General features: G+C 58.5%; 2 protein-coding genes and 1 non-coding gene across 5 annotated transcripts; 1 reads left to right on the top strand and 2 right to left on the bottom strand.

Annotated features, from left to right (window-relative positions):
• Positions 1-9,860: 9,860 nt before the first annotated feature.
• On the bottom strand, positions 9,861-80,345 carry SYNE3 (spectrin repeat containing nuclear envelope family member 3). 3 transcript variants are annotated; one of them, XM_036013725.1, is made up of 18 exons: positions 80,250-80,345; positions 50,402-50,559; positions 45,603-45,775; positions 43,962-44,271; positions 38,684-38,845; positions 36,852-37,199; positions 34,448-34,584; positions 33,187-33,361; positions 30,207-30,389; positions 29,146-29,289; positions 28,224-28,358; positions 25,103-25,264; positions 24,776-24,948; positions 24,240-24,375; positions 22,629-22,811; positions 20,888-21,037; positions 19,868-19,906; positions 9,861-10,277 (listed from the first exon to the last, which is right to left on the bottom strand). In XM_036013725.1, exons 2-18 carry the CDS (start codon positions 50,543-50,545, stop codon positions 10,077-10,079), a joined length of 2,955 nt encoding a protein of 984 aa, XP_035869618.1. In that variant the 5' UTR covers positions 50,546-50,559; positions 80,250-80,345; the 3' UTR covers positions 9,861-10,076. The 3 variants fall into 3 exon arrangements, with proteins under 3 accessions (XP_035869618.1, XP_035869613.1, XP_035869627.1); XM_036013720.1 differs by lacking the exon at positions 80,250-80,345 and adding an exon at positions 51,310-51,434; XM_036013734.1 differs by lacking the exon at positions 80,250-80,345 and adding an exon at positions 51,310-51,433 and having other exon boundaries at positions 22,629-22,796.
• Positions 80,346-95,297: 14,952 nt separating this feature from the next.
• On the bottom strand, positions 95,298-95,569 carry LOC114493657. The gene has a single exon (XR_003684270.1).
• A 1,227-nt stretch (positions 95,570-96,796) lies between these two features.
• GLRX5 (glutaredoxin 5) lies at positions 96,797-104,491 on the top strand. The gene is made up of 2 exons (XM_028507119.2): positions 96,797-97,132; positions 103,870-104,491. Exons 1-2 carry the CDS (start codon positions 96,841-96,843, stop codon positions 104,046-104,048), a joined length of 471 nt encoding a protein of 156 aa, XP_028362920.1. The 5' UTR covers positions 96,797-96,840; the 3' UTR covers positions 104,049-104,491.
• The last annotated feature ends 34,921 nt before the right edge of the window (positions 104,492-139,412 follow it).

The raw sequence follows: 139,412 nt of genomic DNA on the forward strand, positions 1-139,412 counted from the left end.
AAGACGGCGGACCCGTGACAAGGCAGTCTGAGGAAGAGCGTGGCGGCCAGCTGTGGGCACGGTGGCAGGGGTGGGCGGGGTTAGCCTTACGATTTAATAATGTGCAGGCTTCAGGACAGCAGGAAGAAAATCGACCGGGCGGAGACACAGGCACACCGACCAGAGTGACAGGTGGCCGAGCGGGCGCAGTGTGTGCGGGAGTTCCCTGTCTCTGCCGCCGTTTTCACCGGGAAGCTCAGACACAGAGTCAGGAACGGGCGTGGACATTAAGTGCCCAGACACGTGGCCCGTGGAGGGCCCTGTGGGTTCGCTCACTGGTCACCCATTGAACTCCGTGCAAGACGCCTCACGGCCCTGCAGAAAGGGGTGTGTTACAGCGGTGCCTCTGCTCACCCTCGCTGCCGAGTGCTGGCCAAGGGCTCGGCTGTGCCCCCTCAGGCTCTCCTGCGCGATCCCCGGTGCGGAAGGGAGGCGGCCCGACGTGGCACCTGTCCAGCTGCCGTGGGGGGATGGCAGTGGTTTCCTGGTTCGGCAGCTCCTTATTGGGGTGACCACCTCTTTCTCCCCCGTGGGAAAGGCGGCGTGTCCTGGGGCCTGGAGTTTTTCCTGGATACTCACACTGGAACCTACTCCTTCGGCCCTTCCAGCAATTTCACGAGCCACCTCCTAAGAAATCCTGTGCTCCTTAAACTAGGGGTAGAGTGGATTCTGTTGTCTGCAACTGAACCCTGACTGATTCTAGAATTTTCCCTCCACATGTACCCCCAGGGCACTTGTAAACCCGTAGGGGACACCCCCCCCCACCTGGACCTCTCGCCGCAGTTGCGGGCGGAACTGCAGGGTCAGGCCGAGTGTCCTGGGCACTCCGAGCTCAGAGGGCTAGAATAACACGTTGCTTCTGAATCCGTCTGACGGAGCAGGGGGCCGGGGTGGGGGGTGAGTGACTGGCTCCTGATTACTGAGTGTCTCCTGTGTGCCCAGCGCCATGTGAACCCTGTACACGTGCTGTCCCCCCCACCCCCCAAAGCCCTCCGAGGAAGGTGTCATCCAGGAGCATCAGGGACTCCTCCCAAGGTCAGAAACCTGGGGCATGCCGGGCTGCTGGGAGCCCAGCCCAGAGGAGGCTGACACCAAGCCTGTTCCTAGAAAAGCTTCATCCCCACCTTTAAGGAAGCAGCTTAAGGGCAAAAGAGAATCCTTACAGTTTCTCCAAAGGCACAAAGCAAAAACCTTACTTAAAATTTTTTTTTTAAACTTTTGGAGCATGTTCAAACATTGCAGAACTAGCACCGAGTTTGCCCATGACCTTGCCCCAGCCTCCTCTAATGCTAACGTCTGCACGACCACGGGACCCTGGTCCAAACCAACAAGCGAACACGGGGCAACGTCAGGAACGAAACGACAGGCATTGTCTGTGCTTCCTCGGGTTTGTCGCTCGTGTGCTTTCACCCCTCCAGGCTGTGAGCCGGGCCGCCACATTGGGTTCAGCTTTTCTTGTTCAATCTCACTTCTCTTTTTGTCATTCCTTCACCTCCTTCCGAGGCAAAAGGGGCCTCGATCGTTTGCACATGACCCAGGACGGGAAACGCACACTTGCCGCATGCGAGAGGACAATTGGGAGCAATTTCCCTCGGTGTCCGTCGGCAGAGGAGCCTCCTGTTGGGAACTAACAGGAGGAGGGGGAGGGGGAGAGGGAGCTGGGAGCAGTGGTGGCCAGGGTGCATGCACACGGCATGCGATGCAAGGCAAGACCTTAGCAAAGGAAGCCTGAGAAAGTCTCGCCCCCCCCCCCCAACCCCGGGAGCGTAATCGAGGGAGGCAGGGGGAGGAAGGTCACCGTGGGGGCGGGGGGAGCCGGGAATGGACAGCCGGTGACAGGAGGGGCCGACAAGGCCAAGTAGCCAAAGAAGGCTCGCACCGAGGGGTGTCCACCAGAAATGATGAATCTCTCCAATTAAGCACGTCACGGCCGGGCTTGGAAGCCACAGATGAAAACAGAGGTAAGATAATTACTTCCATAACACGCCTGGCTGTGAAAAAAAGACCCCATCCGCATAAACATGGGTTAATCCCCCAGCCAGGAGCGGGCGGGAGGGCTCTGGGAAGGTCTTGACGCTGCGTGTGTGTGTGTGTGTGTGTGTGTGTGAGTGAGTTCAAGGTCCCTTTCACGATGGGCTGGGTTCCCCAAAAGGTGTGAGTCACAGCAAGGGAGGCTGAGTCTAGCTTTCCCGCTGAAACCCCGTTTTCACGCTGAAGTTCCCGACCCGAGGTGTGACGTGGTGCTTCTGTCGTGGGAACAGCAGCACGCACACCGTGTTCGGTTACCGTGGGGGATGCACAGCGTGTTTGCACGCCGTGCGGAGTCGGGCTTTTAAAATTGGCTATGGGGCACGGCCGTGACCAATTCCATGCACACCTACAGGGCACGGAGTCCCAGAGGGCAAAGGTCTGTCTTCCATCACCAGGGACGCTTTATTCTTCGGACAGCCCATCAAAGGCGAGGGGCCCCTGTGTCCCAGGTGGCGAGAGTCGCCGCGGGTATTTGGGGCGCTCGGTGCCACTGGGAGGCTTCCGACCTCTTGGCCCCAGATGCCTGGTGGACACGCTCCTTCCAGTTGCCAATTCCGTGGAGTGAAGTAAGGGTTCTTCTCGCTGCCCTTCTGTCCTCCCATGGGAGCTGGCGTGCTGACGACGCCATCATCTCACTTGCCGTGAAACGAGGCCCCCGGGAAAACCAAGCCCCCCACCCGACAGCTCAGACATGCCACCCTTCACTCTTTGTCCACAGAGCTGCTCCTCTAAGTCGAAAATGCAGGGCGATTTGAAGGGTGTTGACCTCCAGGGCCCTTGCCACGGAGTTGGATCCCGGGAGGAAAAGGTTCAGTCTTCCTCACTTAGACGGAGGCAACGTCTATGGCCCGGGATGGCCGCGAAGGCAGCCCCACACCAAATCATAAATTTACTTAAAACATTATGAGATTTTTTTGTTTTTGTTAGTGTTTGTGTATTTAATGCGTGGCCCAAGACAACTCTTCTTCTTCCAGCCGTGGCCCAGAGACGCCAGAAGGTGGGACCCCCCCCTGGCACCTGGTCTCTGCCTCTTCCCTGCTACTTAAGGATGGAGAATGATGGGTGCATGGCTCCACACCAGAGGGGTCCTTCTCCCCCCTCCCGAAAGGTGAGAAGGGTTTCTTAAGGTGACACGTTAGGAAACAGATTACTACGTGCATTATTATAATGAAACAATGGCAGGCCTTTTCCATTTGTGGGGAAAGCTCATTACCCAAGATGCAGAGCCTTCCGGCCGGCATCCTGCTCACAGCGAGGGCTCCGAACGGAAGCAGTGTGCACTTCGCGCCATGGCAGCAGACTCTCTGGTCACGACCGTCCTTTGCTTGGCCGCCCAGGGCCACCGTCAGGAGCCTGCTTTCACGAGCGGCGGGTCCTGGTTCACTTGCGCGTTTCTCAGACCTCCCCTTGCACAGGGGACAGTGTCCCCCGTGACCCCTGGATGCAAGCGCGTCAGCGCGCTGTGGGCTGGCAAACCTGATCGCCAGCCTCAGCTAAGGACTGCTGCTAAAGGAACCGTCCTGGGGGGGCTGTGATCCGGAGGGCAGGGGCACAGGGCCGGAAGGGCCCCCTGGCATCTGCCTGGTGCCGGGATCTGCTCGGGGCGTGTGTGTAACGTTCAAACCGCAGGGCCTGCCCCTCACCCCCGAGTCTGTGACCCCGGACATCCGGGAGCTGCTGGCAGAGTCGCTGAAGATACTTCCCGGGTGACGCCGACGTTTACGCCGGGTTGAGGGGAGCTGTCACCTCGAGCCCCACCCTGGTGCCCACCGGGCCCTCTTCTTGCCGGGGGGACAGAGAATCCAATTCGGGCGGCCTCTGTCACTGGGCATCTCCCCCCTCATAACCTCTTCAGGCAGACCCCTTCCTTTGCTTCTTCAGAAAAAAAGAATTTCCAGACCACACAGTCTTTCATAGACCAAAATAGAGACTTTTATTTCCAAATGTAAAGCAGATCTGTTTTTTAAAAAAACACACACAGCAACAACAAAAACATCGAGCCGTGTCTGAAAACACGGCTACTTCCAACCGGAACCACGGAGAGGGGACAAAAGCTTCGGTATGACCTTGAACTGCAGCCCCGAGCAGGAGCTGGGAGGGTCCCCACGCCCTTCCAGAGCGGGGAAGGCAGAGGAGGCTCTGGAGGGCCTCGGACGTGGCGGGAACCAAGATAACACGCGTGTTCCGGGACAGTCACTTGGCTCTGATACCGCCTGCCTTCCCAGAAAGCTTGGTTTACTGCAAATGCTTGTTTTACAATCACAAACACGAGGGCGGGAGTGGATATGGTCCCTGGGTGGACTGTTTACATAACAGAACACGATAAACAATGAAGTCAATTTGCTCTTGGCGCCAAAACCCACTTACCCAGCGTCTACACACACGCACACTCACACGCACACGCTCACGCTTTGCCACACCACTGCCGGCTTGTTACCCAGCCCAGCCCAGCCCAGCCCAGCCCCGGGAACAGCTGGTCATAGCACTTGGAAAAGAGGGGGGAGCACCCGTTCCTCCAGAGCTGGGGACTGGAAACTTGCTATTTCTCCTGCTTCTGGCACCGCAGGTGCTCGCCCAGTTCGATGACCGTCACCGGCCTCTACAACACAAAGATGCATAGACGGGCCCAGAGCGAGAGAGACACGGGCCCGTTCGGGACCCTCTGAGCTGAGTCCCCGCTCACAGGCAGGTCGTGGACACACAAAACGAGAAAAGAGATGCCGCTGTCTCCAGACCAGCCCAAGGGCATATCCAGAAGGCAGAGCCCGCAGGGGTCCGTGGACCTCCCCCGTGTGTGGACAATGGTGGGGTGGGGGGCACCAGCAGAGCATCGGAATCAGGGGACACCGGGTCCAGTGTGGTCGCCCCAACATTCCCAGAGACTACCGGGCTGGTGGTGCCTGGACGCCCAGGGCTGGACACAAGGGCTGCCAGCCTGAGCGTTAGGTGGGGATGTGTGTGTAGTACACATGTATAGTACACACACACAGCGCATCCACACACAATGCGTTCGCACACACATACCACATTCACACACATGCATGCACACACCTTCCTCTGTCCACTTCTTCCTTAACAATGAAGCTTCTAGAACATGCTCAGCCACCACCTCTGCAGAGAACACACCTCCTTCTTTCCTCCACGGCAAGGAATCCGAACTGCTCCACGGGCAGCGGTGTGGCAAAGCCAACTGCCCTCCACCTGCGCTGCAAGGAGTGGCCGTCTCTGTCTCTCTAAGCACCGGCCTCCATCCCCCGGCCCTGCACCCGGGTGTCGCCAGCCCCCGATGCCCGTGGGAGTGGGCACTCGGCAAATGCCCCACAGGCCCTGCTCTGGACTGACACCCTCACCCAGCTCAGCAGTCGGCAAAGCAGCGGCTGCCCGTGGCCTGCCCACAAAGGAAAGAAAGGCAGCGGAGGCGGAAGTTCTGCGGAGAGGCCAGGAGCCCATCATTCCTGGGTGCACGTCCCAAACTGACCTCTCACCCACCAGCTGGTCGCTTTTAGGCAAGCTGCAACCCTCTCCGTGCTCTGGTTGCAGCATCTAAAAACAAGAGTGTGATTCCCTAGCACGGGCATTCGGAAGGAGCCAGGGCCATCTTGCAGGCCCTCAGTTTACGTCCCTTCTGTCCCTGTGTCGTCGGAACAGGAACAGGGCTGCGGGCCTGTGTCCAGGCTGCTGAGCTCAGAAAGGAAGTCTAGGACACTTTGGGGACACTGAGGTCCTGTTGTGTGATTACTGTCTCCAGTCTGGACAAGGTCGTTGGGTACCGTCCTGTGAGCGGCTGTGATGTTACCATGGCAACCAAAAGGCAGGCGCTGAGGATGCTGTTCCTGCCTCTGGGTGCTCTGCTGTCAGATTTGTTTTTAGACCATGAGCTTTTGTTTTCTTAAAGATCCTTTTAAAAACGAATTCCCCTTCTTCTTACTTCGACAGACAGAAGGCACTTCTCTTGTCACTGGGACTGAGGGAGAAGTGATGGCCTGTTTCGGTCCTTGGAATCTGGGCCTCTGCTGGGGCCCCAGCGGGCCCTGCCAACCAGGCGGCAGGACCAGTTAGCGCTGTCGGCTAGGGATGCCGTCAAGGAGGCAGGTGCCCGTGTATCTAGTGCTGGGCCAGGGCTCTCGGCCTCACCACCCCTCCTCTGTTGCTGACTCAGACTGGGGACAATCAGGTTGGGGTGAGGGGAGCCCCACTGGATTAGCTGAGTCCCCATAAGGGGGAATTCGGGCAGGACGGCTACTGGACCGGGGACCCAAGAAGCCAGCTCGAGGTCACTGTGCGGCCACCAGTGAGATGCCCAACTTCAGAGGAAGCCCCTGGTGTCTCAGGGTTCACAGGGCAGGCAGGGACCTCAGGCGCGGACACCTCAGGCGCAGGCTCCCTGGGTGGAGGTGGGGAGCGGGGAGTCGGGGAGAGGTCCTCCTACCTCCCGTGCTCTGGGGAGTGAGTACCGTAGGCGGGAATGGGGAAGGGCAAGAGCCGATGCTAACACACGGCCAAGTCCATTGCTGGAATGTCCACTACCGACCTGGAAACTCTTCGGTGGGGAAAAGCAGGTTTTCAGTTCGGTATTTCCAGCCACAAGTTTTGAGCATGAACTGTGACTGTCGATGACTAACTGTGCCAGTAACAGAAATGACCATGAACTTGCAGTGTTTCGGGGCTTGCTCCCAGGGTGTGGGCAGCAATACACCAAGGGCCCTTGGGTGGTGCCTGCTGCCCAGGGACAAGCACCCCCGTCCTCTGCTCTCAGCTGGGAGCTCCCGCCAGCTGCCCGAGACAGATGGGTGTGAGGGACGGAAGTGGTCCCCTCGCTCAGGACCCATCTTCTCTGCACCCACGAGGGAGTTGAGTGCTGTCAAACATGCTTGCTCACTGCAGGGGGGTTCCCACACAGTTCCACAGACTGCAGCTGAAGTCCCTGCGCCCTGCCCTGGGACCTCACGGGAGGACTGGGGCTCAGCTCCCAGCCCGGTGTGGGAAGGGGCTGGTGTGACTGTGCTCCTGGTGGCCACGCTTCCCTGGGCCCAGGGCCAGCCGCAAAGGGAAGCCTCACGCCCCATCCCGACGGAGCAGAAGGGCAGAGAAGCCTGCTCTGCTCGCTCTCTGGTGAAGCCCGCCCCCAGGGCGTGCAGAGGCTGTATTGGGGAGACCCTGGCAGTGCCTGGGGGAACCCTCCTCCCAGCATGGGCCTTGGGGGCAGACAAACCTGGGTCCCACTTCTGCAGGGACAAGCGTCTTTCTAGCTTTAATCCTCAGCTTTGTCATCTCAAAAATGCAGTGAAGTAACAACAGGCCCTGAGCGTTGTTGTGGGAATTCAACTGGAAGGCACCTTTGTTCTGTGTCATCGTCATCGCTCCCTCTGCGCTCTGCATCCTGTCCGGACCCCTCAGGGCTCTCCTGGCCTGTCTGCCGCCCACACCCCCCATCAGGGGAGCTGAGAAAAGCCCCCCGCCAAGCCAAGCAGGGCAACCAGCAGCTTCAGCTTCCACCAGGCTCACCAGTGTCCCCTCCACCCGCTGTCTCCCCTCCTCCTGCCTCTTCCCTTCCTCCTCTTTCTCCTCTTCCTTCTTTCCTCTCTCTCTCCTTCTCCTTCTTTTTCTCCCTCTTCTTCTCTCTCTCCCTCCCTCTCTCTCTCCCTCCCTCTCTCTCTCCCTCCCTCTCTCTCTCTCTCTCTCTCACTCTCTCTCTCACACACACACACACACACACACAGCTGGGCTGGGCAGTGCCATTCCCCTTTCCTGCCTCCCCTCGCGCTCTGGGGACAGAGAGAAACCAAACACACACGGTCCCACCAGCACGTCTCTCGCTGGGACCCTTAAAGCTCTTCTCGGCCCTTGGTTAGGAAGCTAGAAAGTCATAAAACTCCTCACGGCCTGCAAGCACTTTAAGCAAAGAGATTACACTGGAAACGTGCTGGTAAATGGGCTGTTAGGTCATATTACAACTGCATGTGTACAAAGTAAGGAAAATATCAGTTCTCTCTTTTTAAAAAAAAACAACTCTGGAAACAAGTAGACTCTATGGCATCGTTATCAAAGTTTAAAAACACACACGCCCACCGCCGGCCCGCGTACCGCAGCCCGGCCCTCCCTGCAGGAGGCCGACCAGACCAGCCGCGGCCACATTCCTGTGAGAGAGCTGTGGGGCGTGGGGGCGAGCGGTGAGCAGGGCCGCCCACCGCCGCCACCTTGCTGTGTGCCCGTGGGCAAGTGCCCTCCCCCCTCTGCTCCTCTTGGCTCCTGGCCTGTGCAGTCGGGGAGCAGAGACCTCTGAACGCCTGCCCCAGCGCCAGCCCTCCAGGGCGGAGCCCACACAAGCCAGAGAGCCTGGGCTCGCTGCCCGGACCCGGGTCTCGGGTCACGCGGCCCGGACACTCCAGCGAAGAGTCACCCGTGGGCACGGCCTTGTGGCTCGGTGTCCAAATGTCTGGGGGAAGGAGTGCTTCCCTCGGCAACCCCGCTGCCCTGCCCGGTGCTGTGCACACCCAGCCCCGTTCGGTTCTGGGGAGGCCCGGCGGGGCTTGTGCTAGAGAGGGAGGGGCGGTGTGTGTGAGGGCGGGAATGGGCGCTGGGGGCAGGGCGCCCTTGGGCCCTCAGTTTCCCCTCTGCTTGCAGGGCCTTCCTGGGTCTGTGAGACATTATGGTGCCAAAGGCCTGAGGAGCCCCCCTGGGTGTATTTGCAGCTGGACAGACAAATGGGTTTGTAAGGAGGGGGCCCTAGGCACTGTTTATAACGGAAAACTTAGTGTTGATGTAGGGAAAACGCGATCCCGTTATAAAGCACTTAGGGCCCACTCCAGAATTCCCGGGGCGGGGGGACATGTCTCCGGCCTTGGGGCCCAGCACAGAGTCATCCCGGCTCCTGCCCAGATGGCGCACGCAGCCTTCCTGGCCAGCCCTGGCCGGAGAGGGCCTGGGTGGGGGCGCCGGGAGCCGGGCTCCCCCGTGGGGGCGTGGATGGGACGTTCTTGGTCCAGGGTACGTGCCTCTGTCCAAAGGCCCTGCTGGGAGGGGGAGGGACAGTCCTTCAGACGGGCTGCGCCCCAAGGCTGGGTCTCATCTCCGGCCCAGACCCTCCGTCCCTGGTCTCTGGTGCACAGCGGGCTCCACTTCTGTCCCTTCAGCTCGGGCTGGAGACGATGACAGACCCAGACCAAGAGCGACTGAGGGAACACATCTCCCCTGTCACTGTCGGGGTGCTTGGGGCACACAGAGCTTGCCCACCACTCTCGGGGAGGTCTCAACAGGGGCGTCTTTCTCCGAGATTTCCTCTCTGAACAGAACTTGCGGGCGCTAGCCACGGCAAGTGCATGCATGCATGACCACGGGCCCTCGTCCCTGGTCCATGGGCTCGGGGGCTCCCCATCCTGCGCTGCCTCTACCTCTCCCCAGCCTCCTCTCTGTTGTGCTCCCCCTCCCTCCAACTCCCCCTCCCCCCCAACACATTCGCTCACATGTCACTTTCCATGGCCATCCCCGGGCCTGCCTTTGAGCATCGCCATCCCTGCTCTACTCTGCTGTCACTTTAGAAACTAGACAAGCATGTCTGTCCTCACTGTGCCTGAGACACGGGGTGCTGATCTGCGGTGACGGCTCCGAGGCCCTTCCCCTAACACCTGGACTGGGGCTGGGCTTCTGGGTAAGAGGCTGCTGACCTCGAGATGTGTCACGGTTCCCGGGGCAGCCACGCCCCACCTTTCTCCCCACCACGCGGGGATGCCGCCTTTCAAACGACCCATCCCGAGCATTTACATAAGAGCGTATAAAAAGTCTGTACATGATTCCTGGTTGCACATAGTAGGCGTTTAGTATAAATAGACGAAGACGACACTGTATAAAAGGTAGTTTTGTGCCGGGAGCGTGGCTGCAGTATTTACACGGGGCCGCTCAGCCGCCTGGCCTGCCCTGCCCCTGTTCCCAGAGTCCCCGGCGTCCTCGGGAGGAGCCCAGGGCTGACGGAAGGCGGGAGGAGAGAGTCACCTGCGGGCCCCCGCGGGCTAGGTGGGGGGCGGGCCGTGGTAGCGGAGCATGAGCATGAAGGAGCGGGCGAAGTTGTTGGACAGCGCGCAGCTGCGGTTGTCTTCGCCCACCGGGAGCAGGAGCAGCAGCAGCAGGAGCAGGAGCAGCAGCAGCTGCAGGGGCAGCGCCACGCAGCACACCTTCCGGAACAGGGCGCAGGGTCCGCGCCGCCGCTGGGCCTGCAGAACCAGAGCAGCAGGGGTTAGAGGGCTGGGGGCTCTGCGCAGGCGCAGGCGGTGTGGGGCGGGGCCAGGAGAACTCCAGGGCGGGGTGGGGCGGGGCCAGGAGAACTCAAGGGCGGGGTGGGCGGAGCCAGGAGGACACCCAAGGCAGCTGCGGCTCTGGGTCCCCTATCTGACCTCACGGGTCTCCGTCTTCCCAGCTGGGAAGTGGGCCCGATGAGAGTTTGGCCCAAAAGCAAAGATCTCTCCAGTTTTCTCAAACCAGTCAAGGCACGAAAGGAAGAACAAATATATCAAGTTACAGACTCTGCCAGTTATTACAAAATCTCTGCCTGGTTGTGAGTGGGAACCTTGAGTGGGTCACTCAACTTCTCTGAACTTCAAACTTCTCATCTGTAAAAAGGTGTAATAATGATACCTACCCAGAAGAGCTGTGAGGAATAAATGAGACAGGGTGGGGTGCAAAGCCACGTGGGCACCCTGTGCCGGGGAGGAGGCCTCCCCACGGCCGTGTGAGGCTGGGGCAGACCTGGCTGGCACCTAAGCTTTTGCCCACCAGCTCGGCTCAGGTAGGGCCTTGTAGGGCCGGCCACTGCAAGGAGTCAAACTCGACTCCACCTTTCGGGTTGTCTTTGCCTCATTCCAAACGTCCAGCCCGTCTGGGGTCTGGGAGCAGGAAGGAGGGGGAGACAGCATGCCGAGGCCCTCCTTAGCCTGGGTGTACCCCACAGCTACAGACCTGTGACGGATGGTCTCCCGACACAGCACCTGTTTACAGGGGCCCCGCTTCTGTCTGCTCCCCCACTCTCCGAGCTAACTAACACTCAGCTTCCTGAAGCGAGGAGCTGGGCCTTGGCCGTGACCCTCGGGGGACACCGTGTTGGAAGGTCTAGAGTGTGTTTGCATTGAGAAGTGCCGGGGCGGGGCGTCTCCTCCCCAGGACTCCTGCCGCCTGCCCGGCGGCTGTTTACTTAAGAGTTCACATCCTCACTTGGAGGGACCCGGAGTCTAAAGCGTTCTTTAAAATAAAAGACACACTTTAATGTGACTCTCGGATGCTCAGAAGGCACACACGCAGTCACACAGCGGGCATGAGCTACGTTCTCGGCAGCCAACAAAGAAATGGACGATCTCGGCCCCTCCCAGGCCTGGGAGCTCCTCTGTGCCTCAGTTTCCCCCCGAAAGTGCTGCCTCTTCTCTGCCTCCGCCCAGTTGGACCGACCCAAAGACAGAAGGGGCCTCCCCCAGGATGTGAGAAGCCCCCCCGCACAGGAGGACGCGGGCACGGAGGGTTTACAGCACCTGGTGGTGGAGACGGCAGACGTTGTGTGATTACCATCACTTGTGAGAGCTCTGAGGGGTTCAGGAGTCTGGGACCTAATCATCTGCCATTAATGAAAGGGTGAAGGGGGTGTGGCGGGAGGGGGGAAGAAATGGTCTGGGCTCTAAGCCTGGCTCTGTGTGACCTAGGACAGGCCAGTTAACCTCCCTGAGCCGCAGTCCCTTCATCTATGGGGAAATGGGGGTCGACACCTTCCTACCAAGGTTGGTCGGGTACAGGAGGCAGCGCATGCTATGCGTAACGTGTGTACATAGTCGGTGTTCGATAAATGCTCATTCCCTTCCTCCTCTGCCTGGTGGGCAGGTGGGCAGGCTGGCAGGTCCTGGGGGTCCCGCAAGTTTCCCCTCCACCAGATGCCAGGATCAGACGCCCCCAACCTCCCTGTCCCATCAGAGAGAAGAGCACCCCCCTCTCCTTAAATGCCCTTTCTGGGCCCCTAAAGGCCCTCGCCACTCCTGCCACAGGGCTTTTGCACAGGCCGCCCCTCCTGTCTGGAGCGCTCACTTCCCTCCTTCCGCCAGTGGACCTGGTTAGCACCTGCTGGTCCCTCCAATGTCAGCGGTGAGTGGCTTCCCCGGGCCCCTCGACCAGCACGAGCCCCAGTCGCACCTTCTCGTGGTGCCCGGACCTTTCCTCTGGAGCCTGGTTCAGGTCTGCGTGCCCGGGCGCCCCGGAGGCAGCGTGCACGTTAGTTGCGTCCACCGCCGTGTCCCCAGCAGTGCTCGACAAGCATTTGCTGAGTGACTGAAACGGTGGCCAGAAGGCTCCTTCCCTTCCTGTGCGTCTGGCTGTTGGCTCGTCCCCCCACCCTGTGCCTGTGGTGTGACCACGCAGACGGCCCACCGGCCGTGAGCTGTTCCCACAGCTGCTCCCCCGTTAATGAGTGTGCCAAACACCCCCCCCCGGGCCTTGCCGCAGTGCTGCCCCACACTCACAGCTCCCTGAGGCCCCAGCGCCCCTTGGGGATGTGGGCCTCCCCGGGCCCATTTCACGGAAGAAGACACCAAGCCTGTGGGAACGGCACCAGGTCAAGGTCAACAGATAAGCTCAAATGGCCAGCATCGCTCCACAGCCCAGGCTCTGTCCAGCACCTGCCATGGCGTCTCTCCTAAGAAACAACTAAACCACCACCATGAAGGTCACCCGCGGCCTCTGTTGTCAGCCAGCCCGGAGCTGCCATCCCGCCCTGACCTGGGGTCCGAGAGTGGGACTTTCAGGGGCTTTCCACCACGGAGCAGGTCTCACTCTCCACCACAGAGGCGCTTCCAGCACCAAGAGCTAAGGTGGCAGCCAGGGGCCAGCTCTCCGCCGGCAGCCCAGGGTGGGCCAGCCCCCGTGCCCCCACCGGACTCTCAGTCAGCAGTGAGCTCGGCCCGGAAGGCTGCTCTGACGGGCCACCATGCCACGTGCCTTCCTCTCCGAGGTCTCCCCCGACACTCTCCGGAATGTCTGGGGCCCGCCTCGTTCCCCGGCTGCTCCAGGGGGTCTCCGGGCGCCCACAGTTCCCCGGCCAGGCCCTGCCCGCTGTGCCCTGGACGCCTTCTCCCTCAGTTCTCGGGCCGAAGCTCCGCGTCACAGCCCAGGACACACTCCCCGTGGGAGCACAGAGGCTCCGGGCAGCTCCCACCAGGGCTGGTGGCAGTGGCTGGGCGGGGTGGGGCCATTCCCTATCCTCCTGGGGGGTGGCTCTGCGTAGGATGGTCAGGCCGTGGAACTGTCTTATTCCAGAGGCCCAGGGCGGGCGGTTTGGAGGGGGTCAGGGGATGAGCCGGCCTGAGCCGGCCTGAGTCAGCCTTTGGGGGGGATGGGGTTTGGTTGACTGGTGGGCAGTGTCTCTGGGTGGTATGATTGGAGTGGGGGGTGATTTTGTCCGGGGGTGTCCGACGTTTTGGCGTCTCTGGGCCACACTGGAAGACGAGTTGTCTTGGGCCACACGTGAATTACACCAACACTAATGAAAACTCATGAGCAAATAAATGGTTTTAAGTAAACTTACAGTTCTGTGCTGGGCCACATTCATAGCCATCCTGGGCCACGTGCAGCCCGGGTTGGGCACCCCTGATTCCGGCATTATTTGAGCAAGGAGGGAGCCTCATTCAGGAGCGGATGCATGGGCTTTAGGTGGTCTTCCTTCCCCGCCCCTCCGCCCCCTTCTCTCCTTCCTTCTTCCTGCCTCCTCTGAGACCCGCCCCGGCCCCGGCTCTGACCCTGGGACTGGAACGAAGGTCGGTGCGGGTCTGGGACAAGCTGGAGGCATCCAGCTGGGGAAAGCAGGTGATCACAGCGCTCCCACTGATACAGGGATTGGGGCTCGGGTGGGTGTTGGGGATCCAGTGAGGCCACCTTGAGACCCGTGGAGTCTGAGGTGGTCCCAGGGACCCCGGGCAGACGTCAAGCAGGAAGCTGGCCCTTGGGGACTGAAGTTAGGGTAGACCCAGACCGGAGAGGGGCCAGAGAGAGCGAGAGACTTAGAGCCAGAGAGCAGGGCTGTGGCGGTGGCAGGACGCGTCAGCGACAGAGTGACCTGTGAGAGGGAAAGGGGCCCTAGGGACCCCCGGGAAACAGCCATGGAAGGAAGAGGCACTGTGTCTACGGTGTGTCTGAGCGGTGCCCCACAGAGCACTGACTAGTTACAGAGGAATGACAGCAGTGCCACAGGGGAGGACTCCAGCAGGCACCGCCTTCATCGCATGGCCAGAGGCAGCAGCACCCACATTGGGGGGGGGGGGGCGTTCGCACCGGGGTCTCCCAGGGGACGCTTGAGGGAGAACTTGGCCTCACCTCCGGGACATTCCTGCCGGAAATGCACGGCCCGCTCTCATCGCGAGGCAACGCCAAGGAAACCCAACCTGAGGGACAGTCTGCAGAGTGTCTGGCCTGTACTCAGGAAGGTCAAGGGCAAGTGCAACTGAGGAGTAAAAAGCCTCAGCGCAGAGGAAACTAAAGAGAAGCGAGGAGCAAATACAGTGTGAGAATGCGTTCCTAACCGAGGGGCACGACCTATACAAAGGACAGTGAATGGTTCCTCCATCCCACAGCATATTATTCGGTGGTGACAAGCAATGGGAGAGCAAGCCACGAGGAGACGTGGGGGGGATTTAAATGCCTGTTGCTGAGAGAAACAGGTAACGGGACAGCGGTTGCCAGGGGCTCTGGAGGAGGGAAAAGGGGTAATAAAAGGGCACAGGGGGGAGGGGGGTTAGTGCCATACTCGGTACGATACTGTCGGGGCAGGTACATGTCATCACACATTTGCCCAAACCCACAGCATGTGCCCCACCAGGAGTGAGCTCTAAACCAGGGCCCCGAGCTAGGACTGACGCAGCCGGATGGGTCCACCAGTGGTCAGCAGTGCACCCCGCCAGCGCAAGGCGGCAGTGCAGGGGAGACGCGGTGGGGAGGCGAGGGGCGTACGGGGGCTCTCCGCGGGAGCTGCGCATTCTTTTACAGAGCTGTGACCACTCAAAAAACACAGAGTATTCATTTTTTCAAAGGCTACTAAGGCAGCTTAAACATCCTGTGTATGGACGGAGGATTAAGTAATGGGATTTCTTGAACACTGCATCTTATCAACGCTGATTCTGAAAACTGGAAAAGTAAGAGACAAAACAACAAAACAGAACAGAATGAGAGGCACCCACGGTTGGTCATGGCTAAGAACTGGAGGACATGGCCAGGCATGTCCAACCCACGTCCTGCAGCCTGCATGCGGCCCAGGGTGGCCGGGACGGCCGCCCAGCACAAAATCATCTATTTACTTAAAACGCTATGAGATTTTTTTTTGACTACATGTCATACTGTATTTAAAGTGTGGCCTAAGACAACTCTTTTTCCAGTGTGGCCCAGAGACGCCAAAAGGTTGGACACCCGTGCTAGAGGAATGCGGTCCACGCGGCCCCAGGCTGTCTGGGGGCCAAGCAGGTGGGGACAGAGATACGGGTCCTGTGCTTGGTAAGAGGGGGCTGCCGGTTACCTTTCTGGGGCGAATTTCAGAGGCGTTCAAGGGTGGAAGGCGGGTGGGCTGAGCGACGGAAGGAGAAGGGAATAGAAAGAGCAAATGCCATTAATTCCGGGTTCCAGTGGTCAAAGACAAGTTTCAAAAACTTCGTGTCCAGAGGGTCAGCATGGACTCCATCAATCAGCGAGGGCCAGTTCCCCTGGGCTCAACAGGTGGGCGGACAGGGCCCCGGGGAGGACGCAGCACGAGGTTTGAGGTCCGTCCCTGGCTCTCTCCTTTGGAAGGTCAGACGGCAGGGCCCTAGCACAGCCCAGGCCTTTGATCGAAGAAAAACCAAATCTGACCAGTCCCCAAGATAGGACAGTGAACCTCAGGGGGGTCAAGTCAAATGTCGTCCCCTTGGCCTCTAGCCCGACCTGGCTGTCGCCCCCATGGAGAGGGGGCCAAGAGGCCACGCTCCTCCCACTGCAAAGTCAAGGTGGCTGGGAGCATCAGGGGCCTGACATGTGGTCTAGCACACAGTAGGGACTATTGAAATTAAAAAATCACAGTTAGTGGAAGAAAAAGTCATTATCTAACATGGAAAACTCACCGATGCCTTGAGACTTGGTATTCCGGTATTACACCTGCTTTAAGATGCTGGTTGTATGCGCGCCATTATGGTCCACCCCACTAATTAAGAAAAAACTAACAACTAAGGCGGAGCGTTGACTGGAGACCCCACACCAAGCTAGGGCACCACAGAGCCGTGCCTTCAGTACTGGGGGCGACAAGGACTGGCCCCGCCTCACAGGAAAGGGCAGCGAGGAAATTGGAGGCGACCGTGGCAGTGGGTGAGGGGCAGGAGACAGAACTCCCCCTGAGAACGGGAACCACAGGCCGGGGCTCCTAGAGGTGGGCCGTCTGAGTGGACCTGGCCAGTGTGGTCCAGAGGAGAACAAAACAGCACAACCCACACGGGGAGATGTTGATGTAAGGAAATCTCAGGTGGATGGAGTCCTGGGGCGGGGGGCGGGGGGAGAAGCCGGTCCACATCTTCACTGGAAGAACCCTACTGAACTAAGACACCCCAATTCGAGAGATGTGGAAATGCAAAAACTCAGGAGCCTTACAACCTGTTGGACAAACTAGGGTCAAGTAAGTAAAATGCCACCTTCGGGACACCCAGCACCCAAACCTGCACCCAGAGGCCACAGCACCCAACGCTCTCCACGCCTGCGGTCTGGCACACAGGCCTCGCGCCAGCTCGCCCGGGCCGGCGGAGACGCAGGCCCACCTGTCCCCAGCTAACGGTCTGTCTCAGGCAGGCTGGCCCGCTCCCCGGGCCCGGGCAGGAGTCCAGTCGACTCAGGGCCCAATTGTGACGTGCAAAGCAATTTCACTTCGCGCGTCTGAGTGCTGCAGGCAAACAGCTCGTGGCACCGAGCCGGCAATGTGTAGGCAGCTGCAAATTTAATAAATCTCAATTATTGTGTTTATACCAACAAGCGGGCTGGAGCCCTTGACAAGGCTGGAGCCTTCAGTGACTCGGTGCACGGAGAGAGAAGAAAAGCGTGCAAAGCCGACGGCTCATAAATAATCAGCTTTGGGGCAGGTTTCCCCCTTCCCTTTCGAATAAAAATAATATATGAAATGTTTTTAAGTTGGCAAGATGACAACCTCTGAAGACGGTGCCTGTTTTCTACCTGTCGGACCTGCGTGTGCACGTGCATATGTGCATATACGTGCACGCATGCACACGGGTGCCCACCCCGACACACGCATGCACGTACCCCGGCCAGGAAAATGAACACCAGAACCAGGCCAAGGGGAGGCTCCCCCCGCAGGGTGTCACCGATCCCTTTGTCCTCAGACACAGGAGCAGGGGCGGCGTCTGCAGGAGTCTCCAGGGTCCGTATTTCTGTGGCAATGAAGGGCCTACTATGTGCCGGCTGTTACAAGAAATCTGCCCACCACGAGCTCAGCGGACCCTCCTTCTATTCATCAGGAAGCTGGGACTTGCCCACAATCGTATGCGCTACGGGTGGGTCCCGGATTCCAACACAGAACACAGCGCCGCGGTTCCCAAAGGCCCGCTGCCTGAGCCCCACCTGGGAACGCACTAGACAGGCAGGTTCTTGGGCCACCCCAGACCTGCTGAATGCAAAACCCTGGGGGAAGGGTGCAAAATCTGTGCCGAGACCAGCTGTCCTGTACATGAGCCCAAGACGGCTTCTCTAGAGTGGCTTTCAGGTGCTTACTTCTTCATAGTGGGCTGAACCCTGTTAGCTCCAGACCCAGCCAGCACCGGACGCAAACATTCACACATCTGAGTGTTTGAAACCCAGCCCAGATAAGCAGATGTTTGGGCCATTTAGAGCCTGCCTGCTTCGCGTACCCCGTGAAGTGGTGCCCAACGCCTGTCGGCCACGAGGAAGAGAAGGCCCCCACGCCGTGGCTGCCGCCCTTGGGAGCTTCCCGACCCGGAGCCTCGGCCTGTGCTCTGCAAGAGCAGCTGGAGGTGGGAGTCCTCTCTCCACCCGCTGCCCCACCTGGCCAGCACGCACAGGCTGCCGGGGCAGGGCTTGGCTTTTGTGTCCACTGAGGGATCGGTCTCGGGGCCTAACACAGCGCTTGGGACAAGGTCAGCACGCGGCAAACATTTGTGGAATGAATGAATGAATGAACGAACAAATGAATGAGGAGACAGCAGATAAACACGGGGCTGCGAACACCCCACACTAACCTGACTGCAGACTGCTGGGAGCGTGAGCTTGCGCTGGAGGGCGGTGGTGAGCCAGACGAGGGTCCCCCACTCAGAAATACTGAGTGAGCACCTACTATGTGCTAAGTACCAGGGGACCCGGACGTGGGTCCCCATGGACTGCAGCCTGGGAGCTGCATGGGTAAGGGCTCCCAGCCAGGGAGGGGCTTCAAGGGTGAGAGCTAGAGGCAGCCCCAGGTCCCCCGTGTCCCACCAGGCTGGAAGGTGTGGGCCAACCCAATCCTTCCCGGTGCTGCTCCCTGTTTCACGAGGAGTCTCTTCGTTATTCTAAATTGGGGAGTGGTGGGGGGTGCCAGGGTCTTGGGATCTCTAAAGAACTTCCACAGGCGGCAGTTCGCGTGATCTTTAAAACTAGATAATGAACCAAATAGGGTCCACATTAATAGTCCCATTTCACAGATGGGAAAAGTGAGCCCCAAGAGGCAAAGCTCCTTGTTCCAGACCACAAAGCTGATTGGCACGGGGCTCAGAGCACAGCCTTGGTCTCGTGACCACCTCGCCTTGTCCAGGGAACACCCTCTCTCCTTATCATTCGAGGCTCGACCACCAGCTGGGGACCGAGAAGAACCCGGTGTGCAAAGCATCTGGAAACAGACTCCGGGGTGAGAGAGACCTCGAGGAACGCAGCCGCTTGGGAGCAGAGCAGGCTGCAGGCGTGTGTCTCACGGGCAGTGCTTGGCAGGAAAACACGTGTGTTCCCTTGGAAAAGGGGGCCCCGGGGACATGAATCCACACTGGGCTTTTCCAGAAGCGGGGACACCCGCCAGGCCTCAGGGGTGCTTTCTCCAAGGCGTGCGTGAGAGGCTTTGGGGCCAGAGGCCCCAGACCACGCCGGAGCCTTTGCTGAGCAAGTCTTTCCAACTTGTCTCTTCCTGGCTTCCTCACGCTCACGACGGAGGTGATGATGCCTGTGCGTGCCGCCGGGACAGGTAGATGCCACGCCCTGGCCGCGGCCGGCACAGTGCGTGGCCCGCAGCGGATGGTCGGCGTGCAGCACCCAGAGCAACAGCGCTCATCACTCATCAGTGATGCCACTTCCCACGGGAGTGGCTCGGAGTCTGTCTCGGGGGCCTAAGCGGTGACGCCTGGCGGAACAGGAAAGGCACCCTGCCCCTTCCTCACCCGTCCCCCACTGAGCCCTGACACTTGTCTACCACTCAGGGGGCCGCACTGTCCAGTTTGCAAAGGTGCAGGTTTCCTGGGACAGCCTGGCTCACACCTTTCGTCACAGCATGGCCGTTACGAGCGCCCCTGTTCACGCCTCGCCCGGTGCTGGTTTCGGATGAAAATGTCTAGGGTCCCCCTCTACCGTGTGTCTGTCACAGCTCGGGACACTCTGCCCTCCCCTGGGCCATCCTGGGGCCCAGCATGCAGTGCAGCCCAGGGCTGATCCTGCGTAAATATTCCTCAGACTTCACGGAACCTTCCAGAAAGCCCAGGAGTCCCGCCCCCGCGTCGCAGGCCCACCGGCCCTCTAGACGCCCTGCCTTGCAGCCGTGTGCAGCAGATGGCAGACCCCGTACCTTCTGGAATCCCGTCGGCGGCCCCGGAGAACTCTGTGTCTGTTATTTTAGGGAAGGAGAGGAAAAGGGGAAAAAAACAGTTAAGTGAGTGCAACTTAAATCCCAGCAGAGCCTGTAATGGAATATTCATTTTGTCAGGGGAGCGTTTCTTTAAAAACTTCTGGTCATCTGGACAGGCTGAACCAGCAGGTGATTCGGTTTAATGAGCTTTTTAACGCACTTCAGGCCCAGGTGGGGCTCTGTCTGGGAAAGCCTGGGCCTGAGGGCACGGCCGCCAGCCTGGGGCTGGGCTGACACCTAGTGGCCGGCTTGGACATTGCAGGGCCAGCCCGCGGAGCTGCGGAGCCCGGGGTGCCCCCTGCTCAGGCTCATCCCCTGGCCTCAGTTTCCTCATCTCTGCTCAGAGAGTAAGAACAGCACCTCCTTTATAGGCTTCTACGAGGACACAGCACATAACAAAGGCTCTTATTAGCTATTACCGTTTGGTGTGAGGGGACACCGGGGCCCAAAGGGAGAAAGTGCTCGCTCCAAGTCCCAGTGGGTAGAGGAGGAGGGGACAGGACCCCAGGCTCCATCTGCCCGTCTCCAGCGGTGGGGTGCACGTGAGTGCCAGCCCGGCCACCGCCCAGTTCTGGGGCCTCGGGCGGGTTTCCCTTCTCAGAGCCCCTGCGCCCCTCCGGGGACCGGAGGCACAACTGCTCAGGCAGAGGGCTGCCGTGAGGACGAGGATGGGCCGGGGTGGCACCCACAGAGGTTGCGGCTTAGAGGCAGCAAAGTGCTCCTCGGGCGTTAACTGTGACAGTCGCTGCTGCTGTCACCGGAGCCCCGGCCTCGCAGGGTGGCAGACGGGGGAGGGACATCTCGCCGGCCGGCACCTAGGCCGGCATCTCTCCTCTCTCTGAGCGGCCCCCTCCGTCCGGCCTGTGCAGGCACAGGGCAGACTGGATGCGGGTGGGCTGGGGCTCAGCTGCAGTCCCCCCACCCCCCCCCGGCCCGGGGCCCGAGAGTCCTTAGTCCTACCAGCAGCTGGCTGCTGTCCTTGAGCTTGGACTTGTACAGCATCCACCGGTAGCGCAGATCCTCCAGCTCCTCCGAGGTCCCTCTCGCCGGTCCAAGGCGAAGCAGGTTCTCGAAGAGGTGCTGACCTTCCGGTACCCGAGCCTCCAGCTCCTGTGGGGCAAAGGCAGTGTCCTGTGCACCTTCCAGAGGCCCTGGCAGCCCCACGTGGCAGCGGGGAGGAGCCAAGCGAGTTTCCCTGTAGGGGAGCTGAAGGCCGCTGTTAAGTAAGAATCCCGTCCGTGCAAACTCAAGCCCAGGCCAGGCCCTGGCTCTCTGCAGTGTGACAGAGGGGACCCCGCAGGACAGGGCCGGCTGCCCCGCTGACCTCCAAGGCCACGTCCAGCTCTGGCGATCTAGAACCGGGTCCCCAGAGGGCTGGACCTAAGAGGAGCCATTACGACGGCTACCCCTGTTGAACATCTTCCTGCTGGCATGGCTAAGCCTGGCAGAGTGATGCCGGGGCTGTGACTTTTCCACGGAAACACAGCTCTGTGTCCCCCTGTGGGGGGGGGGGGGCTTTTATCTTCAGGGTCCCTGAGACGTGGTGTGACCTAGGGCTTGGAGCGGCCCTCTCTGTCCAGGGGCCGGGGCTCGCATTCTGGCTGGGTCCTGCTCTGCCCCGTCCGACTGGCTATGTGACGAGGGTGTGCTGCCTAGCTTCCCACAGCCCCCCAGAACGTGAGCTCTCCAAGGGCGAGAGGGTTCACCCGGGGGACCGTAAGCCATCCTGAGAGGGCTGGCATTGGTGGGCGGCGGCGGGAGGAGTGGCTGAGTGGGAGGGAGGAGGGACATCCTGGTCATGGTCGACCAGGAGACTGGGCCACGCCTCTCCCTGAGGATCAAATATTAAAGACGATAAAAGGCACTACAGATGCAGAACTATGTAGTAAGAAAAAAGAAAATAAAGAAAAAGAAACCTGAGGTTTGACTACAAGAAACATAAAATAGCAGGTAGTACAGAGGTCACAGGAGAGTGAGGCCCATCGGGCGAAAAGCAGGGCGAGGGTGAGGGTGAAGCCCAGAGGGGCAGCCCAGGGTGCGGCCCGCTGTGCCGACACGACACTGGCTGGTCTGGAAGAGATTGTGGGGGGGCAGAGCTGCTTTGGCAGCCCCTCGGGGCCCTGGACTCAAAGGTCAAAGTCTGGGCTCTGCGGAGGCCGAGACCGAAAGCCCCTCCCTCCTGGGCTGAGACTCCCCGGTCTCAACAGTTAAGGTCAAAAGTGGCGAGCAACAGTGAGAAGGGGCAGGGGCCAGCCCTGTTGGGGGGGGGGGGTGGAACCAAGGAGGGCTTGGTGACCACCTCCAGCTGGGAGTGGGAGAGGGAGACTGGGGGCGGTGGACAGGCTGGCCCGCTGAGCCCGCCCCCATGGTCGGCCGGGCCTCGGACCATGAGTGAGATGCAGAGCTGCTGCCTGAGGCCACGGACCACCGGGACGGCCTGCCCCATGGCCCCGCGGCTGAGGGACGTGACAGGTAAGGAGCAGCGGCGCTGTGCCCCAGCCGGCCAGGGAGTGCGGAACCACGCTGAGTACACGGACACGCGGGGCACAGCTCCTCCGAACACCCGCACCAGCCCGGTTTTAGAGTCATCATTCGCACACAGGCCAGGGCTGAGCCCCTGAGTGTGGTTTGTGCTCCTTTTCCTGGGAGGATGCTCTGGGGACAAGCGCACAGGGCGGGGGAGGGAGGGGGTGTCACAGACCTGCAGCCTCGTCTCTCTGGTCCTCTCGTCCTCAGCCGAGGCCGACCTCATCGCGATGGTTCTAACCAGCTTGGCGTTTTCCCCCTGCAGCCACTGCGCGAAGTTCCTCAGGAGATGGGGGTAACCTGCAGGGCCGGGGCCCCTGTCTGCGTCCTGCAGGGGGTCTGCCTGCGGGGGGTCTGCCTGCGGGAGGGTGCGGGGCGCCCAGAGCGTCAGAGGGAGAACGTCCAAGGGGCCGCATGTCCCGGGGGTCCCGTCTGAGGCAGAGAGTGGGGGTGAGCGAGGCCTGGGGGGCAAGGCAGGTCTCTGCTCAACGTGGCCGCGGTGTCTAGGGCTCAGGGGCACTCCTCACGGTCGCCTCCCTGTGCTCCCGGGCAGCCCTTGGTGCCCGACCAGGACGGTTGTGGTCGTGATCGTGGTGGCCGCCCTCCTGCCGCTCTGTCCCCCTGCGGCTCTGTCCAGCTCCCACGCCCCTGCAGCTGAGCCCTCGCTCACGCACTGCGGGGGCCCCTCCCGCTCCTCCGTGCGGCCCCAAAGCCTCAGGCTCTGCCTCTGCCTGGCCCTGCAGCTCGTCCTGCGAGCCCCGAGCCCACTCGCATGCCGTGGCCCCGCACCGTGCTCTCCCCCGGGGGTCTCCGCACACGCTGTCTCCTCTGCAGCCCCCTCCGCTCCTCTCCTCGCCCCCCACCCCCACTCCCTTTCTCCCCGGAGGGCTCCCCTGCCCCAGAACTGGGTCACGGTCAGGCTGCCGCAGGCTCCCACAGCCCCTCTGCCACTGCGGACCGCGCTTCCTGCAAACCCTCACTTCCTTGCCTGTGGGTCCCACCCCTTTGTCTCTGGACAGGTGCTCCGGGTCCCAGCAGCGGGTGGGGCCTGGGGAAAGGCAGCCTCACGGGCCCCACCCCAGACCCACTGCATCCGAGTCTGAGTTTTAACACAATTGGGGCGCACGTTCCAGCATGGGAGGCTCTGCCCTGGGCTCTGGGCCCTCGGCCGGTGGGAAGTGCCTCCGTCCCGCTCGAGGCTGAATCCAGCCCCAAGCCCCGCGCTCCGAACGCAGCTACCCCCGTCCCCCACGTGCCTTCGGCAGGGAAATGGGGCAATGAGTGGAGAGACGGGGGGGCCGTCTTCGAAGACCAAGAAGTGGATTTCTCTCCAATGTGCTTCCCCCGTAAAGGCAGCCAGGGGACAGGAGGGACAATATGACGCACCGAGGCTAGCTGTCTTCACAAAACACAGCGTGTGGCACAACAAACACCCATCTCCTGTGGTTCCAGGTTGCAGTCTGGGCCAGCAGGAAGCTTCCACCCCCACCCCCCCTCCCTTCAGGGCCATGCTTCTGAGGGGTGAGGGCCTGTCTGTCCAAGGGATGCCTGGGACCGTCGCCGGGGGCCCAGGCCTGGGGTCTCTGAGTCCCTCTGTCCCGTGGCACAGAGAACGCTGGAGATGCAGCGGGGCAGGCTCAGCTGAGAGAGAGAGGGCACTGCCAAGCCCTGAGCTGAGCCTGTGGCCACAGGCAGCTGGGGAGGCGGGGGAAGGAGACTCTCACCCCGCCCCTGATCCCTGGACCCAGGATCGGCCCCTCCTGGGAGCCCCACCAGACAGACTCACCTGCCGGTGACGCCTGGAAACGGACATGGGATTGGTGGGGGTGATGAGAAACCCGGTCTTCGGGATGTTGTTGGTGAAAACCATTTTTGTCCCCGAGTCCACTTCCGTCCTCTGCAGCTGCCGGTTCCTGATGAGGCTGAGAAGACAGGGTCGGCCCGGTTGACGTGGGGACAGACGTGACGGCGGGGACTCACAGAGAAGTGACAGAAGTCGGGCACGTGGCCGTGGGTGGCTACCACCCTTCCCAGGTCTGTGCCGGCCCTTCGGGCCCGTCAGAACGTCCCCAAGGCTCATGCACTTCTGGTCTCCCTCCTGAGACCCACACCACGGCCCACGAGGCGCAGGTGCCCGCTGACGCAGGTGCGGCCGAAGAAGCCCGAGTGGGCTGGAGGCCGCTCGCAGGCCGGGCGTGTCCCTGCACCCACCGCCCCGCTGCAGCACCGCAGGGTCCCACCCCTCCGTCCCCGGCACACCGAGCCCTCCCCCGCGGGAAGGGCCGTGTCCCGAGCAGGCTCCGGGCCGGGAGGCCGCCTCACCTCCGCAGGCTTTCCTCCTGCAGCCGCAGGGCCCGCCACGACTCTGCCAGCGCCTCCAGCTCCTTCTGGACCACGGCCGCCCCTTCCCGAGAGGACTTTTCCATCACCAGCTGGCCGTGCGCTTCGGTCAGGGCCAGCAGGGCCTCCTTCTCCGGGAACTCCGCCAGCAGCCGCTGAAGGGCGCACACACTCACTCACACTCACACACCCAGTGAGGTCCCGGCGGGGGTGGGGTGGGGTGGGGCTGGGGATGGCCTCTGCCCCCCAGGGTGGGAGCTGTGGCCTGCTTTTGGGGACGCAGCACCTGTGCCGGGGAAGCCAGCTTACCTCGACCTCGGCCTCGCGGGACTGGGCATCCCACGGGCCTGTGTCCCCCAGGTACGCCTCCAGCTTCTGAGTGACCATGGCGACCCACTGCCGCAGCTCCAGCAGCTCGTGGCTGAAGGTGCAGTGCTCCCGCACGCCCCGCTGGCACCGGTCCACGAGGTCCTGCGGCACAGCCGGAGGCCGGGGCGCCCTGAGTGCTGGGGGTGCTGAGACTGGGTCCCCCACCCTGCAGGGCCCCCGGACCTGCCCGGGCCCTGGGCTGTGACGGCCCCCAGGGCTCCCGTCCAGGGCCCCTGCCCAGCAAGAACAAGAGACGCTGGTCCTCTCTTCTGCACGGTGCAAAGAATTCACCCCAGAAAGACAGATTCTGGTGTAAAGTGCCTCTCAGCCTGTCTTACTTCCCTGCCCCAGGTCTGAGCAGTCGGCTGTCTCACCCACCACCGGTTGGTACAACCACTTGTGAAAATAGTACAATAGGTCAGTTTCTCCTAAAACAGAGCATGGGCAGCCCTATGACCCAAGGCTTTCAGCCCTGGGTGCCCACCCAGCGATGCAAGCACGTCCCCGCCAAAGGCAGGCGTGTGGCCTTGCCTGCAAGAGCCCCAGACCAGAAACCACCCAAGCGCCCACCAACAGAAGGATGGACAGATACACCGAGGCACCGTCGCCTGACGGGATACTATATGGCAGCAAGCAGGAACAGCCTACACACCCCGGGTGGGTGGATTCACAACCCGTCGTCACGAGAGCCAGAAGCCACGACAAGAGAAAACTGTCTGACTCGGCTTGAATAACCCACACGCTCAGGCAACCCCAGCCTATGCTGTCTCAAGTCCAAGGGCAGGGTCCCCTTCGGCTATCAGGAATGGGCGGTGACTGCAGGGACACGGGGGGCTTGCTGGGATGGGGGGGCTGGTAGTATTATTCTGTGCCATGGCTTGGGTGCTGGTAGCACAGACGTGTTAGTTGTGAAAACTGATCATGCTGCGCACTTAGAGGGCCGTTTTTCTGTACTCGATTGGACTTTGGTGACGTTTTTTTTTTTTTTTAAGATTTTATTTATTTATTTTTAGAGAGGGAAGGGAGGGAGAGAGAGAGAGAGAAACATCAATGTGTGGTTGCTGGGGGCCGTGGCCTGCAACCCAGGCATGTGCCCTGACTGGGAATCGAACCTGCAATGCTTTGGTTCACAGCCCGAGCTCAATCCACTGAGCTACGCCAGCCAGGGCCTTGGTGAGTTTTTTAAAGCAGTCTCGCTGTCATCCCCCTCCCGGTTGCTCAGCTCTCGCCTGCTCTTCTCTGTCTCTCGGGGCTGTGGACCCGACAGAGCAGACACTCCCCCTCTGCCCCGCCGCCTGGCCTGGGACCGCCCTGTCAGCCCACTACAGTGCGGTCAGGCCCCAGGGGCCCTCAACCCCTCTAGTGCTCGGACCCCTGCCTTACATCCTGGTGACTCTGCGGGGCCCCGCATGGGCCCCGCCTTCCCGCACTCGACAGACACGGGCTGGCACTGCCGGACGGGGGTGGGGGGGGCAGGCCCACCAGCAGCTGGGACAGCGCCGGTGTCCTCCAACGACGGCCTGCGACCAACCGGAGGCTCCCCTTCCCTGCCCGCCCCCTGACCCTGTCCCCTCCTGTGTCCTGTGCTCCTGTGTCAGACCCAATGGCCTCGACGGCCCCCGCTGCTTAGTGGGGTGCGTGCCTCCCATGGGAGCAGGGAAACCCCCTGGGCTGTGGGGGAAAGACTCACTAGAACGTGTTCGCCTGGAAGAGCACCGCGTGCCACAATAACAAAGGAGGGGGACACACTTCTTCGGAGAAGCACTGAGACAATAAGGAGGTTTGAGGGAGCTGGAAACCGCCACCCTGCAGCCCCTCACGGTGCTCAGCGAGCTCTGCTTCTGACTGTTCTAATGGGCGGGCTGGGCCGTCGTGGGCCGTCGTGGGCCGTCGTGGGCCGTGGGCACTACAGCCGCAGCTCGCTGCGTCTCTGGGCTCCGCGGCTGCTGACGGACAGGGGCAGTGGCTCCTGCTCCTCTGCTGCCCCCCCCCCCCACCGTAATAAATCAGCTGCTGACCCATTCAACTGAACTAAACGAATTCGTCTAGACCTCAGCCCTCCCTCGGGCCGGTGGGTCTCTGGGGTAGAGCTGTGTTTTCTGAAATCTCACGGGGGTTCCGGACACTGTGCCCGACGGTGGGGTGGGGGCGACGCCGGCAGGTACAGTGAGGGTGGGGGCGCCCCCCCACCCCCGGCCTGCTCTGGGGGACAGCCCAAATCCCGTGGGGTTTTCTCACGCCCCCCCCCCCCATGCTTCACTTTATTTCTCTTTTCTACTATAGAAAGGGCGGCACGTCACATTTTTAAGTGGTGTGGGTACTTGCACTCTCTGTGAACCTCAGGACACAGAGAGGCTGTTCGGAGTATTTGCTGTTGAGCAGGGCGGGGCCGGGGGGGCGGGGAGCCCTGCCTTAGGCGGAGCTTTCTGCAGGGAGGCAGCCTGAGAGCTGGCTCTGAGCTCCGACGCCCCGGTCACAGACGCAGACCCAGGACCCCATCTGGGTGCATGTCAGGGTGCTGCCTGGAGCCTGCCTGGCAGCTTGTCCTCAGGGGAACTAGGCAGGACCCTCCGTTTCCGTTCCCACTGCTCAGAAGGGAGCCAGTCCTCTGGGAACCCCAGGAAGACCCAGGTGGCCAGCAGAGGGCACTGCAGACAAGGTTCTTGGCCACCAGGCCGCTGCACCTTGGAGCCCCAGCTTAGGCAGCAGCGTGACGGGCCTGCTGCCCTTGGGGCTCCTGTTAGGACCCGAGCACTCTGTGCTGTTCTGTCTTTGGCTGCCGCCTGGAGGGGTGTATATTTACTTGCTGGCTGCCCACTCGTCCACCTTCCCCCAGAGCCTAAACCTGGGAGGGCTATCCTGTTCTCGCGCCCCCATCCTTGGGGCCCAGAATGCCGTCTGGCATACAGGAGGCACCCAATGACTGCCTGCTGAGGGCACGAGGAAGGGAATCAGGAAGAGAGAAAGAGAAAGGAGAGTGGGCAGGAATGAAGGAAGAAAGGGGGAAGGATCTGTCCAGGAGGGTCGGATCCCAGGACCTGGGGTGGGTCACAGCTCTTACCTCCAGAGACCTCTGCAGGGCCTGGCAGTCAGCGGAAAGCTGGTCCACTTTGTGCTGGTGGCCGGCGTTCCCCTGGATGAAAGGCCTGGCGGCCTCCACCTGTACCCCCAGGTCCAGCCCCTCTTCCTGCAGCCCCTACAGCAGAGGAAGTGGTGAGTAGGGCTGTCCTTTCTGCCTCTCGTCATGGGTGCTGCCCGGGGCCAGGGACGCTGAGTGGGGGACACGGGGGGAGGGGTCCTGGGACGGTGGGTCCCCGACCAGCAGCTGCACCACAAGGCCTCCTGGTGGGTCCACTCTCGGGAATGGGGGGAGTTTCTCAAACGAGATGAAAATACGGTGAGACGCCATGAGAGCAAACTGGGGGACACCCAGCCGGACTCTCGCTGGGTGACTGTCTCACGTTAAGAAGAGCCCCATCCCGGCTGCAGCCCGAAAGCCCCGGATGCGCCGTTTGTGGCGTCTTCCAAAGCACATGCGCCGTGCGGGGATGCGCTGAGCTTGGGCTGTGAAACGCAGCTGCCGAACGCCGGCCAGCTCCTCATCCAGCCCACGCCCGTCCCGCCCATGGTACACTGAAAGGTCGTTTCTTAGGGCCCAATGGGTTTATCTAACCGAAGGCCTCTGGACTCATTAGGACACTTAGCAAAGCAACTTTAAAAACAAGAGCGATGTTAGAGTTTGAACCATGGACGGCTTATCAGTTTTCTAAGGTGCAGAGTCAGCGTCTTGGAGGTGCCAAGGGCCCTGCTGAGGCCAGGAACCATAGGGCCAGTCAGCCAGGATGAAAGATCAGACCTCAGTGCAGGCGCCAGTGCCTGGAGGGGGCGGCTGCTGCTCTGCCGGTTACTGCTAAGGAGGGCGCTGCTTCCTGGTGCAGCTGAGCACCTGAGCGGAGAGGACTCGGGCCCCACAGGCCCCTTACCTGCAACCTGGAAAGCTGGGCCTGTTTGGCAGGAAGGCTCCGCTGAAGCCCGCCCTCGGCTCGGACCCTGACCTGCAGGCCCGAGAGCTTCTCCTGCAGGGGCTCGAAAGCGGCCCTGAAGTCCGTGTGCTGCGCCAGCAAGCTCTGGAGAGACACAGAACGGGCGGCACCCACGTTAACAGCTCTCCTCCCAACCCAGCTGCTTCCTCCAGCGTTCTCCCCGCTCGCTCGTGCTCGCTCAGGCATCACCGCCTCCAGGAAGCCTTCCCAGAGCTCTTGAGGGGGGTTGAACGCCCCTCCTCAGAGTCACCAAAGTGTCCTCCCATGCAGCTGCTCTGCCCACTAGGACAGGGGCTGGCAGACTCCATCCACACCGTACACCCCTTTTGTTAAAAAAGTTTCAGTGGCACACAGCCACGCCCACTAGCGTGCAGCCGCTCTCATGCTGCTGTGGCGGAGTGGAGACCCAGCAGCAGAGGGGTCAGCGAGGTCAGGGACGTGAGCTCTCAGCAGGTGCCCGGCCCCTCATCAGTGCCCCACAGACCACAGCTGTCACCACCGTCACCGTCATCACCACCATCACCATCACTGTCGTCATCGGACACGCAGCAAACATTTGTAACGTGAAGAATGAGCTGTCTGCGGCATGCCACATTTTATCTTCGATTTCATGCAGTCACATTTAGAAACGTGTTGCTGATAATCATAGTTTCTAGTTAACTGCTGGTTCAAAGCTTAAATTTTTTTCTCTGTGTTTTCTTATTTGACACTCCCTAGCTCTCTATGAAATATAGTTCAGTGCCTGGAGAGCAGAGAGGGGACTTGGGGGCAGGGGACAGGGGACAGAGGGCAGAGGCGGACCGATGGCCAGGAGCCCAGTGAGAAGGGTTGCACAATAATCCCGCCCAGTTCAGAGACGAGCAACCGGAGACTGTGGGGCCAAAGGGATGTGCCCAGGGCCACCCGGAGGCACGTGGTGGAGCTGAGATCCGCAGGGAGGGCTGCACGGCTGGAAGGGGTGGCCCCAGAGCCAGGGCCGGGCGGGCAGCGGCGGGGCTCACCTGCAGTTTGCTCTTCCTCTGCAGAAGGCTGTTGTGCAGCAGGTCCCTGTCCCGCACAGAGCCCGCCACCTGCTCCAGGAGGGCCGCGGCCCTGTCCTGGCCGCAGACGCTGCCCAGCAGGTCCTTCTTCAGCTGCAGCACGGTCAGCTGCTGTTTCAGGCGGGAGCTCTCCATCAGGGCCGCCTGTGGAGGGAGACAGGTCGCTATTAGCCTCAGAGCAGGACGGTGCAGGACGGCACTGAAAGCCCGCGCCAGGGGCACACCTGTTCAGTCTCGAACGCTCCGTGGCTGTGCCTTTGTGCCGGGTCCCGGGGCAGCAGCAAACCTGAGGAACAGGCCGTCAAGAATGCACTGCAGGGGCCCTGAATTTCGGGGTCACCTTGATTCCTCCCTCGTCCCCCAACATCCATCTTATTGTCAAAGCCTGAGCAGGAATTCCACTGCCTACAAGTCTTGGGGATCGTCTCCTGTCCATCCCCACCGCCGCTGACCGTGGGTACCTCAGCCTCACTCACCGGGGCCACAGCAGCTCCCAGCCGCCTGCTGGCCTCCGCCAGCCCCAGCACCAGCTGCGCCCACTGCAGCTGAACCCAACCAGACCAGACCAGGCTGGCCTTCTACTCAGTGATCTGCTTCTCCAATAGCAGTGGGCTACCTCCCAGGTGGTGCTCGGGACATCTTGAGGGGGTTAAGAAAAGACAGGGCGGGCAGCTCGAGCCCCGGCCCGTGACATCCAGGCCACCCCGGCCAGGCTGGGGACAGGGATACAAGACTGGCTCTCTGCCAGCAATCCGAAGTCCTGGCCCGACTTGTTCCCGCCCACGGCCCCGAGAAACCCCCGCTCTGGGGGTCCTGGCCACCCTCCGGAAGCACAGTCCTCTCGCTCCCCCTCTAGGAGGTCCCGGTGTGCCTTCTGCCCGGTGGGAGGACAGGGCGGAAACACACCTGTCGTGGAGTCAGACAGGCCTGGGTCAGAGCCGCAATGACCGGGTGACCTTGAGCAAGTGGCTTCCCCTCTGTGACACCTGGTTTCCTCGAGGGTCAAATACTTCTAACAAAATCGTCCTGCTTAACTCTCAACGCTGTTTCCGGGAAGCAGCGAGCTAACGGGGACAAGAGCATTACATGGAAGTCTAGAGCCCACCATTCTGGCCTAGCTCTGCCTCCCTTGGGTGGCCTGACCTTGAACAAGTACCCTAACTTCTTCCTGGCCCGAATCCCTCAGCAAAATGAGGAGAAAAATGGTAGAAATGGGGACAAAAAACTCTGTAGATAGATATTCAACATATATTAATTACAACAACAAAAATTAGAAGCAACCTAAATATCTGTGATACACTCAATAAATTACGACATACCCACAAATGGAATCTCAGGCAGCCATTGAAAATGATGACCTTTTTGGAACAACTTTAAATGCTGCTGAGAAAAAGCTTATATATAAAAGAGTTGGCATATCCATGGATAAAACTATATAATGTGATCTCAAATACACAGAAAGTGTAATTTATTCATTAAAGCTTCGGTCTATTGATGACCATATCTCGTGGAAACGGCGCGATGGATTTTCATCAGATGCAAAGGGTGTGTTTGGGACAGCCTGGCCTGAAATTGAGGTTTCTGGCACACATGAAATTCTCCTGGGGGATCTCTGAGGAGTACCTCGAAAAGATGGACCATCATTCCTTTGGAGCACGAGGAGCTCCACAGGGGCCCCAGAGGACCCCCGGAAGGGAAGGCCATGGTCTGCGGTGTGGGAAACATGGAGAGAGAATGCACCTGCTCCGACCTGAGCGCTAGGTGGACAACCACGAGGGAGACCCCGGTCTGTAGCCCAGGAGGGTGCTCCAGGTGCCGGCCTCCACCAGGTTGGACAGGACAGTGATGCCAGGCGGGTCACCAGTGTCCCGTGGCCCATGGGAATACCAGTGAGGGCTCTTTGTTTCCATCGCAGATATTTACATTCTCCAAGGAGACGTGACTGGTATCGTCAGGATGGAAATGAATGCAAAGCGGGGCTGACACTCCCGGTGCTCTGGTGTCTAGGAACCTGGCCCTGAAAGCACGTTGTTGTGAACTTCAGAGCCCCAGAGCAGCCCCGGGCAGTGTTTACAGGCGAACCGGAGCTACCATGGTGACGGGCGTGGGTGGCGGACACGGTCCACGGCTCTGCCAACCACCCTTCCTCCGGCTTCCTCACCGAACAGCCAGGATTTTGTCTGGGTAGCAAATGGCAGGTTCCAGGTTCTAGGATGATGACTACAATGGACACCCATCACGGTAATCCCGTCATCCTCAGCCAGGGATTGGGCCAGGGGTGGTCATGTGACCTGGGTCGACCAATGAGGTGTAAGGGGCGTCTGCTGGCCTCTGGGAAGGAGGAGTTGCCTCCCTGCTGGAAGTGGCAGATGGAGAGTCCTTTAGCTCCCATGCCATTCCTTCCTGTACAGATGTTCACGCGTGGATGCATGCTGGCAGCAGTGGCCACCATCATCGGCTGTGAAAGGAGGCGGGGCTTAGAGCTAGAGAAGCCTGGGTCCTGAATGATGCCATGGAGCTATCAAGCCAGCCCTGGGACCGCCTGAAGATCACTGAGTTTTAAGCTACCATTGGTCAGGTCTCCTGTCACTTGTCACGTGCATCCTACCACGTAAAGGGCATGGCCTGACTGCTCTCTCATTGCTCAGGTTCCCACCAGAGGGCTGCCCTTCCTGTTCCTCCGTGGCAGGATCAGTGCAGAGTCCTAGGGTCACACCAGGCGCCCGGCTTTGCCTTCTGCGGTGGATCTCTGTCTCTGATAAGGAGTGTCGGTGTTTCCTGGGCGCACAGGACTCCTGTGCTGGGCAAGTTTGCCGTGAGCTTTACCAGATAAGCAGAGGACACAGGAGCACGCCTTTCCCTAGGACAACACCCAAGGTGCCCCACTCCACCGTGGCCTGCCCCAGCCTCACAGGTCAGCCCTCCGCAGGGCCACGCTTACCTCGATCTGGGGCAGGAAGGTGTGAATGGAGGGCAGGTCTGGCAGGCTGGCGGTGACGTCCAGGAGCCTCTGGGCCAGGTCCCTCCACAGCTGCAGATCCTGCAGAGGCCGCTGGACACGCTGCCACAGCTCCACCCCCGCAGCATTGCGCAGCCTGGTGCTCTTCGCCTTCATGCTGCTCGGACGTGGGGGGTGAACCGGAGAGAGTGGGTCAGTCCAGGAGTGCGGCCGCGCCCAGACCCCCGGGAACCCGGCGTGTGCTGCTCCCGGGGCGGCCCCTCTGCTATTGTGCAGGCTGTGAGCCCTGTGCCCCCTGGGCGGAGTGCACCGGAAAGAAGCCAGTCCCCAAACAGACTCGCAGCCCAGCCTCACGACCAGGGAATGTCGAGCTCTAAAGAGCAGCTACGGAGCCCCAAGACAGGTGCTGCTCGCCCCTGGGGACCCCACAGGAGCAAGCCGAATCCTTGCTTGAGTGAGCAGCCATCCTGCCGGGCCCCGATAACTCTGGGCACGGCCTGCTTTGTGCACAGAAGGTGCACATACCTCACCTGCCCCAGGCTGGCATCCCCCCACCCATCCGGGCCACTGGTCTGACTGTGCAGAGGCGGGGACTGAGGACACCGTGCGGTCAGGGACACACAGCACGGGGGGCAGCTCCCGGAGTCCATTCCGGAGGAAGCCCAGGGTCAGGCAGAGGTCCTGTGGACGCAGGGATGCCTCTGCCGAGTTCTAAACAACTCTGAGGCCACACACTGAAAAACAGCTACGGTTGCAAATTAACCCCGTGCTGGGCTGCACCGAGGGCGGCGGTTCGGTCTGCTCGTCCGTGCTGAGCTAGGAGGGTGGGGACCTGCTGTGCCCGAGAGCCCACGGGCCGAGGGGGCAGAAGAGGCTGGCGTCAGCACCATCAGCAGGCAGGGGGGTGGTGTCTGCCTGTTGAAAACTCTCCCCTTGGGTCATTACATGGTGGACCCAGCCCAGTGCTGAGCTGCATAAAGAGACTCGGGGGAAATGGGTGAACGAGCCCCTTAGCATGGACAAGAGCAAACTCAGGCCTCTTTGGGGGAGAGAAACGCAAACTACTATCCAAAGGGACAGTGACCACACTGAGTCAGACCTGTGGCAGACAGCCATCGAGAGGTGCAGGGATTCCTGAAGTTAGCAGGTTGCCAGAGAAAGCGAGCCCGCTGCCCGAGACGGCCTCAGGTGGGGACAGGAGGCCCCGAGTCCCGCCCCTCAGCCCCCCGCCCCTCCCCTGTACCTCTGGAACTCCTGGATGGCAGCGACGACGCTGTCCGGGATCGGCTGCGGGTCGTGGGGGGAGACCATGAGCTCCTTCAGCTGGGCCTGAAGCCGGTCCACCCGGGGCTCCTCCGCGGCCAGCGCCGCCCGCGTCGCCTGCAGCACAAATGAGCCCCGAGGGAGGCGGTGAGGTCCCGGGATGGGACAGGGCGTGTGTCCAGGGCGGTGAGCGTGGCGGGCAGGGGGCGGGGCAGCCAGGGAGAAGACAGGCAGGGGCTTGGCCCTGCTCCCCCACCTCCCGATACACAACTCTCTCTCGCCAGGCTGGTTTTCTCTTAATACCACCCGCCTCACAGCCTGGTCACGAATATGAGCTCCTCGTAATACAAACAACTCATGTCTAGCACCAGTGACAGCATGCTGAGTGTGCTGGGCGTCTCACTCATTTAAGCTTCCCAAGGGTTCTGGAAGGTGGGTGGGTGGGTGTGCGCCCATTTCACAGGCAAGGAAGCGCCGTCCAAGTGTTTCCCGACACCACAGGGCCAGTCAAAGGGGGACGCTGGAGCCAGGCCCCCTGGCTCCTCCACTGCCCCCTCAGCACCGAAAGGCGCGATGGCCTGACGGGTTGTGGGCAGGCCGCGAGGACATTTCCACGGAGCACCGCACAACCGCGCCCGGGACCCAGTTCTGGCCCCTCCGTCCCGGCCGAGTTGCAGAACTCTCAGTGGCTCGTCTCCCTGTCTACAAAAGGGGGGGGCCGTGGCCGTGACCCCACCCAGGGTCCCGCAGCCCTCCGTGTGGCTCTGAGGGTGAGCCTGCCCCGCACAGATGCTCTCTTTGCAGGCTGCTCTTTCAGCCGAGGCCCTGACACACCTGCCTCCCTTGAGTTTCTCGGAAGGGCAAGCAGCCCACACCCCTTTCTCGGTGCCGGGTGGGCTCAGTGCACTCCGCTGTCCCTGCTCCGCTGGGCCAGGGCGGCCCCAGCCCACCACAGGTCCCTCGGCCCTGCAGCCACATGCCTGGCCTGGTCCCCAGGCCCCCAGACCGCTGCGCTGGGCTGGGCTGGGCAGGTCGGGTGTGGCTGCTCCTGGCTACAGGGCACGCCACAGGAAGTGCAAACAGTAACTGCCCGAGTGCTGCTGAAGAGCAAACGTCCCTGGTGATCAGTTCTGAAATTCCCTTTTGCGGATACCCAGCGAGTCAGGACTTGGTCAGAGTTGAGGTGACCCCAGGATCAGGTGCGGTAGGGGGCCTTCAGCGGGCTGTGATCGGCCTCCCGCTTCGGGGACAGCTTCCCGGAACAGCACACGGTTGTGTGACAGGGGGCAGTGGCAGGGCCCCCGGGCGCCCCATCCCGAAGAGCTTGCACCCTCTGACCTCCCCTCTCTGGACCGCACGGTAAAAGCGGTACTTTGAGTGTTGGCTTTTCTTTTCGGCAGGTGCTAGTCTAAGTGCTCTTGTTTCCACGTGTTCATAAGGAATTTGTGTGTGTGGGGGGGGGGGGTCCTATTATTAAATCCCCTTTTGACATTTAACTGAGGGTAAGAATAGTTTTCCCAAAGTCATCCTGTTGGCGAAGCGAGGACCCTGGACTTCATGGACCAGCGGTCCCGTCCCAAAGCCCCCACCCCTAACCGCCACAGACGGGCTGCGGCGTGGACCTGCCCCTGTGCACAGAGCTGACCGCAGTGGGCTCTGGCCCTCACGGCGGGCCTGAGCGGGCCCCAGGGAGCCCGTGTGCCTTGCTCCGACACACGCAACAACACTCGTGCTCGCGGGCAGACTTAGAAGGGAGGGGAGAGAGCAGCGCACAGCAGAAGTGGGTCTGCGTGGCTCTTCTTCCAGACGCTTCCCCTGATGGAACTGACACGGAGTGACCTCGCTGAGTTAATAAATAATGACGGGAGTGGGGAGGGTGTTTATTCCTAAATCTCTCCGTCCACAAGTCGAACCTCCTGTGAGTGGGCATACGGGACGGGGGAGGGGGAGGGTGCCCTGATTGGACACCGCGTGTCACTGGAACCCACCCCGCTCCCCAGAATGGGCACGTCTGTTGGCCTCCCCAGACTCCCCGCTGTGCTTGCCCATCGTCATCTCTGCACTGAGAGCTTCACCCTTGGCTTGAACACCCTCTGCTCTGGGCTCAGGGAGTCGGCCACCCCCCACGCCCCCACCAGGCACAGAAGTGGCAGCCTGGAGACCATCCACCTCTGGTCTCATCGACCCCCTGATGCCTCATGCGATCCTAGGAACACTGGGAGTGGGGAATCTCTCCGGGGCTCAGTTTCCTCATCCGGAAAATGGGTGCAAACACCCAACTTTGGGAAAACCGGAGTGCGTGTGCTGAAGGCTCCCTGAGATTCCCGCCACGCAGAAGCTCCCGGGGTGACCGCGCGGCCGTGGCTCGGCCCAGCGTCGCTTACCGAGTAGCGTCTCCAGCGGGCCACCAGCTTGTCCTCGGTCCCCGCCCCGGCCGCGGGCTCCAGGCCATCCTCCGCCAGCCTCCGGAGGCCCTTCCTGAACTCCCCCAGCTCAGCCTCCAGCAGCTTCCTCTGCTGCTCAAAGGCCCCCCTGGACCTGAGCAGGCCCCGCAGCTGCTCCTCCTCCTCGCCCCGGAGGGCTCGGAGCTTCTCCAGGACTTCCCGCATCTTCTCCAGCTCCTTGGTGATCTTCTCCGCACCCAGGGGAGAGGTGTTCTGGATGACCCCCACAGCCTGCTCCTCCAGCCTCTTCAGAGACTCCTCACCCCTGAGCAGATCATCGGCGATGCCCTGAAGGGGAGGGCGGGTGGGGAAAAGCCGGAGGGCGAGGTCAGGCTGCACGTGGGTTCCTAGACTCCTGGCTCAAGGCCAGGGGCCCCTCTCCAAGGGGCGGACGGGCTGCCTCCATAGCCCTGACTCACCGCAGGGGGACACAATTCCCTGCCCACATCTCCTACCCGTCACCTCCTCACCCCAAGGAGAGAGTCTCTGGCGGGTGCTTCTCTAAATGTGGTTGACCCTCCCTGACATTCGTTAATCTGCCTGTTTAGCAGAGGCCGAGGCAGCCGCAGGCACAGCGTCTTCAGCTGCAGCAGTACGGGGCCGAGAGGACCCGGATGGCCCCACTGGACTTCACAGTGTTGATCTGTACGGTCACCCGCTAATGACGAATGAGGACTGACGGTCCGATCGTGACCTCGATATCAGGATTCTGATTTACATAAACGGCCGTCAGCTTTTGATTTTTTTTAAAAATAAAAACTGTTTTTGTGAACACCTTTAAATCTATTTTATCTGAAAATGCCTTGGAAATATTTTTTAACTTTTTTACTGAAGTGTAGTTGACGTGGCATAAAGCACACAGACCTTGGGTGTGACCGACCGAGAGTTTCGAGAAACACGCATGCTGGTGTCGTCCCCACTGTTACAGAAACATACGGCATTTCTAACACTCTGGGAGATTCTACAGTTCACTGGAAGTCACAGAACATGTTACTTTTTGAAACTGGCTTCCTCCACTCAGCATAATATTTTCTTAGACTTTTCCATGCTGCGGCCGGTATCGGTATTTCATTCCTCCTTACTGTGAGTTACATCCCTGCATCTAACATTAACAATACATTTGTCCTGACAAATATTGTAAAGTGAGTCCATTTAAATACAAATATTAAATAAAGGGGGTATAGGTGCTGTATAATGTTGCAAAAGTTATGGAGTCGTTCTTGAATTATCGAAGATAATCTACCCAGTTACTTTACAGAGGGGGTTGGAAGTTGATTCAAGGTCACGACATGTCAGGAAGGTGAGAGGGGACAGAGCCCCTGCCCCCACCCCCCGGGCCTGCCGCCTCTGCTGGGCTTTCTTACCCTCAGCCCTGCTGGCATTTGAGGCCGGGTAGTTCCCTGTCATGAGAGCTGTGCTGTGCACTGTAGGATTCTTAGCAGCATCTCTGGCCCCTGCCCCTGGATGCCAGTAGCGCGCCCCCACAACTGTGACAGCCAGAAATGTCTCCAGACTCTGCAGATGTCCCCTGTCTGGGACCCACCAGTCTAGACCACGCCGCTGGGGCCTGGGGTTTCCCGGAGCCCTGCCGGCCCAGAGACCTCCACACGGCACCCAAGGGCCCCAACACTCTTCGCTAGATCCTGCACTTCTCCTCCCGTGGGGTCTGTATCTCCTTCGGCCCCTGCACCCCGTTACACATAAACTCTAACACAGAACTCGCCCCCACTGCAGCTCCCTTGGGGCCCCTGGGGGAGACACAGCCAGGTTACCTGCAGCTTGGAGAGCCGGTGCTCGTCGGCCAGCTGGCAGCTCCGCCCCACGCAGCCCTGCACCTTCTCCACCACCGCCTGCAGCCACAGCTGGAACTCGTCCACGCCGGCCTGGTAACGCTCGTGCTCCCGCGTCACCCGCTCCAGCAGGCCCACTCTGTCCTGCGGGAGGGAGGAGCGTCAGCGGCCGTGGGGGGCTCCAGCCTGGCTGCCCTGGCCTTCGAGGCCTGTGTGTGTGTGTGCACATGTGCGTGCAAGTGTGTGTGCATGCATGCGTGCAGGGGGATGGGGCACAGCCAACCCGCAGCCCCTCTGCTGGAAATAGAGACCCCAGACCCCCTTCTCTGGCTTATTAGCAATAAGCCAAGAGACTCTCAGCTTCAGAGACCAAGCACATCAGTGCCGGGCCCGTTACCTGCCCAGGCGGCTTTCTGTCCCGCTGTGTCCTGGGAATGGCACTCGAGACGGGGCCTGGTCACCGCAACTCCTGCCACCTAACACTGTCGCCTGAGAGCTCACCACGGGGCCGGCGCTGCCCCGGGGACTCTGAGGACACCGCCACCTCCCGGGGCCCTCCCAGTGGGCCCTCACAGGCAATGTGATCGGTCCGGTCCAACAGACAGGGACGCGGAGGCCTGGAGGTGGGATGGCCTGTCCGAGGCCGTTGGCCGCCTGGGAAAGCACCGAGACTCAGACGCGATGGTAAGGCTGGGTCACAGGGGGACGGCCCCTTCACAGCGGGGTCTGCGGGGCTTGCAGACAAAGGGCAGGCTGCCCAGCCCCCCGAGTGGGCTGGGGTCACTCTGTTTTCAGACGGCCCCACGGAAGTTCTGACCACATAGGGACAACACGGGAGTCTGGGGGGAACTGGCTCTGGGAAAAAAGGGTTCCTGACACAAGACCCACTGTGCGCCTAGGGACTCCATTGTTCAAAACATACCACTGATCACAGCACTCTCTCTTTAAACCCCTCCAGGGCTCCTCGCTGCCCCCAGGCTCAGGTCCAAGTGCCACAGTCTGGAGGTCAAGGGCATATGCCATGACTGGGCACGGGGAGCCGGAGGTCCAGACCCTGGGCTCGGGGCCCACTGCCCATGACTGGAACCAGGGCCCGCCTCAGGCACTCCGTGCCTCGGGCACTCCCTGCCTTGGGCACTGCCTCTGTGCCTGAGCCTCCCCACCTGCAGGGGGCGGTGAACAATGGTGCCCGCCCCGCTGGGCTGCACTGGGACTGAACGGTCGGAGCTCACACAAGCCAAGGACAGCAGCAGGCGGCCCTGTGAGCGCTCAGGCACGTTGAGCCATCGTTTACAGCCACCTGCTGACCTCCGTGCTCCGGCAGCACGACCCCCCCAGCACCCTCCTTTCCCGACCAAGTGCCGCTGCCCCGGGCTGAGCAAAGGGCCTTCGCTCTGCTGTGGCTCCCTCGGGGGGAGCCAAGAGCTCCCTACGGGCAGGCCGTGGCCTGTCGGTTCGTCTCCCAGGTCCACTCCGGGCAGGCTCTGCGGACGCCTCCTGAGCGGCAGGAAGACACACATTGGGCGTCTGCCAGCGGGGAGGGGGGAGGGGGGAGGGGGGTGGAGTGGGCGGGGGGTGTTTCCAGGAGGGTCAAGGGAAGGGAGAGAGGGGATTTCCACTTAACAAGCACTGGCGACAGGCCTAGAACTTGACAAGCATGATCTTATTTAATCTTCGCCACGATCACAAAACCCCCCATTATGCAAAGGTCCAAATCGATGCTGTGGGGTCACAGGACTCTCGCAGGGCCTGAGACACAGGATTCAAACGGCTCGTGGGTGACTGCCAGTCAGGGCTCCAGACCGGAGGTTGGCCCCCAGGAGCCGGTCCAGCGTCCCCGACCTGCGGTTTCTGGGGCAGCTGCTCCGCCTCTGAGGCGCGGCTCCTGCCCCGGGGGGCAGCACAGGCAAACACCCCAGGGCCGGGTGTTCTCTCCTACAACTGAAACGGGCACACTCCAACTCGAATTCCACATCTTCGCGTGTCAGGGAATGTCCTGGTTGGTCATTTCCGTGCAATCGTTCAAAGGCATAAACACCACGTTCAGCCCACAGGCCGTGCAAAATCGAGAAGTGGGCTGCGTGCGGTCCGTGGGCCGCAGGGTGCAGACCTCAGCTGGCAGCCACAGAGCCAGGGTGGGGGGCAGGGTCCGAGCAGGTACGCAACGAAGCACCGAGTCCCCGGCTGGTAAGTGTGGACGGACACACAGATCAGACACACAGACTCCAACACTGCCCTGCTCTCTGTGTCTGCCTGCCCCTCCCTTTGAGGAGCTCTTTGTCGAACCCAGAAATACTGATGCACTTAAACCTTCACTACGACCACAGAAAGCGGGAGAAAACCCCACTTCTCAGACGGCAACAGCGAGGCACCCCGCCCAGCCCTTCGGAGACTGTGGAGAAGCCTCCCACTGGTGGGCTCGAGGCCCAGAGCGTCCACGGCCGCCCACGCAGATGAAAACACGGCTGTTTCAGCGGGACGGTGGCCTCGCCCCTCCCACAGGACCGTCTGAGTCCCCAGGGCTCCTCCACCCAGGGGCAAGGCCCGCTCACGGAGCAGACGGGGTTGGGGACAAGGAGCAGAGAGACACCTCCGGCGCCGGCTGCCGGAGGGTCGTAAATGTCGCGGCCGAGTGGCCTGTGTGACGAACACGCTGGCCAGTGGCTGCGTGAGCGTGTGAGCAACGAGGTGCTGGCACCCCGGGCAGACACACAGTCCATCCAGGCTCCGGGGAGAGGGAGCCAGCCCGGACGGGACCGCAGCTGAGCGGGGCAGCCGTCCAGGCGAGCCTCGTGCCAGGCAGAGAGATCGCAGAGCGCCGTTCGGCCGCCGCCGCCGCCACAGCAAGGCAGCAGATGACAGGGGTGACAAATGGGAGAAGGCTCCCCCTTCTCGCGCACTAGACCAAACAATGAAACCATCTGTGGCCGGAAGAGCTGTCGGGGACGTCAAAACCCAGCCCTCCCTCTGTGCAGGCCGCTCTGACTCTCAGCCAGACGCCGGACACTCGCGCCTCCTTGAGGGCGGGAAGCAGGGGATAGAGGGCGCTGCTGTGCCCCCTGGCTCTTGGGAAGAGGGAATCGCTGGATTAAAAACGCTCCGACAACGTAAACAAGCAAGACCTCACTGGCTGCCCGCCTGCTCTGTTTCTGCCTCACTTCCAAGTGCGTGGCGTTGACAGGGGGCTCACCCCTCGTCTGAGCCAGGCCCTTTAGTGAATAAACTGTTTGTAGGGGGTGGTCACAAAGGCCACCAGCACAGAGGTGTCCCCTGCCGTGCTTCCGTGGTCCCAGCCCCGCTGAAACTAGTGGCTTTGCTAATGAGCCCACTGGAAGTCAGAAATGGGTTTTCAGAGGCAGCAGAAATTAATGGCCTGTCCCCCAGCGTGAGCTCTGCTGCAGTGGGCTCGCTGGCGAAAGATGAGGGTCGGCACAAACAGCATCTGGCGCAAACTGAACGGTGCTCTCCCCTGCCAGAGCCCCGTGTTGGAGCCCTGAGACCCCCGATGGGGTGGTGTCTGGAGATGGGCCCGTGGGGGCTGTTCCACGGGCCACAAGGTCCTGCGGGTGGGGCCCCCATGAGAGGGTCCGTGCCCTTATCAGAAGAGATGCCAGAGAGCCTGCTGTCCCTTGCGCGCTCTGCCGCAGGAGGACACGAGGGGAGAGCAGCCCCCACCAGATGCCGAAGGCACCGGCACCCTGATATTGGACTTCCAGCCTCCGGGCTGCAAGGAGTTAGCTCCTGTTGCTGGACCGCTGGCCTGTGATTTCCGTGGCAGGTACCCCAGCAGACGGAGGCAACGCCCCAGGGGCCCTCCCCACGCAGAGGACAGGCCGGGGCCTCTGGGGGTCCTGCCACAGCCCCGGCCCTGTCGCTGGGGGGGGGATCTCAGCTGCCTGCCTGGGGGTGGCATTTTCACCTGCTGTGAGAGAGCCTCTTAGGCCAGGTGACCCTCATCATGTGTTCAGAGCAGGGGACCAGGAGGCCCCTGGGCCACCGCGAGCGAGTCTTCAGGGACTACCGGACAGCAGGGCTAACCACCCGCTTAGGGGGGAGCCAGGCTGCTCTCCTTCGGCCCGGGGTGGGGGCGGGGCGGCTGGGGTGAGGCCGGGATACTGATCCCATTTTATCGATGAGGACCTCGGGGTCGGGGGCTAGCTCTCCTGCCAAGGGCAGTAAAAACATCTGCCCCTCTCAGCAGCTTCTCAGTCCTCCCCGGGTCACAGCACCCTCTGGTACCCCACAGCACAATGCCCGTTCTCAAGGGACACCTCAGAATGATGCCAGACACACCCCGCATCCGGGACGGGCACACGGTGTGAGGACACAGAGACCCTGACATTGCAAAGAAGAGGGAGGGACATATAAGAGAACCTGCAAACGGGATTTCTAAAATAACAGTAACAGTGATTGGACGTAGTAACTCAACGGGCTGTTTAAGAACAAGAACAAGAACGAGGAGAGGGAACCGGGACAAAGGGCAGGCACAGGGGTGGGGGCAGGGAAAGAGAGGGCGGAGGGGAGCAGATGGAGGGCAGGAGGAGGGAAGAAAATGGGGAAGGAGAGGAGCGAGGCGAGCCGGCCAAAGCAAGCCTCTGTCCACCCGTCAGCAGGCTGACCGCATGCGCATCGGGCGCCCGCCGTGCACAGACCGCCGCGTGACACCGGGGGTGGACAGGGCAGGGACGGGGTGAGGGGTGGGAAGGTGGGCAGATGGACAACTGATGAGCGGACAGGCAGACAGTGAGTGGGCAGAGGGACAGACGGGGGACAGGCGGACAGTGAGTGAGTGGGTGGGTGGATGAGGGGGTGGACAGTGGTGGCTGACAGTGGAAAGATGGGTGGGTGAGTGGGTGGGTGAAGAGGTAGGCAAGCTGACGAGTGGGTGCATGAGTAGCCAGACGGCTGGGTGGGCGATTAAGCGGTTGTCCAGACAAATAGGAGGTTGGATGGGTTGGTGGGGACGTAGACAGGGGGAGCGGAGAGTAAACAGATGTGTAGGAGGGTGGGCAGTTGGGTGGATGGCTGGGTAAGTGAGTGGGCAGTGAGTGGGCGTCCCGGTAGTTCAGTGGGGACGTGAATGGGTGCGTGGCCAGGAGGGTGGACGGATGGGTGAATGTCGGTGGGTGGGTGTTGGGTGGGCGGACCGTAGATGGCGAGCAGATGGATGGACAGATGGTTAGGTAGCGAGAGGGTGGCTGGGTGGCTGGATGAGCTGGGGGACTGGCCGCACCGGGGAACACCCACCACCCTCACCCACCTGGGCCTTGGCCTTCACGGCATCGTACTTGGCCTTCATCTTCTTCTGGGCGTGCTCGTCCACACTGGGGTCCCCGATCCTGTTGAACAGCGAGGCCGCCTCCTCCAGCAGCCGGTCCAGGAGCACGGCCTGGCTGTCCACGTTGCTCAGCAGCACCTGGGCGTGGCTCAGCTGCCACTGCTTCTCCTTGAGGCCCAGCTGCATCTCCACGGGGGGCTCCAGCACCACCGTCATCTTCTGGAACCAGCGGTAGAACTCGTCTTGGGCCAGGAGGTATTCACTCCAGTGCAGCCACACCCACTCGATGCGGCTGCGGGCACAGAGACCACGGCGCCCTGAGACCGCGGCGCCCCGGACGAGCCGCCAGCCTGTCTCCTGGCACTCGGGGTCCGCAGGAGGGGAACACACTGACGCCCACTCTGGGCCTTAGGGTCACCTGGGCGGCTCGCTGACACCGAGGATTCCGGGCCCTACCTGGGTCCTGCTGGACAAGACCCCGGGTCTGGGAGACAGGCTTGTGGAGCGGGCGCAGGGGCTAAGGATCAGGTGGCTCTGACTCCAGACCTGCTCCAGAACCACCAGCCTGGCGGATATAGCTTATGGAGCCTTAGCTACCGGCACCCCAAATCCTCACCCTGTACTCCCACTGTCGGTGTGCAGGGGCCCCCAGTTGGAGCAGGGGGGGACTCTGCCCCAGTGGCGGGGCTGAGCACAGGCACCCAGACTCTTAACCACGGCGTGCCCGCTAACAGACACAGAGTGGGTCCGATAATTGCAGAGGACACCACTGTCTGTGGGCTCGTCACCACACCGTGGGGACGGCAGGCTGAGGGACTGTGTGTGCATTTGGGAGCTGCCATGAACTCGCTGCACAACCCTGCCTCCTCACTTGCCTCAGTTTCCCCATCTGTAATGCAGACGTGACCCGATCTGCCCAGCCATATCAAGCTACTTTGGAATTCCACGTGAAAAGGCTTGAAAAGCAAAAGCACTGTGCGAAGCCCCCCAGCCCACTCACCACTCTGGGGCGGGGGGTGGGTGCTGGCTGTTCCCGTTTACTGAGGGCCTGCTGGGCGCCTCGCTCTTCACGTTTGGCTATCTCCCCTTCCCTCCTCCTAGTAGCCTTCGTGGAACATTTGATTGTGCCCACTGTCTGGACGAGGCGCCCGAGGCTCAGAGAGGTCAAGTGACTTTCCCACGGCCGCACAGCAGGTAGGCATCCGAGCAACAGGCCCCCCTGGGTCTGATCCCCGTTCTTGCCCCGCCCCGCCTGGCCCCCCGGGGTGCAGGCAGGACATCTGGGCTGCAGTGCTAGCCAGGATCGGGCCTTCCTCCCCCAGCCCCGGGGCCTCTCTCCCATCCCGCTGACGGACGTGCCCATGGCACATCTACAAAGAACTAATTGTTGGCAAAACGAGATGGGCTCCCACTGTCTGTTGCCATCATTAAGCTTGATTATAATTAGAGAGAGGCGGGCTGAGCTGGCGGAAATCCCACGAGAACACCCTGTTCCCAGAAATCCCAGCACTGGAGAAGCGTGCCCTGGGCGGAGGCCCCGGGCCAGCGTGGTGGTGGTTGGTGGGCCGGCAGGGGCAGGGGCAGCTGCAGACAAAGGCCTGGCAAGGCCCCCAGCAGCCCTACCTGTGACAGTGAGTCATGTAGGTGACCGTCTCCTCCCACTGGGCCTTGATGTCCCTCAGCTGGGCCAGGATCTCGGGCTTCTGGTCCTCGGGGCAGCAGGCCAACAGCGCCTGGGCCGCCTGCAGCGCCAGGTCCACCTTCAGGCGCCCCTCCGGCTCCAGCCGGCATATTTTCTGTAGTGGGCACAGAAGCCGGTGTCTGGGTCAGAGTGCGGGCGGGCCGAGCGGCAGACAGTGCAGGACGGACAGTGCTGGGCCTCCCTTTCTCCCCCTGAGAGAGTGATAACACTTGCTGCTCTGTCTACCTCATAGTGGGATAGTGTTAATTTTTATAAATACCACTAATTAAAACACCGACATGAGTTAATGTAGCTTAGGAACGAGCGACCAGGTAGGCCCTCCCCCAGCCTGTGCGGCAGGCAGTGGCCCCGATTCCCTTCTGTCCCTCCGTGTGAGGACGGTGAGGGATGACGACGGTGATGACGAGAGCTGGTTGGGAGGAATGCCCCCTGCCACTCGTCCTACCGAAGCGTGCAGCTGAGCGGGCGCCTCTCTAAGGCGGTCTCTGGGCTGTGAGTGGGCGGTGGGGCCAGAACGGGTACCGTGAGGATCGGGGAGACTCCCCAAGACAGGAGAAGGGGCTTTGCTTGGGTTTGGGGGTGGGCCAGGCAGTGGGAGGGGGCAGGGCCCCCCGGGGGCACAGCTGCAGCGAGCACCCCGCAGAGACCTGAGTCCCACCCAGCGGCCAGCGGCCACATGGACGACAAAGATGCCATTGTGACCAGTATGGACCAAACGTCCAGAGGCCACCGTGGAATGTTCTAGACTGAGAAATGTTATGTACCCCCTGCCCAGCCCATTCCATACCACTCAGGAGCAGGGGTCCCACCGTGTGGCCGGGGATGAGTTGGTTGCCTTCCAGTGAGATTTAACTGGATGAGAAATCGGGACAAGTTAAGGGCCCGGTATCGCTGACACCAAGATGCGGGCCCGCTGCACGCCCACCACCACGGGCATCCCGGTTTTACCAGCCAGGGCGCTAGGGCCCTGCAGGAGCCCCAGGAGCTGCAGAACAACCCTCGGGGGCAGTCTGAGGGCCTCCTCCCCACATGCGGCCCAGTATACGCTCGGGCAGAATCCAGCACCACAAAGCAGGGCAGCCAAAAGCTTCCGAAAAGTTTGCACTTTCCCCGCCACGCCCACGAGGAGCCAGCCAGGCCTGGAAAGTCCCTGTGAGGACAACGGCCCTCCCCCAAGGCCCGTCCTGCACCCTCCTCCAGGCTCCTGGACTTTGCCCTCCTGACTCCTGGTCGGAGAGGCGCAGGCTGGACTGAGAGGCACGGGAGACCATGACCCACTGCCCTCTGCCCTCTGCAGGGGACTGAGTGCTGCTTCCCTGCCAAGGAGACGAGGGCTGGCCAGTCCCTGAGGCAGGTGGAACTCCTGCCCCGAAACATCGCGCCAGCGCCTGTGGCCGGGCTGGCAGAGCCAACTGCTGAGCTGCAGACCCCGCCCCCCCTCGCCACTCCGGGGACCAGCCGCTGTGAAGCTCCTTTATAGCCCATCACACAAGCAGGGACACCGTCCAGGGCTGCGTGGCAAGGGACACCAGCTGGCTGGGAGGGCATCCGAGCAGCAGGGACAATGCAGTGCCTTCTGTGGAGGAGCCAGTAAAGGCAACAGTCACGTGGTGGCCGGATGGAGGGAGGACCTCTGGGGAGAAGCGGGAGGCCAGGAAAGCTGGAGGGATGGGGTTAGTCGGTGCCTCCCTCGAGGTCGCCGAGACCAGTGGGGCACAGTGCTGGGCGCTGGACTGGACACTGGACCCCAGGGGGAGCAGGCAGGGCTGGGTGGTTGCAGGCCATGGTGGGGGCTGCAGACAGGAGCACAGGTGGCCGTGGAAGAGCCACGAGACCACAGAAGGTGACTGGAGCTCCAAGGAGGGTTGTGGGAAATCCCAGAAGGCTTCCTGAGGAGGCAGCACCGGCCCCCCAAGCCCAGGGAAGCACAGACATCTGAGATGGGGGCTGAGCAAACGGGAAGCACCGCACGTTTAGGGACAGCGGGGCCCCAGGAAATGCTGGCACGCCCCTGGCCACCAAGGGGACGGGAATCCGGTGAGGAGGCAGCCCAGCTATGGCCGGTCCCCAGTGTGGGGCCAAGGAGGCTGAGAATCAGAGGACGAAGACCTGGGGGGCTGGGGCTCAGGCAAGCAGCTCCCCAGGCTCGGAGCTCGGGGCAGGGATGGTTGGCGTGCCCGTGTCCTGCACCAGAGCCACCAGAAACCACCCCCTTCATGGGGCCGGCTCTGCCAGCACACCCCGCGTGGTGCCAAGCTCGCAGTTAAATTCCTCCCCTCCATCCTCCCTCCCTTTTGAGAGGTGGGGACTCTCCCCTCCCCTCGGAGGGAGAAGCTGAGGTTCCCGGGTTTGGGGTTCAGAAGCCCTGGGGCCAAGGTGCCGTGGCTACAGCGGGGATTCGAGCCCGGGCTCCCGACCTCTGTGCAGCCTCCTCTCCCAGGGGGCTTCCGCCTCCTGAGGGCCCGGGTGCCTGGAGGGGTGAGGCGGTCCTTCCCCGTTTTACTGATGGAAAACGAGGTTGTGGGAGGGCGCAGACTCACTCCCGAGCACGCAGCCTCGGAGCTGCATGGAAATCTGCACCCAGTCACTCTGGACCTGCGTCCCTGAGCTGACGGAGGGATGAGGAGGGAGGCCCCGGACCCCAGGGCGAGGTCCCCAGACTGAGGAGGCTAAGGAGGCCCCGGCCGAAAGGAAGGCAATGTTTTCTCATCACAGAATTGTTTCTGAAATGGCAAAGCGTGCAGAAACTAAGTGTGCCGAGCCCCATGAGGGAGCACCCCGGCTCCAGGTCAAGTTCGTGGGGGCTCACGTGACAGAAGTGCTCCCTCCGGCTTCCCGGGCCCGCTCACCCTGGCCGAGTCCATGGCCCTTCCTGAGGACCCTCCCTGCCTTTGCTACGAGCCAGACCCACCGGCCACGGTAACAACCCGCCCACACAGGGTGCCCGCCGCGCAGGGATGTGCACCCTAGAACGGCGAGCGCACACCCAGGGCAGCGGCGTTTCCGGACAGAGCGCGCCGGGAGCTGGGCTGGGAGGGGGCCGGGAGAGACTCGTGGGCCAGGGAGTGTCTCCTTTCACAGGCACACCCGGGCGCAGACGACAGGGCGTTCAAGTAGAGGTGACAGCACAGAGGCACAGCGGCAGAAAACCCAGGAGGTTTTCTGCCAACAGGAGGACCTACGTACTTGGGAGGCGGGGTTTTAGGGGTGCGGGTGGGGAGTGAGGCAGGGAACAGGGCTGTGCCAACACTGAAGGACTTTGGATGATGCCAGGTGGTATGGTTTGGTGGTTCTTTGGGTGGGCCACGGGGAGCCACAGAAGGTTCTAGAGGAGCAGAGTGACATCATGAGATCCACTCTGCGGTGTTCCTCACGTGTGCTGGGGTGGCCGCCTGGACTGTGTGCACCCCTGTCCCCTGTTACGCCGTGACCCCGAGAGCAGGGCACGCCTCAGCCGCCTCCAGCCCCGGTCCCCACATGCAGGCGGCTGGTGACGTTCTGAACCCAGCCCCGGGATCGAGCCTCCCCCAGATCAATTCCTTGAATTCTGGCCCATCCCTGTGTCTAGGGGTCCATTTCGCCATTGAAAAGTGGGGACGATAAAACCACACTCACAGGCTTTTGTGAAATGAAACAGGAAGCCGACAGCGGTGTTCGGGGATCCCTCTGCAGGGACCCACCCCTTCCCCCGCCCCCACATCCCCTAACCTAACTCCTCCCCATTGACGCCTCTGCAGCAAAGTCCAGGGGACCTGACCTTCTCCAGACTCCCCGCCTGCCCTGGATTCTTTGCGCACTTCATCATCCAATTGGGAAGCCTCTGATTGGGTCACTCTAGCGGGGTCACCCCCTCCTTTCTGCCATGACAGTGAGTTTTGGCCAGGGCTCACACTAGCACGCCCAGCACACCAGGCATTCATTGTTCATGGACAGAACCCCCCCCCCACCAAGTGTGCGGTCAACTTGTGCAGGAGAAGGTAAGCCTCCCTCCCCTTAAAAGCAACCATTGCTAGGTGATAAATTATAATCGTGGAATATCCCAATAGATGTAGCCTGACAGACATGCAAGCCAACTGCTTTGCTCACAGATGGGAAACTGAGGCCCAGAGATAGACGGGGTCTTGGCCAACATCACACAGTCCTGGCGTCAGCATGGAAACTGTCACCCAGCTCTCTGTTAGCCCAGTGCTCTTTCCCACGACGACGCTGGGCCGGGCACCAGGCATCTGCACTTCCGGTCAGTGTAGCTCCTCATGCATCAAACCCTGCTCCGTGCCAGGTGGGGGGTGCACCTGGGCCCTGGCCCTGGAGAAGCCAAAGGGGTCACTCCTCGCTGGGCACAGGCCCCTGAAGGCTGACCTGGGCCCACCCAGACCCGGCTGCAGGGAAGCAGGGAAGGGGGCAGAAGGCCGGGCCTGGGCCAGCTGGGCTGGGGACCCACCTGGCCGCACGGTGCCCCTGCCAGGACAGGGGGCCCAGGGGTTAGTGTGAAAGTGTGGCCCGAGGACCGGAAGCAATGGTGTCACCTGGAGCACGTCGTCAATGCCACATCTCGGGCCTGCCCTGACCTCCGGGATCAGAATCTGCACTTAAATCAACATCGTCAGGAGACTCGAACACCTCAGAGTTTGAGGAGCACTGGTCCAGGCCGGAAACCTGAGGCCTGAGAGGGAGGGGCCTGGCCGAGGCCACGGGTTGTCGGGGCCTCCGCGCTGCGTACCTCGGTCTCCAGCAGCCTGGCCTCCAGGGCCGCTCGGGGCCCCTGGGTGTTGTCGTTGGCCTGCAGCCGGTCCTGCACGGCCTTCATCCACTCCTGGGCGTCCTCCACGCTCCTGTTGAAGCCGTCCTGGGGCTGCTGAGTCATGGCACCTGCGGGGGCTGAAGGCAGGACCACGTGAGACCAGGCAGAGGGGCGAGAGTGCCGGGGGCCCCAGGGCAGGCTGACGGGGCGGCCAGCGAGGGGGCGGAGGCTGATACTGTCCAGCCCCGCCCCCTGTGCTTGGACGGGGAGACACAGTCAGGGGTGACTCTGTTTGTCAAAGGGCCAGATGACTGGAAACAGCAGGAGAGGCAGTCAAGTCGGAGCTCCTTGTGGCTGAGCCCTGACAGCGAGCCCAGGGGGCTAGGTTGGCGAAGATTCTCTCTGGCCTCTCTGCTTTCCTGCTCCGAGCTCACCCCACCCTGGGACGCAGCGGCACTTTCCCGTCTCTTTGGGTGGAAGCCCCTCCCAAAGAGGATCCTGAAACACACGGCCTCACATTGGCTGATGGATAATGAATCTGATCTGAGTGAATCAAAAGCCTCACTCTAAGAAACACAACTTTTGGTGTCAGCTGAGCTGACACCAGCCCCTGAAACTGGCCTGAAAGTAACATCTCGGGCGGGGGGGACAGCAGGTTAGCCAGCTGTCTGGTCTCCGCTTGTCCGCCGACAGAGGGTCCACAGCAGACATTGCTTCCACCGAGCCTCGCACCACCTTCTCTAGGAGGCGGATGACTGTCAGCCGACTTAAGCTCTTCAGAGGAGACCCCCTGGCTCCGCCGGCCGCAGGAGACCTGCCTGCTGGTGCAGGTCCCCCCACTGAAGCAGCAGCCCTCGGCCACCGGCCCAGTGCACCCTCAGCCTCACCTCCCAGCTGTGCAGGTGAAGTCTCCAGCAGTCTCCTATCACTGCCTCAACCCCTCGGAGCCCGGGCAAAACTCTCCCGTGGGCCAGTCCTCGTGGGGTTGTGGGAACTCTAAGCTACTTTGGATTAAAGTTATTTATATCTGCATCTTACGTGAAGGATTGTGTCTAGCTTATCCTCCCATCTCCCATGATGCCTTGCACAGAGTAAGCCCTCTGCAAGTGTTGAAATAGCCTAGAATTGGCATAAAGTTTAACGCACCAAAAAAAAAAAAAAACAACCACAAAACTAGAAACAATCCCAATGCCCAATACTGGGCATTACTTAAGTAAATAAGCTACTGACACTTCAGAATATTCTGCATCCAACAAAAGTATGCTTACAACGAATTTGTGATGGAGAATTCTCAGAATATAATGCTAACACCGAACAATGAGACAGAACTGTATATTTAGTTGTCACAACTCTACAACAAATAAAAGCAAACGGGAGCAACAACTATGCTTGTAGCAAAGGGTCGGAGGTCTGGCCATCACAGTGCTCGCGTGACTGAGCTGGAGGGAGGGGTGTGGCCAGAGGGACCGATGCCACGTCCCACGTGACTTCAGGCCTCTGTTTCGCTGGCACGGTGCCCCAGGAGGCCCCTTGGTTACGGACCATTGTCTGTGGTTGGTGGAACCACAGTAGGAATTTTTCTGTTTCCTTGTTTTTCCTCTTCGGTCCTTGGTGAATTTTCCAGAAAGGGCAACCATATCCTCTTTTTAAAAACAAACAAAACAGCTCCTCGAGTTGGCTGCATAGTTTGCTGGCACTTTCTTCTCAGCCGTCTGTTGGTTGTGTGGCAAGAGCTGGGCGGGAGCCTGGGCACCCTCCCCTGGGGCCCTGCCTGGGCGGGCTCTGCCATTGGACCCGCCTCGAGGGGGGCGGGTGCCTCAGGGTGGCCTTGGCCCGCGACCTGAGCCCACCCGCCCTTCAAAACTCACTCTCCCAGTGCGTTGTTTTCCTTTCAGAGCCATTTCGACTTTTTTTCCTGACAATTTAATACGTGCCCCACAGCCACTCCCAGGCTTTGAATGCTTCGTTTGAAAAGCACATTAGAGTGTGCAGGCGTTTAAATTGGTTCATTGTGGCTTTAATCTCTTGTCTAGTGTGTGACTTGATGGGCTTCCAAAAGCTCGGCCTTTGTTTTTATAAAGCAACAAGGGGGAGAGGCGGGATGGGGCTCCTGGGTTTCAGAAGTGACCCAACAGTGGGGAGGCTCTAAACACCCAGGGCCTGTGAGGCGTGGGGGTGTGGGGACCCCGAGGTACATGACTGGCACACAGGGGTCCAGTGGAGGCAGCGGGACTGGAGGGTGCCTCGGACCCACGGGTCAGCCCCGGCTGTCAGACCGAACTAACCACGGGCCTGGTCTGCAGGTAGAGGCCGCAGGTAGAGTTCGGGAGACGGGACTTCTTTCTTGTCCGGTTCTGCCAAACCATTTCCTTCCAACTCAGCAACACTCAGGATGAAGCATGCGCTCCCGGCTGACGCTGCGACCACGGAAGCACACGCAGGCAGGCGCCGCCCATGCGTCCTTGCGCCCCCAGGACGCCAAGTGCACGCTGAACGCCCGCGGGGGCTGCAGGGGGCGGGGCTACAAGCTGGGGGGGGGGTTTCGGTGGAGTGGGATGGGTACTCTTCACTTTCTCTGTGGACGCCTCAGAATAAAGGCTTGAAATGCTGAGAATAAAATGCAAAGGATGGCAGAGGAAACTGATCATATGAAAACATAGTTATCACAGAAATACTGAAAATCGAATTCACAAGACCCCCCACCCACACGCGTCCTTATGAACACATTAAGCCACAAGATCTAACAACAGGCCCACTCATGTTGGAACAGTGATGGGCACACGTGACATTTCAGAGAACCTGCAGCTGCAAGGCCACACAGAAACACCCGTGACGCAGCCACAGCGCCCGCAACACCCGAGCGCGCGGCGTCTCGGTTTTCTCCCGTGCATCACTGGAGGAAATGCTAACAGTTCAAGGGTAGAAGAGTAGGGATGTAGTTCGTTTCCCATCCAAGTTCATGGGCCCCTAACTCCTACCACGGCGCCCTCCCAGGGACCCGGATAAGAACCTTGCTCCAAGCCTCCTAACAGCCAATCAAAGGGCCGGCTTCATTATGCAAATTTAGAAGGTGAAACTAACATGAGCCGCTCTGAAACACCCGCCCACAATCGATGTGAGGCCCAGGGAGACGCTCCTCCCGAGGTTCCTTCCTGGAACCCACCGGGGAGCTCTGTGGGTGCCTGAGGGTTAGGGGGCAAGGGAAGGCCTCAGGGAGAGAGAGCGCCCTGTGGCCCCGTGAGCCTGGGGGTGCCGGACCCTCCCTCAAAGAGAGGAGAGCCAGAGCCTTCTCTGATGGGAGAAGGAGCGGGTCCTCCGTGAACGCAAATCAGCTCCTGGCCCTCTCCCCAGGCTCCGCGGCGCGGCAGCCAGACGGGGCTCTCTAAAACACGGATCCAGCTGGCCACAGCCCCGGCTCTGTGACCTGTGGCAGCATGGTCTGCCGATGGGCCCCAGGCCCCAGCTCGACCCTCTTTCCAGCCCCACAGTCCCCTCTAATCTAAGGCAGACCAGGGCGCCCTCCCCTGGAGATGGCCCAGCACAGGGGACAGGGGTGCTTTTGCATCAGCAGAGGACTGCGCTTTTTTTCTTAAGAGTCAGATAGTAAATACTTTTAGATTTTTCAGGCCACATACAGTCTCTGTCGCATATTTTTCTTTGATTTTACAGCCCTTTAAAAAGGTAAGAACCATTCTACATTCCCAGGCTGCTCCCCAAAGGTGGCCCATGGGCTAGAGCTTGCCACCCTCGCTGTGGACGGTCAAGGCCATGTCCAGCAGCTGCAGGGAGCCACAGTGGCCAGCAGGCAAAACTAGCTGGCTCTGTGACCCCCAGGCATGTGTCCTACAAAAGGGCAGGTGTTGAGGCCAGAAGGACCTAGAGTTTGTCCTGGTGGTCCTGGCCCCTCCATTGTGGCAAAAAGAAAAAAAACAAGTTGTGCTCAGTGTTAAAAAAAGAAAGGGCTATTTCCACTTCCAAGTCCCAGAAGCAGCCCTGGGTGTGGCTGGAGCGTACTAATGGGCTGTCCCTGAAGAGCCTGCCAGGGCGGGGCAGGCGGCCGCAGCCCTTCCTGGATCAGGCTGGTGTCGGCCTCGCGGCGGAGACAGAAAGGAAACGGCCCTGGTTTCAGCACCTGCACAGCCATCACAGAGCACAGCCAGGGGAGAAATGACTCCACTTTGCCTCGATGCCAGACGAGTGGTGGGTCGGGGCAGACGGTTGTGCGATCGAGACACGGCACGTGCCCCGGGGGCACCTGGGTCACAGGCCATCGGCCTTGGAGACTGACAGGTCCTCGGAAGGTGGGCAGGGCCCATGGGTGCAGCTGGGGTCACAGCTTCCCCAGGGGTGGACGGTGAGGGCATACTTTGGGGGAGGCTGAGAAGCTTCTAGAATCTGAGTTCTGGGCCTGCGTCATTGCCTCAAAGGGGGAGAGTTTAATTCAAGACACGGAGAAGGCTCAGGGCGAGTGAAGTGGTGGAACCGTCATAAAGAAAGTGTGTGGCGGACGGGAAGGTGCTGGGGAACATGACACGGACTTAAACCAAAAAGCCAGCCAGGACGAGGAGGGTGCTGACGTCTCCGGGGCGAGGCACCACCCACGCGGCGCTGGCACTTGGCGACAAGCTGGCCCGCCAGCCCTCGGCATCTCCAGTGTGAGAGGTGGGTCATGGTTGGCCAGGAGGCAGCAGAGGGGACGCAGTGGGGCTGGGCAGAGTGGGATGGGGGGGCGTGGGTGGGGAGTGGGGAGGGGCCTTCCTCTCCGAATGCTGCGGGCAGCTGTGGGGCACCTGCTCCAGGACAGGGGCCCAGCAGCCAGGCCGCCATACCCTGCCCCGACCACAGACAAGAACACTGAGACTGGACTGAGTGGCAAGGGACACAGAGCCATTGTGGCGGCACTGAGGTCTGAGCCCGGTTCTGTCGGGTGCCAAAGCCCGTGTTTGTCCCACTGACCACAGGGGCTCCAAACCCAAGTTCAACTCTGCCACCTGCCAGGGCGCCGGGAAGACCTGTGAGGACAAGGTCAGCGTCCCAGCAGGCTGAGGGGATCCGCTCCGAGTCCAGCTGTGAACCAGAGGGACTGAAGCTGCCTGGAGAAAAAAAAAACCCAACACCAGAGATGGTCCACTTCCCCCATTAGGCTGAAGGGACCCTGGGAGGAGGTGATCTTAGCAGATCCGGGCTGGGAGCACTGCGCAGCAGGACCTGGGGACCCAGAGGAGACACAGCCCCAGCCTGGGCGGAGGGGCTGCCAGCTGTCTGTGAACTCCCCGGGCCAGCACCGGGAGCCTGGGCTCCTCAGCCCACGGGCCGACCCTCCTGTGACCCACAGCGGAGAGCACGGGACAGGAGGAATGGATGTGAGGGCCCGGGAGCCGGGGCTGCACAGGCCGTCCATCTGGCCACTGCAAAGGAAGCCGCTCCTTCTGCCCTGGTTCTGGGCCCCTGAGCAACTGGCTGAGCTGCAATGTGGTCTCTGGGGAACCAGCTTTACAGGAAAAACAGCAGTGAATTGGCACCAACAAACATCTCCTGACACGGACTGCCAGCCAGGGCTCAGAACCCTGTGTCCTGGGCATCGGCCGGCACGGACGCCTCTTTCCCCCACCCCCATCTCCTTCCCGGGCCTGTGAGGCGGGGGCTGCAGGCAGAGCTCCCCACTGGCTCTGCACGGCTCCACATTGCCACCAGTGAGGGGCAGACACTCCATACGGGCCCGGTGGGAACAGCTCCCACCTGTATCCCTCCAACACATTCTCGGGAACATGCGAAAACCAGAATAACACACACCATTCGGTGATCCAGACACTCCAGGAGTCCTTCTGGGACCCAACCAAATCCCACTAGGGAACGCCCCTAAAACGTGACATGGAAAACCCTTCCAAGCAAAGAGAGGGGTAAAGTCGGGTTCACAGAGGGGCCGTGATGTGGCTGGTATTGTCAGTGCCGCTCTGTCAAGACGGAGGCTGAGGCTCAGCGGGGCCAGCAGCCAGCCAGGCAAGGGTGGCGGGTCCAGAAGCAAACACAGTCACTGTAGCAGCCGATGTGCACCTGGCGCCCTGTGTGTGCCTGGCCCTATGACACAGGCTGAACCCATTCACCCTGCAGAGGCCCTGCAGACGCTCGTTCTTACCGCTGCTTTGCAGCTGAGAGAGCTGAGGACCAACGACACAGGAACCCTGCCCAGGGCCAGGGGCGTGCTGAGCAGCAGGGGCAGGACTTGAACTCAGGGTGGCCTCAGTCCAGAGGCTTTGCTCTTAAACACCGTAGCACTACCTGGCTTCCGTGCTCCCGCCTGCACCCTCAGAACCCACTGACAGCTCCCCACACGGTGTGGGGAGCCCGGGGCAGCCGGCCCTCCGTGGATCATCTCGCGTCCATGAGCATCTCAGCTCCCGAAAGCCATCTCCAGGACATAATGGGGTTAACACCCGAGGCCCCAGCTGCCAGGCAGCCTCAGTCCCACGGTGCCTGGCCACTCGGCCCTGTGCCAACCCTGTAGCCCGCTGGCATTTTGTCCTGGGACCCAGAAGCCTTGAGGATTCAGACACGAGGAAACCTTAGCGCCCATGGCAGAGCCCACAGGCAGTGACAACCTGGTCAGCCAGCTCTGCCGCCTGGCCAGGGGCCCACACCACAGCCTTGCCCGGGAGCCAGGCCCGGGCGGTCCTCCGGGTCCTGTGACTCACTCGGCTTCCCTGTGACTCAGTCCCGCTGCGCCACACACAGTTTCCACCGGACCCGCTCCCGCTGCGCTCGTATCCGCAGGGGGAGCATCAGGAACAGAGCCGGCAGCTGGTTTTCATTCTGAGTGGATTCTGGGACCACTGCCTCTTGTTTGCTTACAGCAGAGCACGTCCAGGAGAGGCCTCTGCCCAGAGCGTCGCTCAGAGCCCAGGCCGGGCCTGGGGAGTCTCCGTCACGTGGCGTTTACAGAGGGGGACTCTGAGAGCCAAGTGTACAGAGGGGGAAGGCAGGCAGTCGCGGGGGCCGCATCCAGGGGAGTCACTGGACCGGGCGCTCACACCATCACGTTTAATTTTACGGCCCTCCAAGGCGGCTGAATCCCGACGCGGGGACAATGACCGTCTGCAGCCCAGCCTAGGGGTCAGCACGAGCCGCGCCAAAGCCCCACGGTCTGCAGGGCGCACACCCCACCCTCTGCCCACGGGCTCGCCAGCGGCCCTCCGAGAAACCCTGCCCAGGGACAGGGCTGTGAGGGGCACTTTACAGTCCAGCCGCAAAGGGGGCGGGCCGGGCACTGCTTGCACGACAGGTGCTCCAAGGGTGGCCTGCAGACAGCTCTCGGTCGCTGAGAAATGGCATTTGGCAGCTGCTCTGTGGCCCAGCAGTGCCCCACGTACCTGGACTATAAAACAGCATTTCCAATCACTCTGAAATCAGCCACATCCAAGCTCTCCGTCAAAAGGCAGAGTCTAGAAGACATGATTTCTATCCACCCTGGAAATGCTGTCCCGGGCAACGCACAGTCCAATGTAAGTGTCTGGGGGAGGGGGGGAAGGCACGGGACAACCGGGAGAGGAGGGGGTGACTCTGGGGGCCCATCGGGAAGGGGTGCAGAAGGCTAGGCTGCCCAGAGAGGAGAGGCAACCACAGGGCAGAGCCTCTGCCCTAGGGCTCCCGGCATCCCGTTGTGAGGGGGTCCTGGCCACGGGGTCCCAGTGGCTGCAGGCAGTGTGGGCGGGGGTGGTCAGCGTCCGGGAGGCAGGGGTGGGCTGTCGGCAGCAGGTGAGAGAGGTCGGTGCTGGGTGCTCGCACTGTGGCCACGGCCCACCCCACGCATCTGCAGGGACAGCCCCACCTGCGTCCCCGAGTGCCAGTGCCGAGCGCTCCACCTGGCCCATGACAAACGAAGCCCACCTCAGGTCCACTCCAGCCCCCAAGGCCCCTCCCTGAGATAATCGGGTCTGACGTGGTGGAAGCCTCTAGGATGTCAGCCCCCGTCCCCGCACCTGCCCTCCCCTCCCTTCTCCAGGGACCCGCGGCAGGGTCCATGACAGCGTGGCAGTGACTCCAGTCCCCATGCCTCCCTCTCCAGGCCTCTCATCGGCCGGGGGGATCAGAGCCACGTGCCGGGTTTCGGCGCCCCTCTTGGACAGCCGTCCCGGAACCCACAGACCAGCCTGGCCGCCTGGCCCCACCTCCGCAGCCTCTCCCACCGGCACCAGCGCCTCCTCCCTGGACTGTCTGGGCCGCAGCCCAAGGGAGCGGGTCGGACCGCACGCACCTCCCCACACTTCCCCTGCGGCCCCTGAACCCAAAGAACATGGGAACAGACCTGGAAAAGACGACTGTGGCTGCACAAGAATATATTCTCAGAACCCTCTCCCCAAGGAGGACCCTAGAAACAGGGCTTTCAGTGTCTTGTTGGGTTTCATCAGACGAAAACTTCAAAACTTCTCGTAGAGCTTGTGTTCTCCGGAGAAATGTTCCTCAGACCCCAGCGGGACGAACCCCCGCTTGGAGGATGAGGCCAGCACTCCTGGGACCCTCAGGGACGGGGCCACCTCATCCTGCAGCCCCAGCTCGCCAGGGTGCCCCTGGTCCCCACGCGCCAGCCGCACCGCACGCACGGCCGATGTGTCTGGAAGCTGGGGTGTGGGTGCTGCCTCCCCAGCTTCGTGCTGCCCGCTGAGCCCTCCCCCACCCCACCCCTCCACACCTCCTTGCAGAGGACGCCTCCCTGTTCCCCTTTCCAGATGTGGTTCCTCGCCGCTCAGAGGGGGAACCTCCCCAGCTCCCCGCCACCAAGGGCAACAACCACTGGCACTCGAGACGAGTCTGCGTTTTCGGGAGTTTTTTTACATAAGCGAGGCGAGGCAGTGGGAACCTTTCCGGTCTGGCCTGCACCCAGCGTGGTCACTCCGCGCCTCGGCCGTGCTGCTGCCCGTGTCGTGCACCGGCAGATGGACAGCTCGGAGCCATTGCAAATAAAGCTGTGCCGAACAGTTGTGTGGACATATGCTTTCATTTCTCCTGCAGAAATCCTAGGGGTGGAGTGGCTGAATCAGCGGTAGCGGTGTGTTTACATTTTTAAGAAACTGCCAGACGGCTTTCCGAAGTGGTCACGCCGCTTTGCATTCCTACCCGCGGCGTGTGAGCTCCAGCTCCCGCACGCTCAGCTGCGGTCAGTCCTTTTCATCACAGCCCTTCCAGGCAGCGGGCAGTGCTATCTCGCTGTGGCTCTACTTTGCAGCAGTCTGACGGACTCCTGCACGGGGACCTCAGGACCCGCTTCCCGGGCTCCCAGGCTCCTCCCACTTTAAGGCTATTCGTGTGAGCGCCTGCCCCTAGGCTGGAGGCTAAAGGAATGAGGAGTTGAGTGACAGGGAGACATGCAGGCGACAGGAACCTGCTCCAATTCCAAGGACGCTGACAGAGGACTCCTAGAACAGGAGGCTCTCTGAGGACAAAACCAGGCACCCTGCACCAACAGCCAAGAGCCTGTAATAACAGACACATGAATGGAATCTGTGTGTGTGTGTGTGTGTGTGTGTGTGTGTTGGGGGTGGGGATCTCTGAGCTCCTAAAGATCACTTGCTGTTAGCAAGGGAAACGCAATGCTGAGGAGCCCTGCTCTGTCAAATGCCAGAGCTGTTAATGATCACCTTCGGTTCTCGCAACGTAAAGGCAAGCGTACCCTGTTACCATGTTGCAACATGAAAGAGCCGTGGGCTACAATACCCAACAGTGGGGTGCATAGCATGCCGGACTAAATGCTACATTGTTCCAGCCTACAATTCCAACTTTATATTGCTTCGGAAACAAATGTCCCACAAGGTAGGTGCTATTATTAACCCTGTTTTACAGCTAAGGGAGCAAAGCGCAGAGATGGGAAATAACTCCCCAAAGCGTGCAGAACAGGAATTGCAGCTCGGGCGGTCCGCGCCAGGGGCTTCTCTCGGGGCAGAGCGCTGCACCCGCGGCCAGGCGGTCAGCAAGCGTGTCGGGGCCGGCAGAGCAGCGAGTCAGGTGATTGCTGCGGAGATCTCACAGTGGCTGCACCCCACCACCCAGCCCGAGAGTCTCCAGGTACTGCCCCTAGCCAGTGCCGACATTCCGGCCTGTGGTCACATGGGGCTCTATCTGCACAGCTGTGTTTTGCCCTCCGCCCACTCGCACCTGCAGCCCGCAGTGACCAGCATGTCCCATGTGACCGCTGCTGGTGTCTTTGCCTTCCCATTAGACTGTCCCCCCCGCAGGGCGGAGGCCGTATCCGTTCGGCTGTGTACACCGCAGGCCGGGGCACAGCTGGCGTGGAGGAGGCCAATGACGCTGCTCACTACGTGAGTGCAACGCCAACATCCTTTGAGAGGCAGGGCTGCCTCCCACCGATCCCGCTGGGCCAGGCGGCTGCTGGGACTGCCCCCAGCTTGGAGACTGGCTGCGGGGCAAGGCCTCACGGGATGCTGGGACACCCCGAGGAGCCGGTGAAAGTGTCTGCAGACACCTCGCTGAGCTGGGTCTCAGCATGTCACAGCTGGACCACTTCCTAGGAATGCTTTGATCTCCCCGTGCCATTCTATAGGTGGGGAGGAGGAGGCTCAGAGGAGGACAGAGACGCTCCCAAGATCTCGAGAGGGCTCAGTGCCAGCCCTGAGGCCAGGACTCATCTTGGTGCAAAGACACCCACTACCTCTAAAGGGGAGCCTGCCATTTCTTCAAAATGACCCACAGATCAAGAAACAATCAGCTGGCTGATTTACAGACAACGGATCTTCAACAAGGGGGCCAAGACAGGGTAACGGGGAAAGGGGCGCGGGGACGACAGGCTGCCCACGGGCGGAAGAAGGAAGGCGGACCCCTACCTCCAGCCAAATACAAAAATTAACTCCACGCAGATCAACAGGGAGAGCTAAGTGCAGAAACCATAAAGCTCCTAGAACAAAACACGGGTGTGAGCCTTCCTGACCTTGGGTTAGGTGATGGTTTCTCAGATGTGCCGCCAGAAGCACGAGCAACAGAAGAAAAAAACAGAGACAATGGACATCATTGAAGTCAACACTCTTGTGTTTCTAAGGACACAGGAAAGTGAGAAGGCGACCTGTAGAACAAGGGACAATCTTTGCAAACCATGTAACTAATAGAGAATCTGGTCTAGAAAGACAACCCAGTGATAAAACGAGCAAGTAACCCGAACAGACACATCTTCAGCGCACACCCAGATGGCGAATAGGCCCAGGAAAAGACACTGCGTGTCATCAGCCTTCAGGGAAACGAAAACCAAAACGGAAAGGAGATGCCCCTTCACGCCCAGCAGGGTGGCTACAGCAGACGCAGATGAGCAGGCAATGAGAAACGATGGGCGGAGACGTGGGGAAATAGAAGCCTTTACACCCTGCCGGTGACAGCTCGTGGTCTGAGGGACTCTGGACGAGGCTGCTATGGAGAGGCACGCCCGAAGCTCTGGGTGCCCACAGAATGGAGCGGTGACGTTGATCAGGGGGTCCAGGGAGGGGCTCCCAGGGGAGGGGACACCCTGACCCAGAGGTGGAGGCTGAGCCCAGGCTGGAGGAGATGAGAAGCGGGTACGGGCATGACAAGTGGATGGAGCTGGACCGGCACGTGCAACAGCTGGGAGGTGGGCTGCAAGGCCAAGTTCAGAGAGCTGTCAAAGGGAGCCAGAAGGAAGCAGGGGTGGAGAGGCAGGCTGGGGGGCCTGAGCAGCATGGGGTTCAAAGGGGTGCCTGGACCTCGTGGGCAATAGGGAGCCAGTGAGGGTCTGGGGGCGAGGGAGTGGTATGCTCTGGCCGCCCATGAGCAGTGGGGCAGCATCTGATCAACCTGGAAACAACAGCAGGCTCCTTGCAACATGACACTTTAAGTCACATGCAAGGAAAAGCCTTGTAAAGCCCCATATGTCCCTAAGTCATCCTCCTTAGTGAAAACCTACTCTTCAAAAAAAAAAGGGGGGGCCAAGAGGTCAAATCAAAGGATCTTTCCTCAACAACTGATTGGATGTGCAAACATCTGGTGAGCTGTGCAGCTGCAGCCTCCATCCTCCGGGTGTCTGCCCTTGAACTTGTCCTTGGGGGCCCTGTCCCAGCAAACACCAGCCAACACCATGGCTAACGCTGTTCGGTGGGTAACAAGTGTCCTCCCTGCCCTGTCCCCACTGCAGGTGCATCGGACCCCGGATGGGTATCAAGGTCACTATGGGTTTTGACCTTTGGATCCCAGAGGAGACTTCTGTGGGTTGGAAAAAAAATGTCACCAAAAGCTCTTACATGTGAGGCCACCTGCTATGGGCCAGGCACCGGGCAGGTGCTGTGCATCCCTGACCCGCCAACCACCAAGGCAGACGTGACTGCACCAACTTCCAGGTGGGGAAACTGAGGCTGAGAGGGGCCAACTCTCCGGCCCGGGCCACACAGCTACTGGGACGCAGAGTCTGGCCCCAGCCCTGTGCCATGCTGCACAACGGCCAGCCAAATGAGGAAGTCAGTCAGGAAGGCAAAGCCGGGGGAAGGTTCCTTTTTGAGTCAGAACAGGATTTCCCACCGCACATCTGGCTGGCTGCAGACCCAGGCGGGGTGTGGAGTGAGTCCCCACGGCCCCCACTGACGAGGAGCCCGGCCCGGGCCAGCCCCTCCGCAGCGAGTGTGCCTGGGATGGGGACAAGCCCGAGAGGCATGTGTGGCTCGGGGTCACCGCTGACGGGCCCCTTTGGGTCAGGGCTCAGAATGAATCAGGCCCGACAGGGAAGCCCACTGCAGCTGCAGGGGGGACCCCCCACCCCCCCTGCCTACGGTTCCAGGAACTGACGGCTGAGAAAAACCCAGGCCGCGGTGGCATCTCCCCCTGCGCTCTCTCCTCCCACCCGGAAGGAGGGTGTGTCCTCCAGAGACCTTGAGGGGACAGGCAGAGAGAGTCAGGGCGGGCTCGTCCCGTCTGCTCCCCGAGAGCCACACCAGGCCCTTCGCTTCCGCTCCAGAGCTCGGGAGATGCTCAGCTTCTTGGCTGACGAATCTGGTTTCGCCGCCTGCTCTGCACCAGACACCGTAGTAGTTGGTGCTGGAGACCAGAGCAGTGGATGGCGTGGGCTAGATGCCGTGCTCCTGGGTGACAGCACCCCAGCCCCCTCTCCTCTTCTGGAAGATGAGGCCGACGTTTGGAGCCTTCTCAACAAGCCGGGTCTCCCTCCAACCCCCAGCCTCTCCTCCTGGGCATTTCTCAACCCCGAGACCTTCCAGAATCCCCCAGGTCGCAAACGTCCCGTGGGCAGCGCTCACGCAATCTACTTTTCAAAACGTCTCCGTGGACCAGGGACGCATACCTGCTCCCTCCGCCAAGGTGCGGTCTCCACGCGCCCCTGGAGCCTGAGTGCTCGGTGTCCTGGGAAGCCCGCGGCTCCTGTCAGCCCCCGACAGGCCCCCGACTCGGGGAGGACCAACCACACACAAGCTTGCCGCCGGTGCCCCGAGTGTGACTCATTAGTGTTTCTCATTGTAAGTGACCCAGAATACTCCAAGGGGCGATGTCACAAACTTTCCTCAGCCATTTCCTTTCCGCTGGGCAGTGTGTTGCGCTTTTATTGTTGTTTGTTCAGCCCGGCTAGAATGCTGGCAAATGTATCATTATCTCCAACAGCCCCCGTGGTACTCTCTGGCCAGGAGACTGCGTGTTCTCCCTCAGTATCGGCAGCCGGCCCTCCGTTCAGGGCCGCTTCCCACAAAGAAACAAAGTTTGTGGTCACGTGGCCCTGGCTGCCTGGCTGGGGCCCCAGAAGGCCAGAGAATTAAGCAGATCTGGTGATGGGGGCGGATGGGGGCGGCTGGGCGGGGCTCACTCCTGGTGAGTCACTGCCTGGACCCCCCGCCCTCACCCAGGGTCACAAAGGCCTGCCCCTTCTGGGACGTGGAGCTGCTGGGACGCGGGAGCCAGCCTGCTGAGCTGATGCAGAGCTGGCTCTGCCGCTGAAGGCCAACACACGGCAGCCCGTGGACTTAACTCCTCCGACTTCACCTTCTCATCTGGGAAATGGGGTCACACTCACATGAACTTCTTACTGCTGACCTGAGCTTTGGATTATGTTGGTACAGTGTCTGGGATGGGCCTTATTCAAGTGTTTTGAATAAATAATTGCAAATGTGTGACAGTTCTGAGAGGAAAACGAAGATGTGACTTAACAGTCCAGCAAAGAGGCAACGGTTAGGAAAAGCTTGCGACATCCATATTCCGTGGAATATTCTGGGACACTTACAATGAGAAATGTGAGAACACTGTGGACGAATCCTGTGGCTAAGGGGAAAAAATATAAAAAGCGCGTTGCCACATTCTGTGCGCGCCAGGCTGGGGGTGGGCACACTTTTTCTGTAGAGGATCGGAGAGCGAGCATTTTAGGTTTTGCAAGCCATATGGTCTCTGTCCCCACTACCCACACCTGCCGTCGTGACGGAAAAACAGAGACGATATGTAAATGACCAGCCTGGCTGTGTGCCAAAGACTCCGTTTATACAAACATGCAGCATTTGGCCAGTGGGCTGTAGTTTGCCAACCCTGCTGTGCAAATTATACAAAAACTGTCAAAAAACCCACAACAACATGAAGATCAAAAAGAATTTGGAAAAAGAGGTCTCTTAGAGCAGTGGAATCATAGAGACATTTTTAAATTTTCAATTTCCTTAAGGGGGTTGTAACAGTTTTTTTTTAATTAAAGCACTTTAACATTACATTCATTCTAATAACAAATTTAAAAAAAAATCACAGCTCTATGAGACTTTCAGAATAAGTTCAAGCAGCCCTGGCTGGTGTGGCTCAGTGGACTGAGTGCTGGGCTGTGAAGCAAAGGGTCGTTCCCTGCAGTTCGATTCCCAGTCAGGGCACAGGCCTGGGTTGCGGGCTGGGTCCCCAGGAGGGGGCATGCGAGGGGCAACCACACACTGATGTTTCTCCTCCTCACTTTCTCGCTTCCCCTCTCTCTAAAAACAAGGAAATAAAATCTTTTAAAAAACACAAAATAAGTTAAAGTATAACTAGTATTACTAAGACCCAGCGTCTATACTCTGCTGTACAGGAAGAGTAGAGATTCGCAGGATGGCCACTCTGGGACTGAATCTGTCTCCTCCCACTACTAGCTGTGCGATCTTGAGTAAGTTTAGTAACCTCTCTGTTCTTCATTTTCCTCATTTGTAAAGTGAGCACAGCAATGGTACCGGCAAGCACGCAAAGGCCCGGCACTGAGCCTGGGGTGCAGTGGGGCCTCAATGCAAAGGAGCCGCCGCTCAGACCCACAGGACCCTTGTGGGCCGGACCCCGCCAGCGCTGACTCAGGGGGTTGCTGGGAACAAGGCCGACTAGCAAACCCAGCATGCTGTATTTTCCAGCTAAGAAAAATACCCTTGGACGGCTTTCAGATTCAGTTTCTAAAATGCCCCAGAACAATTTGAACCTCACTTTTCAATTAATGAAATGCACTCCAGCTGTGGGAAGAACAGCCCAAGGAAAACACGGTTCACCCCACGCGGGAGCTCTCAAAGCGCACAAGTCCTTATAGCCAGACTCCCCGACCCCCTGGGGAGACCCCACGCCCGGCCCGAGGCCCAGGCACCAGGGTTCCCCGACTCCTTCCCCAGGAACCTGCCAGTCTTGCAAGAGGGAGAGGAACCAAAATCCTCTCTTTTTGGTGGAAAGGGGCATGCAAGGGGTCAGAGTTCAGAGCCTTTCTGACTTCAACCCTCCAGTGACCCACAGCCTCCACCCAGCAAGTCCTCGATGCTCAGCAGGACAGTTGGAGTCCTTCTTCATCTGTCTCTGCAACATCGCCTCCCACCCTTTCCCACCTTCTCTCCCTGCAGCGGGAGCTCCCCAGGGTCGCCCCCTTCCCTTGTGCTCTTCTTCCCCTGGCTACATGCACCATCAACCTGGCATCACTGCCTCCAGGAAGCCCTTCAGGATTTTTCCGGGGGTGGCCCCTGGGCACTAACACACCAGGTGTCAGGCATTGTGTTAGGTGTTCACACACATCAACTAACTGAGGTCTGTGGCCACCATTAAGTAGGAAGGGTTGTCTTCTTTTTATAGAGTTAAAAAAAAATCAAAATTCTGAGAGGTTAAATAAACTGCCCGAGGTCACACTGCAAATACTCCTGCTCCGTCCCCCAACAGTCCCGTAGCTGATCCCCATTTTGCCGGGGAGCAAGGTGCTGTCCCCGAGCTATCTGTCTAAAAGAGTCCGTCCTCTGTATCACTCACCCCTGCTTTCTATCCCTGTATCTGGAAGCCTTATAGCACCCCCGAGGCCTTCCCTCCAGAGACTCTCACTTCCCTCGAGTCCAAGGTCACTGGTTAACAGGCTGTGCCGATGAGAATGAGCACATTCCCCGGTGCTGCCAGGGCTTGGAGACGCCAAGTTTGTGATGCGGCAGCCCGCACCAAGCAGTGGGGAGGAGCTGTCCCCTGGGGCTCTGGGGACCGGCCCCAGCACTTCAGCCCTGCAACCAAGGCTCTGCGTCCTCCCTCCCAGAGGGGCTGTGATGGGGACCGAGCTGCCCGTCCTTCCCCGTGGACAGCACTCCACTGCTGTGTGTGGCGTCTGGAAGCTGACCAAGCACGGCCACCCTCAGGCTCCCCCTGCCCTTCCCTCCGCCATCCCCCTCCCACTGGAGGACCCAGGGCTCCCCATCTCGGCCACGGCTCCTTAGCACAGCCCGTGTCCCTTACTGTGGCTGCCCCAGAGTGGTCACCCGCCGGGGGGGTGGGGGGCAGAGGTGTGATGGTCAGCAGGGAGCCTGTTCTCTGTGCTCCCGGCCTGGGGGGACGCCCCACACTGGGCACAAAGCACACTGGGCTTTCTTTAGTGTGTGTGCCCCTCCTCGCACACAATGCCGGCTTTGATGCGCCTCCTTGAAGGGACACGCTGCGCTGCTGGGGAAGGCAGGGCCCCGCCCCTGAGAGCACCACACTCCAGCAGGGCGCACGCCCCGGGGGAAAGGCACGTTCTTCCCGTGCCCACAGGAGGGGAGCCCGAGCCGTCTCCCCTCTGGGGGGGGGGACAGCCCCCACCCTTGGCCAGCCAGCCATGGAGCCCCTGCCTGCCCCTTTGCATCGCCTTCAGAACACAGGAGACCATCTTGCTTCTCTTTCACTTTCTTGTTGCATTTAGATGATTCTAGATCCTTCTAGAATGAGAGTTCCCTGACAGCAATCAGTGACTTTGCCAGTCATGTTCGCTGCTCCCGTCCCGCTGTCCTGCGCATAGTAGGTCCTTGGCGAGGAGCTGGGCAGTGAGTGAGTGAGTGAGTCTCTGCTCGGTGAGCTCGTTCACTCCTTCAAGGACCTTTGGGAGGACTCCAGGTGCCAAGCACAGCAGCGAGAACCCTGAGCTGGTGACCCCCCTTCAGGTAGTGTAGGGGGAGAGGGAGAGACGAACAGAGAAGCCCAGTGAGGGAGTCCAGTGCGGTTCAGCTCAGAGGGACACCGCAGGGGCAAGAGCCCTCTGCTTGTGCTGAGGGACAGTCAAGGGAAGAGTCACACTGGAGGTGGCCAAGGCAGGGAAGGGCATGCGAGAGGAGGAACAGCATGTGCAAAGTGGCACAGCAGCCCTGAGCATCCGAGTCCTGGGCTCCAGCATGGAGATGAGGGTGAGGGTGGAGCCCCGCACCCTCGCCCCGTCCTCCGACAGCACGTACGAGATGCTCTGTGCTCCGGGGCAGCAGGGGCTGCCCAAGGGCAGCTGGTTTCTGCCTCGGGTGCCCAGAGACTCCCGGGGCAGCACAGTGGGTGACTCTTTGGGCCCAGAGGCTCCGGGGGGGAGGAGGCGGGGCGGTCGGGTCTGAGGGAGCATCGAGGCTCCGTGGACGGCTGACCCCCATTCCATGGTCCACCCAGGACGCCAGCTGCCCGGTGCCACAGTCAGAGTGATGTGACTGGCTGATCTCGGGTGACCGACTTGTCCTGGTCTGCCCGGGACTTTCCTGGTTTCCTCCCTCCTGTTTCTTCCTCTCTTCGCCTCTAGACCATTAGTGTTTGAGGAAGGAATGAACTAATGAACTCTAGGCTCGCGTCTAACCAGCAGACAGAGACTGAGGCCGTGTTCAGAACTGCGCCTTTAAGAGCTGAAATGGCAGTACCCGTGACTTGCTCGAACCCGCAAGGCTCACCCTCCACACAGAGCGGGCTCCTGCATCAAGGGGCTGCAAGCCCCCTAGGAAAACTCAGGAGAGGCAAATTCCAGTGTCCACGGGAAAGCTTTACGGGCCTGTGGCCACGCCCATCATTTACACAGTGTCCTTGGCTGCTTGCTGGACACAGTGAAGATCGGAAAAACCGCAGTACGGCTTGTACGACCCGTAAAGCCAACAATGTTTACTTTCTGTCCCTTTACAGGAAAACTTGCTGACCTCTGTTCTAGAAGTTCCAGGGTCCAAAGGCCATGATCAGCTCAAGGGACATACCCCAACCCCACCTATCAGCAATCCAGAAGATTCCATACTATTTGCCTAGCAAATACCATATTTTTCCATGTATAACGCTCACTTCCCCCCCCAAATGTCTGAAGGAAAACTAAGGATGCACATTATACGTGGTAGTACTAATTCCGTATCTATATAAATGTCTTTAATTCTTTTACTTATGCTTATGTGGTAAAAGTACAACTCTAGAAAGCAATAACGGTATCTGTATGCAAAATAATACCCTGAATTATGACCATCAGTTTCATTTCCAAATATAAATAAAAAAGTGAACTAAAAAATCAAAATGAAAGATTTTTTTTACCCTGAACGTTTGGGTCAAAAATGCGCGTGCGCATTATACACAGCAAAATACGGTAGCACACAGCCCCCAAAAGGGGGGCGGGGTGGGGGGACGGGCTGCACAGGCAGGTTTCCAGCGGCTGGCAGCTTCGGCTGCTTCAGGATGGCCCCCCGGAGTTCTCCTTATAGACATGTAGGTGGCATTGGCTGCTGAGCCGAGGCCTTCCCTGAACTGACAGGACTTTCTCCAGAGCCACTTACCCGTGGGGCAGTGTCTGACAGATCCTGCCCTGAGCTCCCCCCTCCCCGGCGGGGCCGTGGTGTGAATCCTGCCTGGAATGACACGTCCAGTTAAAAGACACCGGGAGCCTCCCGCAGCGGCTCTCCGGTGACGGCGGGGGGGGGGGGGGGGGGGGGGTTGGTGCCGGCAGACACGAGCTGAAAAAGGCAGCTGGGGCCAGGCAGGGTCTGCCTGCCTCAAATTCTGTTTCTGCTTCCCTCCTGGGGAGTGTAAGATCCGCGGGCGGAGGACGCGGCCCTTCTGGGTCTGGCATGTCACCGCTCTGCGCCAGCTCCGGGCCAGCTCTGCGGGGCGCTGCCCTGGGCGGCAGGCCCCTCTCTCCCCACCCCCCACCCCCCGTGGTTTGCCCACGTGCCAGTGGGAGCCCTGGGGATGCTGAGATCCTGGCACCTTTGCACTCCCTGGCTCTATGTGGCAATGTTTCCAGAAACACGGCCCTGAGCGCTGGACAGGAGCCTCCTCTGGTCTGATCAGGGGTTGGAGGCAGCCGAGCGTGTTGCAACAGAGACAGCCAGCTGGACTGTCCACCGGCAGCGGTGGGGGTAGGGGTCACTGAGTAAAGCGAAACTGGGAAATCCCGGTTAGGCAGTCACCTGGAATCTGCCAGCCCTGGCTCTCCCCGGGGTCCCAGGGCTGGTACAAAAAGTCCTGGGATTTTTGTCCGTTATGTGAGGCAGCCCAGGGTGAGCACCCTTGGGCCCATCAGGACGCCAGGCCCAGAGGCGCCCGGAGATGTCGCCGCGTTCCAGGTGCTCACACACCTGGCCCCTCATGCATGGACACCTGCACTGTTACTTTTTCTCCTTAGCTTTATTTTTTTTAACCGGACCACTTAAACTTACATTTATTTTAAAAGAAAGCTTTTTATCTTTGCCTTACGTAGAGAAGCAGGGCAAAGCTCAATTGCCGTGTCTGGAACATCCCAAGGAATAAACACGACACCGTTTATTCGAACCCCCGGTGCTCACCTGCCGACCAGGCCTGTGCGGGTCAGAGGCGAGAGCGGGGGGCTGGGGAAGGGGGACGACAGCCGGAAAGAGATCAGTGCCGCACGGCATGCTGTCTGGACAGGGTCTGGCTCCTCGGTGGTCCCCGAGCAGCAGTCCCTGGGGGCTCTGAACACTGCCGCCGCCCTCCGGGGAAGCCCCAGTGATTAGCAGAGCATCACGTGATCAGAAGGATTAGGAGGAAAAGACAAAAGGACGTTGGAGGAGAAGCTGCAAAGGGAGCTAGTGTCCCTCTCGCCCTCGAGCTTGTGCCACCACATTCATCCTGCCAGTTACTAGCAGCCTGGGTCAGAGGTGCGACCCACTAAAATTATGCTTTGCACTGCGTGGAGAAGGACCCGCCCCTCAGCTCTAGGAGCAAGACCCACGGGCCCGGGGCAGTGGCAGGGACTCCCCTAGTCCCCTGTAAAAGACGAAGTCGGCATTAGCTGTTAGGGATGACTGGGGTCCTGGGAGGGAAATGAGTGACCAAGGGGTGTGGCCCACACCTTGCACCCCCAGCAGGAGTCCCCCAAGGGGACAGGCCTGGCTGGGGTGACTCCAGCTCCTCACACCCCGGACTGCCAGAGCACCGGCCTCTGCCAAGTGCACCTGAGCCCAGGCTGGCGCACTCACAGCTGTGCCGGATCCAACCACTGGGGGGGGGGGGGCAAGGGGCAGAGGCAGGCGGAAGTGCTGAGAGCTCCGAGGGACCCACATTGTCACCAAAGTCACCTCTGCAGCCAGGGCATCTCGGGGAAGCGGAAAGCGCTCAGAGAAGCTGGGGATGGAGGAGCCGGAGCTCCTGGGAGCGAACACCCACCTGGAGCCCAGCACTATCTCCTGACCAGTCTGCGACCACATCTGCTCCCCAGAGTGACTCTGCAGGGCAGGTGAGGCAGCCCCACCGAACAGGTGAGGCAGCCAGGACCCTGCAGGTCATGTGACTTGCGAACGGCACGGAGCAGGGGGCAGAACCAGGGTCCCCGCCCACACCTGTATGACCCCACCACCCAAGGCTGCCAGCCCCACACCAGGAGCAGTGAGGAACTCGGCCCAACTAGACGGTCTCAGCTTCCTCCGCACAGGAAGACAGGTGGCCCTGTGCTCTGTGCGCTGGCCTAAAAATAGCAGCGGCCCCTGGGCGCCAGGCGGGCTTGCGGTGCGCATGCCCACAGCGGGGCCTGAAGGGCAGCACAGGCTCCCCCCACCCCTCACCTTACAGAGAAGAGGGTCGAGGCCCAGAGAAACTGTGGCTCATTGGGCTGGGCATCCCCCTACAAACCAAAGGGTCACGGGTTTGATTCCCAATCAGGGTACATGCCTGGGTTGCACGTCAGGCCCCCAGGAAGGGGCATGTGAGTGGCACCCGAAAAATTGATTTTTTCTCTTGCGCATCAATATTTCTTTCCCTCTCTTTCTTCCTCCCTCCCCATCTCTCTAAAAGTAAATAAATAAAAGCTCTAAAAAACAAACAAACAAAAAGCTGTGCCCTCTGACAAAACTAAAGAGACTTTCCTGGGGCCCCTCCAGCCCCCCCCCACCCCGGACTTCCCTCTTTCCCAGTCAGCAGCACCCAGGACGGGACAGTCTGTTTAAAGCACCCTCCGGCCCCGTGCGACTCCTCCCACCACCAGGCAGGGCCCCGCCCCTGGGTGCTCCTTCCTGTCCGTCTCAGTCACTGTCAGCACCATGAAGGAATGTGGTCACCGGAGACCGGTGGCTTCTGGGGCGGAAGAGCCCAGGTCCCAACACAGCATGTGCCCCTCTGGCTCCCAGACCAAAGCCGGCGCCACTAGGAGCTGTGTGACCCACCCCAGTAGTTCCTGCAGGGCACACGAGGAGGGAGGAGCTCATGGGGCCACCCCTCGCCGCCTCTAAGGGGCACAATGACAAGAAGGGACCCTGCCTCAGGGACACCTAGAACACCACCCCCCACCCCCAGGGTTTCAGATGGTTTCACCCAAAAGGAAGTGGGGGCAGAAGACACCACAAGATGGAATTTCCTGAAAATCTGTTTTCTACAGTTATTTCTGAGCAAAGTTGGGTTTGAAATCATCAGACAGATAAACAGGCAAGTGCAGCGGACCAGGTGCGGTCGCTGCCTGGTCCCGAAGGAAGGAATTTGACCTGGCAACCCCGCCTGGCTCCCATCCAACCTGCCGTGGCCGGCTTGTGGTCACCGAGGCCTCCCAGCCAGGGAGCCAGTGAGCCGGCCACAGGCAGGCAGAGCCCCGCGGGCCCAAGTGAGAAGCAGAGGGTGTGACAGAATGGGGTGTTCCGGGCTGGGCCGGCTCTGCAAAACCAGCGGCATTCCTGGACCCATGTGACACTGGCCACACAGAAAGGTTCTCCTTTGAGGAACGGCCTCTGGGGGCTGCAAGGCAAGAACCAGATGCCTGGCGAGGAGGCGGAGTTCTAGTGTGACTCACCACGACCCGCCCTGCGCACACCGGCACGGAAAGGTCAGTGCGGGCTGGCATTCCCTGCGTGAGCTTGGGGGTCCCAGGGACCGGAGCTCACTTCCCAGCCCCGCTGCTGATTGGCTGAGGGTGGGATATTTGAGCTCTCTGACCAGTGGGGGTGCGGGAGCACACCTCACTACGCATGGGGAGAATCGAGGCAGAAAGCACAGGGAGCTCTCAGAGCGATGCTGGCATTCGGAAATGCCAGGCGGACGCCAGCACTGGGACAACCTGGCCAAGGGGTCGCCGCTGGACACCGCGTCCACCTTCTCCGTTCATACGGTCATTCACGTGTTCCTTCGTTCATTCTGTCGTTCCATAAGGATATGCTGAGTCGCCTCTATGGCCAGGCCATGGGGACAGACTTTTTTTCCTGCCCCCTTGGAGCTTATGTTCTAATAGAGGAGATGGATGATAAACTCAGCTGCAGATAAACAAGACAACTGCAGAGAGTGATGAGTGCCAGACAGACAACAGGACAGGAGGCGGGGGCAGGGGCGGGGCTGCCGTGGGCGCAGGAAGGCCCCTGGAGGCCTGTGCCTGGGAGCTAGGATCTGGGTGAAGAGAGGAAGGAGCTTTGGGCAGGCCTGGCAGGGGTTGGGTGGGGGCACTCTTTCGGCAGAGGGGAGAGCAGGGAGGAAGACTGGCCCGAGTGGGAAAAGCAGGCCGAGGCGCTCAGCAAAGAGAGCACATGTCAGACGTGAGTCCCTGAGAGGCCAAGAGGCGTGTCCCCAGCTCCAGAGCCAGCCCTGGAGAGCCCCGGAAAACGGACCATTCTCCAGGAGGCCACTGCGGGAGGCGATGTGGGACACCCCCCCCCCCCCCGCCCCCAGCCTCCGGACCCCACCTCTCTCCTCTGCGTCCTGGGAGTCGCTAGGACTGGCTCTGTCCACGCCCTTCAGGGGTGGGGTGAGCATCAGCAGTCTTACAGTCTGTCAAATCCTATTTTAGAGCATCAAGCCTTTTCACTAAACAATAGCCATGATGATGACGACAGTAGCCACCTCCCTCCGGCTGGGACGTGAGAAGGCCTCATCCTGTATCTCCGCCCTCAAGGTCACGGTCTCGTGGGGAGTCAGACAGGAACACTGACTACTAAATACCCTGTGTGCAATGCAGCGGCGGCGGCTGAGGGAGGCTTCTAGAAGGAGGTGCCTCGAAGCTGGGGGTTGGTACGATGAGCAGCCAGAACAATGGCGGAGGTGCCAGATGGTGTTCGGGGGCGGAGGTGGCAAACAAAGATCAGAAGGGGTTTGGGGTCCGGGGATGGGGAAGCCGGGAGGTGGCCCGGGGGTCGTGGAGCGTGAAGTGCCATGGAGGCAGGCAGGCAGGGGGCCTGGGACTTGGTCCCCCAGAACGAGGGGGAGCCAGACAGGGAGCGAGTCACCTGTGTTAAGCAAGTGGCCTGGCTCCTGCTGGGGCCCTGGGCAGACGGCACCTATTTCCAGGCTGTGGTTCCCGGACTAGAGAAGACCCAGACTTCAAGGCACCTTGGAGATTGAGTTTCAACCTCCCGGTTTAAAGGGCAGGAAACAGGGACGGGCCCAGGTAAAGGTCAAAAGGCGACTATAACACGGTGAGCTCCCCCCACCGCCACGGAGGGGCCACGCTCTTTGAAACAACCAGGAAAGAGGCCGCCCCAGTGAGTCAGCCGGCTGTATTATTTCAGCAAATGCCACTGGGGAGCGGCCCTTTTCAGATCTCGGACGCAACGCTTGGCTTAATTAGCGCCTAACCAGCAATGGAGGCGGGTCCCCTCCTCCCATCCAGGCCCTGGGGCCGCCCAAGTGGGTCTGACCCTGAAGATCAGCCTCCCCGAGTCCACCGCGTCCGTCCCCACACCCTGAATGCCGAGGACACGGACTTTCGGGGAGGTGGCTCTAAGGGAAAAGATACTGGCCCGGGGACCAGAAGGTGCAGCCTCCAATCGCAGATGGGCCCAGAGGCACCTGAGAGACGGAGGCTGGTCCCCTCTGCTTGGGCAGACCCAGTCCCCCTGCAGGCCCAGCACTGGGCTCGGGGGAGATGGCCCCGCAGGCCCCGGCTGGTTCCGGCGTTCCTCCTCTCCCCCGCAGCTGTCACTTCCAAGCACTTCTAGAACCCTGCACACACACACACACACACACACACACACACAACTGCCCCAGGCTCGGGCAGGGCGGCTCTGTCTCCTAGCCTCTGAGAGCTCCCTGCTTGTGGGAAGTTCTCGCCCATTGGGCCCTCGTGTAAGAGGTACCACCCCTGTGGGAGGTGTCACCCGCCCCATCAGACAGATGGGAGCCGGGTCACAGCGCTGCGACTGGCCCCCGGACACAGAGCAGGGCTGGGACCTGGCCCCCCGGGCCCTGCTGCCCTGGTGAGCACCCATGCGGGGGACAAAGGCTGTCACTGTGCCCGCCTCGAATCGGCAAAGCCACCCACTGAGACACAGTCCTGGGACCACGGCCCTCTGAGCCCCGTGACCGGCTCCTGTGCGGAGGGCGGGCTGGAAGAACACTTCTGATTTGGGGAAAGAGAAGGTGGCCGAGAGAACGCAGTCGAACCCAGAGAGCACCAGAGACCAGAGAGGGATGGACTGCCCCTGTCCCCTTGGCGCACCACTGTCCACGTGACAGAGCGAGCTTGGTCAGGAGGGGAGCATCGCACCTGGAGCCGTCGGCCTGAAGGGTCTGCTACAATGTGACAGCTGGGAGGGCGCCACCCTAGTTCCCTCGACATCAGCACGTCCCCGGGGCCTGCAGCTCCTGGGGAGTGAAGCAGGTGTTCCCAGCAGAGCTCACGTAAAACGGTTTCTCATCTGTCAGTCCCCGCCCGGGTCCTGCTGCAGACTTGCCTGCTGTGTGATTCGGGGCACGGCATTGAACCTCTCTGAACCTGTTCCCCCAGCTGAAAAACGGGCATAAGCACCCCCACGGCACTGAGTCGCCCTGGTGACTTTTAAATGTACCAAGCCCGCCCAGCAAAGAGCAGGGGGAGGGCCAGCGCCTGTCCCCAGGGGCCCCGTGTAGGAAAGGAGGTTCCAGGCCCCGCCTGTGGAGTTCCTTTCACCGCATTCCTGCTCACGGACGCTCTGGAGGTGTGCCGTCATCACAGGCGGTAGCCCCCTCTCCTGACCTTTCAAAGTTAAAAGGATTGCAGGGGTTTAATCTCAGGTATCTCACCCACGTCCCTGCCCGGCCTGAGGAGGAAGCCACCGCCCTCATCACAGGAGGGGCACGGTGGGTCCTGATGAGACTCACCAGGTGTGGCAGCCCAGAAGGAACTGTCTTCCCTACTTGGGGGCCCCCTGCTGTCCTTGGCCCGGCCTCCTCCCTCTCCATAAAACCCTTGGAGTGGTCCAGGAGGCCTGAGGTTCCTCCCAGCTCCCACGTGCCAGAATGGTGGGATCCAGAAGCAGAAATCATTAGGCGAATCCGAGCTCTCAGGTGTTAACACCTTCGTGTTGTTCGACGCCGGGAGAGGGAGGTCACGGTACTTCTCCCGAATGAATGATCTGTCAGACAGCTGGATTTGTTTCTTTTGAGTTTTTAAATCTGGCAAGATTAATGTCTGAATCTGTGGGGAAATCTGATTTTGAGAGCTTTGTGACCACGCTCCACATCACCTCCTAATTGTATCTGTAAGATGTGGTATACATGTGTCATGGAATACATACAATGTTTATATATTACATATAGTGAAATATACATAATGTTTACAAACTTTGTATGTGATGGCATATGCACAATTTTTCTAAACATTCTACATAATAGAGTATAAACAATGCTTATAAACATTGTATATAATGGGAGATACAATGTTTATGAACATTGTATGTAATGTGTACACATATATTTCCTACTTGTAAATGATGAAGCATAAGGATATTTTAGAACAAGACCCACGAGCCCTCCACGCAAAGAGACACAGCGCGGTGGAGCCCCCTGACCTGGACCAGGCTTCCGCTGATGCCCACCCCTCCCGCCCACCAGAGACACCACCCTAACCTTGCATTGCCATTCACTTGCCCTTTTGTTAAAACCTGCTCAAGTCTGTGAAATAGGATCTACGGGTAGAGGCGTGCACACACACAGGTGTACTAATACATAATTGCAAGGCGAACTCCTCAGTAACCACCCCCACGACGCTGCCAGCCCAGGCTCCTCCCCACCCCTGCCACGGTGACTTGGACTTCTAAGGCAGCCTCTTCCTCGTTTTGCCGTCGTTTCACTCCGCACACACATGTCTCACTACACGACTCACTACTGATGGACCGAGCCTCATCATTTCCTTAGCAGCTCCCTGCCGTGTCTGTCCGAGCATTCGGAGACGCTGGGACTCCCTTCCTTTCCCCAGTCCGCAGCCTGGACATCCAGGCGAGAGGTGCGGGCCGCTCCGCGTTGTCACAGTTGTTACAGCCCCACTGGGAGGATTAGGAACAGTAACAACCACAATGAGGACACCTGTCCATGGCCTGTCCCTGCCACGCTGGGCATCCTGCTGAGCACTGTCCCCAGCTGTCTCATTTCTCCTCTCAGCAATACACAGGGGGTGTTGGGGGCTCTTATCTCCGTTTCAGAGGTGACAAGATCAAGGCTTCAGCTGCCAGGACTGCCACCACCCGCTCCCGAGCTGCGCACCCCGGGCAGCACCATCCCCAGGTCCGAACGCAAAGATCTGAGGGGGCTGTGTCAGGAGGTGGGGCAGGGGGGTCAGCAGACACTCCCCTGACGCCCAACTGCTCCGCCCAGGGATCCTCTCTTGGTGACTCCTGACTACTTTCAGATGTTTACAGTGGGGGAGGGGGGACGGGGAAATGTTTGGAATCCATGGTTTCCAGGAAATGTCAATGTGGTGACGATGACCCGGATCCTGCCTGGTCAATACTGCCCTCCCGATGGATGACTGACGTGTGACGCTGTCCGTGCATGGTCGGGGGCAGCCCTGTGGTGTAACGACGGGCCCCAGAGCGCCAGCCCCGCCCCCACCAGTCCTGCCTCTGCACCGCTCTCCGCATCTGTCAGTGGGCCCGCGGTGGCAGCCCTGCCCGCTGGCGTCAGAATCACGGAGGCGAGAGACAGGAGCTGCGGCGAAGGAGCCCACAGCCACCAGGAACCCTCCTCAGGCCCCTCGGACGTCTCTGCCAGGGTCAGGAATCCGCTTCCTGTGCCGGAAGGGCTCTGAGGGCGGTGACTCGGGGCCGCTCCCCATCGGACAGGTGTGCAAACGTCAAAGGGAAAGGAACTCCGGTGTCCCCGCCAGGCTGCGTCGCCCCGGACGGTGACAACGGCTTGCAGGCGCTGCCTGACACCGCACACAAGCTGCCGGTGGGCCGTGCTGTCTCAGCACCCGGCACCCCACAGCGCAGAGGCCACGGCTGCCCCCTCTCATGGGGAAGGACGTCGAAGCTCTGAAAGGCAGAGCGATGTCCCCGGGGTCGTGCGGCTAGGAGAGGGCTGCGGCAGGACTGGACCTGGGTATTCTGCCTTAGCCACCCCCATCCGACAGCCGGTAACCAGGGGGGCCCTGTGCCCTCTGGGCGCCCAGGGACTCCCAGGGGCTCTGGGGGCTGTGCTGGCCTGCCCACTGTCGCCTCCCCAGAGCGGACGTGGCCCTGCAGCTGAGCCAGGCCCTCCCAGAAGCCCCTGCCCCGGGGTTTCGGCCTAACAAGGTGGAGGGGCTGCCCAGGCACAGTAAGTCCACAGCTTTGGGACCACATGCAAAGCACCTGGGCTTGGGAGTCGTTCCCATGGAGACAGAAGATACTGTCACTCACACTGGAGGTGCCAGCTGGGCCTGGGGCCAACCAGCCTGCACCCCAAGGCAGAAACCTGAACTCAGCCTCACCACTCCCCGCCCCTCGGGGTCACCAGGAAATCCTCGGGACTTACCCTCAGGACCCCTAGCAAGGCAGGAGTTCCTGAAGTCAGCCTCCCCGGCCCCCTCCCTGCCCCAGCTGCCCTCTGAGGGGCCCCTCGGGTGGAAGAGAATGCTCTGTCCGGGGCCTCCGCGGGCTTGGCACAGCTGTGGCTGCCGGCCTGCCCTGGGCGGCCCTGCCTGAGGAATGTGCAGATCCCCACGTGTCAGAGAGCCCCACTGGCCGGCCGGGGCATGGCTACAGGAAAACGGAGCAAAACAGCCCGCTGGCACGGGCGCCCCTCCGCCTTCCAGCTCCCCAGCCCTGGGGCCTGTTGGCCGGCCCAGCTCTGCAGGAGGCAAGGCCCAGCCCCTCAGGAGTCAGGGTCCGTTCTCGACTGTGCCGCCCTGAGCAACGCACTCCCTCTCTCTGGGCCTGTTTCCTGTCCTCTCAGTGGTGGCAGAAGGGTGTCCTGCCAAGTTTAGGAGGACAGGGATTGGTGTGGCATGCTCCCTTTCCTGGGAGGACAGGTACTTTCTGCCACCGTCTCATTCTGGGGGCACGGGGCATGACTTCTGGCCACGTGGGCGCCCCCCCACACACACACACTGGCAGCCCTAATTAGTGCCTGAAGAAGTCAGCCCCTCCGCGGTGAAGGAGACCAGGAACCTGGGGGAGGGTCCCAAGGCAGCCCTGGGCTGGAGCTTCAGAGCCGAAGGGATAAAAGAACAACATTCATTGTCGCCCCACCCCGGATGGAGTCGCCGGCCTTAGAGTTGTGGAGCGGAGACCGGCTGGGCTGCGGGCAGCACCCCCTGCCCCTGGGCTGGCCACGGGGCCGCATCCAGCGGATCCACCGCCGTTTGAAGTCAGGACGGGAAGGCCCTGCGTGGAGTCAGCATCCACGTGGGGGCTCCTTCAGGCCGCGCGCGGGGGAGATCTTTGCCTCACTACCTCCTCCTTCCGAGCTGTGGCTTGGGGCCCAGAGAAGGTGAGCCGCTCGCCCAAAGCTGCGCAGCCAGGAGGGGTCTGAGGGGAACCGCGCCCGTGGGGTCTGACGCCCCCTCCCGACGTGGGGCGCTGGGCTAGCTCGCGGTCGCCAGGAGCGGGGATTTCTGCCCGCGTTTGCTGCCCGCGGGAGCCCGCGGTGACAGGTCCGATTCCCCCGGCGGCGGAGGCAGAGCTAAGATTGGAGGCGGCGCCTGGCCCGCGGACGCGGAGGCGGACGCGCTGCCCCGGGTTTGGGGCTTTTTCTGGGGGGCTGAGCCTCCAGGGCTGGGGAGCGGAAGCACTCTGGGACTTCGCAGGCGGCAGGGAACGGCCGGGTTTAAACTAAAAATACCCGCCCGCCGGCAGCTGTCATGCCAGGGCCTCCGCCCCCGCGCCGGGCACGCTTCCCCTGGTCCCCTCGACTTTCGGGGACCCTGGTCCCCGGGAGACGCGTCAGGGCTGAGCCAGGGGCTGAGGCCCCGACCCCACCGCCCCCCTCCCGCCCGGTCCCGGGGCCGCGCACCACTTACCGGGCCCAGGGCGTGCAGGAGCGGGCCCCTCGGGCGGTTCGCGCGGAGCCGCGGGCAGTTCGCGCGGAGCCGCCCTCGGCCCCCGGTGTCCTGGGCGGCTCCCGCGCGGGGCGGGGCGGGGCGGGGCTAGGGCGGGGCGCGGCCCCCACTCCGGCCCCCGCCCCGCCCAGTGGGCAAGAGGACGGGACATGGGAGCACCAGAGCACCGGGGCACCTCACGGGGCGGGGCCCGTGAAGACCCACCAGACTCCGGGGGGCGGAGGCGTGGGGGCGCCGGCCCAGCCCAGAGGGCGCTCTGTATCCGAGCCCCCGGGCGGAGGGAGCGCGGGGGACTGCTCCCCATCCTACTCCCCGTCCCGCGCGCAGGGCTGCTGTCTCCAGTCCCGCAGCCGCCAGCAGCCCCCGACCCCCGTGCGCCTCCGTCCGGGTCTCATCCTCCAGGACGGCGCGAAGCTCTCCCGGGGACATTTGAGTCCGGGGAGGGAGTTCCTGGGCGTGTGCAGACTTGGGGAGAAGGCTGGGGGACTGGCGGGGTCGCCCTCTCGGAGCCCGGGTCGGGGCAAAGGCTGGGGGCACCCTTCCCGGAGGCGTGAATCCAAGGAGGAAGTGACACCCCTCGGTCAGCCTGACAGTGAGGGAGCGCCACCCGGCCCCCCCGACCCCACAGTCCCCGGGGCCACCACACGCGGGATCTCTGGGCCCCAGGCCCGGGTGGGAGCCCCCCGGACGCGGAGCAACGGAGGCGACCGGGAATGAGCCACGAAGAATGTGAGCCCCACGCCTAATCCGAACCTCCCACAAACCTAAACCCCATAAAGTGCCTCCCTCCCTCCCTCCCCCGCACCCCTCCCCCCACCCCCTCCCTCACCGGGTCCGGTGAGTCGACTCGGACTATGCCCACCCCCTCCCCTTGCCTCCCCGCAGAAGGACTCTAACCCTCATCTGCCCCTGGGCCTTGGCGCTCCCAGCGCTTTCGAGCCCTTTGACCCGTCCTCCCCCTTTGACCCGTCCTCCGTCCTCTGCCCTAGCCCCCTCTCTGTCCCGGTAATGACACGTTTGCACGATTGGCCCCGCCTCCTAAGGAGGAGCACAGCTTTGTAGGACTAAGCAAGAGGTGGACTTGTGTTCACAACTCAGGTGTGGCGGCTGCACACGTGTTTGGAAGGTGGGGAGAAGGAGGCTGGGCTCGCGGAGGGAAGTCACTGGCCCATGTCTAATGCTCCCCAAGGGCGTTTTCCTCTGTCACTTCTTACTGAGGCTGGCGGGCCCTCTGCGGAGGTGTGTGGAGTAAATCAGAGTAGAAACCAGTGTCCTAAAGGGAAGAGTCACGTGTAAGACAGACGGTGTGTGTGTGTGTGTGTGTGTGTGTCCTTTCCACGCCGGAGGAAGGTAGGTAGAGCCTGGAGTTATCTCGGGGTAGACCCGGCTTGCGTTAAAATGCCAGTGTCAGCCAGACCTCCGAATTGATTACGCACTAATTAAGTTATAGTTATTCTGAGGCTCACAGGCAATACACACAAAAGGCCTTTCCCCGCCTTGCCCTTGGCCAGTTCGAGGTCCGTGCGGTTGGGAGGACGGAGCTCAGGCTCTGCTGTCAGACTGCTGGAGTGTGCAACTCCGAGCTCATTGGTCGTTCTTGGTTTCCTCTTCTGTTGAACAGGTGTGATCATGGGAACCTGTCTTCAATGGTTTTGTGAGCCGTTCTGGGCACAGCGTGATGACTACGGTGTCTGGCACACAGCCATTCAGGCTTTCATCAAACATTTCCTGAGCACCTACTATGTGCTAGCCCCTGGGAATATGGAGAAGAATGCGGCACGGACTGTCATCCCCAGAGGGCCACAGTGCAGGGAGTCTGTGTCCGAGGGACTGGAACCTGCACAGGGCGGTGTTGGTGCTGGGAGCTGAACGGTCCCTCTCGCTGTTCCCGTGGCCGTGAGCACCCGTGTCAGGCCTCAGAGACCCAAAGTCCAGGCCCAGCCCTGATGCTTAACTGCGTGGACCTTAGCAAGCCATGTGACCTCGTAGAACCTTGGTTTTCTCATCTGTTCAAGAGGGATAGCAATAAGAGTTCACAGGTGAGAATGCACAGGATGAAATTATTTTATAAACCACAGGAGAGTGTGCAGATAATTCTAGCTTTATTGCTATTATCATTATCTCTGATTTTACAGAGCTGGATGCTTTCCAGAACATTTGTTTTTCTTAAGCTTGACCTGAAAACTGGACGTGTTCTTTGTCAATGATATGGCCACCTTCTGTCACTGCAAAATAGTTCATACGGAAGGAAAAAGTAGAGGGAACAACGCAGGGGAACGGGGTTGGGGCCAGGGAGGGAGAGGGGGGCGTGGTTCGCAGCCGGGAAGGCCATAAAGACTTCAGTTCGGCAGCAGCATTCCTTGCTGCCAGAAAAAGGAGTGGGAAGGAAAACACGTCTGGGAGAAAATCCTGGCAGAGGAGGTGGGGAGCCCCTCTGTCATCCGTGGAATCGAGCACAGGAAACCCCACCCCAGGGCCTCCCTTTCAGAAGTGGCCCAGAGAGGGAACCACAAGAAGGCCCTAAAATTATGCCATTCGGAAATTCTGACTCATCTGGCAGTGGGAGCTATTTGTGCAACGTGCAAAAGGTCTCCCAAAATGCAGAATTTTTACTCGGCTTCCCCCACATCCCTTCCCCGCAGCCAGCATCTCCACCGCGCACAGGGGAGCAGGGGCCGATTTAATAAGCTGGGGAAATCATTCTGGTCTGTTTCTCATTTGAAGCTGGGCAGGCTAGCTTTAACAGCGTTCGGTAGGAATCTGATTTTGCAAACCTGATTCTAGCTGTTTGTGTGCTCGGTCTCCACAGAGTGGTCAGAACGAAAGCCGGGCTGCCCCCACTGCCATCCAACCTCCTGCTGCACGAAGGCAAGAGGGCATCAGGGGGGACCCTGCCCAGAGTCCCAGGGCAGTCATGGGTGTTTTGGAAAACTATGCTCCTGTGTCTCTGTCCTAGACCAGCTTCCCCCTTAGTGATGAAATAAATTAGCGCCATTGGCTAACCGGAAATGAAAACCTCACCCTGGGGTGGCCATTGCTGGGGCACCCCATCAGAGAAGCCCTGATCTGAGCCCTGGGGAGCTGACTGTTGCCTTGGTCTGCTCTTGGCTTTCCTTCCTTCCTCCTTCCCTCTCCTCCTCTCTTCTTCTCTCTCTCCCTCCCTCCCTCTTTCTCTTTCATTCTTTCTTGCCAGCTTTCCAAGTGTCAGTCTGTCCTTTCCCACTGAGGTCCTACCTACAATGGGCTTCAAGGATGAGCCCACGCACCTGCCCGGTGTGTGCACTCCCCTGGACCAGCAGCCCTCCGCACCAGCAGCTGCCGCCCACCCAGTGACCGGGCAGGGGCACCCCTGCTGGGTGGCAATGAGGCATCTCAAGAACTAAGCCTGGGAACCACAGCAATTCAGGATTTCCCTCTAGAGACACTGATGGTGCTGCAGTGTCTCAGAAGCACAGGCCTAGGTCCTGGGTGCTGGGTGCTGGCTCTTGTCAGCACTGTTCATTATCTGCGAGCCTCCGAGTTCCTGCATCTGTGAAGTGAGCCAATCAGAAAGGACTGCCCCTGCCCCACCTGGGTCTGGCGCAGCTCAGTGGGCTGGGCATCGGCCCCCAAAGTGAAAGGTCGCCGTTTGATTCCTGGTCAGGGCACGGGCCTGGGTTTCGGGTTCCACCCCTGCCGGATGTCTCTCTCCTGTTCTCTGTCCCGACCCCTCTTTCTAAAAATAAATAATTAAATTATTTTACAGAGAGACGAAAAGATCACCTTGGAGTTATTGTACTTCTCCCAATTGAAAAAACAGTGTGAATCTTAATGTGTTAGACCAGCGATTTTCTTTTTTTTTCTTTTTTTTTTAAATTTTTTTTAGATTTTATTTATTTATTTTTAGAGAGGGAAGGGAGGGAGATAGAGAGAGAGAGAGAAAAACATCAATGTGCGGTTGCTGGGGGTCATGGCCTGCAACCCAGGCATGTACCCTGGCTGGGAATTGAACCTGGGACACTTTGGTTCCCAGCCTGCACTCAATCCACTGGCTGAGCTACGCCAGCCAGGGTAGACCAGTGATTTTCAACCTTTTTTGTCTCACGGCACACATAATAAACTAATTACTAAAATTCTGTGGCACACCAAAAATACATTATACTTTTTGCCAATCTGACAAAACATAGGTACAATTTGTATCATTCACACCGGATGGCTGTTGTGATGGTGGTTGTCACTTTTTATTTGACAATCTCAGGGAAAAGGGTCAGTGCCCCTGAATAAAGAAGTCAGGTGTGGCGTGCTTTAAAAGTCCCTGCAAGCACACCAGTTGAAAATCGCTGTAGTAGACAACACCGTCATTTAATATGACTTCACACTGCCATTATTTCACTCCAAGGAGTAAGTACAACAAACTCGAAAATGTCCGAGCACAATCGGCACACTTTGTTTCAAGAAGTAAAGCCTCTACAAGGGGTTTGCCATCTTCCCCCGTGAGCAGGCAACCCCATCCACTCTCTCCGCTTCTGCTGAGAACACCTGAAGCGGTTTTGTTTAAAATAAACATTTGAGATCACTGTCGATTCTGCAGTGGAAATAAGGGACGCAGAGAGGCCCCCTGTACCTTTTACCCAGTTTCCTCCAGTGGCAACTGTTGCATGACCACAGGAACAAGGTCACGAAGAGGATACAGACGGACGCTGACACCAGCAGTGTGCAGAGCACGGCCACCGCCTCGGACCGCTCGGGCTGCCCTCCTCCTGCCCTCGCCCCCTCCTTCCGCCCTGGCAACCATTAACCTGTCCTCATTCCCACACTCTCACTGTTTCAAGGTGGCTTTGTCACTGGAATCATAAAGTATGTCAACTTCGGGTGACACGCTAACCCCAGCATAATTCACTGGCGATGCCTCCAGGTGGTTCTGCGCGTCAGGGGCTCACGCCGCATGCTGCTGAGGCGTGTCCACGGTGCGGCTGGACCACCGCCTACCCACTCACGTGTTGAAGGCCCCCTGGGCTGTTTCCGGTGGGGGGGGGGGGCTGGAAGGTGCAGTAAACACTCAGTTTGGGTTTCCGTGTCGGGGCGAATGTTCACACCTCATGTGGCAACTGTCAGTCAGAGCACCCCTAGGCGATGCCACGCCGCCAGCTTTTGCCCACTTACTTGTGGTGATGAGCATACCCCGGTCATTGCCCCGGATCGGGCCACGAGTTTTTTTAAAGTCCAAGGAGAGCCAGCTGCAGATGCTGGACTGCACGGCACAGAAGTGACGCTTACAGAGGAGCCCGAAACGGGAGGGAGGGGCGGAGGCTGGAGCGTTCGGGGAGAGGTGTTCTGGATAAGGCGAGATGTGAGCTACATTTGGAAGCATGATGGAGAATAACGATGCTTCGTCACATTTATTAAAGGGTTACTCTTGCCAGGTACTGCCCTCAGCCTTTGCTTGTGTGTAACCCTCCTCAGCGCCTTCAAGTTAGTTATAATTACTATCTTGTTTTAACAAGTGAGGGGACAGAGAGAGTAAATAAAGGCTTGCGTGTTGTCATGTGGCTATCACGTGACTGAGCCCACGCACAACCCCAGGCACCGCTGGCCTCAGCCCACACTCTCAATCACTGTGCGTGCGTCCTGCCTGGCTCGTAGCGAGAGTGGAGGACCATGCCCCGGTCAGGGCGAAACCGCAGTCCGTTCCTTCGGTTCCAGCTTCACACAGAGCTACGCTGAACCCAAAGCGTTAAGCTCCCACTTCGTTAACATGATGAGATCTTAATGGTCAAGGTTATGATGGGGAAAAAAAAGTTCTTTGCAAAGAGCAGCACCAGCTTTAGTGGCAAGTGGGGCCTCTGTGGTGAGAGAGCAGCAGCCGAGAAGGCTGGGGTGGCGGGCGGCATGCGCAGCAGGGCCGAGCCCCCGCCCGCCTTGGGGGGGGGGGGGGCGTGTCCAGGAGCTGCGCCCGCTGCAGGGGGAGTGTCAGGGCTGCACGTACGGAACGCCAGGGCCGGCTGAGCCGCTGCAGATAAGGAGCGCGGTTTTGTGTTCTCTGAATTGCCGCGGCGTACTGTACCAGGGAAGTTGCCTCCGCGCTCAGCGACTTCCTTGGTTACCGAACAACACGTGAGCCCCGCGAGGGCTCCTCAGCCAGCGCCCGGACTGCCGCTCGCCCTTCCAGCTTCATCCTTTGGGTCTAAACAGTAGCGGGTTAGGAGCCCGGCTTGTTTACTTTTGTTTTGAAGCCGGAATGCAGCCTTGATAACGGCTGGGCGGCCAGCCCTGCTGTGTGTGGGTCGGCAGAGCAGGAAGCTCGCTGGATGGGAATCTCCTCGTGGTCTCTCTCTCCCCGGACACGTGTTCCCCAGCTGGCCGCAGTGGGTGGGCCCTGTCCCCTCCGCACGTCTCCAGGTCTGGAAGATGGGGCCGCTTCCTGCCCCGTCTTCCCCGGAGGGGCTGTGCTGGGGATCCGGGAGGAAGGGCCGCGTGCCACAGACAGACTTGCAGCCTGGTGCAGGTGTGGGCTGCCGGGGGAAGGGGGAGCCCCAGTGGGTATGGTCGCCAACAGGACTCCGCAGCAGAGCCCACCTCCGGGGGAGGCTGCAGGAAAGGCTGCCCTGTGCAGAGGGAAACCCTGTCTTGTTGGGCTCCCCGGAGACATGTTTTTGGAATCTGCAGGAGTGTTCTTGCCTGCTCTGGGCATGGACTTGGCTGCCCTGCACATGTGATAATATTAGCAACGCTGTGTGATCAGCAGCACGCCCAGGAAGCGGGGGGAGGCTCCGAGCCCCGCCTGGCAGACTGACAGGCAGAGGCCTGGCCTTGGCACCTGAGTTGGGGCAGTGGAACCCGTGCTGGGCATCTGGGCCAATCCCGCCATCACCATGTGAGCAGGGGGGCTCTACTCTTTGGGGAAGCCCACACACTTGGGGCACAGCTGACCCCTTTATGGGAGCGGCAGAAGCTCCTGTCAAATGCGTCCCTGCGTCTGTGCGTGGACGGTTGCTCTGGGTGTCAGCTCTGTATGACTGAAGATGCGCCTGGTGCAGAGAAGGCCGGCTCACCGCAGAAGCCTCCGTCCACAAAACCCTTAACTCCTGCTGCAGACCACGGGCCCCAGACACCCAGACCGGACGCTTCCCAGAGTGCCTGCTGCAGGTCCCCCGAGAGCTGTGGCACCTGGGCAGAGTCTCACAGAGCGTGAATCCTAAGTGTCCTTTCTGATGCTGCAGAGCTGGTGGGCAGGGAAGAAACGGCAGGCGCCACAAAGGCACCTCCCGGCTCATTAAAAAGCCAGGTTCAGCACACAAAAGCAGCCCCTGTAGCCAGGCGGGAGATAAGGCAGCACACTCATCCCGGTGACCTTGGGTGTCCAAAAGGTCCTTGCTGGCCCCGTGCCCGTGGGATCAGTTCACCGCTTCAGCAACCCAGGCTCTTTCGTCATCCAACTGAAATGTTTATTTGTGTCTCCGGTGAATCTGGGCAAAAGGACTGGTCCCTGTGCACTCAGCGTACAAACTCTAAGACAGCCTGAAACAAACGTGTGCAAGCACACACACATGTGCGTGCACAGGTCAGCCAGAAGACACCTTACAATTAACTCACTGGGCCACTCCTTCCTGGCCCAGAGACCCTGCGAGGGTCCAGGTCTGACTGTGTCAGCCCGCAGCCCTGTGTACCGGCCTTGCCTAATCCGGGAGACACCCAGGTCGTGTCCTTGCCTGGACACGCCCCCAGAGCCCTCCAGTTCTCCCCCCCCCCCCCCCCCCCCCCCGCCCGGTGACTTCTGACGTCCGTTGGGGATCAGGGCCTCTCCTGGGAGCACTTGCTCCTGCTCCCCATCCTGCCCCTCTGGGCCTTCTGGCCTGCCCTTCCCTGCAGTATGCACTCCCCAGGGTTCTTCCCTGTTTGCCTCTTTCTTGCTCTCCCTGCCCCAGCCTCTTCTATCACCAGGTCCGGACCTGGAGACGCAATGGTCCGAGGCCTCTCCTCCGGGCGCTCAGCTGTCATCTGATGACTTACGCCGCCTCACATTCCTCGGAACTGAGTGTCCAAGAGCAATTCCCGACTCTCCCCTCCACCCCCCTTCCTGTCTGCCCTGCCTCCGCAGGTAGGAGCCACCAGCCTCTAAGCCAGGCACCTGGGGACAAACCCAAGTTCCTCCCTCCTCTCCCTGACACCTCCCCACATCCAGCCAGTTGCCAAGTGCCGTCAGTCTGACCCCTGAAGCCTGGACACCTCCGCCACGCCAGCTGGAGACCAGCAGCGGCTGGATTCTGGTCTCCTGACTGGCCTCTGGCCTGCCTGTCGGTCGGTCTCATGGCCTCCAGGTCCCCTGCAACCATCCCGTGGGGCTCATCCCTCAAAAACTCACGGCTTACACCCTCCCATGACCCCCTCTCATCCCACAGACCAAGTCCCAAGGCCCTCCGCCCTGCCCATGGGTCTGCAGCGCTGGCCTCTGCCCTGGCTGTTCCCTCTTCTTCCAGGGCACTTCCCTTTCAGGTAGCGGCAGCTCTTGACCCTTTCCCAGCGTCCAGGTAAAGCTTCCCCTGCCCCTCCGGGGTGCTGCCCTCGGTACTCAGAGCCCCGCTGCCACTCTCCTCCAGCCCTAGTGACGTTCTTGCATCTGTCCCTGTCCCTGTCATGACTGCGAGGCCCTCGGGAGGGGGTGTCTGGAGCGCCCCCTCAGCACAGAGCAGGTGGGTGCTCCACGGGCGGCTGCTTCTCCCCTCCCCCGGCACAGGCATAAGCGTGTTCCACACGCTGGGATTTCTGAGACCCCACCCTGCACGGTCACCCTGCTACCTGTTCTCCACTCAAGAATTACTCCCTGAGCACACACCAAGTACCGGGTGTAGCGCCGAGGGCCAGGGGCAGGAAAGAACTCGGTTGAACTACACGCTGCCGGTCCAGGGAGGGGGCGACACAAAACAATGAAACTGTGACACAGACGAGCCCCCGAAGGGGTCTGGTCCCCAACAGCTGTGAGATGGGGCTGGCTATGTTCCTGAACGCCTCGAACTGTTTCATCGCGGGTGAAACAGTGCATCGGCGTTCCCAGCGCTGCTTCGTGGGTGGCCGTCGCCCGGCCGAAAGCCAGCCGAGCGCTCCCAAGCCCAGCGTCTGGTTCACGCGGCTTAGCAACACCTAACTGCGGGCCGGTGTCGTCCGGTCCCTTACCGCCCAGTGAAGAGTTTCTAAGGTGCGCTGCAGGCTGGCGTGAAGTCCACGAAGAGGCGGAACCGGACTGCTTATCTGGCATAGTTAGGGAAGAATGTATTCCTCAGGTTTATTTTTTTTCTTAACATAACTTCCCGAAGCCACGCATGTGTATAATTTTGTTGGCAATCTAATACACACGCCGTTTCCTTGGCTTCCGGTCCAGGGCGCGCGAAGTACAACTTCCTTTCCTTGGTGGCTGCACGTGATTGTCGGGGCTCCCACGCTCAAGGAGGAGTGCGCCGTGCAGGCTGGAGGCCCCCGCTTGCATCCAGTATTCCCAGAAAGCTGCTTTAAAAACAAGTCCCAGAATGTCTTGCCTCCTAATTCTTAGAATCTCCTGGTAACCTGTTAGTCATTGCTTCTTTCTGCTTTTAGCGTTAACCTTTTGAAATGTACTGCTTCTAATCTGCTGTGGCTGTGACATTAGCAAAGGGAGCCTTAGCCATTCCCTAGAGTGAGGGCAGGCCTTGGACAGGAACTGAGAGCACCCGGTGGAGTCGTGGAGTCGGGCAAACATGAGTTCCCAGACACCATGCCTCGTGGCGGGGACAGCATTTATGGGCTCAGGCTGCCCAGCCTCCTAAGTAAAACAGACGAGCGCCCCCTGCCGGCCTTGCGGGGTAAGGCAGAGGCTTCTCAGGAGAAGCTCTAAGTTTCTCAAGACGGAAAGATTTTGAAATATGACGTGTTGATTTTTAACAGAAGCAAAAAAACCTTCAAGTCAGAGGCCACTGCTGGTCCTGTCCCTAGCCAGCCGGCAGCAGGTGCGAACTGAGCCGCAGTGCGTGGCGTGAGGGTGAACCTGCGGGAATATCTCGCCGCCTGGACTGATGCACGTGCTTAGCGCTGCACTGAACCCACGGCGCCCTGCCGCCGTGTGCCTGCAAGGGCTGGCCTGCCATTGGGCCCCTTCTCCTCAAGGCTTTTAACGCAAAATTCTCCTGGTCACTCATTTTAGCAAGTGAGGTCTATGCAAAGTGACCCCCTTACCTTTTTCTCTTTTTTTTTTTTAAACAATATAATTAGTTTGTAACAGCCTTTCATTAAAATTCTTTGAAACTCTGGCTCACTGAAACTGGGTAACAGCTAACTATATCTCAGTAGGCTATGCTTTCAAAAAGTTGCAAGCTGGGCCCTGGCTGGTGTAGCTCAGTGGACTGAGCGCAGGTTGCGAACCAAAGTGTCGCAGGTTCGATTCCCAGTCAGGGTACATGCCTAGGTTGCAGGCCATGACCCCCAGCAACCGCACATTGATGTTTCTCTCTCTCTCTCTCTCTCTCTTTCTCCCTCTCTTCCCTCTCTAAAAATAAATAAATAAAATATTTTTTTAAAAAGTTGAAAGTTGGAATTAACGAACGGAATTTTCCAGGCCACAAAAGCAGAAAAACATTTAAAATCCTCCAATATTTCCGGCAAAAGATAATGTATGTCTCATCTCATTCGCAACCTCTGAATTCCTCATCCTTCGCTGGGTTAACTGCAGGAGCAGGCTGCAGCAATGGGCTCCCATGATAGCCGGGTTTAATTCTGACGCATTAAATTACTAAGGCTCAAAGATGGAAGCATCAAGGGGAATTCTGACTCATCATAGGGAGTATTTAAGGCTTTGGCACCACATCGCAGCCATCATTCAAGGAAAATAATGCAACTGCCCAGGCGCTCGTCTGGCTGCAAACGTGGTGATTATCAGAGGGGACCATGAACTGCTGCGAGAAGATAAATTTTCCTAACAGGTCTGACCCAGAGCGGCACCGGCTCCCCGATTTTCTGTTCTGTGGTCTAGGCACTGTCTCGGAAGTTGCTGGAATGCAGGAACAAACAGTGGGAGTTACGGGAACTCTCTGCTGCTGGAGAAGAGAAACACACAACGCAGGAGATGAAACAGACAGCTTGCGCAAAGTCGGCTGCTCTTTTCTCCCCTTTAATCAAGTCTGAACACGTTTTACAATCGACCCTTCATTCTTAACACTGCCTCCTAGGGGGCAGGGCTCGGGCTGTTTTCCTCAGAATGAAACAAAGTTCCCCACAGCAGAAGCCCGGAGCTGGGGCCTCAATGCCAAAGAGCTGGGGGAGGAAAGGAAATGTAACCTTCAGGAATGAAGAGCTGTGGTTTCCATTTTTTTTTCATTGAGTTTTTAGACTGAAACTGTCATTTCAGTTCCACAAGGCACAAAAATCACATCTGTCGTTAACACACTCACAGGCAGAGCCAAGACAGCTCAGGAATCTTTTTCTGTGGGGCTTGCTGGTGCTGTTAGGACTCGGCAGTAAAAGGTCAGAAAGTGCTTGTGATGGCACGCTAGCTGCTAGAGGGACCCGAGGGGCTCGAGTCTGTCCAAAAGAGGTCATACACTGGGCAGAGAACCTAATTTGGGGACCAAACTGTCCGAGAGCCCTCATCCTGGGGTTCGGGGTGGGGGAGGCCCGAAGGCAGGCACGCACACAAACCCGTCTGAAGAACAGGGACAGGACTGGTTCGGGGGTAAACCTTTAGCGGCAGAGGCAGAGCGCTGATCGGTTCCTCGGCACTCACTCTGCAGCCCACAGATAACGGCCTCCTGAAAGAACGTTAACTGTGTGCAGGTTTCACACATTTTTCACAGGCCCGGGAAGAAGATGGTGGGGTGGGGGGGACGACATTCTATGGAGAATGAAAACTCCTTAGGATTTAGGATTGCCGAGGACTGGGACCCAGGGCTCATACCCCACGGCTGCCATTCAAATCCCGGAGCAGGAGCAGGCTCCGCTGTGGCCTCCCGGCTGCTCACCAACGGTCCTTCGGAGAATCCGTTTGCACCTGCAGCCCCCACGGCTGGGGCTGGTTCTCGACTGAGCCAACTGGTTTCCCGCACACCGTTCCTCTTCCCTCGACCCAGGGAGGAGCGCAGGCCCTCGTGAGGCCCTCCTCGCGGTCTCTAGGCTGAGGCCGCTGGTGTGGCCTCACACCAGTGACTGGCCTGCCTGAGGCCACCCCCACGGTCAGAGGAGTGTTTGCAACAGCAGCTGTCTTTGTCAGACAGAGGCAGTCCAAGTGCAGAAGGCATTTCTATCTGGGCATCAGGGATTAGTAAGGATTCTCTCAGAGGGCGGGGCAGTGCCCGGGTTCCTCACACATCACGTTATTCTTGGGGCAGCTGGGGCATCCAGTTAGTGCCAGGGTTGCAGAGAGGCCCAAAAACTACTGGACAGCAGCCAAGTGCACCAGACAAAGGTTTCGGGTTCCAGCTGCAACTCCAGCTCACAAATGCTATTTTAGCTCAGGACTGTTGCTGGCTCAACCGCTTGGGCAACCCGGGCGGCCACTTGTGCTTTAAAATGACACGGAACGCTCCGTGCAGCTCAGACTTGGCTGTCTGTGTGCCGCACGTCCTGTGCACAGACACGCACCCTCTTTGTCAGAATGCAGCAGGCTTCCACACGCACGTCGGGCACAGAAACACTGACGTGCCGAGAGTTCACACAGAGCATCGTCTCAGGCTCAATAACCACTTGGGGCTGATTAGGGGGAGACATGATCTCCAGTCTGTAAGATTTTTAACTGTGCTTCAACGTGAATTTGCTTTCGGAGAAGTCGGTGGATAGAAAATGTTACCAAATACAGTAAAGCCTTATCTATAAATAAGTGCAGAGAGGAAAAACATTTTTAGGAGGCCTGAGTCAGCATATTTACATGCCTGGATTCTTTTAGTTTGGGGTCTGATTATATCTTGTGACCAAAATGCCAGGATTCTCCTAAGTTTCTGTGTACTTCCCGCCCCCACTCCCCCATCAGTGCCCGTGTGGGAGGGATCACAAACTGACAGGTACTGACTTCCGTGTTCAAAACACCCAAATCTATCTGAGGATACGAGCAGGTTTCCCACCACTGTGTGCCCGAAGGGTGCATCTGTGACACGTTTTCATCATAGAATTCCCAAAGAGAAACCTCAAAACTAATATGCCAAGTCCTATGAAGAGTTTGATGCTTTGGAAGAAATATTTCGAATGCTATTTTTCTGCTTCTTTAACTCACGGAGGCTTGGTGCCAGCGCTCCGAGAGCGGTTTTCACGCAAAGACAGCAATGAATACGTTCACCATAGACATTTGTATTTTTGCTTCCTTTATTAGAAACTTAAATTTAGATGTATCGTTCCAATTCCTTTGGCTTGGACACATGATTTGCTCTCCTGTCCTTGGTCACACTACCAAGGCCGCCCGCCTCGCTCCCTGAAGGGCACGCTTTCCCACGGCCTCCCTTCCCCCGGCGTTCCCGCCCTTCCCCGCTGCTCGCAGCCGCTGCACCTCACGCTTGAGAGACACGGGCTCCGCGTCCTCCCCGCTCAAGGGCTACTCTGAGTCTTTAACGACAGCGGTGTTCCCGACTCAGTGACACAACCGAGACAGATAACCGCCCTTCCAAAGCCAACGTCACTACCTAGATAAGGGCTGTCATTCCTGCCCTGTGCCCCGGGGTCCTCAGAACCCCAGTGTGCAAACTCTCCTCCCTCCTCCAGTCAATGCGAAGGCCGAGGTAGACAGCTGAGCAGGCAACGTACAACTGACAATTTCAGGAACGAACTGCCTTTTATTCTAAAAGGATCAACTTACTGTAGCACGAGTGAAAGGTGGTTTCGGAAACCACGTGTTCCCTGCTGCTGTCCCGTAGGCTGGACTTCTGACCCGGCAGTCCCGCCCCAGCACCCCGGCGTCTCCTACGAGCCAGGGGGCCCGCCCAGAAAGTTCCCAGCCAGGCACTGTGAAAGAGGGACAGTTATTGAAAAAGATACAAGAAACACTGTACACAGGACAATGACACCTCAGTCCCCTCCAAAGTAGGCACTTCGGGACCTCACACAGTTCTCCCAGCATCTCTTCCACTGTTCAAAACACTCTGCAAAATCCTTTGTTGGAATCGCCATCAGCCGCCCTGCTGTATTTTCCTGAATCTCACCGATGGTCTGAAATCTCTTCACTTTTGAAGGTGATTTTAGTTTTGGGAAAAGCCAGAAGTCCCAGGGTACCAAATCTGGGCTGTAGGGGGCAGAGTTACCTGGGTTGTCGATCTTTGTTGATTGAGGCCTGTACACGTTCAACATTCTCAGGTATTCTGCTTGTTGCAGGCCTTCCAGAACATGGATCACTTTCAAAAGAATCTCAATCATCCTTGACACATTTGTGCTGCACTTTTACTTGCTCTGCACTCACTGCATCATCCCCAAAAGCCTTCTGAATCATCTGAATAGTTTCTGCAGGAGAATGTTCAAACCTAATGCAAAATTTGATGCAGATTTGTTGCTCTACTCACTCAGTCATTTTGAATGTGATGACCACACAGCACACATGCTCACTCAACGGTGTCTACCACCCCCACTGACTAGTGCAGTGAGGTTGTCATTGTTCATTCATGCACATTCTAGGCCACTCTCCTTGGCTGCCAGGTTACAGCAATGTCACGCAAACAGTTCTCATTATACTAACAGTGGCTGGGCTTTTTCCAGACAGACCTCATTTTTCTGTTCTTGATGCCTGTTCCTCTGATTTACCTGGAATCAAGGAATCTGGGTGGAAAAAAGAAGATTCTTTAAGAAATTGATCAATGTTGGGCCTCACATTAGAAAACCACCAAACATCAATAGGAACTATGTCACTGAGGAGAATTTCCAGGTAATGTCTGCAGTTTATTTTCAGTTTACTAAGTTTCATGCTGAAGGATTATTTCCAAGATTCATTTGCTGACAGCACATGCACTAATTTTCTGTTTTTAAATGTGGGTACCTCCAAAGCATAAACAGGTCATCCCCCGAACCAATTTTTAAAATACCTAAGATTAAAAAAAAATTTGTAGCAGTGCATAGTGTCCAACAGAAAGGACTCCATCTGTTAAACAATATCTTGACTGCAAAGCTTCTCTGACTGTTGTGGATAGATAATGACATGGGAAAGTCATTATCGCCGTGGCAACAGTACCCAGAACTATCAGAGGAAAATTGCACATGGGACGGCTGGCTCTCGAGCAGTCATGCCTCAGCTTCCTCCGGCGTATGCTTTTTCTGCGAGTCTGGTGTGCTCTAGGGTACCACCAACCCAGAGCGGCTCCAGACCACAGATCGCGGGACTTCACGGAGTCGCACTCTTCCGGAATCATTCATTCCACCAACATGAGCACCTGCCTCGCCCCAAGCACAGTGAATTAAATCTAGTGCCTGGGAGCGAAATCAATAAACACCTAATAAATATATGTTATGCTTTAAGAAGTACAATAGAGACGCGAAAAAGCAATGGGCCTTCCCTTCTGTACTCCATACCCCCGCCTTACTTTATACCTGCATCTCATTGCTCACGCAGGCTATAAAGTTTGGGCACCATGTCTCTCTGAGATCTCCCGCAAGCACCGTGCCGAGCACGCAGCACCTGCTCACAAAACGTGTGTCGAACGAGCCAATTCCCCACTTAGGTCCCCCTTCAACAAACCTTTCCCCGGGCTAGGTCCAAGGGCTTAAGTAGAGGGCAAAGTCAACGCCCCCAAACCCAGATAGGATCACACAGACGAGAACGCGGTGCAAACTTTTAAAATAAAAGCTGTTTTAGAGAAATAATCGCGCGCCAGAGGCGGGGACCCGGAAGCCTGGCATGGAACTCCGCTCTCACGTGGGCTGCAGGGCGCCCAGATAGGGCCGGGACCCGTGGCCCCGGGCCGGATGACGTAGCCCGTGCAAGCCCGTACTCCAGCGCCTGGTCCGGCTTCCGCCACGAATGGCCGTTTTCGCCGCGGCCTTAGGGAGGCACCGGAGTCGCTCAGCTAAGCTGGGGAAGACCCACCCAGGCCTTCTGCGGCCCTGTTACCACCCCTAACGCAAAAACCAGGGTCCTGCCAGCCACGTTGCTATGACAACTCAACCCCCGCCTGTACCGGAACCGGAACCTCCCTCTGGAAGTGACCCCTTCCCGGCGTTCCGCGGAGCGGCGGGAGCCCGCCCAGTGCCTTCCCCAATCTTCGGGACGGTCTCAGCGGACACGCCTACCCTACCGAGGGAAGTCGCCTTTGCCCGCGCTCCTCCTCTGTGCCGCGCGGGGTGACTCTGATGAACATCCACTCCCTCCAATCAACGAACAAAGCGGTCGGCGAGGGCCAATGGTAAGGCTGCAGCACGAGGCTCCGGCGTATGGAACACCTTTAACCTGTGGGGGGAGGGGCGAGCAAGCTGATTGGTGGACTGCAGTAGTTGCCGGCCAGCCTTCTCCAATCACGAAGAGCAGTTTGGAGCCAGCCCAATGAGGACCTCGGGGGGGTGGGGGCGGGCCGGGCCCCTGCGGGCGGGGAAAGGCTTCTGGGGGCGAGCCCGGGTCTCCGACGGTAGAGGGTTCCGGCGAGCTTGCGGGATGAGCGGGTCCCTGGGCCGGGCGGCGACGGCTCTGCTTCGCTGGGGGCGTGGCGTGGCCAGCGGCGGCCTGCGGGGTCCCGGAGTGCGGGCGGCGGGCTCGGGGGCCGGCGGCGCCTCGGCGGAGCGGCTGGACGCGCTGGTGAAGAAGGACAAGGTGGTGGTCTTCCTCAAGGGCACGCCGGAGCAGCCCCAGTGTGGCTTCAGCAACGCGGTGGTGCAGATCCTGCGGCTGCACGGCGTCCGGGACTACGCAGCCTACAACGTGCTGGACGACCCCCAGCTCCGGCAAGGTCAGGGCCCGCCGAGTGCGGGGTGGGGACCACAGGGCCAGGCCCCTCCTCGGGACCGAGGGTCTGTCTGGGGTTTGCGTGGGGTCAGGGCACGGGGTATTACTGCATTAGAGAATCTCGGGTGGAGACGTGATTGGCATGGACAGGGCCCTAGGACCTGGGGCCCCGGTACTGTTGTCAGTTGGGGCAGCGGGGTAAGTCCTAGCGGCTCCCCGATCCTCACGCGGAGCTGAAACAGGCGTTTCTGGGCCCGTTCTCTCGGGCTGTGTCCGAAAAGAGTGGTTAGCAGCCTTGCTCCTCGCTCTGCAGGGCTGGGAAGTGGGGTGAAGGGGGATACAGTAGGTACGTGGCAGGTAGGCGCTTTGGGGCGTACCTTGAGGGCATTGGCCTGTCTTTCAGCTGGATGAGCAGATAGTGCTGTGGACCGTGGGGCCCAGGTTGCCGTGGTCTGAGGCTGGTGGGGTCAGAGACCGGCCTCTCGAATCTCATCCTCTGTTGTTGGTCTGAGTTGGGATCTGGTGGTGTGGGAGAAAAGGGCATGAAATTAGGGCCGGGGGAGATGGAGCCAGGGCTCGGAGAGGCTTATCGGGAGAAGGACAGGGAGTGACTCCTGGTCCCTAGCTAACTCAGGCTCGCAGCACACGAAGCCAGGGGCCAGGCAGTGGAGAGAGGCCCTGCCTGCCAGGTAGCACCTTTCCTGCGGAGCACAGGGCCGCCGACCTTTGGTGCTGGTCTCCGTGGGTCTGTGCCCTGGCCGTTGGTCGCGTTGGCGGAGAAACGGGGAGGTTGTGCCTGTACCGCCTGGGGGGTGAACTAGGTGCCCTGCGTTCCTGTGAGGGACTTGGAGTGCCTGAGTCCTGGCACCTCCCCGAGCCAAGTGCTGTTGAGTTTTACAGTGTTCGCAAAGGAGCCTTGAAGCGCCAGGTTCTGCCACTTTACTGTAGAAGCCTACGTTTTGTCACCCTGCGTTTATGAATGCGATCCTGCGTCTGAAATGATCAGTCCTAGTCATTCTCACGTATGGGACAGGCTGGTGTCACGGGAAGGCTGTGGTTGGTATCCTTCTGGGGCCAGCTTTTGGATCTGACGGTGGTGGTGGTTAAAAACACAACTGATAACCGTGCGTGCCTGTGTGTTCATTTTGCCCGTCTCGAGAGCAGGGGCCATGTGTCAGGCCACTGCCTGGGTGCCGTGTATGTTGTTTACCCAGGGCAAGCTTTCAGTGAGTGTTTCAGTAAGTAAATGCTTTCATTTATCATCGTAAACTGTCTCCCATGCTCTTAAAAATGTTACGAACCATCTTAAATTTCTGCCGATTCAGGTCACCGTTGTATTTCTTGCTTTGGGAACAGTGTCTTTTGAATGAATAATCATTATCCTATTCTAATCGTTGTTGAGTGTGTATTAAGCATTTGAAAAATTGTTCAGCCTTTTCAGTATCGGGGGAGTTAAGCAATAGTAAAAAACCCGTGACATTGGCAAACCTTACAAGTTGGATAACAAGTTGTGTGAGAGAGAGAGAGAGAGAGAGAGAGTGTGTGTGTGTGTGTGTGTGTGTAGCGGGCGTGTCGTGCACTGACGATGAGAGTCCATAGTGGTTCCCATCACTCTGGAGGGGTGTGAGCACACTGACAGACCCCCCTATACGCACGTCAGCTGAGTTGAAGGTCAGCGGAGCTGAGGACCCCGCCGCTTCCCTCCTGAGGGCGTGGTCCAGAGTGGGAGCTGACCCATGTCCTGCGAAGGGCCACAGAGTAGATACTTCCAGGCTTCATGGACCATGCAGTGTCTGTGGCCGCTATTCAGCTCGGCCGAGGCCGGAGAGCAGTCAGGGATAATGCATAAATGAATAAGGGCAACTAGGTTCCAATCAGACTTCATTCACAAAAACAGGAGGTGGACCAGATTTGGCCCCAAGGCCGTAGCGTGTCACCCCTCGGTCTAGACAGACGCCTGCATGTGAGTTAGGAGACCTGTAAGCAGGTTTTGTGCAGCGTTGCTTGGAACAATGAAACATTGGCAAGAGGAGATCTTGTTCTGTTAGTAGCAGACTGGATAAACGAAATTGTGGTTAAAATGAATCCATGTATTTATGTGACTAAATTTCAGAAAGATACCATGTTTAGTCAAAGAGTTGCACAAAGGTAAGTATGGCACAATGTCATGTGTGTTTATCAGTGTTAAAGAAGACAGACTGTCCCGTATATTGCAGCTCCGTGTACGCAAGTGCAGGTCATGGGCAGGAGAGGCAGAGGCTCCCGGCCAGAAGCTACCTCTGGTGGTCAAGGTCCTGGCCTTCGGACGTCTAGAAACCTGGGTGTGAGCCCAGGCTTCTGCCTATGCTAGCACGGTTATTTAATCTCTCTGAGTCTTAGTTTCTTTATCTGTCAAAGCAGGATGATTGTACTTAGCTTGTGGGATTTTTGTAAAGATTAAGTGAGATTATGTATGTAAAATAAAACGGTTAAAGAGGATGAAACTCTGTAACCCTTAGGTTAACAAACGGGTGTTTTTATACTGAGTGGCATCTCTAATTGTTCCTGCATTCTTTCTCTAAGCTTTCTCTGTTGCGGGTGTTTCTCAGAGGAGCCTTACCGGGAAGGGTGGGGCAGAGGACATCAGCAAGGAGAAGGCAGAATATCCACACTGCCCCTGGCCCTGTGGGACTGGAATTCACTTTACCAGTTAGATCTCATTTCACTTTCGTAATGAATCTGCGGGGCATGGAGTTACCCCCATTTTATAGATGAGGAGACTGAGGCTAGGAGATGGGCAGATGTAGGCGAGGCTACGGGTACCAGCCAGCAAGCCGCAGCCCGCTGACCTTTGGGCCGGTGCCTGTTCACTCTGCCGCCCGCTCTGCTTTCCCTCTGTTGCGTGTCTGCTGTTCTCCACGCTTCGGCCCGGACCGTTGCCTGTCGTCTGAGCACGGGTCTCAAAGGCAGGGAAGGCGCGGAAGCACAGGACCCCGGGAGGCGGCGGCAGGAGGGACGCAAACTGCCCGAGGTCACGGAGCCTGGGCAGTGGCAGAGTTGGGATTAATCCGCATCAGACTCTGAAGCTGCTGCAGTGAAGATCTACCGGGAAAAAGGGCCGGGATTATGGCGAAGCGTATTGTCCGAACCGGGGACGGAGAAACATGGGACTCGGCGATGCGGTGGATTTTGAAAAGTATCCCTTGAAAGTTCTGGAAGGGAATTTTCCAGGACACTTCCTCCACCCCGGCCCGATACTTGGGATGCTAAGTTTCTGGCGGAGCAGCAGGTATGGGAGGACAGCCCCCGGCTTCCGGTTCCGGTGTCGCCCTGTTCCCTGACTCTGCTGCAGTCCGCTCTTCCTGTCCCAGACGGGGTCACTGCCCGTCGCCCAAAAAATGCCGTTGTCTTTACAGTCCATTCTCGGGTGTGATTTTCAAGGTCGCAAGAGCTGCCCTCTGATTCTGAGTGATCCCAGGCGATGTTGGTAAGAATTGTCGCCGTACGTTGCAGTTTTCGAAAATTGAAATGGGAGAGAAATTAACCACATTTAAACAGCTAGTGGGGACTCGTGGGGACTCGTTTTAGTTCCTACTTACGGACAGTGGTCTCTTACGGCTGGCGGCTTCTCACGCCGCCCCACAGCAGGGGTTTTCAGCCCGTGCGCTGCGGGGGTTTCCGGAACCTGACCGTGTAGTCGGGGCCCTGACCTCTTTCCCCTTAGACTGTCCGGTAGAAAAATGACAGCAGCCGTGCGGTCTGAATGAGTCAAAATTATACTTTTTTTTTGTCATGGCAGAGGAAAAAAATCATATTTTTAGCGTGCCGCAGAATTTTAGTGATTAGTTTGTGTGTGCCAGGAGAGGAAAAAGGTTGAAAATCGCTGGTCTATAGGAGTCAGTTGGATATTTCCTTAAATATTTAAATCTGCCTTGGCTGGCATAGCTCAGTGGATTGAGCACGGGCTGCAAACCAAAGCATTGCAGGTTCGATTCCCAGTCAGGGCACATGCCTGGGTTGTAGGCCATGACCCCCAGCAACCACACATGGATGTTTCTCTCTCTCTCTTTCTCTCCCTCCCTTCTCTCTCTAAAAATAAATAAAATCTTTAAAATACATACATATATATATATATATAAACCTGTACCAGACTTTTTGAAAATGGAATATAGCATGTTTTTAAAGAAAGGCGCCAAAGCTTTGCCTTGGCATCAGCTGCCTGTAACATTTGTTGATCTAAAAATTAAAGAAGCAGGTAAGTTGAATGTTGATAAACTATCAGCTGGGAGACACCGTGGCTCCTCCTGTCCCGAGGAGTTTGGGAGGAGTTAGCCCCCTCACACGTGGCTTGGTGTTGGACGCTCAGGGTGGCTGCAAAGCCCCTGGTTTGGGTGGTTTGGGGGAAGGACTGATCCGGGTGGCACATCGGCCCCTTCCCCTTCCCCTTCCCCTGGAGTCAGGCGAACGGCCTGCAGCCTCCAGTTCAGTGAGTGGGACAAGCCCAAAGCTCTGGTCGAGTGTGGTGCCACAAAAATGATCACTGAGAGCAGATCAGTCTGTTACTTAGCAAAGATTCGATTTAAAAGAATTGTCCCTTATGTAAGATTGACTGTGTGGTTTGGGTGGGCCTCAGATGGCAAACTTATTTTCATTCTTGGTATGTTTCGGAAACTGTAGGCACTCACCAGAAGACTAAGTAGGTATTTGCTGTCACAGAAAGCTCAGTACAACATATCATTAATTGGAAAAAACCCAGATACGACAGCACGCACATAAGTGGTTCACGTACATAATGTAAAAGATGTTTAAGAAAGTTTAGAAGAGAAGTTCACACTTTCTTAATTCCTTCATCCACCCTCAGTCATAAAAGTGAAGATTTGTAAGTGGCATCATCGTAGAATGAGTTCTGATGGACTGCATTGAAGACAGAGAGTGCGCACACACACACACATGTGTGCACACACACACACATACCTTGTACACTAAGTCATCACGCGGCGCCAAACGTCAGGATGTTGAAAAACCTGAACTCCTCCGGGTCCTCTAGTAAATTTAGATGCTTGCTACCATGGAGACATTCTGATGCTTAACCGAATGGGCCCTTCTTCTGAAACCCCCACAGCCGAGTTGGTGGACATCCGGAGGGACTCAGAAGTGTGCTTCAAAGTTCCTAAGAGTGTAGATCTTCAGCTCTCATCACAGGGAAGGCAGTTTTGTAACTACAGACTTGTTGTGGTGACCATTTTGCAGTAAAGGCAAACACCACGTGTACACCTGAAACTACTGTAACATCGTGTGTCAGTTACACCTCAGTAAGAAACAGTCCAGAAAGAAAGACGTGTGCTCTCCGGGGCCTGTGATGTTGTCACCGAGTAACCACGTGGTCCTGCGTGAGTCTGGAGAAGAAAGATAAGCCCTCAGCTCACCCGGGGGCCTTCTCTGGTGCTGCCCTGGAGTGCCGAGTTGCCATTAACAACAACAACGACGACGACTTAAATGAGAAAAACACGTATCTTGGATGGTCATTGTGATACAACTCAAACTGGTCGTTTCGTTTGGAAAATAAATATTTAAAAGTAAATGATAGGGTATTAAGAACCAGTTCTTGTATTTTTAGTTTATTTACATAAAAAGCACCACTTGACTGGTTTTTTAATTTGTGTAACACTGTATTTTGTTGGCAGAATCTGTTGAGCTCTCTATTTTGTGCTTGTTTTGACTGTTTTAGAATACCTGCCTGCCTGTGTAAGTGTAGCATGATCACGTGCCCTCTGTAGGACTGATTATTGTAAGTCCTGGATTTGACCGTCCTCTGTTCTAACAGCCGACACAGACGCTCACTGGCTGGGCGTGTTTAAAAAGGACACTTCGTCTCAGCATAGGGTAGGGTGGTGAGGACGAACATTAGGAAAGAGGGTTTTTTATGTCTTAGGACTGAAACTACACTTGCTTCTCACCGCCTCGTCTTAACCACCATCCTCGGGGCTCAGAGCCGTCCGCAGCTGCCCTGAGGGCTCTTACCTGCGGGGAGCGGCTCGCTCACCGGGGCCTGTCCTGGACCTCCACCCCGGGCCTCCCCTTCCCCTCTGTGACCTCAGCCCCTGTGAGCTCTGAGCTGAGCCAGGCCACCTGCCCCGTGGCGTGCCCCTCCCGGGGGCGGAACAAGACGAGGGCTACAGTCGGTGGCCATGGAGAGGGGTTTTCTCTGGGCCAGAGAACCACTAAGATGAAGCCAGTGGCTAAGGTCTGAGCGAAAGTACAGTGGCATCCGCTGACCCAGGCAGGCGTTGAGCAGGGGCAGCCTCCCCAGGCAGGCTCCTGTGAAACAATTCAACTTGGAAATAGTGGTGTGGCACTTCTTTCAGGGTTTGTTTTACTGAGAACGTGGCTCTGGGCATCTCGTGTGGCTTCCATTGCCGGTCACTCGCGCTGCCGTTAACCGTGTGCCGAGTGTGTGCTGGGTGTTCCACGAGAGAGCCACGCTCGCCTGATTCCCCTCGAACCCCGCAGGACGAGGGTGGAAACAGTTGAGGGGTGAAGTCGCGACTTGTCCGAGGTCCCCAGTTTGGAGTCAGAGGCTGGGGTTTGAACAGAGGGCCGTGTGGCTCTGAAGCTGGTGCTCCGTGTGGCGGGCGCCTTGCTCCCCCGGCCTGGGGGGGCCGGGCGGGGCCCCCGGGTCTTTGCTGGGGCTGGGCGGACAGCGTGTCGCCGCCGGAAGTCCAGCTCTGACACGTGAATGACACTCTCATGCTCTCCCCGCAGGTGTCAAAGACTACTCCAACTGGCCCACCATCCCGCAGGTGTACCTCAACGGCGAGTTCGTGGGCGGCTGCGACATCCTCCTGCAGATGCACCAGAACGGGGACCTGGTGGAAGAGCTGAAAAAGCTGGGGATCCGCTCCGCCCTCCTAGACGAAACCGAGGGCCAGGACTCAAAGTGAGGGCAGCGCGTGCTCCCTGCGTGGAGGCCACCGCGGGAGCGGGAGCGGGGCCCGGGAGAAGCCTTACCGCGTCTGCCGTCCCCGCTCAGGCGCTGCCTGCTCCAGCGAGCGAGCGGCCGGCGACTGGAGTGTGTCTGGTGTCGGGCTGAGAAGGTTCTGCGTGAATGTAATTATAGCCGCTGCACTGTAATAAGTCAGGGTCGTATTATCGTCTTATAAACAGAATTTGTTCTCGTCCGCTCTCTGCCTGATTCAGGAGTAAAACCAGGAGCTTTTGAATCATGATCGGTATTCATGAGTCCCCTGCCGATGTGTCAATCTGCAAAGATCTTATCTCCCCCCACATTTTTTGTCACTTGTTCTGTTAAGAAAAATGACGGAGAAGGAAGAGAACATAATAACTGGAGTGTTGTTTTTAGAAATAAACTGCCAAGGATACAGCATGTCGAGTCGTTACTTCTGAAGAGCAGTGCGTCTGTTTTTGGTCTGCTGCCCTGCTGTGGGGGAGGACTGTAGATGCCGCGGCTCGCAGGGGTGCTTGGCAGGGGGTTGGGGGTGAGGGGGAGCTGGTCCCTTGGTCCCCGGAGCCCTTCTCCAGGCCCCTTCCGCGTCAGTCCACCCGAGCGCCTCCGGGAAACGCTTGGAGAGCAGACTGACTGAGGCCGGGGTTGGGGTTGTTCAGAGCTTGCCGCTCCTGCAGTCATGCCCCGCCCCCCGCCCCACCCAGAGGGTTTTGGGATTCCCAAAGGGGAGGACTGGGCAGTGGTAGCCCCACCCCCACGCCCCTGGGGACTGTCCTGTCCAATCAGAGGACTGCCCTGGGGTGACTGCAGAGCTCATCTCTTCCGGGGAAAGGCAGGTCGTTCCGCTGCGCAGGTAATTTCTCAGGAGAGGGATTCACCGTGCCCCGCCTCCCCCGACATTCAAGACCTGAGCCACACCAGACCGACATTCAAACACTGAGCCACACCAGCCAGGGCAGAATTCTTGTGAATGTATTAAATAGCTCCTTTCACCTTATTAGAGATAGGTTGTGTCTTGAGGGTTGGGTGCCTGGATATTTGCGACAGGGAGGACCTCCATCCGGCAAGTGTCTGCTGCAGGAAGTTAAACCAGAGAGAGGTGAGCCGTCTGCCAAGTTTTTCTTGAGAGTCAGGAGAAGAGACATTTTGGTGGAGGGTCGCAGGAAAAGGAGCCGGTTTGATAAAGGAAACCTTCCCATCCCACTTAGGAGTTGTTTAATACATCTAAAGAATGACGTCGGTGATCCCTAAGAACCTGGGCAGCTAACCCGAGGGGCAGCGGAGGGAGGGGGAGGGGGAAAAGCTCTTTCGGGCCCAAGTACAAAGTCGCACACAGCGGCTGGGGGAGACCTAGAGGAATCCTGTGCAGCCCCGTCCTTTGCCCGAGAGCAGCATCCTCACAGCCCCGTGGGCCTTCGCAGTGCCACTGTTGGCCAGGGAGCGGATCCGGCCCCGGCCCGCAGCGGCAGGTGCCACAGAACCGGCACGCCTGGCTTCGAAGGCCTTTTCCGACTTCAGCCACGGCCTTCCCCAGAGCCCCCCCGGCCACTCACCTGATTGCAGCTGCCGCCTCGGCCTCCCCTGGGGAGCCCCCGGGGCTGGTGCATGTAGTGCCCACAAACCCATGTGCCAAGTGAAGGGGGGAAGGAATCCCCTTCCTCCACTCCTTCCAGATTGGTTGCAGGAAGCTTTAGATTGTTGCGGTTTTCCGGTCAGACTTCCTCCAGTCCCAGCCTGACCCCTCCTGGCGTGCGACTGACCTCACCCAGGAGCCCCCTTCTCCTCCTCGGTGACCAGGGAGGGCCCATGTCACCTGCAGCGGGCTTCGATGGGAGAACCCCCCGTCAGCTCGGCCCACGATGAGCTCTCAGGGCGAGTGAACCTCTGGAGTCACCTTGGACTTCACCTGGACTCCGTATTGTCCTGGGTTACCGTCCTGGGAAGGCCTGCGAAGCGGAGGAAAGCCCATGGTTACCGACAGGCCACCGTCCATGTTGCGGCTGCCCCGGAGCCCGGAGGCTCATCTCCGAGGGTCAGTGGCGGGGTGTGAGACCTGTGAGGGTCTCAGTGGAGTGCACCGCCTCCCAGCTGTCCCTGGGGACAGGACGGCCTCGGAGAGCAAGGAGTCCCTGGAAGGTACTTTCCCGAGCTCACAGTCTGACTTGCGCTGGAGTTCTGGTGTTTAAGCATGACTTCCATTTCACCCAGCGGACGTCTCACTGAAAGCGTGAGTGAGGCTTTTCCTCCGTGGAGCTCCGCTTGGAGGAGCACGGCTCCGCCTTGACTTCCTTCTCACTTGTCAGCAGCAGCAGCCAGGGTTGCGGTCCCGGCTCCAAGGCGCCTCATTAAGAATTTCCACGGGATGCGTTTTGCCAGGAAAAAGAGGTGGAAGTGCCCCCCCCCCCCTCCACCCCAGTCGACAGGAGGTTTGGTGATGAAGTGTGGGAAGATCATCGCTGCGTCTGTCCCCCGTCCTGAGCAGGCCAGGAGTCCCCGCCAGGACCTGGGCTACGGGAGGGGACCTCCTTCAGGCTGGTCGGGAGCCGAGCCCTTGGCAGGGGTCTGGTGGGGGTCTGGCGGGGGTAGAGCTGGAAACTGAAGGTGTCAGAATGCTTGGAATCTGAAGGGGAATTTCAGCGCTGGCTCAGTGCTGTTACCTGCAAGCTAGAATCCTGAGGACCCAGCAGCACATATCCCGTCACTCTGGCTTTTTAAATTTTGTGCTTTACCCACAGTTCCTCCTCAGGAACGTCGCCACATGGGTCCCCTTTCCACGCATGTGTCTGCTGGACTCCGCTGGCTGACCTCGGGGCCGTTGCACCGACCAGGTGTCAACCACACTGACCTGCCTCTTCTCCCGCCTCCCACAAACCAGAGCAGGATGGGCCTGGAACCAGCCGTCGGCCACCTTCCTCACTAAGTGAAATGGGGAACCTCTGGGCTTGGCCCGTGGCTGTGTGCAGGGAAGGTGTGGAGGGCTTGAAACCCCCACGCTTCGCAGAGAGGCCCGGCCACTGGCCGGGTCCTGGGACAGACTCCCTGAGCTCTTGGCGTGTCCTGCGTGCCTGAGGCCCCAGTCACACTGCAGCAGTTCGGCCTCTGAGTGGCTAAGTGATCAGCACCCACACGACTGGACGCCAATAAAAACCCCGCACACCAAGGCTCGGGTGAGTGCCACTGGTTGGCGACACCCGGCACACGCTGTCCCACCGCTGCTTGGAGAGCAAGGGGCTGTCCGTGGCTCCGTGGGGGGAGTGTACCTGGCAGCTCCTGCCTGTTCTCTCCTGGACTCCGCCCTGGGCACCTCTTACCTTTGCTTTAAAAAAAAAAATTGTGAGTTCCTCCGAGGTGGCCTTGGGGAGCCCTGGCACGGGAAGGGTCCCCAGGTGGCTGGGCTTGGAGTCCCCACGCTCTCCTCCGAGAGACAATTTCTTGTTAACTTCCTACACACTGGCCAGTTACCAGGCCAGCCCCGTGACCCAGGGACCCACGACCCTCCCGTGACGCCCTCTGGCTTATTTGGGTCAGCACGGCAACACGCAAGCAGACTTCTCTAAGGACTCAGAAATGACCACGTGGGAAAACACGCAGCCAAACAGCCAGTGTGATGCAGCCTGCGCACCTGGGCTTGCTGATTAAGTTAATGGCCGAGCGGTCTTACCCCACTACTGGCAGCCCCGCCCCTGGCAGCCCCCACGCTTTTCAGAGGGGCTGTTCTAAGCCCCCCTCTTCCACCTACCTGGAGCCAGTCTGAGCTGGGATTTCCTGTCTGGGCTCCAGCCTCCTGCCGGCACTAACATCCCTGGGACAGACCTTTGACCCCTGTGCCGGAGGCAGGGGTCACTCATCTGTGACCCACACACAGTGCAGGACAGAGTGGGGGGGCGGGGGGTGGGAGAGTGGGCGGGGGGGTCGTGTTGCAGAGTGGTGTTGAGCAAAGTGCTCCTCGTGGATTTTCCTCTAGTTGTTTAATCAGTTGTTCACGTCTGCAGTTTCTCTCGAGCTTACATTGCCCGAGGTCAGCAGGTTGCTCAGTGGAAACCCTGCCTGAAGGCAGGACTTGGGCCGAATCCTTGAGCCCCAGGAGCCCGTACAAGCCCAACTCCAGGGGAATCGCCTGTGTTGCCGCGTACAAGGTGAGCCTTGTTCTCAATGAGAGGGCTTTTTTGAAAGTTTTGTTCATATAAAATTTTTTAAAACTTTTGTTAACTTTTAAAAAGTTTTGCACATATGGAACACTCAAATATAGTAACTATACGCCATCACGATCTTAAATATATTTTAAAGCTAATTTAAATTTTACCAACGAGGACATTGAAGCACAGAGAGGTTGAGTGAGTTGCCCAGGACACACAGCTAAAAAAAAAAAAGTGAAAGCATTGGAATATAAGCCCAGGCAAGTGGCTCCAAGGCCCACCATGAGCCTAACTGCTACCCTATTAATTTAGTTACACATACTATAAAACATATCTAACACGAGCTTATACATGTATGTATATGTGCATGTGTGTATAGGTCTGTATGTAGGTGTAGGGTGTGTGTGTGTGTGTGTAGAAGACAGACAATATCTTTTGCCTTTTACTTTTGGCAAAAGGTACCCTTCCGAAAGGGCAGAAAGCACGTTTGTCTTAATAGGTGCTCAACACATATCTATTGCATAACTAGCAGCCATTCTGGGTTCGTTTTAGATGCTAAGAGGACAAAGCCCTTGCACATTCTCGGGTTGAACTGCCGCAGTCAAGCCTTCACTGTCTTCCCAATGCCCTCTTCTAATCGCTTCTGTTTTGCAGTCTCAGAGCGCGTCGCACCACAGGTGCCCAGCAGATGGCGCTGCGTCCCTGACACTGAGCCCCTCCACGTCTCGGTGACCTCCTCCGGCCCCCTTCCGGTTTCCTACCCTGGACTCAGCCTCCCTGAGACATTCTGACCTTCCCTGATGTACCCTCTGTGTGACAAAGAAAATTAGGCAGGTGTATACATGTCCCCAGGTAGAGCCCTGCTTCCCCCACATTCCACACTTCCTCCCGCGGAAGGGGGTGTCCCCTGCGTCCCTGGTGCGGCCGGGGAGTGGATTCTGTCACCAGGCTGCACAGGCCCTTAAGGGACGCCTACAGTGCTGTGAGTCCATCCCCCCACCCCCACCCCCCGAACGCCTGCGTTAGCGCGGGAACCGGCTGGCTCTGTCTTCTCCACGTGAGAGCCGGCCAGCCCGCAGGACGGAGAGGCGGGAGACCGAGACCAGAATCCTGGCTCCCACGTAGCTCGGAGGAGCCCGCTCCCTGAGCCTCAGTGGTCTCCCCTGTCAAATGGGCATAATCATGGCACCTGCTGACAAACAATAAGTTGGCGCAGGTAACGATTAGATGCTGCTTTGCTCCTCCGCAAGGGAAACCCACGACAGCAAAGGCACAGACAGGATCCGTGTCTGAGATGGAGGGGAGGGGGCGGGGAGAAGCTGGGTGCTGGAGGAGGTGGACTTCATTCTCCTTTCTTCCGTGAGAGGCGCAGGGGCTGGCCGGGTGCTCTGCCCGTGGCTGGTTGTGGGCGTCCAAAAACACGGGGGTTATGTCTGCCACATTCAGGACAGGCCGCACCTGCGCCTGTCTGTCCCAGGCCCTGCTGGGCCCTCCAGGCTGATCCATTTCCCGTGTCCGAGTGCCCTCGTCCCCCCTCCAGGGTGGCCATGAGGCTTGAAGAACAGGCGTGACAATGTGCTGGGAAATGGGATGTGTCACGCACGTGCCACACGCTGTGACGATTAGTCTTGTCCAAACCCTCCTCCCAGCAGTTGCTCAGACCAGACACCCTTTTCTTCCTTCTCTTCCTCCTTCTCCCAGTCCAAGCAGGCCCTGCTGGCACCTGCCCAGCGGTCTCTCCAGTTGGTTGTCTTCTCTCCACCCCCAGGTCCGGGAACCCAATGCCTAGCTCGCCTGCCCGTCCACTCTCCACGCTCAGAAAGCCACACGCCCGTAACTCACCTGGATGGAGCTCTCCAATGGCCCCCAGAACGCCCAGAATGTTCCTTGCAGTGACGTCTGGGGCCCCGGGTCAGTTTCCTCCGTAAAGGGGGAGAAGGGTAGCGCCTGTGAGGGTGTTTGTGCGTCTTAAATAAAGTAGTCCGCTGCTTCGGTTTGAATGTTTGCGTCCCCCGAGATTCCCACGTAACTCCCAGCACCAGAGAGGGAGCGTTCGTTCAGTGGCCAGGAATTGCTTCCACCTGGGCCCCTCACCTGTGTCCCTGGGTCAGGCAATGGGGGAGGAGGGGTCCTGACACCTTTGCTCGACAACACCTGTCGGGTATAGGTCTCCGGGTCCTCATTCATTCTTTATGTGTGGTGAGAATGTTTAAGATTTATTCCCTGAGCAATTTCCAAACACACGACACAGGGTTATTAACTACAGTAACGGGACTCTTCCCACGGCAGGGACACTGAGAGAAGTGCGGCTGCCTGGACCTCAAGAGCTAAGGGGAGACAGTGTCCCTTGCAGAGAGGGAACAGGGACTGCTTTCCCAGCAGTGGAACTGGAGGGACCTTCAGGCCTAACTACTGTGACCTGTGTTGTCCCGGGGCTGTGGCAGCCTCAGAACTGGCGGGGGGAGGGGCGGGGGCGGGGGTCACGTGGAAGAAGACCTGTTTTCTCAGCTCTGACCTGGATCCTCTGTGGGATTTCCCCAGAGTGTCCTCACATGTATCCCCAGCCCCAGGAAGGGCACCGGATGGAAGGCCAGCAAACTGAGGTCGGGTTCTGGCTGTGTCTGCCCTTCGGCCACTCTCCAGGAGCTGGCCCAAGGGCATGGCCCAGTCTGATGGGCTCAGCCCCCCACACCCAGCAGCGTGCCCGGCGTGCGGCAGGCTGGATGGTGTTGGTTGAAAGATCACAAAGACAGAGCTGGCAGGAGCCAACTAGAGAACAAGTCACCCGAGGAGGAGAAGTTCATGGCCAGCTGGGCACCGAGGACACAGAGTTCCACCGCCTCAGCAGGTGGTCAGCGTTCTCAGGGGGGCTGCCGGCAAGTGCGCCTGTGACAGGGCCGCCTCCTCACCTCTCTCTGTCCCCTTACCTGGGTGCATTTTTCTGCAGGGCATTCATCACCTCCTGAAAAATGTGCACGTGGATTTTGTGTGGGCCCACTTTCAAGTTCACCGACGTGTGCTCTGCCCCGACCCGGCAGCCGTCCCACCACCCGATGAGTTCTCACTTCCAGACGCTGTGGCTCAGAGTGCTGCCGAATGTTTCCATGGATTATACCTTCTTGGTTCCAACGCTCCATTTATCTCTTATGCCTCATTTCCTCTATTTTTAACACATTAATTTTAATTTTTCTAAAGCTCACATTGGTTCACACCACCATTTGTATCGTCTGTAGGTATGCTGCTGTGGGGGTTTTTTGGTTATGAATGATATTTTCTTCCTCTTTAAATAGCACATGATTTTTTATTTTTTTAAGATTTTATTTATTTATTTTTTAGAGAGGGAAGGGAGGGAGGAAGAGAGAGAAAGAGAGAAACATCAATGTGCGGTTGCTGGGGACCATGGCATGCAACCCAGGCCTGTGCCCTGACTGGGAATCGAACCTGCGACCTTTTGTTTCACAGGCCGGCACTCAGTCCACTGAGCCACACCAGCCAGGGCTACATGATTTTTGACATTTGCTGTCTACCAGTTATTTTGTGTAAAAGACCCATGGAGGCTATGGTGAGGTTCTGCAGTTTCTCAATACCCTTGATAGAGAATGTCTGTGATTTTTCCCCCCATTTTTTTTTCTGCTGTTGCTGCAGGAACCGCAGAGGCGGGAGTGGGGAGAACTGTTTTGCTGTTGCTGCTGCTGCTGCTGCTGCTGCTGCTGCTCGTTGCTGTTCTCTAAGCACCTGGGGAGTGGCTGGCACATAGTAGGTGCCCAAACAATACTCAAAAATACTTGCTGAACTGAACTGAATTTGGTTTAAGTTTTAGGGCCCATGAAGTTTCCTCGTTCAGCCTCGAACAACACAGAACACTATTTCCTCCCCGCCCCCTGCTTTATTGGGGTATACCTGACAAACAAAATTATATGTATTAAAAGTGTACCATGTGATATACATACACATTTGTGAAATGATTAGCACAAGTAAGGTAATGAGCACATCCATCACCTCACCTACTTACTTGGTTATGTGTGGCGAGGAGGGCTAAGATTTATTCTCTGAGCAATTTTCAAACACACAGCACAGGATTATTAACTGCAGTCACCGGCCGTTCATAACATCCCCAGAACTCCTTCCCCCCATAGCTGGCATTATTTAACAGCTCTGAGGCTCAGAGTCCTCATCTATAAGGGGGGGGGGGTGTCGTAATATCGACCTAAAAGGTTGCAGAGAGGATTTAAAGACAGCTTGAGTATATACATTCTCCCTCAGCCCAGGACTTAACTCACAGGAGGTACCAAAGCAATTGAACACCCAGACTGCTCTGCCATTTTTTTAAGTGATTTGGGTGGCGTTCGTTCCCTTTAGGGACGGCGGTGGTGACGGAGGGCCGTGGAGGCTCTGAGAGGTGTTCAGAAGGTGGCCCTGGGGGAGCTCAGGTGAGGGGGAAGCGGGAGCCAAGTACAACGCCAGAGTCTCCGCACCAGGGCCTGGGAACTGGCATTTCCCGGGCCAGCCTCAGGGCTCCAGACTCTCCTGCTGTCCGGGCTCCCCTCGCTGATGACAGTGCCCACCAACGGCACAGAGACGTACCAGCAGTCGGCATGGTTTCTCACGTGCGTGGGTGTGCTGGGGCGCTGGGGGGGAGAACGTGAGGGGGACGGACCCCGGCATCTCTTTGACCTGACGTGAGGCCCCTCCAGGGCGCAGACATTGAGAGCCAAGAGCTGTCGGGAGCCACGCGTGGACTCCAGTCACGCTCGAGGGGCTCGGAGGCCCGTGCCGCCTGACTCCCCGATTTTTTCATCAGCGCGGATGCCGTTCGGTCTTTGATCCCAATAACCCACCCGGCAGGGTGAGACGCTCCCGGCCCAAGTAATGAAGAGCAGGGAGAAGAGGAGGCTTGGGATTCGGCCTCAGGTTTGGGATAACGAGGCTTCTTGGGCGCTGAGCAGCCCGAGTCTGTGTGTGTGTGTGTGTGTGAGAAATCACTTCCCCTTGGGGGCTATTTATTAAACGGCAGCGTTTCGAAATTAGTAGACTTCTTTTAATCAATCACTTCTGATAGAGCGATCAGTTATACTGGCAGCAAGACAGAACTACTCAGCAATCTGGGACAGTCACTAGCCACGCCCACAGCACCTCCCAGGGGACAGGGTGTGTGTGTGTGTGTGTGTGTGTGTGTGTGTGTGTGTGAGCTTTGGGTCCTTCAAGGGGAACACAGAGAGTCTAGGGTCTGGATGAAAACACTTTCTGTTAAATGCCTCCTCAAACCATTTCTAAGGGCAGGTAGAGGTGTGTGTAAGGTTACAAACACACCTAAATCTATGACCCTTGGAGGTCCTTTGTCACCTCTGAACTCAGCTCTCTCCTCTCCAAAGTGGGGTCACCACCAGGCCCCGCCTGCCGCACCTGCCGCAAGGGCGAAGGGAGATGCACGATCCCAGATTCCCCGCGGAGTGTCTCTCATCTTGCATCATTTTCTTTTTCAAAATTTTTCTTGGCTGCTCTTCCTGGCATTCTTTTCCTAATGAACTTTAGAACCGTTTGGTCCACAGATTCCCTTTTTAACTTTGGCTCACCTACACAGATTTGAGCACTGAAAAATCGCTGTAATTTCAGCCGGTCCCGAGCCCTGCACAACACAGGCTGTGCATGGTGGAGATGTTCCTTCTTCCGCCCGCTGAGTGTGGGGCCTGGCCTCACATCCGCACTCACCTCGCCAGGTGCGGGGAGGGGGGCTGGAGCTCCTCCTGGGACGCGGGAGGGTTTCCTCACCTCCCCACCAGTCTGGGCTTGGCCCCCAGGGGTGACCGCTTCCCCTCTGGACATGCAGGGGTTGTAACCTTTTCTCTAAAAGTCAACGCTCTTGGCTTTGGCCACACGGTCTCTATAACAACCCCTCACCCCTGCTGTTGCGAGAAAGCAGCCACAGATGGCACGGAAATAAATGGGTGTGGCTGTGTGCCAATTCAACTTCGTTTATAAAAACACATGTTAGGCTAGATTGGGCCCACCCTGCTCTAGTGGACGGTTCAGAGGGCAGGCTCTTGAGCCAGCCTGCTTGGAGCTGAATCCAGGGTGTGCCCCTGTGTACCTCTGTCGCCTCAGGTCAGTTATTGAACCTCTTGGTCATTCTGTTCCTGTGAGGGTTTCTTGGATGCCTCAGCGAGTCTGGGCTGAGGGGTGCTCAGAGACCTGGGAAAGCGTGAGTTCTTCATGTGTCCGGGAGGGTGTTTCCAGAAAGATTAGCGTTTGGACTGGCAGACTCTATAACGAAGACCCACCCTCGCCAATGTGGGCCGGCTCCGTCCGGTCCCTTGAGGGCCTGAACAGAACCAAAAGGCTGAAGAAGGACAAATGCCCTCTCTCTGCCGGAGCCCAGACACCCCTGTCTCCTGCCCTCGGACATCAGGGTTCCTTGTTCATCAGGGTTCCTTGTTCTCGGGCGTTTGGACTCAGCCCAGCGGGGGTCTTACTTCTTCAGCCCCCTGGTTCTCGGGCCTGCGGGCTCTGAATGAGTCACATCACCGCTCTCCTGGGTCTGGAGCTCACAGCTGGCAGATGCGACAGGGAGGGCTTCTCACCCTCTGTAACCCTGTGAGCCTATGCCTGTATCAAATCCTCTATCTACCTACCTACCTACCTACCTATCAATCTACCTATCCATCCATCTAACCTATCGATTGTTTCTCTGGAGAAGCTGACTAATATATGCCCCCCACGCATTCTCCCCCTTTTCACAGCAGGAGAGATTTTAGCTGGTGCTTGGTGTTCTAGAATGAAGACCCCTCGCTCAGCTATGTGTCATCACGTGACCACATTCTAGCCAATGGGATCTAAGCCGAAATGCCCTGTATTGGTTTCTGGGGAGTCTTCCTCCAGAGACAGCCCCTCCGCCTTGCTTCTCCTATGGGTTCTCCCATCATGCTGCCTGCACTGAGGTGTTGCAGGGGGGCCTGAGGGGGAGGGCCACCACCGGGGACAACAAGGAGGTGAGCGCTGCAGACTTCACGGCGCCGAGTCTCCCTCGGTGGCCAGCTGACTGTTGGCCTGTTAGTGAGAGAAACACAATTGCCACTGTGACCCTGGGGTGCGTGTCACTCACAGCGGGACCTCAGTGAATGAATGCACCCTCTGAGGCTCAGCATCCCGTTTGTAAGTGACGGTAACAGCAGCACCTGCCTCGTTGTGAGGACTTACTGTGTTGGCACGTGTGGGATGCTTACCGGAGAAGTGCTTGGTAAGCAGTAGGTGCTCAATAAGTGTGAGCTGTCATGCAGACACTCCTTAACGACTCTGGATGAGGGGACTGGGGCTCAGGGGGAGTAAGGATGGCAGGTAGGGTTATATTTATCTGCTTTAAAAAGAAATGCACAGATTAGTGGCTTAAACAAGACAGAAATTAATTTTTTCCCATGTGTAAAAACATCCAGGGCTTGTGGGGTAATCCCCCAGAGCTCTCTGATCCCCAGTCTTTTGGGTGTAATCCTGCTCCTCAAGGTCCAGGGGAGCTGCCAAAGCTCCTACCCTCACCTCCACCTTCCAACAGGATGGAGGAAGGTGCACGGAAGGTGCACCTGCTTGGCTTGAAAGACTTGAGGGAGGTCACACTCAACGCTGTCTGCCTCTCGTTAGCCACCTTGTACTCACAGGGGCTCACTGAGAGGCCAGGGGGCTGGGGGTGCACCGTCTTCCAGACGAGCAGCAGCCTCCGCCACAGAGCCCCACCCATTCCCAAGCCCGTGTTCTACTCTGCTGCCCGGCATGGCTCCTCCTCTGCACATGTCCTGTGAGTTTGCTGGGGAAAGAGCTTGGGCTGAGAGTCAAATCTCAGTGGCCCTTGTCGGCTGCGTGATCATGGACAAGTCACTTGACTTCTCTGTGCCTCGGAGGAGGAAGCCCCACACTCCCCTCTGGGCTGTGGTGGGGTTACATGTGGTGGCAAATGTCAGGAGCCTAGACGTGGGGACTACCCTCTGTCTGCTCCTCTCTGAGCACCCGCTGTGTGCCTGGTGTCCACGGGTCCCCAGAGACACAGACAAACAATGGAACACCAATGTGAAATACTAAGGGACAGGCGAATGGGAGTGATTATGTGAACGTAATTGCATGTGACTTTTCTTCCTCCTCCTTTGCTCCAGATGGGCAGCAAGCCCACTTGGCTTCCGCAGAGAGCTGACCTGGTGCAGACTTCTCCGTGGACTAGCGCCAAGGCCGGAGGCTAGTCACGAAGGGCGGCTGGGAGTGGAGGCAGGAGACTCTGGGTGGCCCCAGCTGGCACCCCGGGTGTACTGGGGTGAGAGGAAGGCCAGGGGTGGGGGTGCTTAGCCCGGCAATGCAGGGTCGGGCCAGCGCCCGGAGCAGAAGCCCAGCAGGCGCATCCCGGGAGCTGCCGGAAGTGACCTTAATTAGCTGGCGTGGAGAACTGCTGACGCACGGCACCGCCCCCCCAGGCAGGTGCAGAGGCGGGCAGCATTCCTGTCTGCTCAGGGCTCCCTTCTCTCTCCCGAGGGCAGGATCCAAACCGTGGAGACAGAAAACCGTGGGCCCAGGGCCCGTGGCACTGAGACTGGCTCGGATTTCGGGGCGTCGCATACTTGGGTTTGTCTTTAACCGCGCACACGAAATGGGGGCGTGGTTTGTCCTGCACCAGGCGCTCCCACCGATCAGCTCGGAACGGGGTGGGCAAACCTCCTCCTCAAAGGGCCAGAGAGTCGAGGCTCTAGGTTTTCTGGGTCCGGTGGCCTCTGTCGCCATGGGCAACACCGAACACATGAAGGGGTGAGGTTGGGTTCCTATGAAACTTTGTTTCTGGACACCAGAAGCTGAACTTTAGAAAATTTTCATTTGTCATCATACGTTATTCTTTAAAACTTCTTTTCAACATTAAAAAAAAAATGTGAACATGTTCTTAGTTTGTGGTCTAAAAAGGTAGGCAGAGAGCTGCGTTTGGTCCTTGGACCATCCCGGGTACTGGTGTCAAGACCATGGTAACGTGACTCACATCGCCTACAGGGTCCCAGAACACGCGAAGGCCTTACCTGCCGGCGCACGTCCCGGCAGCACCGCTGACACTGGCCCTCGGCCTCCTTAGCTTCCTCCCCCGAGGATGCTCCTTGTCCCGGTGTCCTCCCGCCTCCCCACCCCTCCTCCTTCTCAGACCCTGTCAGTCAGGTGCCTCGTCCCCCTGTGACGCTCCAACACCTCACCACCTACCGCTCCCCAGAGGTCACCCACTGCCCCCGGGGTGGGGGGGTGGAGAGCCCACCTGTGCAGAGGGTCTTCAGGAACATAAACGTTGTCCCCCAGCAGCCTCACGGGCAGCCCAAAATAAAGAAGAGCACATCTCAGAAGGGAACGTGTGGCCTGTAATCTGATAAGAGGAAACCCGTACAAGTTTTAAAGGAAATGCGTCAGCGTATGCCGGAGAGACAAAGTTCAAAGTAACAAGAGTCCTTTTGGCCCTGGTCATAGGACAAGCGGGAGGCAGGCTGGACTGCTCCCAGAGGCCACGTGTCGGGGAAAAGAATGACGACCCAGAGAGCAGAGTCACAGGGAAGCACTCCCGAGGACCCGGAACAAGGGGTGCGCTCAGCTGAATTTGAGAATTGCTACAGACCAGGGACCCCTATGGGCCTTCCACTGCCCCCACTCCCTACCCCACCCCACCCCTTACTGTTGGGTGTGTTACTGCCTTTACCCTCTGCCTGTGCCACCACTGTGTGCTGGGACTGGGAATGTGGGGGAGGGGGGCATCACTGTGTCTTCAGTTCTCTCAGATCGTGAACACTGCAGTTGAGGGGCTGCCCCTGAGGAGCCCTGTAGTTGGGGTCCGTCCTGCCTGGTCTCAGGAAGCTGTAACCCCACCGTGGCTAAGGCTGAGTGAGAGACCTCCAGACCAGGAGACACTAAGGAGACAAGCTTATCTCCCTGGCAGGAGCGCTGCCTGCTCCATGTCTGGCTCCCATTGCTTGGTCGGTAGTCAATGACGGGTAACAATTCTCAAAGGAGTATGAATCTAAGACAGGCATGATCACGTGGAGGCCTCAGGGAAGAGACTCGGGGGGCTGTGGAAATGAGGGGGTGATCGACATTGACCCCCGCCCCCTCAGCTTTGACAAAGCCTGAGTTCTTGCTCTGGCTGTGAGAAATCCAAATGTCCCAGCTGCTTTTGTCTCCTCTGTCCGACTCAGGCCTGCGGATATAACAAGGGGCAGTGCAGTCCACACCAGAGCCTGTGGACCCCTGGAGTAATTAGACCTGGGACATAGAATATGCAAGATCCTGTGAGACCTGCTTGCTGAGGATGCCCTTGAATTAGCATATGAAGGTATGGGCAGGAAATGAAACTAGCTTTTAGGTCCTGTAGCTTTTAGGTGATAAAACCCCAAACTCAGCATGAACCCTTTCAGCTCTTTGAAAGTCACCTACTCGTTTGATCTTCCTGCCAGACTGTAATCAACAAACTGTATCTGTATCCTTAATAAAAGCCTGTTTGGGTGGGAAGGCCGGTGCTCCCCCCTTGAGAGAGGGGCCGTTCCGTTCCTGTTCCTCCACAGGTCTCGGCAGTCCGTGTGTATGTTTCTCGTGTCTCGAGCATCTGCAGCGTTCGAGGTCACCCTGTCTTCATTTTCTCAGGCTGCTGTTACAGAATCCTCCAGGCTGTGAGGATTCTAGACCACAGGAGTGTCTTCCTCCTCACAGTTGTCGGGGCTGGGAGTCCAAGATCATGGCGCCTGTGGGGCCACTCCTGGTTACGGCCCTCTTCCTGAACCCCAGCCAGGACCTTCTTGCTGTCTCCTCAGCAGGACGGAGGGGCGAGGAGCTCTCTGGAGCCTTTTTTATAACGGCACCAATCCTGTTCGGGACAGCTCCACATTTATAGCTGAGGCACTGCCCCACCTCCAAATATTGTCCTCTTTGGGGGGGGGGTTGAGATTTCAACACAGGCATTCAGACCACAGTAAGCCTCATCCACACCTGGACCTCATGTATACAATGGGGCCCCATATCTTGAGCCTGAGCCTGCTGCCATAATAGGATGACAGTTGGGGTGTGCTGGCAGGAGAGCAGTACATTTTGCACATGGAAGGGTTGTGCATCGCCATGGTTATAGACAGGGTGCTGGTGGTCTGCCTCCAGAGAGGGCCACCATCGATCCCTGTGCTCACACTTGCTACTTTCCCACTGAGAAGAGGAGTCCGTGCTTCTGCCCCTGGAGTGTAACTCGTGCTTCTACTGTGGTAGAAATTAGGCTCTGACATGGGACGGCAAGGAAAGCCTTCTGGGGACCCATGCACCCATGCACGGGAGATTGTACTGTGGCAACATGGTTTATTTGGGTGGAAGTAAACCCCCTGTGTTTCTAATGCCCCATCTCCCTCCGTCCAGCCATGGAAAACATCTGACCGTGTCCTCAGCAAGGCCAGAAGGAAAGCCAGTGTCCATAGTCTGCGCGTCATGTTAAAGTTTTGTCTTTCAGAGCCTGCAGGCAGCGGCTACGTGGTCTCTGTCCCCATCTGGGTGGCTCGTTCCTGGCTGCTCTGGTGGTGGAGGCCACGTGGCTGCTGGCCATGCGGCTGCTAAGACCATAGGGCTGCGGAGAAAGAACACACGAGTGCATGTGTGCACGAGAGAGAGAGGGAGAGAGAGAGAGAGAGCGCGAGCGCACTCTCTTTGTTTCCCTGCGATTATATTGGCTTTGGTTTGGGATGGATCAGATGACTTTTCAAAAGAACCTATCAACTTTCCAAGCTTTTGTGGGCTTTTGATACGTCCGCCCCCTAGTTAGACTGACAGGCCTCTGCGGTCAAGCTCCTCCCCCTGTGCCATTTGACTTCTCTTGCGCATGTGCTTGCCTCCCCCTCCCCCCATCCCCAGCAGTCGAGTTGGGGCGGGAGGAGGGAAGAGTGTTAATCCCCCTGGCAGAGTGGTGCTATGACCCCCTGATGTATGCATCTATAGCTCCCTGGTGAAGCAAACAGGCTCTCGCCCCCCAGTTCTTTGAACTCAATGTCTAATTCCCTTTGCCCCTTTATTAGTATCTGGTTAGCTACCCTCAGTAACACTCTGACCAGTAGGGACAGTAGAGATGATGCCCAAGGCCAGGTCATAAGAAACCTTACAGCTGCTGCTGCCCGGGACTCCTGGAAAGCTCACTCTTGTTAAACGCCCTCTGGGAACCCGGCTCTTGTGCTGTGAGATAGCCCCAAGCCCGTGCAGAGGCCGTCCGGAGCTCCAGCTGGCAGATCCAGCTGACAGCCAGCGTCACCGGGCAGCCCTGTGAGTGCGCCATCGAGGACAGGAAGCCTAGGTGAGCTGTCAGATGGCTTCGGCCAAGCCACCCCCACACTGAAACTGCACGGGAGAGCCCAAGGGAGAACAGCCTCGCTGGGCCAAATCAGAACCCGTAGAACCATGGTGACACTGATAAATTGCTTTAAGTCACCCAGTTTGGGGTGGTCTGGTGCAGCGATCCATAACTACAACACCTGCTTTTGTTTTGCTATCAGGGAGAACCGAGCTTCCTAGGCACCCTGTCATCTGGGGTGAGCAGTTTGGGCCAATAGGGGGCACTGTGGGAGACTGGGGGGTGGAAGGAAGGGAGGAGGCGGGGCGCTTTCTTTCCCTCTCTCTGCTGTGGTGGCACCTCCTGCCACGGCTGCAGCCCCTCCTCGGTGCTGTCTCTTGTCAAGGAGACCCTCCCCCTGCGGTCTCAGCCCGCACGGCACTCTCGCTCCTGCAGACGGCCCCGGCCTCTGACGTCCAGCAGGTATCTCCCACCCCCAGCTCCAGGGGTGCTAGCGGTTCCCTGCTGTTGCCGCACCATCGCCCACGAAGCTCCGCTTCCCATCACCTGTGTAGCCAGGGCCCGTACTTAAATGCCTTCTGTCTGACACACGACAGTGGTCTCTGTTGGCCTGGCTGAACCTCGAGTGATGCAGTGGGGAGGAGGACACTGGGACGCAGGCCAGCAGGTCAGCAAGGCTTCGCTGAGGAAGGGACTTCTGGCTGGGAGCTGATGAGTGAGTAAGATGTCTGGGCATTGGAGCTAAGCAAGTGCAAGTGGTCTCGGGTGGGTGTGGGCGATGCAGGGGCAGCTCGGGAAAGACCGGACAATGTGCTGGGCTGCAAAGAAAATGAGGGGGATTGGGGGTTGCCCAAGACGAGGTGGAGAAGATGGCAGGGCCGATCAGGGGCACTCTGTCTTCAGTGCATGCTAGAATCCCCTGGGCAGAGTTTTAAAAAGTGATGCTCTGACCTCACCCTAGGTCAACTGAATCAGAATCTTTTGAAACTGGGTCGGCGGGATTAGTGTATGCAGTCAGGGCTGAGAACCAGTGGGCCAGAACGCTCAAGTCCTTTCGAGCCGTGCATGGTCTTTTACAGCCTGGGCAGCGGGAAGATCCGGAGGGCGGTGGATGCCCTGGCGGCTGAGTGAGGACGTGGTCAGAGGGACCCGGAGTGGAGGCAGGAAGACCGGTGGGAGGCCATCTCCCCGGCCAGGGGGAACTGACATGGGCTTGCCCATGGTGGGAATGGACCCAGGCAGATGGTCCAGTCTTGCTGGGCCAAACTGTCCGGAATGACCTCACCCAGTTCTTCATGTCTTGTCACCTCGCTCTGCATTTTCCTGCTCCCTGTTGGTCCTCTGCAGGTGAGCCCTGTGCTCCTGTCCACCTGCCCACCTGCCCCAGATAACTTCCTGCTAACGAGCCCTCCCCAGGATCCGCCACTCCTCCTCCAGGTAAATGGACGCAGGAGCTCAACTCCTGAAGTACCACCCCCAGCTCAACATGGCTTGGATTTCTATTGTATTTGGCAGCTTCAATAAAAAATATGAAGTATTGATACATGAAATCAGGACCTTTGGCCAGAGAACCTCAGAGTTTAAAGCCCTTGGGGATGAATTTCCTATTCAGAGGAGATGCGTGAGCTCCTGAGAGTTCAAGACCAGGATGCAGCGGTGGGCTTTCCTTCCCATCTCGCTAGCCTTGTAATTAAAGACCACGGGTTTGCCCAAGGTCTGCCTGAAGTTCATTCTCAAGTTCTGGAGAGTTCACCCCAACCCAGGGCCGTAATGATCTTCCTAATGCGCCAAGGGTAATTTTTTTGTAAGTTTAAACCAATGCATTTTCACCTATCCGGTTTCCTTGTGGCCACCCCCCTGCAGGGGAGCTGGAAGGCTTTTTGCTCCAAGGCCGGAGAGGCTTTGCAAGACCTGGTTCCGGAGGCTCTTCAGGGAGAGAGGATGTGCCAGGCTTCCTTCTCCCTCGTTAGCATTTCAAGGGCAAAGCCTAGAGGCGGTTCAGATCCCCATGGTCTGTGTGGAGGGGCCAGGCCAGCACTGAGAATGGAGTTCGGTTCAGGGGCAGGAGGATTTGGGGAAGCAAAGCAAAGAAAGCAGCCCTTTGGGTGAACCTGGAAGACCGTGAGAGGTGGGAAGGCAGAGTCGGAAGCCTGTTTTTCTGGCTTGGCTCCTGGGTCCCTAACCCCTCCCCTATCAGCAAGGGTGTCATTGTCAGCTATGGCCACCACGCTGCACATGGCATCCCCAAGGCTCATTTATTTTATACTTGGAAGCTGGTACCTTTGACCACCTTCACACTTTTATTCTTCATTGAATAAAAAAAAAACCTGCTAAATTTCAATGAAAGATTAGAGAAGAACGTGTAGTTTTTTCCATCCGAGTTCATGGGCCACCCTGAATTCCGATCGTGGACCCTTGCATCTAACCTCTGTAGAACCTCAGGTGTTCTCCTGAGTGTGTCTGAGATTGGGAGCCCTGTGGCCTCGAAAGCTCGTATCTCAGCACCCTTCTGGTAAGCAGAGCAGTAGCATAAGCGCTTTGTTCCTGGAAGCCTTGCCCCCAGGGGACGCACTCACACTCGCTGTGCAGCCACAGAATAGTCTATTCCTATTTCTCTGCGAGGCTCCGAATGTGCAGGCCGGGCTGGGGCTCACCCGGCTCACCTCGGTTGGCTGGCTAGCGGGCTGTGAGGGGAAGCATGCCTGCCGCTCCCGGGATGGGCCCCGGGCAGCCTGTGCAGACACCCTGTCTCTCACGTCCCCAGTCCCGGGAGCCCCGAGATGACATGTCACGAGTGGGAGCAGCCTCCGCCCACCCGGGACCCTGGGTGGCCAGATGGAGCAGAGTCCCCTCTGGTGGGTGGGGCAGTGTGAGCGAGAAGGAACCTTTGCTGTCTGTGGTGATCTGCGGGGGTTTGGGGGTCTCCCTACTGCAGCCGAGCTCCCTGGGCCCATGGAACCTCCTTCTGCAGACCCCCTAGACACAGTCACCCTCCCCCCCGACTGTGCCAGCACTTCCCGGCCCGGGCGATGGTGCGCTCTGCCCTAGCGGGACATGTGCTTGTTGCAGGGAACCTTAATTCTCACCCCTCGTGCTTCCGCAGAGGGGAGGGGAAGACAACCACACCCCCAGGAGGGAAAGGTGTGGGGGGACCCCTTCAGACCCCTCAGTGACTCCTGGAAGAGGTGGAGAGCAGCTGCTCAGGTCGGGGATCTGGCAGAAGGGGGAGTGCATGTGTGCGGCCAGCCCCCAGCCCGCGTCCTCTCCTGTCCAGAGCAGAAGACCCGAGCCCCCAGCCCTACCACGTGCTAGGTAGGTGCCAAGGAGCACCGTGTCCCCTGAGAGGTCATCTTCCTCAATCAACCGCCTTGGTAATCAGGCCGATAGCTTGATCTCCGTGTGTTTCCTGTTTCCCATTTCTCAGAAATCCAAAGAAGACAGCGGAGTTATTACTGAGCAGCCCTGGCCCTCAAAATGTCCTTTCTCCACCCCCACGTGCGCCCGTGTCAGACAGTGAGCTCCTTGAAGGCAAGGGCCCTCGCTCAGCTTCCTCCACCTCCCCGCTGTCCGGCGCCGGGGCCTGGCGTTTCAAGCTTGAGGCTGTTCCAGAGTTCATTAGATGTGATGATAACGCAGAGGGCGGGGAGTAATTCCTCCTGCTCCCGCAGAGTATGAGAGTGCTGACGAGGACACCCAGAGGGCGGCGGGGGGCTGATGGACACCCCAGGGCACTTGCTGACGTTAGCAGGTGCCGACCTTTTCTCTCCAAAGCCAAAGGGGTTCGTGGAGTCGCTTTCTGCCAGCACCGCTGGAGGGCCGGCGGGAGGGCGCTGGCTCTGCCAGGCAGCCCGCTCGCACCGTGAGAAGCCGTGAGCGTTGGAAAGTTCATCCTGGGTCCGAGCCGAAGTCGGCCTTGGAGCTGGTTCTCTCCCCGCCCTCCAGTCCCGACTCTGCCTTCTGGAACCTCGCGGAGCAGATCTAAGCTCCGTCCACATGAAGCTCCTTTAAACCAGCCAGGTGGGCTCCACACTCCCGGCCAGGCTGTCTCGCACTTTGGTACGGAGTTGAGCTCATGTTAGACCTTTAAAACGACCTTAAAATTGTTTTATCCTCACCTAAGGGCATTTCCCCCATTGCTTTTAGAGAGAGAAGGAGGGAAAGAGAGAAACATCAGTGTGAGAGAGAAGCATTAATTGGTTGCCTCCTGTACGATCCTGGACTGGAGACCAAACCCACAACCCCAGCATGTGCTCAGACTGGGAATCCAACCCACAACTTTTCGGTTACGGGACAATGCTCCAACCCACTGAGCCACACCAGCCACGGCTAAAATGGCCTTTTAAAAAGTATATCTTCCAGAAACTATTTACCAGTTACTATTTGTCGACGGTCCAGTCCAAGGAGTACGGTGGTAGGAAGGCAGGGAGCTTTTCCCGCCCGGCGCTCAACTCTCCTGCAGCCGGAGGGAGGACCTGCCCTGGGCAGGCTCTGTGGCCCGGGTGGGGACCCAAGCAGGACCAGTAGACTTTCGGGGGGGGCAGGGCTCGGTGCAACTGGAGGCCTGCTGAGAACGGAACCCCTGCCCTTGCGGGCCGGGCTCACAGCAGGGCCCCCTGCCGGTTAACTTCCGGGCTAGACACGCACTGAAAACAGAGAACCCGCCCGCCGGGATCGCAGTTTGCAGGGAGCTGGGGATCACGTCTCCGTCCCTTTCTGCAGAGCTGGCCTGCGGTGCCAGCTCCGCGGAAGAAAGGAGTCCCAGTACCGAGTCTAACCGATCCAATGCGACCCAGCAAATGCGTGACGAGTCCTCCGAGCATCAGGACGCAGCCCCAACCCCAGGGCGCCCGCTGTGTATTTATTTACTCACAAACCTGAGGTCAGGGTGCAGTCAAGGGAAGGACACAGTTGAGTTCCAGGCCAAACGAACGGCTGCCAGCGGAGACCTGTCAGTGCGGAAGGCAGCTGCGCTTGGAAGAACCAAAAGGCCTCCTGGAGGCGGGGGCGGGGTCTGTGGACGGAGGGACTTTGATAGGCAGAAAAGGGGGCGGGGCGAAGGAGGCCCCCCAGGAAGTGGAGGACCTCGGCATCCACAATGGTTGGCTTCATGTCTGCGGCAGAATTCGCCCTCCTTTTAACGTCAACATTGGAGATGGGCCGGGAAGTGACTTACCCTGGAAACACCCTTCGAGCAGGTACCCTGTGCCCCGCTGTGCTGGGAGAGCCGCTGGGGGTGTAGTGGGACGTGCCCACCACGTGGTCGTGAGCCACCGTCCAGCGGTGGACACGTGGAATGGCTCTCAGGTGTACGTGTGATGCATCCGTGACCCAGGCAGGAGCATCCGCCCGTGTGCGCCTGTTCTGTCTTCCGGGCATGCCCAAGGGCCACCCTCCCCTGCTGGGTCGAAGCCCGAGCCCTCAGCCCCAGCTCTGCACCCCGCCCCTCTGCTCCTTTCCGGGCCTCCTTCACACAGTGTCCCCTACTCCCCGAACACCGGACTTCTCCCTGTCAGCTGACCTTCCGCACCAGGTTAGAAACCCGCTCTGTTGTCCCGCAAAAGGAAGAAATCCTCTTGACCTGACCTCCTCCTTCTTCTGCTCCTGCTCATGATAGAACTTCTCCCATGAGTGGCCTGATAGAACTTCTCCCACGAGTGGCCTGGTGTCACTATGTCTACCACCTCGTTTCCCCACCTTCAGCCGGCCCCCAGCCATCGCCGGCCGCCCCCAGTCCCCTGAGCCTGCGCTTGGCAAGGGCAGCCGTGACAAACCCAGCAACAATTTCTCTGTCTTCGTCATTTTCCACATCTCAGCAGCTGGCACAGCCCAGGGTCCCTTCTCCTTCCTTGGGTTCATGCCTTCTCTCAGCTTCCGCACCGTCCTGTCTCTTCTCCTCACTCGAGGCTCCTGCCACTGCCCTTTCCTTGGAGAGCTCCTCCTCTGCTTGGCTTCCAGTGGCGGACGGAGTCCCTGGGCCTCGGTCCTGGGTCCCTTCTCTTCCCTACGCTGCCCTGGGAGCCCCCCCCCCCCGCACCCCCACAGTGTCGCATTCCCTCTACAGGCCATCAGCCCCATCTCTGTCTCCTGCACTCACGTCGCTTTTAAACTTCAGACACGCTCCCCTGGCTGTGCCAATGACGGCCGCACGCAGAAGTCCAAGGACACCCCGGACTCCACAAGGTCCACACTGAGCTCTGGACTTCCCCCCTGCAGACCAGCTCCTCCCTCCTTCCCGAGGCAGCCACTGCTGACCAACCCCCCGCCTGTAGCCAACACCTGGGAGTTCTTTTTTTTCTCATTTACTGATTAGAGAGAGGAGGAGACAGAGAGAGACATTGATTTTGTTGTTCCCCTCACTGATGCATTCACTGGTCGATTCTCGTGTGTGCCCTGATGACTGGGCATCAAACCCGAGACCTTGGTGCATTGGGACGGCCCTCTGACCAACTGAGCTGCCGGCCAGGGCTGGGAGGTCTTCTTGATTCTTTTCTTCCCTTACCCATCCAAGCGCTTAGCAAGTCCTAGAGGTTCTACCTTCCAAACGTATCCCAAAGCAACCAACTGCTGTCCATTGCTTCCTCCAGCGCCACGCTCCAAGCCACTGTGACCTCTCGCTGCACTATCGTCAAGGCCTGAGAATTGCACTGCCTGTTTCTGCTCTTACAGTCTCCCCACCACCTGGCATCCAGAGTCGCTCCTGAAAATGCAGGTGCGATCACGTCTCACCCTCACTCCTCCCCCATCTGTGTCCTGCTGCCCACAGCCACACCCTGGCGTTCGGAAGGGGAATCGGCGAGCTTTGCTCAGGAGCCACTGTGGCAGGAGCGCTGGGGAGAAGAGAGGGCTGAAGGAGAGCTCCCAACTCTCGGACCGAAACAAGCAGGTGGACGGTTTGGGTCGAGAACCTGTCAGATGACATCCCAGTGGAGATGCCCAGTGTGTCTGGGGCTCCCGGGGCACTGGGGCTGGCAGTGTAAATTCGGAGTCATCAACACCTACCTAATGGCCCCGTGATTTTCCTCCTTTAAAATGCGTGCTTTACCATGGTGCTGCCCACAATCGCCGTCAGCCAAGTGGCAGTTGGGACACAGCTGTCACTGCCTACGCTTGGGTGTCAGGGGCTGGCTAGACAGTCCCGGTGGCCACAGGGGGCGCTCTCTTAACCGATTCTCCCTCTCCAGTGCTCAAGGGCCACTGGGGGACGATATCATGCAGGAAACATGCAGATGTAGGCCATTCTGTGTTGAAAGTTTTTCTGAAACGCTGGGCTTCGGATGCAAGGGGACGTCAGGGGCATGTCAACCAGTTTGCTTGGTGTATACATCCCCATTCGTCAGTGCCCACAGGGACGCACGCACAGCGTCAATGCCAGAGAAGTGGTGGGCTCGTCTTGGACCACTGGGGTGGTGAGGGGAGGCCTGAGATCCAAGCCCAGATCCGGCCCCAGAGCCGGGCCCTTGTTGCCGCCTGATGCCTGCGTTCTGGCCCCTCCTGTCACCGCCCTCGGCCCTGGGTGGCTCTTCACCGCAGCACCTGAGCGTCAGGTCGTGCTTGGTTTCAGTCTGAATGCCTGCATCGACACGTCGCTCATGGAACACGAGCCACTCTCACAGCAAACTTCCAACTCTCCGGAGCTTAGCAAAATGAGACATTTATTCCTCGCCCTTGCAATGCCAAACAGGTATCTGCTCGGCTGGCATCCCTCCTGTTTCGGGACCTCAGGGGCCTTCATTCTTGCAGCTCTGCTGGCCTCAACCCCTGGTGTCTGGGGCCAGGGGGCCGGGGCACAGAGGGTCCTCCCTGGGGGGCAGGTAGGGTCCAGGCCTGGAAACCTCCCCCGACACTCAGAGCTCGGTCACACCCAACCCACGAGTCTGGAAAATGCAGTCCAGCCATGTGCTGGGACGAGGGGGGCATGGGCAGCCTGACTCTGTCTGCCGCACCAGCCTTGGCAAGGCGGTGACGCTTTGGGTTGTGCTGAATAGAGGCGACCCTTTCTGTTCCAGGGGGGTGAGTGGTGACCAGATTCTCTCAAGAATTTGGGCCAAAAGAAAAGGAAGGGTGCATGACAGTGGACACCAGAGTTGGGGGGGGGGCCAGAGCCCTCTAATTCAACCAGGAGCTGCCCAGGACCCAGGACACTGCGTGTGTGTGTATGTGTGTGTGTGTGTGTGTGTGTCTCTCACACACACACACACACACACACGCTAACGCTCACCAGCCTGGAGCACTGGGCACTCAGGAAATGCGTTAAATGGAAAACTGCAGTGAGGGCGGTGTGACCCAGGGCTCGGGCGTGAAGCGGGCAGTGCCCTCCCCAATCCCGTGGGCGCTCGGGCCATCTGGAGGCTGCGTCTCTGGGGAGTCGCGTGGCCTCCACTCACGCAGAGGGTACAGGCAGAGACAGGCCTGAGACCCGCTCCGCGCCGCTCAGGTGGGCCAGTCGCCAGTGCTTTTGCTCTCTGGGTGGTGCCTGGGGGTCCCAGACCGGGTCTGATTAGGAGCCAGAACAGGTTCTCTCCCCAGGCCCTGAAGGCATCTGGGAAACGCTGTTCACCCTGGAACCTCAGACGGGGCGCTGTGCAGTCCTAAGAAAGGGTCCTGGGAAGCAATCGATTCTGTTCTGGAGAATGGTGTCAGCGAACTATGTTCCAGAGACCAGATCCAATCCACCGCCCGTTTCTGGGCGGCAACCCAAGCTAAGAACGGTTTTCACAACGGAAAAAAGATGTGGTAGAATACACTTAGCCTAAATGTACTGCCTTAACCATTGTGAAGTGTATATTCACATTGGGTTGAGTGTATTCATGCGACCGCGCAACCAGTCTCTAGGACTCTTTGATCTTGTGGACTGAAGGTCCGCACATTAAACACCGACTCCCCACCCCTCCCTACAGCCCCTGGTGACCGGCATTCTGCCTCTGTCTCCTTGGGCTGGTTGGGCTGCAGCAGACACCTCGTAGGAGTGGGATTGCACAGCATTTGTCTCTTCGTGGCTGGCTGGTTGCACTTAGCTTCATGGCTATAAGGCCCATCCGTATTGTGGCGTGTGTCCGACTTCCCTTCACGCTGACCCCCAGTCCTCTGTGTGGGTGGGACACGGTTTGCTCCCCGTTTTCCTGTGGGTGGACACCTGGGCTGTGTCTACCTCTTGGCCGTTGCGATTTTGTGCTGCTATGAACACGAGTATGAAAGTAGTTCTTCGAAGTCCTGCCTTCCCTTCTTTCGGCTATATCCCCAGAAATAGAAGTGCTGATTTTATGATAAGTCTATTTTTAATGTTTTTGATGAATCACCATGCTGTTTTCAGAAGAGGCTACACCGGTGGGCAGTCCCACCGGCCGCGCACGAGGGTTCTGGTTCCTCCACATCCGTGTCGATGCTTGTTGTTTTCTGTCCGTCTTTCTTCAGTAGCAGCCGCACTAATGAGCACGGGGTGGTGTCTCACTGGGGTTTGCATCTGCATTTCCCTGCTGATGACTGATGTTGGACATCTTCGTGTGTGCTTATGGGCCATTTGTATGTCTTTTTGGAGAAATGTCTATTCAAGTTCTTTACCCATTTTAAATTTTTTTTTTGCTGTTGTTAAGGTCAATGCCTCTCTTAAGTGGTTAAAAAAATCAAACTAAGAACATTTTGTGACTTGTGAAAACTGCATGCAGTTAGAATTTTAATGCTCGTAAATCTAATTTTACTGACACACAAACACACCCGTTTGTTCGCATTTTGTAAATGGCTTCCCTTCACTGCAATAGCAGAGTGTTTGCAGCAGAAACTGTGTGTTCTGCAAATCCTAGGTGTTCTACCGTCCCATTTTTATAGAAAAAGTTTGCCTGTCACTCCAGGGCTAGGATGGAAGGGGTTAAGAAAAAGCCTCCAAGGCCCAAAGGGTGAGTTTGCCCCCTACAGACAGAGGGGGGCAGCAGAGAGCTGCCGTGCTGGAGGAGGGTCCGTACTGGTCCCGCCGCCAGAATCCCAATATGGACTCTGCAGGGGTGGGTGGCCCACGGGCTTTGTGGATGAAAAGGGGACCACATACAACACCCAACAAGCTCAGGGGAGGCCTGCAGGGTGGGACTTACAAACTCAGAAACCAAAAGAAACCACCACACAGGAGAGTCTGAATGGACAAATTCCTACCTAAAAGCCATCACTGCCGGTCGTCATGTTCTAGGCCTGTAGCTTCCTTGACAGAGGTCAGTCTTCACCTTCAGTGGCCTGTCTGCTGTCTGTGTGCATCTGGGATGCCAGAGCTCTGAAATGTCAGAGGCATCTTCTTTCCGGACCCCCAGCACCGGGGCAGGAGACCACGGGCCCCCACTGGTATCCCACTCCTTACATACGGTCTCTATGTGCTGTGGGTCCTGTACCCGCACCCCCCCCCAATGCAAACGAAGTACATGTTTATCCATTTCACTTTCTATCAAATCCCAGAGGTTTCCCCACTTTGCTTCCTCCCGCCCCGCTAATCCACCGCCAGTGGATTCCATGGAACCCTCCCTGCGTCTCCTCCTTTGACTCCAACGCACAAAATAAGCAAAGCCGCTGTTCTCTGGAGCACGTTCTCAGTCCGTGGGGGTTTCCTTCCGGGCACACGTCATCAGTCTGGTTCGGATAAACTCGTAACAATTCTCTACAGGTTTGGGTGTTTCTTACACCTACAGTTCCGGAGGGCCGGAGGGCCGTGTGAGGCTGAGCTGGGAAGGAGTGGGGTCCTCCTGGGTCTCCCTGCTCCCCCTGCCTCCCTGCCTCTCCTTCCTGTGGCTGGCTGGTCCCTCCTAACATGCAAATCTGGCCCCACCCCTTTTTTGCCGAACCCCCTTCATTGGCTCTCTCTGCTCTCCTTGGAGATCAAGTCCAAGCTCCTTCAGTCTGGTTGCCAACGTCCTGTCTCTCTCCTGGCCTTAATTCCTTGGTCCTCAGGGCGTGGTTCTGTCTATCAGTCAGAGATGGATCTGAACCTCAGGCTCCAACTACAAGTACCTGCTCCCTCCCCACCGTGGAGTTTTCTGGCCTGTGGGCCTTTGCTTGTGCCCTCTGATGGTGTGCTCACACTCTCACCCCTTTCACTCTGATAACTGCCCCTATCCTTCCACCTCCTCCAGGAAGCCTTCCATGACTACCTGCTTCCACCTCATACTCAGCTAGGTACAACTCTTCTGGATCCTTTAATTCTCAGTGTTCACCCCCCTGCCCACCCCATACCTCAGCATGGTCACAGGCAAGGGCAGGGTGAGGATCCAGTTATGGTTGGGACCCAACACTGGCCAGAGGTCCCGTCACATAGCAGGTATTCAGCAAGTGCTTGGCATGAATGAATGAATGAATGAATGAACGAACAAAAAATTGAGCATGAAGTCCCATCAAGAAAAGAGTGAGATCCCTGAAGGTCCACAGCTGTTTTAGGAATGTCCTTTATTTCCCAGGTGAGGTTGGACCTGGGCAAAGAAGGGGTGCTGGACAATTTTGTCTGCACCCACGTCTGGTCCCTGCCGATTTGTGAGCCAAACAACTGAGCAGTAAGGTTGACAGCCCGAGGCCCTCCCTGCCCCTCCTTGCTGTAAGAGTCTCACTTACAGGGCATTTGGTACCTGAGATGGACTGGCTCCCACGGGGACCACAGTGGATGCCTCTCACGGCCTCCGGAGCTGAGCAAGGCAGGACTGTTCTGGGACGGTCTGTTAGCACCCACTGCCCAGCCCGGAGGAAGCAAGGGCTCAGCAGCAGGATGAGTTAGTGGGTCCATCTCTCGTCTTGTCTCCCTCCTCACACTGGAGTCCAGTACGTGGGGGTGGGTCAGGGTCAGACAGAACACCGTAGGGGGCATCAGGGGACCTGAGTCTGAGGCCAAGCCCTTCTGGGCTGCACGGCTGTGTGACCTGCAGGAATCCCATACCCTCTCTGAGCCTGGACTACAACCTCCTGGGGTTGTCAGAAGACCGCATGAAATTCGAACTGTAAGGCCTTTCCACAGGGGTCCGTGGCTCTGCAGACACACAGGCGGCTCCTGGGTGGGCCTCCCAGGATGCGGACAGCAGTTGGAGGAAGAGGACCTACGGCACCCCCCAACACCCGCCGGGCTCCTGCCTGGCTCTGGAGTCCGTCTGCCCAGTGCTGCCAGGGGCCTCAGGCTCACTGCAGAACGAGCTGGCAGCGTTACTCACTGTACAAACAGACTTCTCTGGTCACAGGCAATTGTAAATATCACTGACCTAAGGAAGTCCATTAAAACTTTCCCTCCAGACTCTGGCCTTGGTGCGCCCGCCCTCGGCAGCCCCGTGGGGCGTCCCTCTCTCTGAAGAGGTGCGTGGCTGGCAGGACTAATACTTGGAGAATTCCCCTTTCCTCTGTTAATTAGATGCAATCTGGGCTTGGTAGAAATTTCTTAAAATTTCAGACTCTTGCTGTGGAGCCATTTTCCCTTAGAAATAATGAAAATGTAGTTTTGTGGGGTTTTTTAAAGATTTTATTTATTTATTTTTAGAGGGAAGGGAGGGAGAAAAAGAGAGAGACAAAGAGAGAGAGAAACATCAATGTGCGGTTGCTGGGGGCCATGGCCTACAACCCAGGCATGTGCCCTGACTGGGAATCGAACCTACGGTGCTTTGGTTCGCAGCCTGCGCTCAATCCACTGAGCTATACCAGCCAGGGCTGAAAATGTAGTTCTTAAAAAATCAATTGACCATCCATTCATTCATTCATTCACCCAACAAAAGGATGTAACCCACTCATCTCTTTCACATGTGTCCTGAAATCGCTCCTTCCTCGAGCAGCTTCCCCACCCGCCTGTTTCATGCTGCAACCTGGTCCCCCAACACTTCTGACCCCCCACTCCCTGCTCGCCTTCTTTTTGTTGCCATGGACCTCATCACCTCCTTCCTAACAGACAAAATAATGTGCTTATGCTACACTTACTGTTCATTTCCTGCTTCCCCTGCTCGGGGTTGAGTCCCATGTCACCAGGGACCTTTGACTACTTGACTGGCACCTACACCAGAGTGCCAGGACAGGACCTGGCAGATAGCAGGTGGCCGATGAGGAATTTTTAGTGGATGAACAATGAGCTATGGACTTGCAGGAAAAGCCCTGAGCATTCAGTGTAACACAGAGAAGATGGTGACACAGGCCAGAGACAGGGAGAGGAAAGGAAGTCCAGTTTATTGAGAAGGAAGACAGCTCTATGGCTTGAGCCCTCAGGTAAGGTTCTTTGTTATTTAATCTTCCCAGCGACCTTACAGATAAAGGGATGCTTGTATTTTCAGGAGGAAATGGCTGGCTAGAAAGGTTAGGGTATTTGCCGTAAGGTCACACAGCTGCTGAGAGATGGACCCAGGCTGCAAGCTCAGCGCTGTCTTACTCTAAAGCTACTTCCATTACAGTGCATGCAAAGGGACAGCAAATGCACTGGAGCTTCAGGGAAGGCTTCTTGGAGGAGGTGGCATCCACACCCCTTGAAGACTGAGCACAGTACAGACAGGCAGGGATGAGGCATGTAGGAGCTGTCATTTGTAACGGAGAAACAGGTGAGCTGCCAGCCCAGAGAGGGGGTTGTCCACGGAAGGAGCAGTGACCAGGGCCCGGGCCCCACGGGAAGGACAGTTGTGGCCAGGAAGGTTGGGAGGGCAGATGGGGCCAGGCGCCAGCTGAGAGTCAAGTTCAAAGCTACCACTTTAATTTCCAATTTGCAAAGCTTTCATATATGCTGTTGAAAGATGTGCCGCACTCTCAAAAATCCTTAAAATACTCAGAAATCAGCATTTCTCTGCTTCACATCCCCTCAACCGAGGCAGATCCGAGATGTACGGAAATAGACTAGAATTATCTCTTGAGTCTTACGGGCCAAAGAGGTTATAAAAAGCCAGCCCATTCGGCTGCAAGTCCAGTCATTGCCAAAACGTATTGTAAGGAGTGCCTACTAGGAGCTGACATTGTGCATCTATTCTGCATGATTTAAGTATTCCGATGGTCGTTTTAAAGATAAGGCTCAAGGAGGTTAAGTCCCCCTTCCAAAGTCACAGGGCTCGTGGGGACGGAGGAGGAAGTTCCCGATGCCTCTTCCGCCCCTGAGAAAGCCACGTGCCATGGTCTCACAGACGCTGCTTTAGCGGCTGCCACCAGGGTGTCTACCATGGAGTATAATTCATTTCCCATCGCTGGGCCTCATGCTCTTGGGGAACCGTGGAAATGGTCCCTGGGAGCTGAACTTGACCCATTTGGCCAGGGACCTCCTGCCGAGTGGAGCAGCTGAAGGGAGCTGGGCACCTGTGCTCGGTCAGCACTCTCATCCCACGGTGACGGCCTGGGAAAGCTAGCGCGGGTGAAGCGTCGCTTGTAGGACCAGAAACACACACTGTGTGCCTTGCTGGAGCCAGACAGGCTTCCCGTGACTCACGCACCCACCTCGAGGAGCAAGGCGCCGGCTAGCTTCCGGGCACCCAGGGTGTTCCCGGGAAGCAGACAAGTGAACAGGTCATTGCGGTGCAGTTCCATCCAGGCAGGGGAGCGGCCTCGATAGATGCTCCAAGGGGTGAAATACACAATGAAGAAAACCAGCAGCTTCGCAAGTGCCCCAGGAGCAGCCATGATTCTGGGTCATTCTGCCAAGGGCCTCGCAAGGTAGCAGGACGGTTTGCATTTCATCCCATGCTTCCACTTTGAGAACAGCATTGCATTCCCGGGTCAGTCTCTTGCTCTGCACCGCGTGGGCTCGCCACAGCACACCAGTGTCTCCTAAAGGCGTGTAAAGTGGTTTGGGACCATCAAAACCTAGGAGGCTCCCACACACACACCTTTCCACTGTGATGCTACATGTCTCTCTGGTTTGAGGGGCTCAGTGGATACCACCTCTCTTTTCCAATACGAGTCCAGCAGACGGAGAACAGAATATCACCTCCAAACAGTAAAGTGTATTAGCTAGTTTTATTAGTTTTTTTGCTGCATAACAAACAACCCCTAAAAATCTCAGTTGCTTACCACACACACACACACACACACACACACAGAAACAAAACGCTGATTTTGCTTACTCACGGGTCTGTGTCCCTAGGGCAGCCCCACTTCAGGCTGCAGGTAGGGGTTTCTCTCTGCTCCGAGTCTCCGGTCCTGGGACCAGAGGACATGTGGCCACGCTCTTCTCAGTGTAGATGGAAGACGTGCACAAGGGCTGAGTGGACACACGTGATACCTGGGACTGCTCTTTCACCCACATTCCATTGGCCAAAGCAAATCACAAGGCCAAGGTCAGTCTCAGAGGGGCAGGCTCACCCACGGTGAACATCTCGGAGAACAGGAGGGAAATCACACTGCCCACGTGTGGACGCAGCTTGGTCGCAGGGAAACAAAGACAGGAGCCCTTTTTCAGAAGGGCCCACCCATGCACACTGACACAGCTGGACCCCCACTAGCATTAGCACACAGGGCCCTGCCCCTGTAAACGTAACACCCAGAGAAGGACAGCCACAAACATACACTTCCTATGGGAACCTGGGTGCCTGAGGAGGGAAAGGAGGGAGGGAGGGAGGGAGGGCTGAGCTGGGGACCACCCCCTTCCCTTCCCCTGCTCAGAATTCACAGAGTGAGCGAAGGTTCCGTAGGAGGCCAAGGGAGCTGCCCTAACACACGTCCCTCACAATGGAAACACGTGAAGCAGGAAGCAGGCTCCTTCCTGGTAAAAGACACATTTTTTCATTTTCACCATTAACTTCATTGATCTGGATATTTTTGAAAACGTCAGCTTTCTCCTGCATGGTAGAATGTTGATTGATCTTAGTTAATGCTTTGATTTGACCACCGTCCACTTCAGCTGGTCTGCCCGACTGGGGAGCATCGTCCAGCGAGAAACCTCCAGCGCAAAACTCCACAAACCACCTTGGACACGTTTGATACGCTGTCACAGCACCTTCTCCGTACACCGCACAAGTCTTTTTTTTTTTTTTGCATTTTAGTCGCATTTCTACTTTTCTCGAAATAATAAAGCGTAATACACCGGAAATGTTGCATGGTCTCTTCCATCTTCAATATTTAAATGGCTGCACAGAAATTCACCAGTTTTTGTAAGTTTTCTGATACGACAGCAGTCGCAGTGCAATCTAACAAAACTGTTGCGAACGAGGGTAGAGGCAACCAGGCGCTCCTGGAGCCCTCCCACGGAAACCACCACACGAACTTTTTGGCCGATGCAATGCACCCACGTGTGTGGATGCATGTGAGCACTTGCCTTCCACGGCCCCCTGGGGTGGCATACACCCTCCTTGCAAGCACGGTGCCCCACGGCCTGCTCTGTTTAGGAGGAAGTGAAGTCACCCAAATTTATTCAGTTGCTGCCCCTTGACTGAACCTCTCTCCCACCCCCGTGCCAGCGGCTCGGGCACATTGAAGGTCTTCGAAGCCTTAGACGCCCTCCCTCAGGGCCTCGGGAGTCCCCTGCCCTCACCATATCAGATATGTTACGACACACTCAGCCTGCATTAACACTTTTTTATTTGTTTTAGAAATTTGAAAAGGCTTTTAGAGATGATTTCACTTTTAAAACTATTTGGATACGGGCAATTCGTGACGATTATGGATTCTCGGCAATTACTGTGCGCACGGGAGATTCTTGCAGAGAGAAAACCCACCCCAGACGTTTTTTGATTGCAATACCTTTCTCATGACGTTACATTGAACAGTGAATGAAACTGATTTAACATTATGGTTCATAGACAAACGTTCATAAACTTTATTTTGCACTGCCCCCCACCCCAAATTTGGAGCTATCATTTTTTTCAGGCCTCAAACATTTTTTTTTCAGCTTTGAAAAAGTTTTGCTGTCCCTGAACCCTGGACCTACTTATCCCTCAGGGACAAGACCTCGGGGAGCCCGTGCAGGAGGCTGCGGAGAAGGGGACAGAAGGAGGACGTCTTGCCTTCAAGGAATGCCCAGTTTAGTTTTTTTCTTTTATTTATTGATTGATTTTAGAGAGAGAGAGAGAGGAAGCAGGGAGAGAGAGGAACAGCGACCAGTTGTTCCACCTATTTATGCCTCCATTGGTTGACTTTTGTACGTGCCCTGACCCGAGATCGAACCTGTAACCTTGGCACATTGGGACGGCACTCCAACCAACCGAGCCGCCCAACCAGGGCCGGAAATGCTCAGTTTACAAGGAGAAACAGAGATGTAACCATATGAACTACCATGTGTGTTGGAAAGGGGACCACAGGAATGAGCCCAGGGGGCCGTAGGCACAGGAAGAGGAAGGGGACAGTCATGGCAAAGGCTCGAGCAGGCCAGGAAGCTTGGCTGTGACCTGGACAGTGAGTGCCTGCTCCCAAGACGGGGGGCATGGGCTAGGATAGGGGGTGCAGAGGGCCGGTTAGGAAGGGAATACCTGTTTCAGGGAAGGAGGTGAGGCTACATGAAGAAGCACTGAACTGCATGTTTGGGTAACTCGGTGTAATTTAGCGTGGCTGGAGCACAGGGTGGGAGGGGCCTGGGACCAGCCTGTGTCCATCCGGGAGCCCCAGCTTTGTAAATGGGCAGCTGGCCCAACCTCCCGGCCTGCCCACGCAGCACCACAATCGGATGTATGACTTCCAAGGCCCAGCATTCTCCTGCTGCTGAAGTGTGGATTACGGCTCCTCCTGAGCCACGTATGCTGGTTTCTTTGTAACACTTTTTATTGCTAGGTTAATATTTTGCTCTTGCATTTCTTTTAAGGTTTATTTATTATAAAAACTTCTCATTGATGGGACACAAAAGGAAGGTGGCGAGCTTATTTTGAACACTCTCCCTTCCCTCCAGGTGAGCCCACTTGGGCCAAGGTGCTGTCCCGGCAGCCCAGGCCTTCCGATCTCTCCTGCTTCCTCCGTGGCTGTCGATTTCTTCCCACTTCTGTTCCAAGGCCTCTTTCCTTTTCAGCTGGACATGTGACCTGGAAACCCTTAGGGCTGCGGCAACACATGACTGTGGACTGCGGGCTCAAAGCAACAAAAGTGTGTTCTCTCCCCAGTTCAAGGAGCTGCAAGTCCGAAATCAAGGTGTCCGCAGGGCCCCGAGCTCCCTCTGAAGGTGCTCAGGAGGAATCCTTCCCTCGCCTCTTGCAGCGCTCTGTGGCTCCCAGCAGCCCTCGCGGCTCCTGGGCGTGGCCGCTGCGTCTCTTGCACCCCCCTCCCGCTCCCGCCCCCGCCCCCACCTTGGTGTGAGCAGCCCCTGCTCGTGGGGCTGTGGGAGGGTTGGATTGCGTGAGCGGTCACGAATACTAGGAATACAAGAGCCAAGCAAGCACGGGGTCAGCTGGACGCAAGATGAAGTCCCTCGCTCTCAGTGTTGTAATTTCTGTTGCCCTGCTGTCCCGCGGCCAGGCCCCTCCCAGACGCACCCTCCGAGGAGGCGCGGACGTGATTTTAGGCGCCAGCAGCGACAGCAACAGGAGAAAAGCAAGGCTGGGCGGGAGCTAACTTTTGTTTCTGAAGAGGGAAAGACTATGGAGGCAATTAAACTTAATTTAATTGCCAAGGTGTAATGAGCATGTTAATCTCGGTCGCACTCTTTCTGCTCTCTGTGAGAATGCCCACCAAGAGCGAGCCTCAGCAGAAAACCTCAGAACCCAGACAAAGCCACTGGCACGTGGGGAACTGCACTCCCATCTCTCCCCGCGGCGCCGCAGGGGGTGCCCCGGGCCTTGCACCCACGTGCGCGCGTCATCTTGTGTCAAGAGGCTTTCCAGGACCTCCTGCTTGGTTTTCACTACTTTTTAAACTGTTCTTGCAGGGTTTTTCCCCCCACAAAACCCTTGCCGCAGACAGCAAGCCCGCCGTTGAGTAAAGATGTAAGACGGGGTGTAGGCTGTGTTCTGTGACTTGGAAAAATATTCTGCCACCAAAGGTGACTTTGTTTTCCCCTCTACCTGAAGTGATGGGTTCA

The sequence above is a fragment of the Phyllostomus discolor genome, chromosome 1 (genome assembly GCF_004126475.2).
Source record: "Phyllostomus discolor isolate MPI-MPIP mPhyDis1 chromosome 1, mPhyDis1.pri.v3, whole genome shotgun sequence".
Lineage (NCBI taxonomy): Eukaryota > Metazoa > Chordata > Mammalia > Chiroptera > Phyllostomidae > Phyllostomus > Phyllostomus discolor.

Coding starts and splice junctions, on each gene's coding strand:
- SYNE3 (XM_036013725.1), bottom strand. CDS start 50,545: ATGACTCAGCAGCCCCAGGACGGCTTCAACAGGAGCGTGGAGGACGCC. Junction 33,362..34,447: donor GCCATCCAGGAGTTCCAGAG/GTACAGGGGAGG, acceptor ACGTCCGAGCAG/CATGAAGGCGAAGAGCACCA. Junction 30,390..33,186: donor CCTTCCTGCCCCAGATCGAG/GTAAGCGTGGCC, acceptor CTCCCTCCACAG/GCGGCCCTGATGGAGAGCTC.
- GLRX5 (XM_028507119.2), top strand. CDS start 96,841: ATGAGCGGGTCCCTGGGCCGGGCGGCGACGGCTCTGCTTCGCTGGGGG. Junction 97,133..103,869: donor CGACCCCCAGCTCCGGCAAG/GTCAGGGCCCGC, acceptor CTCTCCCCGCAG/GTGTCAAAGACTACTCCAAC.